We start from the raw sequence: 108,384 nt of genomic DNA on the forward strand, positions 1-108,384 counted from the left end.
ATTGGTACCTCTGGCAGCTTGTTCCAGAGACTCACCACTCTGCATGAAAAAATTGCTCCTCTGGACACTTTTGTATCTCTCCCCTCTGACCTTAAACCTATGCCCTCTAGTTTTAGACTCCCCTACCTTTGGGAAAAGATTTGACTATCTATCTGATCTATGCGTCTCATTATTTTATAGACCTCTATAAGGTCACCCCTCAGCCTCCAACGCTCCAGAGAAAAAAGTCTCAGTCTATCCAACCTCTCTTGATAACTCAATCCATCAAGTCCCGTTAGCATCCTAGTCAATCTTTTCTGCACTCTTTCTAGTTTAATAATATCCTTCCTATAATAGGGTGACCAGAATTGCACACAGTATTCCAAGTGTGGCCTTACCAATGTATGTACAACTTCATCAAGACATTCCAACTCCTGTATTCAATGTTCTGACCAATGAAACCAAGCATGCCGAATGCCGTCTTCACCACTTTGAAGCAGCTATGAATGTGTACCCCTAGATCTCTTTGTTCTGTAACTCTCCCCAACATGCTACCATTAACTGAGTAAGTCCTGTCCTGGTTCAATCTACCATTTGTCTAGATTTGTCTAAATTAAACTCCAACTGCCATTCGTCAGCCCACTGGCCCAATTGATCAAGATCCCATTGCAATTGGAGATAACTTTCTTCACTGTCCACTATGCCACCAATCTTGGTGTCACCTGAAAACTTACTAACCATGCCTCCTATATTCTCATCCAAATCATTAATAGAAATGACAAATACAAGTGGACCCAGCACTGATCCCTGAGGCACACCATTGGTCACAGTCTCCAGTTTGAAAAACAATTCTCTACAACCATCCTCTGGCTTCTGTCAAGAACAGTAAGAAGTCTCACAACACCAGGTTAAAGTCCAACAGATTTATTTGGGGTGGCACAGTAGCACAGTGGTTAGCACTGCTGCTTCACAGCTCCAGGGTCCTGGGTTTGATTCCCAGCTCAGGTCACTGTCTGTGTGGAGTTTGCACATTCTCCTTGTGTCTGTGTGGGTTTCCTCCAGGTACTCTGGTTTCCTCCCACAGTCCAAAGATGTGCGGGATAGGTTGATTGGCCATGCTAAGAAATTGCCCCTGAGTGTCCAGGGATGCGTAGGTTAGAGGGATTAGTGGGTGTAATATGTAGGGCTGTGGGGGTAGAAACTGGGTGGGATTGTGTTCGGTGCAGACTTGATGGGCCGAAGGGCCTCTTTCTGCACTGTAGGGTTCTATGATTCTATGAAAAGCCACTAGCTTTTGGAGCGCTTGTTGCTCCTTCGTCAGGTGAGTGGGAGTTTTATTCACAAACAGGGCATATAAAGACACAAACTCTATTTACAAAATAAGGGTTGGAATGCAAGTCTTTACAGGTAATCAAGTCTGAAAGGTACAGACAATGTGAGTGGAAAGAGTGTTAAGCACATGTTGAAGAGATGTGTATTGTCTCCAGACAGGATAGTTAGTGAGATTTTGCAAGCCCAGGCAAGTCATGGGGATTACAGATAGAGCGACATGAACCCAAGATCCAGGTTGAGGCCGTCCTCAGGTGTGCGGAACTCGGCTATCAGTCTCTGATCAGCGCCTCTGCGCTGTCATGTGTTGTGAAAGCTAAGTTGGAGAAATCTTACCCGAAGATAGAAGCCGAATGCCTGTGACCGCTGAAGTGTTCCCCAACAGGAAGAGAACATTCTTGCCTGGCGATTGTCAAGCAATGTTCATTCATCCATTGTCGTAGCGTCTGCACAGTCTCACTAATGTACCATATCTTTCCTGCAGCGTATCATGTAGACAATGTTGGCCAAGTTGCAAGAGTTTGTACCATATACCTGGTGAAAGGCGTTCTCAAGTGAGATGATGGCATCTGTGTCAATCCGGCACGTTTTGCAGAGGCTGCTGTGGCAGGATAGTGAGGTGTCGTGGTCACTGTTCTCCTGAAGACTGGGTAGTTTGCTGCAGACACTGGTCTGTTTGAGGTTGTGTGGTTGTTTGAAGGCAAGGAGTGGGAATTTGGGGATGGCCTTGGCGAGATGTTTGTCTTCATCAATGACATGTTGAAGGCTCCAGAGAAGATGTTGTAGCTTCTCCACTCCGGGGAAGTACTGGACCACGAAGCGTACTCTGTCCACCATGTCCCATGTTTGTCTTCTGAGGAGGTTGGTGCGGTTTTTCGCTGTGGCGTGTCAGAACTGTCAATTGATGAGTTGAGCACCATATCCTGTTCTTATGAGGTCATCTTTCAATGGAGGTGTCTGTTGCGATCCTCCTCATCTGTGCAGATCCTGTATATACGGAGGACTTGTCTGTAACATGTTTAGGGTGGAAGTTGGAGAAGTGGAGCATCGTGAGGTTATCCGTGGGCTTGCGGTAAGGTGAAGTGTTGAGGTGACCGTCCTTGATGGAGATGCGTGTGTCCAAGAACGCAACCGATTCCAGAGAATAGTCCAAGATGATCCTGATGGTGGGATGAAACTTGTTGATTTCATCATATAATTGTTTCAGTAATTGTTCACCATGAGTCCAAACAAAGAAAATGTCATCGATGCATCTAGCGTGTAGCATCGGTTGAAGGTTCTGTGCAGTGAAGAGGTATTGTTTGAACCTGTGCATGAAGATGGTATGAATTTGGCCCCCATGGCTGTTCCGTGTGTCTGGATGAAGAACTGGTTGTTGAAGGTGAAGACATTGTGGTCCAGGATGAAGCGGATGAGTTGTAAAATTGCATCTGGAAACCGGCAGTTGTCAGCGTTGAGGACTGAGGCAATTGCAGCAATGCCATCGTCATGGGGGATGCTGGTTGTAGAGTGCCGAGACATCCTTTGCGATGAGGAGTGCTCCTGGTTAAACTGCTCCATGTGTGCTGACTTCCTGTAGGAAGTCCATAGTGTCGCAACAAAAGCTAGGGGGTTCTTTGTACAATGGGTTTCGACGTAGCCAGAGAGGTTCTCACACAGGGTCCCATACCATGGGACAGGTGTGTTTGTCTTGTGTATTTTCAGGAGGCAGCAGAGATAAGAACGTAAGAAATAGGAGCACGAGTAGGCCATCTAGCCCTTTGAGCCCGCCCCGCCATTCAATAAGATCATGGCTGATCTGAAGTGGATCAGTTCCACTTTCCCGCTTTCTCCCCATAACCCTTAATTCCCCTGTCTATCAGAAACCTATCTACCCGTGACTTAAATATATTCAGCGAGGTAGCCTCCACCACTCCAACGGGGAGAGAAATCCAGAGATTCACCACCCTATGAGTGAAGAAATTCCTCCTCAACTCCGATCTAAACTGCCCCCCTCTTATCTTGAGGCTGTGTTCTCTAGTCCTGCTATCCTTTCTAAGTGGGAAGAATCTCTCTACCTCTACCCTATCCATCCCCTTCATTATCTTAAACGTCTCTATAAGATCCCCCCTCATCCTTCTAAACTCCAACTAGTACAGACCAGTCTATTCAGTCTCTCTTCATAGGCCAACCCCTTCATCTCCGATATTAGCCTAGTGAACCTCCTCTGCAGTCCCTCCAAGGCCAAGATATCCTTGCGCAAGTGCGGCAACCAAAACGGCACACAGTACTCCAGCTGCGGCCTCACCAGTACCCTGTACAGTTGCAGCAAGATCTCCTTACTTTTATATACTATCCCCCTCGCTATAAAGGCCAGCATTCCATTCGCCTTCTTGATCACCTGCTGCAGCTGCAGACTGGGTTTTTGCTACTCGTGCACAAGGACCCCCAGGTCCCTCTGCACCGTAGCATGCTGCAGCTTTTCGCCTTTTAAATAATTATCCCTCCTACTATTATTTCTGCCAACGTGGATAACCTCACACAGATCTCCAACGCAAACCCCTATGACTTGACTGGACTTGCAAAATCTCACTAACTATCCTGTCTGGAGACAATAAACATCTCTTCAACCTGTGCTTAATGCTCTCTCCACTCACATTGTCTGTATCTTTAAGATTTGATTACCTGTAAAGACTTGCATTCCAATTATTATTTTGTAAATTGAGTTTGCATCTTTATATGCCCGGTTTGTGAATAGAACTCCCACCCATCTGACGAAGGGGCAGCAAGCACTCCAAAAACTAGTGGCTTTTGCTACCAAATAAATCTGTTGGACTTTAACCTGGTGTTGTGAGACTTCTTACTGTGTTTATCCCAGTCCAACGCCGGCATCATTTCTACATCATTTCTGTCAAGAAACCAATTTTACATCCATTTAGATACTTCACCCTGGATCCCATGAGATTTAACCTGATGCATCAACCTACCATGCCATACCTTGTCAAAGGCATTGCTAAAGTCCATGTAGACAACATCAACTGCACTACCCTCATCTACTTTCTTGATTACCCCTTCAAAAAATTCAGTCAAATTTGTGAGACGTGATTTTCCACTCACAAAATCATGCTGACTGTCCCTAATCAGTCCTTGCATCTCTCAATGCCTGAAGATCCACCTGCCGGGTAAGTACACGGCATTACGGAGATAGGGCCTGGGTGGGATTGTTGCTGGTGTAGATGGATGGGCTGAATGGCCTCCTTCCACAGTACAGCCCTTCCATTCAGTGAACTCCTGTACCTGGCACAGGTGAGGAGGGCGGGATTTCCCATAAAGTAGCAAGCCAGGCGGGCGGTGACGTCATGGTCGGGCCCCGCCCCCCGGCGACGTCAGAGCGCGTGAGGGTGGCGCGAGGCTGTCACGCTGCGTGACGTCAGCGGTCTGTCAGCGCCAGCCGCCGCGCACGTAAACATTAGCGAGAGAGACAACTTTGAGGCGCTTGAAAAAGTGAGCGGGCAACGGCACTCAGCGGAGTTAGACAGCCATCAGGACTCACACCGGGAAGACCCCACTGTACACGGTTTGTCCTCCTCTCTGTTTACTGTTTATTATCTTTAAAAAAACATTCTTTCTCACACAGGAAGGAAGATTGGGAAAGCTGAGCACGGCCGGAGTTGGCGCCGGAAGTCCCGCCTCTGGCCCAGACTGATTGGCCGTCTTAGGAGGTTCCGCGCCTCTGATTTGTGGATGGAGTTGTCAGTCAAGGCGGTCCCCGCGGCAGGCTGAGCGTATTTCCTCCAGCCTTCACCCTGGCCCAGCCTGACTGAGTGTGGCTGACCCGCCCGGCCCGCAGCGGCGGGGCGCCGTCTCCGCCCGGCCCGCAGCGGCGGGGCGCCGTCCCCGCCCGGCCCGCAGGGGCGGGGCGCCGTCCCCGCCCGGCCCGCAGCGGCGGGGCGCCGTCCCCGCCCGGCCCGCAGCGGCGGGGCGCCGTCCCCGCCCGGCCCGCAGCGGCGGGGCGCCGTCCCCGCCCGGCCCGCAGCGGCGGGGCGCCGTCCCCGCCCGGCCCGCAGCGGCGGGGCGCCGTCCCCGCCCGGCCCGCAGCGGCGGGGCGCCGTCCCCGCCCGCGACTGGGCTCGGGCTCCATGGGCAGGGCAGCTTCCCCAACCATGCTCCACTCCCAGATTTTGTCAATGGCCCAGTACCCACCACGTCAATCAGGCAAATAGACAACACAGTCTCCAAGTCCCAACTTCATATCAGGTTTTTTACCTTGTTTAGAATGTGACCCACAACTCCCACCTGATTCTTTTTCTCCCCCCCGCCCACTCACGCGCCCCTTCTCCCCCCACCTGCCCAATCCTTCTCCCCCACCCACTCCTCCCCCGCCCGCTCCTTCTACCCCACCAGATCCTTCTCCCTCGCTCGCTCGCCCACCCGATACTTCTGCCCCCGTCCTTCTCCCCCCGCCCAGCCCTTCCCGGTCCTTCTCCCTCCGCCCGCCCGGTCCTTCTCCGCCTGCCCGGTCCTTCTCCCCCCGCCCGCCCGCTCGGCCCTTCTCCCTCCCCCCGCCCGTTCGGGTGCGGGTGGGAGAAGGATCGGGCGGGCGGAAGAATTGTAATATCAGAGTCTGTGGGTGCTGATGAAACAATATTGTGAAAAAACAAACTTTTAAACCAAGGTTATATAACCATTCGGATACATATAGTTGTTGATGTGACAATTCGAAAAATAATTTGTGTCCGGAGTTTTGCAGATATGTAACTGTAGTGAATAACAGTTTTATAGATAATTGTTTTAAATTTGGAGACATATTCTTGCGCTTTAGTTTATATGTCAAAATGTTTTAAAGCTATTAAGGAGGGGAAGGGCGTGTTATAAACATTCTGTAGACTGCTAACGGTGGTACCATAAGTTCCATGGCCTTGCTTTCCTTTGTCACAGCACATTGTGGACATCTTGCCATGGCAACAAGGAATCTAATACGTTTTTTGCAAACAATTTGTGCCATGAGCATACAATTGAGCTTAAAGAGATGGCAAGTTGAAGAATATGAGAAATCACTATTTGTTTCTGATACTGATTATTAATTGGAGTTTTGTTAACTGACTTGCGACAAATAATTGTTGACATAGTTGTGTGTATTTAAGACAGAATGAAATGAGAAAAGCCAGCTACAAATTGCAAGGGAAGTTAGGTAGAACTTCATTAAGAGAATGCAAATGAAGTTACTTGCCTATTTGACAGTTCATTAATGGCAATAATGTGAATTAGTGAAGTTTGGGGCAGAACAGAATAAAAAGGTTTACAGTTTCAATTTACTCACTCTTGTAAAAATACTGAATTTTGAAACTGTGTAAAGTGTTTCCATCAGACGATGAAAATTAAAATCAGAATTTTAATTAGATGGTGAAACTTGGATTTTTGGCTGTTTTATTTATTTTTTCCTTCTCCATCTCAAGCTACCTGATCATGATGTAACATGGTTTGACACAAGGGTAAAATTTTACTCGTCCTATGGTACTGGCTTTATTTTTTATTCATTAGTGTCACAAGTGGGCTTATGTTCACACTGCAATGAAATTACTATGAAAATCCTCAAGTCACCACACTCCAGCTGAAGGAGAATTTATCATGGTAAAGCACCTAACCAGCACGTCTTTAAAACTGGGAGGAAACCGGAGCACCCGGAGGAAACCCATGCAGACTCCGCACTGACAGTGACGCAAGCTGGGAATCAAACTGGGATCCCTGGCGCCATGAAGCAGCAGTACTAACCACTGTGTCACCATGCAGCCTTTGGAGTGGGGTGGGAAGCAGGAGGTGAAATATGGCAGGAGCATGCTTTGGAGCAGAACCCCAATGACATCCTTAGCCAGGTATATTTACCAAAGGTGGTTGAGCAATGGATTCAAAATCATCACAGTGGGCAAGCAAGTCTGTGATTTTGAGGTGGACTTCAGAATTTACTGTGGGTACGTGGGTTCCACAGAGCTTCAGTTTGCCAGCAGAGATGAATGGTAGATAGAGGGTGGAAGCCATTGAGTTAAACTATTTTCAAATGGTAAGGGTAAGAAATAGGCAAAGAGTGAAATGTTGGTGAGATTGCACTGTGGGAACCCATATCAGAGGGCACTTACTAGAAACATCTCTCCCAGCTCCATTTCATCTAATGCAGACAACAGTTGGAATTGAGAGATTTTGCGCCTTGAATAATTCTCAATAATTGGTCTCCTTCATTAAGGAGAAGAGTAGGAGTGAGAGCCGGGCAGATGATGGCACAAAGGAACACAGACAAGGAAGGTGCATAAACTAGGAGTGAAGGCAGTGTGCAGGAAGCTGTATCCAGTTGAAGAGTTTGCAGACCATCAACATTCTGGAAGTTGTCATAGATTAGAATCTTAACTGGAGCAGCCATATAAATAATGTGGCTGCAAGAATAAGTAGGAGGCTGGTAATTAACTCGCCCCAAAGCCTGTCTTCCAGATGCAAGGCGCGAGTCAGGGATAGAGTGGAATACTCTTACTTGCCTAAACGAGTGCAACTCCAACAATATTTGGGAAGCTGCAGAACAAAACAGCCCGCTTGATCTGCAGCCCATTCGTCGCTTTAAATATTCACTCCTTCCATCAATAGCATACCATGGCAGCAGTGTGTACCATATAAAAGATTCACTGCAGCAACTTGTCAAGCCTCCTTTGGCACCTTTCAAATCTATTGTATCTAACATCAGGACAGTAGACACGTGGGCATGCCACTTCCTGTAAGTTGCCCTCCAAGCCATACAGCATCCTGACTTGCAACTCCTAGTCATAGTTTTGCAGCACAAAAAGAGGCCCCTCAGTCCATTGTTTCTGTGCTGGCCATCACGTATCTAACTATTTTAATCCCAGCACTTGGTCCATTGCCTTGTATGCTATGGTGTTTTCAGTGCTCGTTTAAACCCTTTCAGCACTTAAATGCGTCCTAAATATTGTAAGGGTTCCTGCCTCTACCACCCTTTCAGACAGTAAGTTCCAGATCCCCACTACCTTCAGGGTGAAAAAGGTTCCCTCAAATCTCCTCTAAATTTCCCGCCCTTTAGCTTAATTCTATTTTATTGACCGTCCTGCTGACGTGAATGGTTTCTTCCCAGCTATTATTTTGTAAACCTGAATCAAGTTTCCCTTCTTCTCTAAGGAAAACAACCCCAGGCTAACCAACCTCTCTTTATAGCTGAAATGCCCCAGCCCAGGCAACAGCTTGGTGAGTCTCTTCTGCCCTCTCTCTAGTGCAATCACATCTTCCCTCTATTGTTGCAACCAGAACTGCACACAATACTCTAGCTGTGGCCCAATGAGCATGCATTTAGCTCATTGTAACCTCCGTGTTTTTATATTCTATGCCTCAGCTACATAAGGCAAGAATCCCATATGCTGTCTTAAACACCTTAAACACCCTACTGCTCTCAGGGATCCTTGGACATGCATCTCAAGATCCCTCTGGTCATCTGCAATTCCTAACATCCTATAGTTCATTGTATATTCACTTAGCTTGTTATTCCTTCCAAAATGCAGCACCTCACTTTTCAGAGTTAAATTCCATTTGCTTCTTCTGACCAGCCTGTCAATATCATCCCATAATCTAAGGTTTTCCTCCTTGCTATTTACCAGACCACCGATTTTTTTTTTGTCATCTGCGAATTTTCCTGACTATACTTTCTGCATTCGTGTCTAGCTTGTACAATACACTACAAATAGCAAGGGACCCCAATCTCTTGCTGTTCCATCACTCTGTTAGATCAAAAATGTGGAACAGCACGTGGATGTAATTACTCCAGATGGACTGTGGCAGTTCAAGAAGGCAGCTCACTAACATCTTCACAAGGATAATTAGGGATGGACAACAAATGCTGGACTAGCCAAAGATGCTCACATCTCATGAGAGAATAAAATGATGTTCTGTTTCCTGAGATGTTAGAACACCTCTGCATAGAATGGGTCTCTCCATGCAGGTGATAATAATAGACATGTGTGAGGTGCTGGAGGAGAAGTTGAGACCACTATGATGTGGTGAAGGTACCTTGGCACTTAACCTTTAAGCCTTAGATTCATTCCAGGGCTTACCTGGAGGCATCTGTAAGATATTCCAGCCAACAGCCCAGCACTGCATCAAGAAGCTGACAGATGCCGTGTACCAGCGGTAGGTCAATATGTAACATACCAATCAGACCACTAAAGTTGAGACTACTTGATTTTCTCAAGTTCAGGTATCATTAACTGCTGCTATGTGACAGTTAAAACTCCTGCAAAGAAGTCAGGAGCTGCTTCAAACAAAGGGTCACACTCACCGACTTCTTTTGGCCTGCGATCATTGCCCAGGAGGTTTCCGTGACTTGTACATCATAACACTGTCCAAGGTGCCTCAGCTTTTTTACCTGAGTGATTGTGCTTAGGTATTAAGGAGCAGACAGTGAAAATATGGCTTCTTACAGCTTTGTGACACCCCAGCACAAAGACAGAGGACATTTATAATTGCTGCCATGTAACTATAACGGCAGCCTGGAAATGAGGTTTTGATGCCTGGATAGATTTGAGGAAGCCTTGCACTTCCCCCTTGCAAGAGTCTCACATATTTTGGTGATCTGCTGTCCTCTGCACAATCTGGTGCTCCACTGGGAAAAGCATCCCCTCTGTTCCCTTTCAGCCGATGACAGCACCACCAGTGAAGCAACACTGAACATTGGTGCTGTATTTCACCTGATTCCATTCAGCTTCTGTTTTTGGTATCCCTTCCAGTGCCCTCTGTGTGCAGCCTGTAGGAAGGCTGCTAAATATGGAGCTTCCTTTGATCTGCTGGAACTTCTTTCTATCTGTTTGGCCGCACAAGCCATGTTGGACCCTAACATAATCTCCTGTTTTGCCGAACTTCGGTCCAAATGTGTCTGAAAGCATTTTAAAGTCCTTTAATCCAATAGCGTGCTCAACATGTGGAATAATTGTTTGAATCAAGTTGGTATTGAACTTTTACTAAGGACGTAAAATTCAACCATTCCACACTTTCATCCAATATGCCAATTTCTGCTAGATTATCTGTAGCCTGAAGAACACCGAGAAAAGAATCATTTTGCACAATATTTAAATATTCATGGTGAAATAAGACGTTTGCACTCATGTAATTTAGCAGAAAGTATTCAAGAAGGGATAAAGGGTATCTAAAATAATGTTCAATTTGAATTATCGTAAATGATAAAATGGAAATTAGGCCACTGCAAGAGATTTGATTCATAAAATGTTGATAAGATATTAGTTTCACTGGAGTGTATTAAATTCTAAGTAAACAGAATGAATATTGTCCCTTTACAAGAATTGTGGGCAGTGTAATCATATTTATACTGAGACAGAAGCACATATTGTTTCACCCTTGCAGTTGCTGTAAACTAAACGTGATTATGGGATAAAAGTATAATAATTGTTGTCAGTGCTTGTATAATTGAATGTGTATTACTGATTTGTAAAAGTAATTGCGTTATAGGTTGTTCTTTTATGCTGCTATAAATGGTCACTGTGCAGCAAGTGGAAACGAAGGTCTGTCCCATTTAGCATTATGTCTCAAGTCTTATGAATCCTTTGGTTGAAATTGTACCCGACTAGGTCAAATGTGAAGCTCAGTCCTACTTCAGCGTGTTACATGGCTCTTGAACTGAGTCCAGTAGCTCAACTCATTCAACAGTTCAAATAGTATTCCTTTCTCCAAAAATATTTTCTAAGTTTGAGTGCGCAAAGATTAATGGTGAACTGTGATTTTTGTGAAAGTAGCCTGAAATTGACAGATAAGTTGGTGACCTGGAAAATCTTGCTGTCGTTCCACCGGGGAAAAAAAATTCTAAATTGACATTGTAAAGGCATATTAAAAATAATTTTGCAATTATTGCAACTCCTGTGTTGCAGAAGTATTTTGATGGTCATTGCTTTCAGTTATAGAATGGCGTTATTCCTGTACGGTCACATACTAAAACCTGCCTCAGGCCATTTTTCTTTTATCTGAGATGGAATGTGCTGAAATCTGCTTTGATTCCACTGTTATGTAAATACTGTTCTTTGTGTGTATAAGAACATAAGAACTAGGAGCAGGAGAAGGCCATCCGGCCCCTCGAACCTGTTCCGCCATTCAATCTTTTCGTGGACTCAGCTCCACTTACCTGCCCGCTCACCATAACCCTTAATTCCTTTACTGCTCAAAAATTTATCTATCCTGGCCGTAAAAACATACAATGAGATAGCCTTAACTGCTTCACTGGACAGGGAATTCCACACGTTCACAACCCTTTGTGAGAAGAAGTTCCTCCTCAACTCAGTTCTAAGTCTGCTCCCACTTATTTTGAGGCTATGCCCCCTAGTACTAGTTTCACTTGCCAGTGGAAACAGCTTCCCTGCTTCTATTTTATCTATTCCCTTCACAATCTTATTTGTTTCTCTAAGATCTCCCCTCATTCTTCTGAATTCCAATGAATATAGCTCAAGTCTACTCAGTCTGTCTTCATAAGCCAACGCTCTGAACTCCGGAATCAACCTAGTGAACCTCCTCTGCACCCCCTCCAGTGCCAGTATATCCTTTCTCGGAGACCAAAATTGTACACAGTACTCAGGTGTGGCCTCACCAGCACCTTCAATAGCTGCAACGTAACCTCGCTGTTTTTAAACTCCATCCCTCTAGCAATAAAGGACAAAATTCCATTTGCCTTCTTAATTACCTGCTGTACCTACAAACCAACTCCTTGAGATTCCTGCACAAGGACACCCAGATTCTTCTGCACTGCAGCATGTTGCAGTTTTGTACCATTTAAATAAAAGCCCATTTTGCTGTTATTCCTGCCAAAATGGATGACCTCAAATTTGCCAACATTGTACTCCATCTGTCAGACTCTCACCCACTCACTTAGACTATCCATATGCCATTGCAGACTTTCAGCGTCCTCTGCACACTTTGCTCTGCCACTCATCTTAGTGTCATCTGTGAATTTTGACACACTACATTTGGTTCCCAACTCCAATAATATCGGGTAGGATTTACATGGGAAACATTGCATTGCATGAGATGAATGTGCTAACTTGAGTCATTTTATCTAGGGCTGAACATGTGTTTTCTAATTTTTAGATGAGAAAAATTGATTCATCTGTAGTCCTGGAGAGCCAGAATTGACGCTGTACCCTGCTAACAAAATTTTCTTATTTACTGAGCCCAAAAATACCAGTGCACCAGATAGTGGAAGTGGGTTTGGTGTACAGTAAGGCCCAGATTTATTTACATGGTTGAATGTTTACTATAAAGCTGCTGTTATACTTCAGTAGGTGTGAGCTGAAACAGCGCAAACTCAACTTCTACAGGCGGTCTTTTGCTTTTGCATGAATGTGACTAGATCATTATATACATGAACTACATTATAATTTAGTTAAGTTCTGTGACCTTCTGATTCAAGCAAAAATAATAAACCTAAAAGCTTATTTATTCACAATGATGTTATTTTCTATATTGTATAATGTTATGCTATTATGTACTGTTGGCACTAAGAACATATACTTAGTCCACAGAATAAGTGAATTTAGGCTTCTCAGCTGAGTGGAGTTGTGCAAAACTGAGCTTCCCGAAACCCTTTTTAAATACTTCTGTGTGATTGTTAGTGAACTTGTTACGGCTCTCAAAGGGTTAAAGCTGAGATTTCATTACAAGCTGAAAGTGTTTATAGTTCATATTATGCAGTCATCTAAATAGACTCTGCACTGCCTTTGCCAAATCACATGTCACATGAAGCAACAAGTGCTTCAGTATGTCTTATTGGTTTGATTAATAAACATGCCTTTCTAAGTTTTTAGTGAATTTGAATCTTGTTCTTTCAACTGGAAGTATGTGTGAGAGATACTTGCAAGAGTGAGAAAGAAAATGGGTATAAGAGAAAGTTCAAAAATAAAATATCATTCTGTGAATCCACCTGAGTTTCCAGGTTCAGCCTCAGCCAATGTAGAGTTAATTGACCTTCGCCCTAAAACAAGAACTTATGACACAGCAGTTTTAGTGTGATTAAAAAATCCCATGGCACTTTGCAGGAGCATTATAAAAGGAGTGTTTTAAAGGAGGAAATTGAGTTAGAGGTGTAGGGGAGAATTCTAGAGCTATGGGTCTAGGCAGTTGATGGTATGGCCACCCGTGGTAGAGTGATTCAAATCAGGGATGATCAAGTGGCCAAAATGATACAAGTGTAGCTATATGAACATACAAATTAGGGACAGAAGTAGGCCACTTCGCTCTTTGAGCCTGCTCTGCAATTCAGTAAGATTGTAACTATAACTCTACATTCCTGTCTACTCCAGATAACCTTTCACCCACTTGCTAATCATGAATCTATCTATCTTTGCCTTAAAAATATTCAAAGATCCTGCTTCCACCAACTTTTGAGAAAGAGGGTTCCAAAGAGACTCGCTCTTCTGAGAGGAAAATGTTTCTCCTCAGTTCCAACCAAATCGACTGTTTAGTTTTAAACAGTGGTCCCTAGAACTACATTCTGCAACAAGAGGGAAATGTTCTCTCCACATCAACTCTGTCAAGACACATTGGATCTTGTGTATTTCAATCGAATCACTTCTTACTTTCCTAAACTTCAGCAGAGGGTTGTGGAACTGGAGGAGGTTACAGAGATAGGGAAGTGAGAAACCACAGATGGATTTGAAAACAAGGATGAGAATTATAAAATCAAGATATTGCTTGACCAGGGGCCAGTCTAGCAATCACAGATGAGAGGGGAATGCTAGCACTACTTTTCCTGTGCTTTGAGATGTCGGCTTTAGTTATGCAAGTCTCCAGAGCATATAGGAAGACACTGTATCACTGCTGCCCTGTAATCTGTGACCTTGGTCACGTATTTTAGATCCTGGTTCTCAAATGCTCTTTTTTCAGTTGGTCAAAGGCTGAACTGACATATTAGGGCTGATGATGAATTTGTTATCTATGTCTGTTCATTGAGAAGAAACTCCAAATATGGAAGATGAGCCACGTTTTCAAGAATCTTGCCATTGTTAACTAGGCCAAGTATGCTGTGGGAGCTAATTCGAAGAGGATCGTAATTTTCTTACGGCAGGTATCTCAATGCACTGGCGAGGTAACATCTTTGCAAGACCCTCCAAATTCAGTGGCAAGAAAGATGATCTGATAGCACCATCTTCTCGCAAGCCAGCATACCCAGCATTGAAGCGCTAATCACTGAAAGCTAGCTCTAATGGGCGGAACATCACCTGAGGTGAGACTCCAGAAGAAATGATTCTATTTGCAATTTGGTCATGATGGGAGACTCTCAGAAGGACAGTGAAGATATTAAACACCCCCATTGACTCATAGCCCTTGGCTTGCGATTGAGTATAATGGAGAATGTATAGGATTTAATTTTGTTCCAGCTGCCATGCAGGCTGGTCCCCTCGTCTCATATCCTACCGTTTTCACAAGAGCTATTTTCAGACCTTTCCATTCTATGTTTCAGTTACTGGGACCATCAAAATTCATGACCTGATCCTCAGTTTGTTAAACTGGATTAATCAATAGGCACACTATCTAACCCATTGTTTATTTACTTCTATCAGATTACCTTTTAAGTCTACAATAGTCAAATACTGCTGGAGAGCAAAAGAGTTGCAGGCTGATCACCTTTTATCAGAACTGAGCCCATTGACTTGATTTTGCAGCTAGTGTTAAAGCAGCAGGGTTGGCCCCTCAGTGCGCTGAAAACTACTCACCTAGTCCAATAGCTGCAAGATTTTTAACTTCTGGCTGCAAATTGGCTTGTCATCAGGAGGAACAGCGAGTCCCTACACATAAGCACATGAGAACATAAGAACTAGGAGCAGGAGTAGGCCATCTGGCCCCTTGAGCCTGCTCCGCCATTCAATAGGATCATGGCTGATCTTTTCATGGATTCAGCTCAACTTACCCACCCGCTCACCATAACCCTTAATTCCTTTACCATTCAAAAATTGATCTATCCTTGCCTTAAAAACATACAATGTGATAGCTTCAACTGCTTCACTGGGCAGGGAATTCTACAGATTCACAATCCTTTGTGTGAAGAAGTTCCTCCTGCTAAATCTGCTCCCCCTTATTTTGAGGCCATGCCCCCAGCTCTAGTTTCACCCACCAGTGAAAACAACTTCCCTTCATAATCTTATATGTTTCTATAAGATCTCCCCTCATTCTTCTGAATTCCAACAAGTATAGCCCCAGTCTACTCAGTCTGTCCTCATAAGCCAACCGTCTAGGGACTTTGTAGGTGAGTGGCATGCACCCAGTCCCTGACAGTGACCTTAATGGATTATGCTATCAGTTCATGATAGTCCTCAAATGAGAGGCAAGTGAGTATTTTATAATACTTTTAAAAATCTCTTCTAGACACTGACATTCTATAGATTGTACTGGATAAGTCAGCCCCGCTTTGTGTGCTAAAATTCATGTTTAGGCCTATACTCAATTTATAAGTTGATCAGCCTTCCTCCTTTTCTGCAAAGAAATGCTATACTCATTAGGAGTTGGCCTCAATTTTTCACCTCAGAAATGCATGTTTTATTTGCCTTGTAACTCGATGCATGTGATTGAGCAGGCATTATGGGCAGCATCGTCAAGAAAATACGCCGGAGGTTAAGATAAGCTCATAAAGTGGACCAGTAGGTTCTCTGATACAATGGATAAAATACACAAAGCTGGTTTTGAGCTAAAAGTTGTAACGTTTGCTAACTTGTCTAACTGTGCTGCAGTGAGGGAATTCAGTGTTAGTGAGAAACTGATGTGAGAGTGGAAGGAGGAGGAATTTACCCTGAAGATGTCCAAGATCAAATGCGCCGTGAGAACAATGACCAGCCAAGGGCCTGATCTTGAGAAACATGCATTGAAATGAGTCCTCAAAAATTGTCAGAATGGTTACACCCAGCACTTAACTGGGCCAAATCAAACCCTGAACCCAGCAAAGGTTTTGGAACAACTGCTAGTTGGTGTAGCCACTTTTTTGAATTAAAATATGTAGTCTTGTTGCAGAAGACCAAGATCACTTGGAATCTACCAAAGACCTCTGCCAAAATGACCAGCTTCCAGCGATCTTCATCATACAGCAGCAAAAACATGGTTACCATTAAGTCGCATCAGTAAAATGGATTAAATGAATTTCGATATTCCCAGTAACTGAAATATGGAGTGGAAAGGTGTGAAAATAGTTCTTGTGAAAACAGTAGGATGTGAGAAAACAAGATGGGACTAGCCTGCATGGCAGCTGGAGCAAAATTAAAGCCTATACTAATTTTCAGATGTAAAACCATAATGAGGACAGGGGGTTTTATTATGCATCTCCATGACAGCAGTTGAATGGAGTGAAGTTGACGATTAATATGTGAAATAGCTGTGCTGTTGGCCTATGCAAAGGACGCAACTATTAGAATGGGGCGTATTCAGATACCTCGTAACTGTTGGGATCAAGAAGCATCTGTGAAGGAATAACACCCACGTTGCAGTTTTTCTACCTCCACCGTTCAAGGATCATGTTTGCACTGCTGAGTGGAATAGGTGGATGGTTTATGGAGAAAAAGATTTCACAAAGAGTGGAAATATGCACAGTACCTTGGTTAATGTTTTCTCTGATTTTATAATCCAAATTATGGGATATTATGAATGCACAAAATGCAATTAGATCATTCAAAAATTTCCAGTTCAGTGGATGACAAACAAGATGATTAATTGTGAAGGAATAATTCTGAGGCTGGAAGCACTGCATTTGATCGAGAGTGGGATCCAAACAATGTTGCCATATCCAAAATGACTCAATGAGTTCAGTGGACTTTTTGCATTGCCAAAGGCAATGAATCCAATGGTTTTTAAAATGTGTTGAGTGTGGTTAATTTAATTTGAATTGCTATTTCCATATTTCAAAAGGACAACCACCAACTCCAGCGGTTCACAATTTATACTCTGCACTTAAGTTGATCCCATTTTTGGGAGAATTTCTTGAGGCTTCAAAGGGTGACATATTTGCCACAATCTACGGTAATTAATAAATCGTTTAAAATTAAATGGGTAGGATTGGGCAAAAGACAAGCTAAGTAAAACTGACTTTTTGAAAAGTACCAATTTACATCCAGAAAAGTGTAAGACAGATGAGGGGAGGAATAAATGTCATACATAACTTAAGACTTCAGTACACTTGTCTTTGAAGTGGCTGGATGATGTGTTCAGGAGTAAATGATGTCAAGTTGTTGTAAAATTCATTTGCCTTTGGAGTTTGGGCCCACTTAATGTTTGGAATGATCTCTGAACAGATAGGGAAAGTGTGAAATTGTATCACCTCCCCCGCAAAAAAAAACATGCCCAAAGTGATATTTATTTTTCATGTCTGTTTGAAGAAAGCTCATCATGCCCAGGGAAGTCATATTACATTTCTGAAGGATCTTAATAGAGGGCCAAGCAATGTTGTGTTAATTAATGAAAGGTTTATATTTATAAATTACTGTTTTTTTTTGTTCTTGCATATCTTGTATTAATGCTAAACTATTCAAAATCACTTTATTAACCAGAACTATTTTACCATTACAACAGTAGGAAAATAGCCAGTTAGTACAAATGATATTCAGTGTCTTGCACTAAGCACCTGAAATTTACGTTGATTGGCTGTAACTCCTGCAAAAGACTTGCAATGGTACTTTGCTGGTAAAAGAGAATTGGCACTTGTTTCACTTTCTTTTATTTGATTACCTGAGAAGAGAGGAATTTTGTCACTCTCTCAATATCCAAATACACCAGTTGTTTTCTAGCTGCCTTGGTGGCTGCAGCTGGGCGCTTCCTCAGTAGGTCTGTGATACATCCAAACTGAGATCCTCCAATTCTGGCACAGTCTTGTTTATGGAGTGGACAGTCAGTCCTTGTCGGAAAATTTTACATTATTGCTTCCTGATCAGTCTGTGAGCGTGCAGTCAGACTCTGATTCCTGTAATGAGGTGCCATGTAACAAAAATTATACAAGTCTGTGCGCAGGGTGGAATAGACATGTTTCTTTCATAGCTTTAATGTTTAACATATTGCAGCAAGTATTAGAAAGCTAGTTTGTTATTTTGAAGGCATCTTACAACACTACATGTCAGGATTTTAGAATGTCAAATTTTTTAAAAGTCAGTTTAAGAAGTCTTAAGATGAGCCATGCAAAAAGCCATATACAATTAAAAATAAAATTGAACATTTAAAATGTCTGTCACTTACCTCTGAAAGAGCCCTCTTGCTGCTGGTGCCTTCCTGGAAATGTGGAGCTGCTGAACACAACAGACGAAACACCTTGAGGACATTGATAATAACTCTAAACAAACATCTGTAAAACCAGCATTACAGATTACTGACTAGAATGCAGGTCTTTACAACTAACCTCCTATTCAAGTCTTAAAGATCCGACAATGTGAGTGGAAAGAGCATTAGGCATTGGTTAAAGAGACGTGTGTTGTCTCCAGACAGTACAGTAAGTGAGGTTTTGCAAACCCAGTTAGCCCAACTTCACAAACTTTGAGTCCCTGCTGCTTTGAAAAGCAGCATACACATCAGCAGAGGCTGCTTGGTTCCAGTATTCATATGAACTTACAAATTAGGAGCAGAGGTAGACCATTTGGCCCTCGAGCCCATTTAATAAGATCATGGTTGTCTGTTTGTGTTTCAAATTCCACTTCCCATCGACCCCTGATAACCTTGATTCCCTCAGCTAACAAGAATCTATCTGTGCCTTAGGAAAAAAAGCTCCACATCTCTATCCTAAAAGGGTGATATCGAATTTTAAAACAGTGCCCCCCAGTTCTAGATTTTCCTAGGAGAGGAAACACTCTCTCCCCATACATCCTGTCAAGACCTCCTCAGGACCTTTGTATGTTTCAAACAAGTCACCTCTTACCCTTCTGGACTCCAGCTGATACAAGCCTAGCCTATCCAACCTGAGACAACCTGCACATTCCAGGATTAGCCTAGTAACCCTTCTGTGAACTGCTTCCAATGAATTTCCTTCCTTCCTTAAATAAGGAGACCAAATCTGCATGTACTATTTGAGATGTAGTTTCACCAATGTCCTGTATAACTGAAGCAAAACATGCTTACTTTTTCTTCAATTCCTCTTGTAATAAAGGATAGCATTCCATTGGCCTCCTTGATTACTTTGCTGTACCTGCAGCAGAACACCAAGGTCCCTCTATACCTCAGAATTCTGTAGTCATTCTCTGTTAAACTAATACTCTGTTTTTATTCTAACCAAAGTGAACAACATTTTCCCACATTGTACTGTGCACTCCACGTTATACTTGGTGCAGGCATGTGCATGTTGGCAGTTGCAGTGCTGTTGTGACACTCCACCAGTGAATGCCTCAGTGTTTACAGTTTGTAAAATCTGGCTTTCTCTTTCTTTCTTGACAGACACTGTCCAACCTGCTGAGTACTTCCAGTATTTTCTGTTTTTGTTTCACCTCTAAGTCTACACTGCTGCAAAGTAAATGGTGTGGAGATGCCAGCATTGGACTGGGGTAAACACAGTAAGAAGTCTCTCAACACCAGGTTAAAGTCCAACCAATTTATTTGATAGTAAACTGACAAGCTTTTGAGGTTTGCCCCTTCGTCAGGTGAATGGAGAGTTCTGGCCTCAGACAGAGCATATAACAATGCACATAGTTTACAGATTACTGATTAGAATGCGGTTCTTTACAACTAACCTGCTATTCAAGTCTTAAAGATACCGACAATGTGAGTGGAAAGAGCGTTAGGCATTGGTTAAAGAGATGTGTATTGTTTCCAGACAGTACAGTAAGTGAGGTTTTGCAAACCCAGGCAAGTCATGGGGGTTACAGATAGTGCGACATGAATCCAAGGAAATGGACCATTCTTCCAGCTTACCTTCAAAGAGTTTCCAAGCCTCTATCACCCATTATGTAGAGAAACCAAAACTGTGGACAACACTCCAGGTAAACTCTAACTGGAAACCTGTATTGTGAAATTGCCCTTACATTACCAATCTATTGTCAAAAACTTTTACTTAAAGCTAACGTGAAAGGTGAAATACTGTGTGTATATATTCTATATATGGCACATGATTAACACATAAAGATTGTATTCAGCGGTTAATTTGAAATTAAGTATATCTAGTAGAACAAAGAACAATATAGCGCAGGAACAGGTCCTTTGGCCCACCAAGCCTGCACCCATTCCCAATTCTTATTAGATCCAGTAACAATAATCCTCATTAGACCAGGTACAGAAAATATTTACCAGGATGTTGCCTGGAATGGGGGGTATTAGCTATGAGGAGAGATTGGAGAAACTTGGTTTGTTCTCACTGGAACGATGGAGGTTGAGGGGAGACCTGATAGAAGTCTACAAGATTATGAGAGACATGGACAGAGTGGAAAGTCAGAAGGTTTTTCCCAGGGTGGAAGAGTCAATCACTAGGGGGCATAGTTTTAAGGTGTGAGGGGCAAGGTTTAAAGGAGGTATTCGAGACAGGTTTTTTTTGCAGAGGCCGGTGGGTGCCTGGAACTCTCTGCCAGAGAAGATAGTGGAAGCAGATACAGTAATGACTTTTAAGGGGCATCAAGACAAATACATGAATAGGATAGGAATGGAGGGATATGGTCCCCGGAAGGGTAGGGGGTTTTAGTTCAGTTGGGCAACATGGTCAGTGCAGGCTTGGAGGCCCGAAGGACTTGTTCCTGTGTCATATATTTCTTTGCTGTTTGTAATACTTAGACAGCTCACATGCTGTTTCGGTTCAAGTAGACTTGTTTCAGTACTGACAACGACAACATACAGTTATGGATTTTTGCCACCATGAGTGGATATGATCCAACACTTTGTTGTTTGTATATGCTTGGATCTACTTACATAACAAATTATTTGTTTTCTTTCAGGGCTTCTTTTAATTTAATTTGCTGTTAATTCAAAAAATTCCTACTTTGTTTGAGGTTCTACGAATTTGTTGATCTGGGTGAAGACCCCTCAATTTGTCATGGTGATACAGTGGTTAGCACTGCTGTCTGACAGTGCCAGGAACCTGGGTTCGATTCCCAGCTTGGGTCACTGTCTGTGCGGAGTCTGCAAATTCTCCCTGTTTCTGCATGGGTTTCCTCCGGGTGCTCCGATTTCCTTTCACAGTCCAAAATACATGCTGGTTAGGTGAATTGGCCATGCTAAATTCTCCCTCAGTGCACCCGAACAGGTGCTGGAGTTGGCGACTAGGGGATTTTCACAATAACCTCATTATAGTGTTAATGTAAGCCCACTTGTGACAGTAATAAATAAACTTAATTTGTCACTGTCCAGATGGGACACCTCCAAATTGCTACAATCCTGGTGAGCAGGGTTGAATTGGCTCCCTGTCCTCATTGCAGAACAATGTGCAACAGTGAATATTCACACTTCTGACCGTACGAGGGGAGATAATTGGGACTAGGACACTACCCCAAGGAACTGCTGCAATTATGTCTTTTGGTTGCAACAAAATTAAGTCTAGAAAATATCCTTTTTCGTGGGTGCTGCTTTTTTTCCTAGCCCCAACAGTTATATTTTAAAAGATTCTAATTTAATCAAGCTTTCTTGAGTTAAAGACAGAGTAAGCTTATTAATTACCAAAGGCGAAGAAATGGTAAAACACATGCATATACATTCATAGAGACTACAGGGAGAATTGAGTTCAAAGTAAATAAATATAAAAAAAGGTATACGTAACAGTCCTTGATTTATGAGTAGATGATTAAGCATTGTGATTTAAGATTCCAGCAGTGTTGACTTCAGTAGGCAAATAATCAATTTCAAAATTCCAATAGAGTCGACTTCAGGTGAATAGTTAGTTTTACGATTCCAGGGTTCTGTAGTTTAGTGGAGAAACTTCTTTTCTGCTGCGTTCCTTGCTGACTTGGCTTACGTCCACAGACCAAGAGAGAGAGAGAAAATGATTTGACATGTACCTATGAAATGGCAGTTCCAGGGGTATTGCATGTTTGCTGGCCTTACTTCTGTGTCCATCTTCCAGCACTTGTTCTCTCAGAGCGCACTGACAACTTGAAGCAGCTTTTCAGTTGGCTTTTAACCCATTCTGTGTATTTCATGTGAGGAGCAAATCCACACAAATTCAACTGGGCATTACACAACTCTCATGATGAGATGGCCATTGCGTTCTGTTGCCTGTCCCAGAGATGCTTTTGGAAGTACCCTGCTTGGTAACCGAAAAAGCTTGGGTCTTTTTTAAAATCCAATATTTTCAGTTTTTTCCTTCATTATTATGACATATATGAAGACATATTAAATTGTTAATTAACAACAGCTAATATTAGTGAGGATCAGCAATGTGTCTTTCTTTTGAAGTCTTTTGTTCTAATTTCTCAGCTTGGCTACAAATAAATGGGTTTGACTCCTGGCTTGGGTCATTGTCAGTATGGAATCTGCACGTTCTCCCTGTGTCTGCATGGGTTTCCTCCCACAATCTGGGAAAAAAATGTGCTGGTTAGGTAGATTGGCCATGCTAATTTCTCCCTCTGTATACCAGGTACTGGAGTGTGGTGACTAGGTGATTTTCACAGTAACTTTATTGCAGTGTTAGTGTAAGCCTACTTGTGACTGACAAATAAATAAATGATGGGGTGCTGGAGCATGATGGGCACTCTTTGATGGTGTAGAAGATTTTTGTATGAAGTTTCAAATGTGTAATAGTTTAATCTTTGGCCATTGACGTACAGTAATTCTTCAGCTGCTAATTTGTTCTAGTATTCCATTACCATGGCAAAAACCTTTACTGTTTCTCATCCTCTTGCTGAACCCATTAATCACTCAAGGCCAACTGGCATAGACTTCAACTTGTCTGGTATATGATTGGCTTGACCATCGATACCTGAATTTAGCTGGAACATATCAAGTGCTTCTGGGTCTAATTCTTCTCTCCTCCCATTCTAGGTGATATGGTAAGTTGTTTCCTTTTTCCTGGGACATTGTTTTAAAAGTGCTATCCTCTGCCTTCCTCAGAAATACATTCTATTCTTGACCCCTTTGACCTTGCAACTGTTGCCCCATTTCCAGAATGTCTTTATTCTCCAAAGTTCTTGAATATGCTGTCATTTCCTTAATCTGTTACCAGTTCTCTTGGCAGTATTCCAGTCAGGTTGCCAAACTGCCACACAGCTAAACAGACTTAAGCAAAGTCATTATAGGTTTTTTTGTACATGACTGTGGTACAGTATGCTCTTTCATTTCCCCTTGATCTTTTCAGGTCTGTGACGCAGTCAACAACAACAGACAACTTGTATTTATATAGTGCCTGTAGGGCAGTAAAATGAGCAATTTCAAATGAACTTTATCTCTTAATGTGCCCAGCTGTCACTGGGGTAGATGACCAAAAGTTTAATCAGAGGTAAATTTTAATGTGCACCTTAGAGGTGGACCGTGAAGCAGATATTTAGGATGGAAATTCCAGAGCTTGGGGCCTCAGCTGCTAAAAATAGGCTGACTCGAGATGGAGCGATTAAATCTGGTGTTGCGCAAAAGGCCAAAATTGTTGGAGTGCAGATATCTTGGTGTATTGTGGGGCTGGGACAGTTTAGAGTTAGAGAAAATAGCACCTCTAACAATGGAGCTCTCCTTGAGTACGACACTGGAGCGTCAGCCTAGATTTTTGTTCTCAAGTGAGACTTGAACCTACAAGTGAGCTGAGCTACAGCTAACATTGACTAAGATTCTGTATTTTCAGAAACTGAGGGGACAGTTTCCTCTTTCAAATGATTGACTTCTGATTTTTCTTTCCAAAATTGTGTGTTAAATGCCAGGGTTTGTCCCAAGTAAAACAGGTGTTGTAAACATCTAATAATATTATTGCTTGAATTTGTTTCATATGTATCTTCAATCTTTTAATTGTTTTAAAATATACGTTCCTATCAGTTTTTGTGTAGAAAAAATTACATTCCAGCAGCAGGAAGTATGAAAGAAATTTTCATTTTGCTTTCAGCAATTATTTTGTTTGTGCCAATCAGACACCACGCCACTTTTTTTGTTAAATGGCTGACTACAAAGCTGCTAGTACAAAAATTCAGACATGCCAGTCACTGCACAACGAAAAACTATTTGTGATTGACAGATTATAACATGATGCAGGTATGAACAATTTAAGGGAACGTCTGTTATCTTTTAAAAATGTATATGACTTGTTTTCAGCTTTTCTAAGGCTTTTTTTTAAAGCTGGATATGGTGCAATGAATGTTGAGGCAATAGCAGCTGCTTCAAACTTCCTCTGTATGAGAGTGTGTGGAGAGAGTTGTGTCAGCATTTTTACAAAGTGGTGAGGTTACAGGAATGAATGAGCCTTTATCTTAATTAAAATGATACACAAGCATGTGAGTGGAGGTCAATTCACCACTATTATAAATACTGATAGAAAGGATAACACTATCACAGACTTATCCAATCTAAGAATTAAAGTGCAAATAATCCTTTCTCTTTTAAAAGATCACTTCATTGCCAAACTAAGTTCAAATGACTTTTGTTTGTTGCGGTGAAACATGTTCTAAAATTATATGTTTGTTTCTCATCAGGTATATGAATGTGTTTTATCGTGGTTTTAACCGGTTTGCATTTGGGCCAAAAGTTCACACGTCAAAGATATGACTCAAGAGTCAGATTGCTGAGGAAGTGGGTAGTAGGTCATGGAAAAGCTACAGGATGCGTCATCAGATTCTAAGGAGGAGGGGGATGATGGGGTGGATTCAAAGACTGCAGTATATGAAACCCTGGGACCAGATAGTGAAACAGCTTCCAGTAGCCAAAAAGGTAATGAACTAATAATATTAGTTTTTTAAAGTTATTGTAGCTGTTGTATCATTTATAAGTAATGCTCTAATTTTGAGAGTAATTAAGGGTAAGTAACATTTGATTGCAAAGTATCTGGATGCCTTGGGGGATACTTGTGTAGATAGGGCTGAATAATGTACAGTCTCTTTGTAACTAATATAGCATATTTGCTCTTTGATTCTGCTTCTCTTAGGACCTTAGAAAATACCGTATTCCTATTTATATTAATGTATCTCCCTGTACTAAAATAATAGAAGCACTTGATTTAATTGATCACTAATTTAATTATGCAAATAAATTTCCTACAATTCTGATGTGCGTTTTTTTTCTATTGGGATTGTACCAACAAAAAGTGTCTTGTGAGAGCCAACGTTTTTGAATAATAACAACAAAAGACTTCCATGAGGCACTGACTTAGCACTCCATTTCCACTTTTGGAATTTGGATTCAAAATTTGGCCTATCTTTAATTGGTTGTAAATTGCACGGGTCCTTAATAGCATTCAAGTGGACGTGTCAAATCCCTTTCGTAATACGTCAGTATTTTTCTCTCTTGTGTCATTAACATACCCAATTGGAAATGGACAAAAATAGTAGCAGGCAAGTAGTTCCATCAAGTCTCCATTTTAGCCAATTCTTACTATTGACTCAATTAACTGACTTCTTCCAAGATTGCCACGATACTTTGTGAAGAGGTAAATCAACCAGACATTGTGCTGTTGACTACTGGATAGCAGCCCCTGACTGGAATTCTGCATGTGTGGATGCTGGGCTCACCTCTCACTAGCAAAGCTAATATGAGAACAAAGGCTATTCGAATGATGTACTGTGAAAACTGTACTCTGGGAAGGAGATGTAATTGTTGCTGGGACAGAGTAGATAGCTACTCCACTAAATATAATTTTTATACTTTTTAATGGAAGGGAAAACAATGGCACTTCTGCTTGCTTTTAATCTTGAATCAAACCAAATAACTGCAAAGGCTGTGAAGCTATTATACAGTTAAGCTCCCGAAACAAGATGCATCAAGCTGGGATTATGTTAAATTTTTGACACTCAAATTAATGTTAAACACTAATAAAATGTTGTCATAATCCCAGGGGACCAGAGCTCTCCCTTTTGGTGGTGATGTAACCTGAGGGTCACCCCACCTCAGGTGAGGGACAAGGTTGAGAAAGCGGGACCTTCCTGGATAACCTTAGCCTCTGGATTTGAACCCATGCTGTTGGCATTGCTCCTCGTCAGAAAACAGCCATCCAGACATTTTGAATTTATGTGTAAATAGTCCCCTTCTACTTTGATTCAATCAATAAAAATTGCGTAGTATATAAGCTCTAGTCTTAAGTAAGATAAAACTACTGCTGGAAATTTGCATGAGAAGTAGTTATTAACTAAAATACAGATAAAGAAAAAGAGATACTTAAAGCTGAGCTTTCAAATCATTGTCTTTGAAATGTTGTTGCAAGCCCATTGCTATTTTCCAAAGTGAAGGTGTTAAAACTTGAGGTTTAGTTTAGCAGCTGCGATGGCTTCTGTAGTTGCGGAGTTTGCTTTTGCAAGTGGACTCTGAACAAGTCATGGGAGTAAGTGAAGGCTCCTGTTTTCACTTGTATGGTGCTGCAGCCTGTCGCCCTTGGTAGCCTTATTGAATCAGAAAGCTGCTTCTGGAAGCTTTCCTCATCCTCTTCCTGTTGAGAAGGAGTTTTTGTTTCAAAGTGTGTCTGTCATGTTGTTTAAGATGGTTTTCTGTTTCAGCAGCTTCTAGCCTTTTTATAGTATGAAACCCAAAGACAGCTGATCCTTGACTGAAAATTCATGCTTCCAGATTAGGTATTGGCCATTCAAGCAGCCTTCCTCTCACCTGGGGGTTCTTTTTTAGCTGTTCATTAAAGTCCTGATTATCTTCGTTCTGAAAGAAAATCGGCAAGTAGAAGGATCTCATTTACACTTATGGAACATTCATTGAATAATGTATTTTGTGAAACTTCTTGAGATAAGCCTTTTGACAAGCTTTTGGAACCGACACAAGAAGGTGCCAAGCCGTCTGTCCGTATGTCCCTTTGCTGAAGAGAGCTTTTAAATAAATGTGCTTTTCTAGCAGTTGTTCCTAAAAATTTATAATATCATAACCATACATTTGTGACTTCAATCTCTAATTTAGATCAGGGCATCTCCTACTCCTCTCAGCCTACACTTGCAGTGGTCTTTAGCTGAAAGCAGTTTGCTTCCCATTGTTACATATCATTAGAGAGTAAGATAATGAGAAAAGGGGAGAAAATGAAAATGTAAATAGGGCTTATGGATGTTGAACTGAATTATGTGAGATTTACTTGCGTATAACGTTCAAAAATGTTAAATTTTTTGTAACCAATTTATTTTTTTCTCAGATGTAATGGAAGCTGCAAGCCCATCAGTTTTGCAATCCAATCTTACGAATGAGGAGGCCACCACCTCTGGAGTGAATGTTGAATGTCGGATATGTGGAGACAAGGCTTCAGGCTTCCATTATGGTGTACATGCATGTGAGGGTTGTAAGGTACTGTTGCTATATTATGTACTCAAAATCTAACACGAGATTGTAGAAATGTTCCCTCATGTTTAATGACAGCACATATAAAGACTGAAACTTATTTGAATCCTCTTCTGCACTTTTGATGCTGCATCAATGTTCAAATTAGTTAAAATTCAAGATTCCTGTTTGTAATCTATGGTACTAGATGGCTTCAGGTAAAAATCAGTTAATTTAAAAGAATCGTTACATGGTGTGGATGCCACAGCATAAGCCAGAAACTGTCAAGAGGTACAACTTCAGATCAGACATGGCAACCTGCTGAATTTATGCATGTTACTTTGCTGCTCTCTGATATTTAATTATATGATATTTGCACTTTGAACACTTGAATCTACCTTTAATTCAAAAGTGCTTAATTCACATGATTGAAATTAAATTCTTAGCTGAATTTTTGAATTTGTTATCTACATCACTGAACTGTAATATTTTAAAGGATTTCACTTTAACACAAAAATTATCTGGAGGAAACACAATAGCTTGACCACAAGACGTGAAGATGTACAAAATTACTGAGTCAATGGCTCAAATTCACTTTTATTTGACTGCAACTCCTCGCTGCATATACTGTAAGTAGCAATAAATGATTTGGAGTCATATAAAAGAGGATAATTGAGACACAGATGAAATAAAGTTAATCTCCGATTGTCTATATTTTACAAAGCTCAGCTGCACTAGTGGTTAAGAGAGCTTCAATTGTCTTCACACTCTGGTGACAAAGAGGTAATAAAATCAGGGAAGACATGCATTGTTAATTCTTCAGTCCATACTGACAGGAAGTGCTCAGTAGATCAGGCCAGTATTGGATTAGTCTAGTCTAAAGAATAGCAGTCCCTTTTGGAGATGTTCACCCCAGCAAGGAGAGAATTATTCTTTGAACAAAAGAAGTCAATATAAAGAAAAGTAGTATTACAAGAATTGAGAGAGCTGTAAGAAGATAAATTATAAATAGCAGTAAGAGTGATCCAACAAACTTGTTTCCTAGCTTGGGAAGGTAGAAAACAATAATTTACACTAGACTAATTCCCCATGGTATATAAAAGCAAAATAGTACAAATGCTGGAAATCTGAAGTAAAATAGAAAATGCTGGAAATATTCAACAGGTCTGGCAGCACCTGTGGAGAGAGAAATGGAGTTAATGTTTCAGTTCGCTTAAAGCACTTGGAAAGATGCTTTATAAATGAAAAACTTTAGTCAGCCATGGCTGAATTGGTAGCACTCTCACCCCAGAGTCTCAAAGTGTTACATGTCATTATTCTAACACTTGAGCATTGGGCTGATATTCTAATGCAATATTGAGGGAGTTCTGCACTGAGAGGTGCAATATTTTGGGTTAGACATTAAATTTAGGCCATGTCTGTCCTCTCAGATGAACATTAAAGCTCACATGATACAATTTCAAAGAAGAGTAGGGGAGTTATATTAGTTCCTGGCCAAAATTTATTCCTCAACGTTACAAAAAAGATTATCCGGACGTTATCACAGTGCTGTTTGTTGGAATTTTCTGTGTGCAAATTCAGTTACAGCAGTGATTACAGCTGTTCATTGACTGAAAAGCACTTTGGGCCATCTAGTGCTCCTAAAAAGGTGTCACTAAACTGCAGGTCTCTTTTTTATTTTTCAAATATTATGTCCCAGTTCAAAAAAAAGGCAAGTTAAGTGTGGTAACCACTGGTCAATCAAACTATCTATCTACAATAAGAAGTCTTACAATACCAGATTAAAGTCCAACAGGTTTATTTGGTAACAAATGCCACTAGCTTTCAGAGCGTTTGCTGCTCCTTCGTCAGGTGAGTGGGAGATCTTTTCATCTTCTTAGAGATCGTCTCCACTTGGAGCCAGCAGTTTGTGGCGTCTGACGCTGATTGGGGACATGATGTGGATGTGCCAGCGTTGGACTGGGGTAAACACAGTAAAAAGTCTGACAACACCAGGTTTTAGTCCAACTGATTAGTCCAAACCTCTGTCCAAAGCCAGAACTCTCCATTCACCTGACGAAGAGGGAGTCCCCTCGAAAGCTTGTGAGTTTACTATCAAATAAATCGGTTGGACTAAAACCTGGTGTTGTCAGACTTTTTACGCTGATTGGGGAATCAGAAAGACAGGATACGGTCTCAGGATAAGGAGCCAATTCCACCCTATCAAGCCCTTTCAGAATCTTGTACATTTCAATGAGATTACGTCTCATTCTTTTGACTCAGCATAAAGGCTTAATTTTTTTTCAGTTTCTCAACATAGGACAGCTTCCTCATCCCAGAGACCTATTTAGTGAACCTTTATTGTACTGCCTTCATTGCAAGTGTATCCTTTCTTAAATATGGAGATCAAAAGTTTCACATAATACTCCAGATCTGGTCTCACTAAAACCCTGCACAATTATGAGGATGACTTTATCCCTGTACTACAATCCTCTTGCAATAAAGTTCAACATACTATTGCCTTCCTTGTTGTACCTGCATGTCAACTTTCTGCATTCCTTGTAGGGAGCACACCCAAGTCTCATTGAACATCAACACTTAGAAGTTTCCCACCTTTTAAGAAATACTCTGCTTTTCTATTCTTGTAACCAAAGTGAATAACTCCATGCTTCCCTACGTTATATTCCAACTGCCATTTTGTTGGCCCCTCACTTAATTTTTCTATATTTCTTTGCAGCCTTTCCGTGTTCTTCTGCAGGTTACCTTTCCCATCCAGCTTTTTATCACCAGCAAACTGAGACACATCACTCTGTCTCTCCATTTAAATCAGTAATATAGATTATTAAAAACGAAGGCCCCAGCACTGATCCTTGTGGCACTCAGTGCCTGCCAGTTTGAAACAGCCCATTCTCTCTTTCCTGTCTGTTAAACAATCCTTTATCCATGCTAATATATTACCCCCAACTTCATGACTCTATATCTTCCCTATTAACCCCTTGTGTGGCACCTCATCAAATATCTTTTGGAAATCCAGGTATAATGCATCTACTGGTTCCCCTCTAATCTACCCTGCTGGTTACACCCTTTAAAAAAAACTCTGGATTTCCATCCCACTATAGTTGGCAGAGCTCTCAACTACGCCTGTTCAACTTCCTGCACTTCTGCTCTAACCCCTTCACCTATTTTCCACCACAACCTCCCTTTTCAACTTACCAGTCTCCACGTTCAAAAGGACATCTTGTCCTCAATTTCTGCCACTTCCAGTGTGATATCACCACCAAAAATATCTTCACTTTCCCTTCCCTTTTAGCTATCCAAGGGATTTGTTTACTTTGCAATCCCACGTGTCTACTCCTCAAACACTCCCAACGCACCCACTCCTCCCAGTGGCACCTGCCTGTGCAAGTACAGGAGATGTAGCACCTGATCTTTTATCTCCACTCACTGCCAGAACTCCAGATACTCTTGGCTGAGCAACACGTTTCTTGTACTTTTTATTCACTGATGATGATGCAGACCCTCTGCACTGGAAAGACATGATGTAGATTGGATGAACACTTCGCGGAATGCCTCCTTTCAGTCCAATCTCGATCTTCCAGCCACTGGTCTTTTTAAATGTCTGTTCTATTTCCACTATTCCCTTCCTTTCCTCAGCCTCCTGTAGTGTTCCACTGAACCTCAAGCTTGAGGAACAGAACATTATCTTTCGGTTAGGCTCCGTACAGCCTTATGGACTCTATCTAGTTCAACAGTTTCAATTTTCTCTTAGCCATTGGTGAAAATACAGCATTTTTTGTTCATTACCATTTCCTTTTACAATGCATTATCACTGTTATTCCCCTGCATTCTACCATATTTACAGACTTTTCTGTTGTTAACTCTCAGCACTCTCTCTCCACCCCCCCGCCCCCCCACCCACCTCCTGACGTTCTTTACTTCTGTACTAAACTAAAATCTGTTAATATCTACATTTCAAGGAAAGGGAAATAGAGGGATACTGGAACTGAATGAGCACAAGGGCTCACTCAGGAGCACTGCCTAGTGAAGGAAAAGAGCCAATATGGACTAGCTAGGTTAAATAATCAGTTTCTTTGTAATTTCTTTGTAATTTTGTATTACCAATTTTCTTAATAATTTCTTCAGCAATTAGGATATGATAACACTGAAATCTTTTGCCCCCTGAGCATGTGCAGGGCTTCATTCTGCAAGAAAGTCTTGCAAGTCTAGACCTGTTCTAGTGCTCCTGTTTTCTTCTGTTACTACTGTTTTATTATCTTATTTGTGGATTCAAGTTACCACATCTTTGGCATCAAGGAAGAAACAAAAGAGATAAAAGAGAACTTTTTTTATTCAATGTGGCAACACGGGCTTGCATACAGTGAGTAGCTAGTTTCTTTGTGGATTTATTTGATGGAATTTTGAACTAACAGCCCCATGGCCATGTTCAGAGCGGTCGGAGAATTTAATGAGCGAAGTGAGGACTGGACCGAATATATGGAGAGGCTGCAGCACTCTTTAGCAAATGGAATAGTAGAAGCAATGAAGCAGCGCTCGATTCTCCTGAGTGTGTGTGCGGCAGGGAATTATAAATTGATGAGAAACCTAGCCTCATCGCAGAAGCTAGGGAGATTTAATTTGAAGACTTAGTCACTCTGGTACAGAATCACCACAATCTGAAGCCCTCAGTGACTGTTCAAAGATTCAAATCTCATAGCCATTTTCAAAAATTGGGTCAATCCGTAGCCAGCTATGGGCAGAATCACACCAGCTTTATGAACACTGATTTTGGAACAGTTTTAGGAGAGATATTCAGAGACAGGCTGGTCTGCGGCAGTAACGAGCATAGCATTCAGTGTCGGTTGTTGGGGGAAACCACACTTTTAAGATGGCTGTGAAATTTCTCAGGGCATGGAAATGGCTGCTAGCCGTGCCAGAGATATTCAGCAGGCTAATGCTGTATCCAGGCAGGAGCTCTGTACCAAATACAGAAAGAGCTTCCAGAAAAAAGGTTAAAATATTAGAGTGTTTTAGGTTTGGAGGCCCACACTGTGCTAACCATTGCAGGTTTATGGATGCCAATGCAGCAAAAAAGGACATTTAGCAAAGAAATGCAGGGGAAAGGCAAAAGCTGAACCAAAAAATTTAAAGAAACCACCTATGCACCACATGGAAAGCTTGGAGCTGGCAGAGGAGCATACTTATAACATGTTTCATGTTAATGAGGGGCAAGCAGAGCCCATTTTTGCTACAGTTGTACTCGGTGAGCAAATCAAGGTGGAGGTGAACACAAGGGCCTTCGCGTTTGTAATTAATAAGGAAACATGCAAGTCAACGTAGGATTCTAACCAAGTGCCAGCTTATTGTGTTCGAACTCCGACAGAGATTAGTGTTTGGACGGGCGTCGGAAAGATCATACCTTTGCCCTAATTTGCAAGAAGCCACACCACACCACCCATCTGGTCAAAGGGAAGGTGCTAAGTTTGCTAGAGTGTGACTGGCTTCCAAAATTCCATTGAACTAGAGCTAGATCACGCACGCAATGGTGACCAAGAATGTTGTTACGAAGTATCTTGATGTATTCGAGGGATGAATTGGGTACATTGCATGATACTACTGTAAGCTGCATGTAAATCCTCAGGCTGCTCCTCGCTTTTTCAAGCCCTGAAGTGCCTTGTGCCATGCGAGGGAAAGTGGAGGATGTTGTAATCATGTTTGTAGATGTACATTTGAAATGGTTGGAAGCACGTATCATGAGTAATGTTCTAGCTCCTGTGATAATGGAGAAGCTATGTTAAATTTTCACAACCCATGGGTTACTAGATACGCTCCTTTCAGATAACGGCACAATATTCGTAAGTGAGGTGTTTCAGGAATTCATGCAAAGGAATGATAAATTTGAAGGAGGGATTGAAGAGAATATAAGATACTATAAGAACAAATATCTCAAGATTTTTATTCCAGTATTTTATCATGCTACAATCCACTACAGGGCTCTCTCCTGCAGAATAGTCGTTAGGTAGAAGGCCAATGTCTCATCTGGATGTGTTTTGCCCAGATCTCAGAAAGAAAGTGAGCTGGAGACAAGGGAAGCAGAAGGAGGGACCTGCTTTCCATTCCAAAGAGAGGCAGTTCAAACCTGATGATCTGATCTACATGAGAAACTTTGACAGTCAGAGATGGTTACTGGGAATAATTTTAAACCAAAGTGGTTGGGTATCTTGGGTCACGAGACTGCAAAACGGAAGAGTTGTTCGCAGACATCAAGATTTTATTCGCTTGTGGTATAACCTGAGTCAGGAAAAGTTCAGAGTCAGCAACCATTGCAGATAACATAGCAGAAGTTAATGCTGTTGTGAACATTCACCAGAAGTGGTTCCTGTTTTGCCAGTTGATTTTGCGAGAGGAGGAGAGAGGAATGTTATGTAATATTCTCAATCTACCTCTTCTCTTCTGATTCCAGGCCCGCTGTTACACGATTCACCAAGGGTATTGAGTAGGTCAAAATGCAACTGCAAAGTTCCTACTGACTTTTGTACAGTAAAGACGTTACTTTAGTCATATATTTGGCCTGATGGGGGTTTGGAACTTAACGGGGACTAGTGTTAGTGTTCTTATAATCCTGTCTCCCTTCTGAGCATGTGCGAGCTTTGGGTAGGGCTTCTTTCTGCACGAGAGACCTGTTCTGCTGTTCCTATTTTCTTTTGTATACGACTGTCTTGTTGAATTTCTTTCTTTATTTATTTAAAGAAGATCCTTCTTTTAGCATTCAACTACCTTATTTGTGGACTCAGTTTACCACAAATTATAAAAAGCAGATTATTGAAATCAATTTTATGTTATTCATATTGCACTTGATGACAAAAAATCCATGTCAGGCTGCTGACTTCTATTTGATCTATTATTGCACTGATAGGAAAGAAATCTTCCTTTGAATTTACTTTCTAAAAATGTGCTTCCTACTGGTTTAGTTGGTAAGTGAGCTGTTTAAACTGAGCAGTACAAAATAGGAATGGTTTTATTTTGATTCAAGACTCTAGTCTGAATGAATTAACTAATCTTAGCCCGAATGGTGTTGGTGTTGCTGCAATTGATCGTTTCTGAGCTACCAAAATGAAAAATTAGCCAGGTTATCTATCACTCCTTGTTAAGAATGACTCCTGCTTGAAATCCTTGAATGGATGTCTAACTTGCTATCCACAATGAAATAGCCTCATGACTAGACGCTCACAAGTTGAATGGCCAGCTATGTTGTTATACTGCAGCCTGAGTCAGTGGGTTGAAGCTAATTGAAATTGGAGCCCAATGACCAAAACATCATGCACCTATTTGTTTCTTTATTCTCAATGTTCTGTTGTTTCTCCACTCCGCTGGGACACCAGCTGGTGATACAGCTAGAATTCTGTATTTGCTGCATGTACAGATTACCCCAGCTGTGATTAATTGAAATTCCAAATGCAGAAATTGGCTATTCCAGAAAGTTCTTTCTCTGGTTGATTTCCAATCCGTTAAAATTCAAATGTCCTTTCCGTGTTATTAACCTTGTACATTGTTCCAATGAAGATTAACTTGAGCTTCAACACATTATTTCATTTTTCTAGGTACACACAAATTTCTCAACAGTAACTGATTCGAACAGTTCTTCAATTATTTAAGATTTTAGCTTACCTGTTTTAATTTTACATCTGATACTCATGTTTTCCATTTCATTTCGGTGTACTTCTTTCGGCCTTAAGTTACCTGAGCTATTTACAACAAAAACAAGGTGGAAACTTGTAGCATATCAGTCGGAACAAAAATGCATTTGTTATGGTGCATGTTGATATTCAAATGGTTAAGTTAACATTTTATTGAGTATTGTGATCTCACTGGAAAGGAGCTCCACCCAAAATGGAACAAGAAATGAAAGAATTACATTAATTGAAACTTGTGCTTCAATAACTAGCATTCATGAGAAACATTCCAATTTTTAAAAAAAGGTTTACATATTAGTCACAAGTAAGGCTTACATTATTGCAGTGAAGTTAGTGAAATTCCCCTAGCCGCCACACACTGGTGTCTGTTCAGGTCAACGCACGTAACCAGCACGTCTTTCAGAACGTGGGAGGAAACCAGAGCACCTAGAGGAAACCCACGCAGACACGGGGAGAAAGTGCAAACTCCACACAGACAGTGAACCAAGCCAGGAATCGAACCCAGGTCCCTGCTAACCGCTGTGCCACGATGCTGCCTCCGAGGCATTTCCGCCTCAGCGAGCGCAGTTCCTTGCATGTAAATGATGAGAAGTTTTATTCAGACATAGTAATCTAAACTTCAGAACTTGCATTCATGTCTGTTTGCTAAACTTATGCTAAATATGTATGACGATGCAGACACAGGACCATACAAACAAAGATCAGGGTCATCACAATAAAAGTTGAGTTACTGTGAATAGTCTTGATTATTTTCAGAATGAGTTTTTTCAGTCCCGCTTTATGAAGTAACCTTTATTATTATATTCTACACAACCCCTCCATTCCAACACATGTCCTGTGATTCTTGCACTGGTGCAAATCCCTTCCTTGTCGTTATTGATGACAGAACCTTGAACAGTTTCATTTTCTACATTCTGAAATTCCTTCCCTTAACTTCTCTGTCCTTCCACTTCTTTTTCTCTCTCTCTCTCCCAATAAAATCTTCCTTAGAACCCATCTTTTCAGACAAACTCTGTTACTGAAGATAACAGAACCCCCCCCCCCCCCCCCCCCGGATCAGCATAATATCCATTTTGAACCTTGGGGGATGGTGATAGTGCAATATAAATGAAACTTCACACTACAGCAAAACAGTTTTCAGTGTAACTACTCAGTAAAATCAACAATATATATTTGAATAATGCAGTTTCATTAAAATAAATGTAGGTTTCCATGGCTTGTTACTGCTGTAAGAAGTCTCTCAACACCAGGTTAAAATCCAACAGGTTTATTTGGTAGCAAAAGCTGCTAGCTTTCGGAGCGCTGCTCCTTTGTCAGGTAAGTGGGAGTTCGGTTCACAAACAGGGCATATAAAGACACAAACTCAATTTTAGGGCATCCTGAAACCCATTGTACAAAGAACCCCCTGACACTATGGACTTACTTCAGAAACTCAGCACACGTGGAGCAGTTGAACCAGGAGCACTCCTTGTCCACATGAGCATCCCCCACAATGATGGCATTGCTGGAACAGCCTCAGTACTCAACACCGAAAACTGCCAGTCTCCAGATGCAATTTTACAACTCATCCGCTTCATCCTGGACCACAATGTCTTCACCTTCAACAACCAGTTCTTCATCCAGACACATGGAACAGCCATGGGAACCAAATTCGCACCTCAATATGCCAACATCTTCATGCATAGGTTCAAACAAGACCTCTTCACCGCACAGGACCTTTAACTGATACTAGATATATCAATGACATTTTCTTCCTTTGAACTCATGGTGAACAATCACTGAAACAACTATACGATGACATCAACAAATTCCACCCCACCATCACCATGGACTACTCTCAGAATCGGTTGCATTCTGCATCACATGTGCATCTCCATCAAGGATGGTCACCTCAGCACTTCGCTGTACCGCAAGCCCATGGATAACCTCACGATGCTCCACTTGTCCAGTTTCCACCCTAAACACTTTAAAGAAGCCATCCCCTACAGACAAGCCCTCCGTATATACAGGAGTTGCTTAGATGAGGAGGATCACAATAGACACCTCCAGACACTGAAAGATGCCGTCGTAAGAACAGGATATGGAGGTTAACTCATCGATTGACAGTTACGATGCGCCACAGCGAAAAACCGGACTAACCTCCTCAGAAGACAAACATGGGAGATGGCGGACAGAGTACCCTTCGTCATCCAGTACTTCCCCGGAGTGGAGAAGCTACAACATCTTCTCCAGAGTCTTCAACATGTCATTAATGGAGATGAACATCTCGCCAAGGCCATCCCCACACCCTCACTTCTTAACCTGCAGACAACTGCACAAGCTCAAACAGACCACTGTCCGCAGCAAACTACCCAGCCTTCAGGAGAACAGTGACCACGACACCTCATTACCCTGCCACAGCAAGCTCTGCAAGATGTGCCAGATCATCGACACGGATGCCATCATCTCAAATGAGAACACCATCCACCTGGTACACGGCACATACTCTTGCAACTTGGCCAACATTATCTACCTGATACGCTGCAGGAAAGGATGTCCTGAGGCATGGTACATTGGGGAGACCATGCAGACGCTACGACAATGGATGAATGAACACTGCTTGACAATCACCAGGCAAGAGTGTTCTCTTCCTGTTGGGGAACACTTCAGCGGTCATGGGCATTCGGCCTTTGATCTTCGGGTAAGTGTTCTCCAAGGCAGCCCACACGACAACGCAGAGTCGCTGAACAGAGACTGATAGCCAAGTTCCGCACACATGAGCCTCAACCAGGATCTTGGGTTCATGTCACGCTATCTGTAACCCCCATGACTTGCCTGGGCTTGGAAAATCTCACTAACTGTCCCAGTTGGAGACAATACACATCTCTTTAACCTGTGCTTAACCCTCTCTCCACTCACATTGTCTGTACCTTTTAAGACTTGATTACCTATAAAGACTCGCATTCCAACCATTATGTTATAAGTAGAGTTTGTGTCTTTATACGCCCTGTTTGTGAACAGAACTCCTACTTACCTGATGAAGGACTTTAACCTGGTGTTCTGAGACTTCTTACTGTGTTTACCCCAATCCAACGCTGAGATGTCCACGTCATTGCTGCACAGGTTAATAAACTCTTTAACCATTACCCTTGATATGGCCTGGAATCATCCACTCCCTCTTCCTAGCCGAAAAGGAATGTTACTTGTAGTTGACGTAAAATATTTTAAATGCTGGTCCAGCCAGCGATGCCAATATCCTATGAATGAATTTTAAAAATCCTTTGGCAGATAGAATAGGATGGAGGAGGATCCTATTTCTTACCCACCTTTGAAAAACAAAAGGCTTTGCGTATCAAGCTAGGAAGCCTTATTAAACATTTATCTAGAGTTCAAGACAATTTGAAGCTAGGTCCTGCTAATGGAAAGAACTTGGATACCCTTTAGCATGACTTCAGAGTTTGGACTGGGGCAGCAGCAAGATTGGCCCAGTGGGGATTTGGATCAGATAGGTAGTGGTAACAAGAGGGGTAGTATAGAGTAAGCTTTTCAGTGGGTCACAGGTAAATGACTACAGATAGGAGCTAGAAGGGCTCGCTCAAATGCAAGTTGAGATAGTGGCCAGAATTTTCCATGCAACCCGCCAGGTGTTCCACAGCAGTGAAGGCTGTCCGTCATTGGCCAATGGTGGGATTTTCCTGTCCTGCCATTGTTAACGAGGTTTCCTGTTGAATGCATCCCTCACCACCAGGAAACCTGCAGCGGTATTGCACAGTCAACGGGAATGAAAGATCCCGCTGGTGTAAATGGCCGGAAAATTCCAGCCAGAGTACAATGGGAAAGTTAGTTGAAATCATCATGACAGTGCCAGGGCGTGCATGCATGCCTTCAATATATGCAGAGCATTTTAAATTAATCTGTGTTTGCTCTCTAAAATTTCAAAATGACTGATCTGGCTTGCTCTACAGGTGATAATGGAAAACACAAATAATTGTAAATAACTCAACAACTTGATAAGACAAGGAGTGAAATGTTGTCGGGGCTAGCGTATTATCAGAAATTTGCGTTTATTTATCAATGAGCCACGTACTCTGGTTTGAAATGCTATTTCTGTCTCTCTGCACAGCTTAAATCTAAACTAACATTTTGGTTTCCAGGGTTTCTTCCGAAGAACAATTCGCATGAAGCTGAAGTATGAGAAATGTGATCGTAACTGTAAGATCCAGAAAAAGAACAGGAATAAGTGCCAGTATTGTCGCTTCCAGAAGTGCCTGGCATTAGGAATGTCACATAATGGTCAGTAAGTGTTGCCAAAATGAGCAAATGAAATTTTAAGACATGATAAGTTGACAAGCTAAACAGCTTTCCATATAGAGAATTGTGTAATTTTATAAGCTGTTTGTATTTACATCTTATTTTGTATAAGTTGTGCTTTACAAGAATGTGATGTGGTAGAAATAGTCTAAAAATCAGAGTTGGTTGATAATTTGCCACAACTTTATTTTTCATGTGCTTCAATTGTTCACCTTTGTTGTTGATTCCGTTTTGAATTAGACCAGTCTTCAAAATAATTGTACACGTTATGTTGTACTTGCTAGGATAGCGCCAGGTTTAGCCTCGATCTCCGCTTGGCTGATCTGACAGATTTGCAATAAGAATTGGTTTCACTAAATTGTTTTTTTACCCAGGCTATGGAGGGAGTATAATCAGCCAACCTTCCTCATCCTGATTACTATCAGAATGGGAAAGGAAAGAAAAGCAAATAAAAATCCAACAAGGCATGCCTGGCTTTTAAACAAAAAACCCATGAATCTTTTGGGGAGGCACAACCTGGAGTTAACTGTGAATTTTCAAACATTGCCCTCATCTTTGAGTAACATTTCGAGCAAGGCCATGCCTGCCTGTTCAGAACTGAGACCCTGCAGCCACAGCATTTTTTTTTAATGAAAAAGAGCAGGGAGCTACCCAGGTGTGCTAGCCACCATTCACCCACAGTAAGTGCCACCATAAACATTATAACTGTCCATTCACCTCATTGCTGTTTTGCAAACTTTCTGCATGTAACTTGGAGACCTGTTTTTCCTACAAAAGCCAGATGTGAAAGGTGCCCTGTAAATCTGCCAGCCTTTGTATGTTTTATCATGTCCTCAAAGCCCATCAGTTCATATTCCATCTTTGTAATATATCCATGGCTATTGTTTTCTATCGTTCTTGATTATCCTTTGTTATTTCTGGAATTGATGGGACAATAGCCATGAAGGACAGTATGATTGCTGGTCCTTGCATTTTAGAAGGTTAAAGTGAAAAGGGTTACTGTTTTACAATTGTTACCAGAGGGGAGAACTGCCTGTTTTCAATTTATGCTAACGACCTTGTGTTGAAATCTTCTACGGTAGTACATACTGCAACAATTGATACTTGTGTAAAACAGACCCACTATTCGCAGACCTGCCTAATAATAAATAATTTAAATTTAAGCCAATTTTATGCTTAACCTAAATGAACTGAATTATTTGCCAAGTCTAATTTTGTTTTTCTCTGATAACAGCCATCCGATTTGGCCGAATGCCTGAAGCAGAGAAGAAAAAGCTAGTTGCAGGACTTCTAGCTAGTGAAACAACAGTTCAAAACCCACTAATAGCTGATCTGAAATCACTGGCAAAACACATTTACGATGCATATCTAAAGAACTTCAATATGACTAAGAAAAAAGCACGAGATATCCTAAGTGGAAAGGCGACCAAGGATCCTGTAAGTAAAGGGAGAAGAGCCTTGTTGTTCTGAGGCTGAATTTTGTGATCAGCACAGGTACTGCCATAACATTACTATACCTTGGTTTTCCCAACATTGGCTACACTTGTAAGAAATGAGAACAGAACATTGCTATTATATGGTTCACTTCACATTCACTTCTCATCCCTAAGAACTTCATAGACAATGAAGCATGGCAAGAACAGATTCAATTTATCCAGTGCCTTTAAAATTGCAAGATATCCTCTAGGTACTAATCAGACAAAAGTGCTGTGCCAAAGAAGGCTGCATTGTAAGGAGTGGCCAAAAGCATGGCTAAAGTGGTGGCTTCTAAAGTGAATCTTAGAGTGAGGCAGAGAGGTTATAGGAAAAAAATTCCAGAGCATAAGATCTCTTTGATTACCAAAAGGTGCAAGCCAGAGTCCTTGGGGTGGAGGGGAATGGTGGGTTTGTAGGATAGAGAAAGGTGTTCTAAAGATGTGCTTGGTTAGGTGCATTGGTCATTCTAAATTCTCCCTCAGTGTACCTGAACTGGCATTGTATGACTGCTACGGGATTTTCACAATAACTTCATTGCAGTGGTAATGTAAGCCTAATGTGACTAATAAACAAATTTTAATTTTTAACCCTAGTGAGAATTTTGAATTGGGTTTCCCCAATTCAGATCGCTGAGGGCGGGGATGACTGATGAATGGAATATGAGCAAGCAGGGTTTTGGGTTAACTGAATTTTGTGTAGGATGAGAATCAGACTGGGGAAGGAGAGGGATGAACGAGGAAAGAGGCAGAACTGATAGATTGAATGCTAATGATGACAAAGTGCAGGAGCTGCAGGTGTTGAGGTAACAAAGCAGTTGGTAATGGAGATAAGAGACTGGTACTTTGAAGAACAGAGTCTGCTAAAATGAATTGAAATTCATCTTTGAGAAATTGGAGGTGCCTTTTTTCCATAAATCAGCTGATCTTTGCTGAGAACAATGATCTCTTCTAGTTTATTAATGGAAAAGCTGTTGTGTTTCAAAGTTAACATCATATGCAAATATCCTGAGGCACAGCATCTGCACAATTTTAGTTCCCTATTTCACTTAATACATGTAATTCATAAGCAATAGAAGCAGAGGGTATTCACTCCGTAGAGTCTGCCCCAACATACAAAAGATCATGGTTGGTTTGTTTCTGGCCTGTACTCCACTTTCCTGCCTGTTCCCGTAACGCTCAACTCCCTTCTTGATCAAAAGTCTGTCTAACTCAGCCTTGAATATCTTCAGTGACCCAGCTTCCACTGCTCCCTTTCTTCCAAAAAATTCTGAAAAAAGGAATTCCTCCTAATCTCTGACTTAAATGAGAGACCCTTTTTTTTAAAAAAACTGAAAACAGTATGAAATATTCTAAGTGAAAAGGCTAACAAGGACCCTTAGCTCTAGATTCCTGCGTGAGAGAAACATCTTCCCTGTCAAACCCACTCTCAATCTTATTTGGTTCAATAAGATCACCAAACTTGAATAAGTATAAGTCAACCTGTTCGATCTTTCCTCATGAGATAACGCATTCTTCCCAGGAATCAGCCTAATGAACTTTCTCTGAATTACTTCCAAAGGAAGTTCTTCCCTTCTGAAGTACCCTGAAGTCTCTCTCCACTTAAATAAAAATCTACTTTTTTATTCTTCCTGCCAAAGTGGACAGCTACATAGATTCTTTGTATCTTTCTAACTTGTTTTCTTACCCAACTTTGTATCATCAGGAAATTTGGATGCAATACAGTTGGTCCTTTTAGCCAAGTCATTAATATAGATTGTAAATAGTTAAGGCCAAGACTGATCCCTGTGGCATTCCGCAGGTTACAGTTTGCCAACCTGAAAGTTATCCATTTATCCTGGCCCTTTCTTTCCTGTTAGTTAGCTAATCGTCTATCCATTGTAATATAATAAGAACATAAGAAATAGGAGCAGGAGTAGGCCATCTAGCCCTTCGAGCCTGCCCCGCCATTCAATAAGATCATGGCTGATCTGTCGCTGCTCAGTTCCACTTTCCCGCCCTCTCCCCATAACCCTTAATCCCCTCTCCTATCAAAAACCCATCAACCCGCGTCTTAAAAATATTTAGCGAGGCAGCCTCCACCACTTCAACGGGCAGAGAATTCCAGAGATTCACCACCCTTTGAGTGAAGAAGTTCCTCCTCAACTCCGTTCTAAACCGCCCCCCTTTTATCTTGAATATACCACTCTGAACACCATGAGCTCCTACCTTGTGGAATAGCTGGTTACACGGCTATTTATAAAATTTGGAAATCCAAATTCGGAAATCTATTTGTTCCCTTTATCCACCCTGCTTGTTGCGTTCTGCAAGAACTAATGAATCTGTCAAACACTAATGCCCTTTCACAACACCATGTTGACTCTGCCTGACTGATTTTCCAAATGAACTGCTAGCGACTTCAGAACAGATTCTTGTATTTTCCCACTACTGCTTCTTTATCATACCTTTTAACTTGTTTTCCCATTGTTTTAACCAACTCCGTCTAATGCTTGTAATTGCTTTCAAGTTTAAGAAATTAATTCCAGATCCACATTTCTCAACCTCAAACTGAATGTGAAATTCTATCATGTTATGATCACTCTTACCTAGCTGTTGCTGTTTGTAGCTACTCTTGTCATGAGTCCTGCTGACATGATATGTCATGCTCATCTATTATATGCCATCGTCTCACATACTCTGCATTCGTCTGCAACACTTTGTGACTGTTCATCTAGAGGTACTTTTATTATGAGGTAATTAATTAAGCTGGCCTCATTGTAAAGTTCCCTTGTTGGTTAGAACATAGAAACTATCCAGGATACACTCTCTGAACTCATCCCCCAGGCTACTTTTGTCAATTTGGTTCATTTAATCTACATGGACATTAAAATCTCCCATGATTATTGCAGTACCTTTCTTGCAAGTTCCCATTATTACTCTGTCTTGCAGTGCATCAATTGTCAAGAGGCCTACAAACCATTCCCACCAGTGCTTTTAGGGAGTTGGAATGCTTGATATTGGGATTGGACATAATTCGGCACAACATTGAGGGCCGAAGGGCCTGTATTGTGCTGTAATGTTCTATTTCTATGTTCTATGTTCTCTTACCTCCACCCAAACTGATTCTTTTTGGTCCTCCGAAGCAAGATCATTTCTCACTACTGGACTAATCTCTTCTTTAATAACAGAGTCCCCCACCTCCCTTCCCTTCCTTTTTTTTAAAATATCAAATACTGTTAAATACTCTGGTCGTAGCCATGGAATCTTTGCAAGCATGTCTCTGTAATGACTATCATACTCACTTATTTTTCTTTGTATTATCAATTCATCTATTTTGTTATGAATGCTGCATTCTTTCAGATGAAGAGCCTTTAATTCTGCTTTTTACTGTGTTTTTCCTACTCTAGTGCAATCTTATGTTTATATACAGTCCCTTCTAGTTACACTCTGATTATTATTACCCACATCACTAACTTGCATTACTGCTTTGACCTTTTCAGTGTTCCAAATCTCCCCTCACATAAATCCTTTCCCATCACTATTAACTTCAATGCCTCTCTACAGCTTTTGTTGTAGGGTTCATTAGTATGTTGGTCCCAGCATGGTTCAGGTGAAGATCGCCCCAACTGGTGCTAGTGCTGATGAATAAATATTGATGTCTTGAGGAGTGTACATACTACAGAGAAGAAGGCGCTGGAATTCTTAAAGCGCATCAAGGTAGATAAATCTGCGGGACCTGATGAGGTATATCCCAGGACGTAGTGGGAGGCTAGGGACGAAATTGCGGTTCCCCTAGTCGAGATATTTGAATCATCGATAGTCACAGGTGAGGTGACTGAAGATTGGAGAGTGGCAAATGTTGTGCCTTTGTTTAAAAAGGGCTGCAGGGAAAAGCCTGGGAACTACAGGCTGGTGAGCCTCACATCTATGGTGGGTAAATTATTGGAAGATATTTTGAGAGACAGGATCTACAGGCATTTAGAGATGCAAGACTGATTAGGGACAGTCAACATGGCTTTGTAAGTGGAAAATCTCAAAAAAGACAGTAGGACTAGGGGGCACAGCCTCAAGATAAAGGGGAGGCGGTTTAGAACGGAGTTGAGGAGGAACTTCTTCACTCAAAGGGTGGTGAATCTCTGGAATTCTCTGCCCGTTGAAGTGGTGGAGGCTGCCTCGCTAAATATTTTTAAGAAGCGGGTTGATGGGTTTTTGATAAGAGAGGGGATTAAGGGTTATGGGGAGAGGGCGGGAAAGTGGAACTGAGCCACAACAGATCAGCCATGATCTTATTGAATGGCGGGGCAGGCTCGAAGGGCTAGATGGCCTACTCCTGCTCCTATTTCTTATGTTCTTATGTTCTTAAATCAAGTCTCACAAATTTAATTGAGTTTTTTGAAGGGGTAACCAAGAAGGTAGATGAGGGTGGTGCAGTTGATGTTGTCTACATGGACTTTAGCAAGGCCTTTGATGAGGTACCACATCGTAGGTTGTTACATAAAATTAAATCTCACGGGATCCAGGGTGAGGTATCCAAATGGATACAAAATTGGCTTCTTGACAGAATATGAAAATGCCGGCATTGGAGGCATTTTCAAAAGGCGTTTGATAAGGTGCCGCACAAAAGGTTGCTTCAGAAGGTTAGGGGGCATGGAGTTGGGGGTAAGGTGTTAGCGTGGATAGAGGATTGGTTGTCTATTAGGAGGCAGAGAGTTGGTATCAGTGAGTGCTATTCTGATTGGCGGTTGGTGACTAGTGGAGTGCCGCAGGGATCGGTGCTGGGGCCTCAGCTATTTACCATTTATATAGATGATCTGGAGGAGGGGGCTGAGTGTAGAGTAACGAAATTTGCTGATGACACAAAGATGAGTGGAAAAGCAAATTGTGCGGAGGATGTGGAAAGTCTGCAGAGGGATCTGGATAGGCTGAGCGAGTGGGCGAGGACCTGGCAGATGGAGTACAATGTTAGCAAGTGTGAGGTTATCCACTTTGGCAGAAATAATAGTAGGAGGAATTACTATTTAAAGGGCGAAAAGCTGCAACATGCTACAGTGCAGAGGGACCTGGGGGTCCTTGTGCATGAGTCACAAAAACCCAGTCTGCAGGTGCAGCAGGTGATCAAGAAGGCGAATGGGATGCTGGCCTTTATAGCGAGGGGGATAGAATATAAAAGCAGGGAGGCCTTGCTGCAACTGTATAGGGCACTGGTGAGGCCGCAGCTGGAGTACTGTGTGCAGTTTTGGTCGCCGCACTTGCGCAAGGATATTTTGGCCTTGGAGGGAGTGCAGAGGAGGTTCACTAGGCTGATACCGGAGATGAGGGGGTTAGATTATGAAGAGAGACTGAATAGACTGGGTCTGTACTCGTTGGAGTTTAGAAGGATGAGGGGGGACCTTGTAGAGACGCACAAGATAATGAAAGGGGTGGATAGGGTAGAGGTAGAGAGATTCTTCCTGCTTAGAAAGGATAGCAGGACTAGAGGGGCACAGCCTCAAGATAAAGGGGGGGCAGTTTAGAACGGAGTTGAGGAGGAACTTCTTCACTCAAAGGGTGGTGAATCTCTGAAATTCTCTGCCCGTTGAAGTGGTGGAGGCTACCTCGCTAAATATATTTAAGTCACAGGTAGATAGGTTTTTGACAGACAAGGGAATTAAGGGTTATGGGGAGAAAGCGGGAAAGTGGAACTGATCCACTTCAGATCAGCCGTGATCTTATTGAATGGCGGGACAGGCTCGAAGGGCTCGATGGCCTACTCCTGCTCCTATTTCTTATGTTCTTATCACTGAGGTAAACACAGTAAAAAGTCTCACAACACCAGGTTAAAGTCCAACAGGTTTATTTGGTAGTAAACGCCACTAGCTTTCGGAACGCTGTTCCTTCGTCAGGTGAGTGGAGAGTTCTGATCGCAAACAGGGCGTATAAAGGCACACACAGTTTACAGAATACTGATTAAAATGTGAGGTTTTGCAGCTAATCTGCTATTCAAGTCTTAAAGGTGCAGATAATGTGAATGGAGATAGCATTAAGCATAGGTTAAAGACGTGTATTGTCTCCAGACTGGACAGTAAGTGAGATGTTGCAAGACCAGGCAAGTCAGGATAGTGTGACATGAACCCAGGATCCCGGTTGAGGCTGTCTTCAGGTATGCGGACAGAAGCCAGAGGGTGGTTGTAGAGAGTTGTTGTTCAAACTGGAGGCCTGTGATTAGCAGTGTGCCTCAGGGATCAGTGCTGGCCCACTGTTATTTGTCATTTATGTTAATAATTTGGATGAGAATATAGGAGGCATGATTAGTAAGTTTGCAGATGATGATTGATGGCATGGTGGACAGTGAGGAAGGTTATCCCCAGTTGCAGCGGGATCTTGATGAGTTGGGCCAGTGGGCTGACGAATGACAGATGGAGTTTAATTTAGACAAATGCGAGATAATGCATTTTGGTAGTTTGAACCAGGGCAGGACTTAGTTAATGGTAGGGCATTGGGGAGAATTACAGAACAGAGAGATCTAGGGGTATATGTTCATAGCTCCTTGAAAGTGGAGTCACAGGTGGACGGAGTGGTGAAAAAGGTGTTTGGCATGCTTGGTTTCATCAGTTAGGACATTGAATACAGGAGTTGGGATGTCTTGTTAAAGTTGTACAAGACATTGATAAGGCCACACATGGAATACTGTATACAGTTCTGGTCACCCTATTATTAGAAAGGATATTATTAAACTAGAAAGAGTGCAGAAAAGATTTACTAGGATGCTACTGGGACTTGATGGATTGAGTTATAAGGAAAGGCTGGATAGACTGGAACTTTTTTCTTCGGAGCGTAGGATGCTGAAGGGTGACCTTATAGAGGTCTATAAAATAATGAGGGGCATAGACAAGGTAGATAGTCAATATCTTTTCCCAAAGGTAGGGGAGTCTAAAACTAGAGGGCATAGGTTTTTGGAGAGAGGGGAGAGATACAAAAGTGTCCAGAGGGGTAATTTTTTCACACAGAGGGTGGTGAATGTCTGGAACAAGCTGCCAGGGGTAGTAGTAGAGGCAGGTACAATTTTATCTTTTAAAAAGCATTTAGATAGTTACATGGGTACAACGGGTATAGAGGGATATGGGCCAAATGGGGCAATTGGGATTAGTTTAGGAGGTTTAAAAAAAAAGGGCAGCATGAACAAGTTGGGTCGAAGGGCCTGTTTCCATGCTGTAAACCTCTATGACTCTAATTGAAACCCATTTCTGTCACATCATTCTTTGAGCATCACAGTCAATTTCTGATCGTATTTTCCCTAAGCCAATTTGTACATGGCTCAGGTAATAATCAAGAATTTAATAATATTTGTGGCTCTGCTTTTTAGTTTAGTCCCTAGCTGTCACTCGACATCACGTTTTTAAAAAAAGTCTGATCGTTGTCTGTGGGATCTTGCTGTGCACAAATTGGCTGCTGCAATTCCCATCTCACAATTACATATTGAAAATAATTGGGTGGAAGGTGCTTTGGGACCGCTGAGGCAGTGAAAGGTGCAGTGTAAAAGCTTCTTTCTTGGCCCAGCTACGTAATTGGTACCCATATGGACCATGGAAACTGGATCCTTGTCCTCCCATTCCAAGTTCCTCATCAGCCATGAGGAACTCTGGAACCATAATTACATCATAACACAGCAATTCCAGGACCACACCCAGACTGCATGCTCTCAGGCTGGCAGAGAAACCCATACAAGGCAGCTGTATAAACAGAGGAGTGAAATTCTCCAAAACGGAAAGGAAGAATGCTAAGTGTAGACCTAGCCCACACTGTACATACCCACTGGGAGGAAGTTAGGCTTGCACTGTAACAAGTTTACACAGGTAATTTCCATTAATATGTGGATGTAGGAATTTGTGATGGAAAAAGTATGTGCAGATGTAAGATTTACAATATATAGATATTACATTTACAAAGAAATAGAGGGGCACATTTATAATCGAAAGTACTCTCCCTGGACTTTGCTTTCACATTAAAGGAAGCACACGCTTCGTTTGAAGTTCAGTGGCTGACCCAAAAAAGAAGAGTGCAGGAAAAGTCAAGCTGCAACTTTCTATGTGATACGAGTTGCCATATAATGCCCTCTGTGACTTTTTCAATCAGTCCAATGCAAAATTGAAATACAGCAGGAAAGATGCTTAAATTGTTGTTTCTTGTGTTCTAGAAACTTAATTTTAATTCAGAATCAAAGTAGGGTGAGAGTTCAATAGTCAGTAGTCCCAACTCAGTACGAAGTTAGGTCTCTAATAACGCATAATTCATACTGAGGTGTAGCGCCATATTTGTATGGAAATGTAATTAGGCTTGGTATTAAATATTAGTACTTGTCACAGAAGTATAAATGAGTGCATCAGTTGAAATTAGAAGCACTCCTCACAAACAGGAGTGGTGAATTATTTGCAGTTCGTTCACTGCAGGTTACCTGGTCCGAAGACTGGACTGGCGCTAAACACTTGTGCTTCATAAATGCATCGCCTCTTACTTCTGTCCCATTCCAAATTAATATAAAAACAATTTGGATTAGGAAAGTCTGATTATAGATTTTGTTATTAATCAGAAAGGGAGAATTTTCTGCTGCTGTAGCAGAATAACGATGTGCAAGTTTTTCCACAATCAAGCATCTGAGTTGAGGGAAAATAGACTTGATTACATTTATATTCCACTCTATCTAAGTCTTTCGGGAAAGTCTCAGTGCTTTATGTGCACTAAATTACTTTATAATGCATGAGCTATGTCCAAGTAAGCAAATAGTACTGCCATTTTGTGTTCAGTCAAAGCTCCAAAAGCAGCATTGGGATGAAGCATACATAAATGCGTTTTGGTGGCGTTGGTCAAGACATTGAGAGACTTTCTAACTTATCTTCAAAAAATGCCAGGGTTTTCAACATCCATCTGAAAAGTAAAGCACAGCCCTTCAGCCTCACTGTAACGTTGGAGTATCAGCCTGAATTATGTGCTGCCATCCTGAAGTGGGGACTTGAATGTGCAGCCTCTGACTCAAAGGGAAGAGTATTGATAAATGTCGGACTAATAGAAATATAGGCTGGAATTCTCTGGCCATTCGCTGACGGTGGGATTCTCTGGTCCTGCCAGCAGCGCACCACCGCCCGTGGCTTTCCCAGCAGCGTGGGATGGCTTCAATGGAAAATCCCACTGATAACAGCAGGACCAGAGAATTCTGCTGCCAGTGAATGGCACACTGCCTCCTGCTGCCACCAAGAAACACGTGGCTGGGAGGCCAGAGAATCCTGTCCATAGACTTCAACACCAGGCTACCTAAGAGGGGTACACGCAACACAGATATTAAATTCTTCCTTCAAGAATATCAACAGGAGTACTAATAGTTAAGATGCAGAATATGATTAGGGGTTTGTATGAATTTGGTAATCGGTAAATAAACAAAGTTTAAACACTGAACTTGTCTGCAAAAATACTGGCAATATTACATATAATGCACGCATTCATTTTTTTCTCCAATCCTGTCCTAGCAATAGCCAATTATAGCCCTATACTGGAGTTAATGACTGACAAATAAGGCTCTTTGTGTGTATGTGTGTGTGTGTGTGTGTGTGTGGTGGGGTAGTAGGAGAAGGAGGGAGGTGCAGGGAAGTTAGCACTAAGTCAATTACTCCTTTGGATAGCTAGCATGGACACAATGGATCAGATGGTTGCCCTGTGCCATAAACATTCTGTGGTTCTGTGACATATGATGCTTAGCTTCATTCTGCTTAAAGTTTAAAAAGATTGTTTTTCACTTACAGGTTAGACCAATTATTATTATGATTTGGCAAAAGCATCATACCAAATACATTTTTTTCCCATTGAGTTAGTTTCCAGTCTATTTGCTAACATATTTAATATGTTTTCAATACTCTACTGTTCAGAATTAGGAACTTAAACTGTTGGGATGTATAGTAAATGTTTGTGTAATCTGACACACTCTACAAACTGGAATTCTTTACTAACTGGAATTCCTGATGTTCTAATACGAATCATCACTTTACCAACTGGAAGCAATTACAGACTTACCCAGAACCTGTGTACTGTATTATTTTATACTTTATGTTTTAATGTACTATTGAAAGTTAGAAATAAAAAGAATACTGTTTTATACTTCCTGGATACTTGTGTATTAGCTGATGTTACAAGTATTGTGCTGCATTCCGTTGGTAAATAGAACTCTCCAATAACCGCCACTTTGATTAATCTGCACCACTCATTTCTCACTTGTCAGAAAATGAAAACTTATCTGTATTCTGAAAAATTTACAATTGATGTACAACGGAGACATCTTGTGGCTCTAAATGGTATTGTGTAAGCTTTCTGACAACAAAGGAAGTGTGTCAGATCTGGGCTTATGAATAGGGAGTTTCAACTCTTGTGGGCTTTAGAATGTCTGACCAACATTGCCTCTCTGAGCCCCAGTACTTAAAAATTAAAATAATTGCCCTTGTACTAAAATTCCTTTGGCACATCACCCCATACACACATCCCTATTCACCTTCCCGTTCCAGACCCCATCTTTACGTGCAACCCCCACCCCCCCATGTCACATGACAGGCGGCAGAATCTGTCAAAAGCCTGGTTTGGACTCTGAAATTTCATTTCATAAAGCCCTGTGCTTCTCCATCTCCTTCATTAAAAGTCAATCATATAATTGGTCACCCTTCATTGGCATCCATTTTGCAGAAACACCTGTGACATTCTTGTGAAGAAATATTATGTATATTGAAATTATAGTTGAGAGAAAGTCGAAGTCAAAGGGAAACAAAAAGAAAAAGAGATATAGAACACAAGTGACTCAGAAGGCATGCATGCATGTGAATCTGAGAGTGCATGCACAATTGAGAGACGCAAATTGCCCCTTAGTCCTGAGATGCATAAGTTAGAGGGATTAGCAGGTAAATGTGTAGGAATATGTGAGTAGGGCCTGGGTGGGATTGCAGTCGGTGCAGACTTGATGGGCCAGATGGCCTCTTTCTGCACTGTGGGGTTTCTTTGATTCTATAAATTCATGCATGACTGAATGTGAAACAGAGAAAGCACATGCATTGGAGAGTGGAGACTGAAAGAAGCGTGTTTCCTATCCATTTCAATTTGCATCAAGTTCTGTGTAGCATTTCCCCCATGAGTGAAATTCTGTTGGCAGTGGAGAATTTAAAAGCATTAGTGTTTATACTGGAGAGTGTAGATTATTCACTCACTTCTGTTTAGCTGAATAAAATGGGACATTGCTATTTACAAATTCTAATGGCAATTGTTGCATTCCTAACTTTTTAATTGTTTTTTACACTGTTAAAACTCTGGAAATTTTCATACTTGATCGTATCCTGATAGTTTAAAAAGCTTAGGCAGTTTTTCTGCAGGTCCAGTAGCCAAAATCTGCAACCTCTGGGGCCAAGACCATGCTTAATTTTATATTTGCCTGGAATTAGACATTATATCTGTACAGTGTCTGAAACTAATAAAGACCTTGAAATTAATGTAGACCTTAGCACTAGACCAGCAGCCATGTCAAAATTGTCCACTTAAAGCTGAATTTTGGTAATTGTACCCGTAACTGTTTGAATGGTAACAAACGTATATATGGTCCTCCACGAAAATTCTAATTGTTCTACTTTCTTTCCTGAATGTAGCCATTTGTTATTCATGACATGGAGACTCTTTGGCAGGCTGAGAAAAATCTAGTTTGGAAACAATCGGTAAATGGAATTCCGAACAAAGAGATTGCTGTTCACGTCTTCCATCGTTGCCAATGTACAACTGTTGAAACAGTCCGAGAACTCACTGAATTTGCCAAGTGCATCCCTGAATTCTTAAAGCTGTACCTGAATGACCAGGTGACATTACTAAAGTATGGTGTACATGAAGCCATTTTTGCCATGTTGGCATCAATTATGAATAAGGATGGTCTTCTTGTGGCTAACGGAAATGGATTTGTGACTCGGGAATTCTTGAGGAGCCTACGCAAGCCATTTAGTGAAATTATGGAACCCAAGTTTGAGTTTGCAGTGAAATTCAATGCCTTGGAACTGGATGATAGTGACTTGGCTCTTTTTGTAGCTGCCATTATTTTATGTGGAGGTAAGAAAGTAACTATCTTTGCCTGTGCAAGTACTGACTCCCATAACTTCATAGAATTGTGGAATAATAGAGTCTGCAATGGCTCTCAAAAAGCCATCCAGTTTTTGCTACTCCCCACTCTTTGCCCATATTCCTTTTGTTTTCATCCTTCACGTATTTTGTCATTTCCCTTTTGGAAGGTTGGGCGGAGCATTCCAAATCTTATTCCCTAATTGCATAAACAAAATAAAATGTTTCCTCGTGTTGCGCCTTGTTCTTTTGCCAATCTCCAAACAACATTTCGGCTACTAGAATCAGTGTCTTAGAACGTAAGTTCGGAGTGGACCATAAGGCTCCCTTGAGCCTGCTCCATCATTCACTAGATTTGTGCCCTTACTTGACGTGGTAACATAAGAACATAAGAAATAGGAGCAGGAGTAGGCCATCTAGCCCTTCGAGCCTGTCCCGCCATTCAATAAGATCATGGCTGATCTGTCGTGGCTCAGTTCCACATTCCCGCCCTCTCCCCATAACCCTTAATCCCCTCGCTTATCAAAAACCCATCAACCCGCGTCTTAAAAATATTTAGCGAGGTAGCCTCCACCACCTCAACGGGCAGAGAATTCCAGAGATTCACCACTCTTTGAGTGAAGAAGTTCCTCCTCAAAGATTCACTACCTTTTGAGTGAAGAATTTCCTCCTCAACTCTGTCCTAAACCGCCCCCCCCTTTTATCTTGAGGCTGTGCCCCCTAGTCCTACTGTCCTTTGAGTGGGAAGAGTCTCTCCACCTCTATCCTATCCATCCCATTCATCATCTTGTATGTCTCAATGAGATCTCCCCTCATTCTTCTAAACTCTAACGAGTACAAGCCTAGTTTATTCAGCCTCTCCTCATAGCTCAACCCCCTCAACTCCAGCATCAGCCTAGTAAACCTCCTCTGCGCTCCCTCCAAGGCCAAAATATCCTTGCGTAAGTATGGCGACCAAAACTGCACACACTACTCCAGCTGCGGCCTCACCAATGCCCTATACAGCCGCAGCACAATGGTTAGCACTGCTGCTTCACAGCACCAGAGACCCGGATTCAGTTCCGGCCATAGCTCACTGTCTGTGTGGAGTTTGCATGTTCTCCCCATGTCTACATGAGTTTCTGCTGGGTGCTCCAGTTTCCCCTCGCATTCTGAAAGACGTGCTGGTTAGTTGCATTGACCCAAACAAGTGCCAGACTGTGGTAAAGAGGGGAATTTCATAGTAACTTCATTGCAGTGTTGATGTAAGTTTTACTTGTGACTAAATAAACTTTTTACTTTTATTTCTTATTCTGCATCAACCTCACTGTCCTGCCCTGTATCATATCTCTTTATTTCTTCAGTGCCACAAAATAAATTGATCCTTGAATATACACATCCACAGGTTTTTCTGAAGGCTAGCATTGCAAAATTAGCTTTTTAGATTTTTTTGTACTTGTTTGTTTCATTGAATAATCTATTTTTCATGGCTCCCCAAATCACTTTGGACATTTGCTGAAGTTAACTTTTCACCATTTAGAAAATACCATTTTATCCTTTTTAGGTCTGAAGTGAATGACGTCACCCTTGCCAACATTGGTATAGTTTGGCTATTCGATTAATCTATCAATGTCTCTTTATAAGTTTAGCTTCCACCTATATTGCTTACAAAAAATAATTAATTCTTATCTTACGAGAGAAGCGTAAAGGAGAACGTGCTCCTGTCTACATCAACGGGACGAAGTAAGAAGGGTCGAGAACTTCAAGTTTTTAGGTTTCCAGATCACCAACAACCTGTCCTGGCCCCCCTGTGCCTACACTATAGTTAAGAAAACCCACCAACATGTCTACTTTCTCAGAAAGCTAAGGAAATTTGGCATGTCAGCTATGTCTCTCACCAACTTTTACAGATGCACCATGGAAAGCATTCTTTCTGGTTGTATCACAGCTTGGTATGGGCTCCTGCTCTGCTCAAGACTACAAGAAACTACAAAAGGTTGTGAATGTAGCCCAATCCATCACGCAAAGCAGCTTCCCATCGATTGACTCTGTCTACACTTAGCGTTGCCTTGGCGAAGCAGCCAGCATAATTAAGGACCCCACACACCCTGTACATTCTCTCTTTCACCTTCTTTCTTCGGGGAAAAAGATACAAAATCTGAAGTTACCTACCAATTGACTCAAGAACAGCTTCTTCCCTGACGCTGTCAGACTTTTGAATGAACTTACCTTGCATTAAGTTGATCTTTCTCTACACCGTATCAATGACTGTTACACTACATTCTGCACTCTTTCATTTCCTTCTCTATGAATGGTATGCTTTGTCTGTATAGCGTGCAAGAAACAATACTTTTCACTGTGTTAATACATGTGACAATAATAAATCAAATCATACTTCAACCTTTACTTAATGCAATTACTAGTTTAGAAGAGATCTAGGAAGTCCACCAAACATCAAAGTAGTAATACCTTGATCCCCGGGAGTATGAGACTCGTTAGGTTTAGAATGGAGCTAAAGTGGAGGTAACCACTATCAACATTCTCCCGTAACGAATCTAACAATTCAAATTATGTTGAGATACTTATAATGACATTTTGGTGTTGTATAATTAAAAGCTGGTGTGGAAGATGGTAAATCGCTCAATAATAGACGACTGAATTATCAACCCATGTTAGGCATGGTAGTACTTTGACTTGAAGAAATGTATTTTTAATCATGATTTTTGTAGAGGGTATGTGTAAAATTCTTTTACACTGTGTGAGTTTGCCTGCAAACCAGGCAGCTCACATGCCTGAGAATGCAGGCTAATGATTGATTTTAGCTAGAGATGTGTTTGTTTTAATCTGAGTTGATACATTTTTGTTTATTTGGTTTTCCCATGGGGTTTAGAGTAGAGTATTGATTGATTGACAGAGACAGTCATGTGTTAATGGGCAGAGCTAAGCTTGCAGAAGAGACAAGGTTTTAAAATCAGGAGCAGTGTCTGCCTGTTCTGAAAGAAGCAAGAAGTGTCTTTCTGTGTATCTCTCTAGAGGTGTGCAAAAGGCTCCAGTACTGTACAAGGACGTAAGCCTGTGACAAAGCTAACTGACTTTGAAGAGGGGTTTTAAGTCTCTAAGAGGAATATTGCCTGAATCGGAACTCTTAAAAATAGGTTGCAGTTAAGAACTGTATCTTGTCATGTTAAAGTATTGTTCAATTGGTAAATGCTAAGCTAATCATTTATTATAATTAAACTATTGTTTTGATTAAAAGTTTCTTAATGTGTCAGTAGAATTGTGCCTGGAGTGAAACATTACATCCTTACAACGCAAAAATAGCAAATAGTTATTTGCTATTGCTAGTGTAACTTCATAATATACCTTTGGGTTTCTGCTCTGATACCCTATTGGAGGCCCTCCGATATGTAATTAGGTTGCCCATTCAATTTTGAATAAATGTTTTTTTGAGTTTATTCTTGAAAAACGAGAGTTAGGTGCAAGTCATGCTGGTCATTCTGCTTGGTCATAGCATCCAGATAACAAGACCTGGGGCCTGGTGTTCCTTTATCAGATTGTGGTTTCACTTAGCATCAGTGCTAGGTTTCACTGTGAGGATCCCTATGATAGTGGTTTTAATGGTGCGTGTAATATTTATCAGTAATGTGAAGGAAGTTGACCATATTGGACTTGGTTAGTTTTTCTCTTAAAAATTGCAGTTTGCCGTGTGCTTTACTGAAAAATAATTCTTAAATTAATTTCATGTATCTACCCCATATATTTCAGCCCGTATTCTGTCACATTCCCAGTCCTAACCATCTCGCAGCCATGTCTCTAAGTACTACTATGTCATATCCTCCAAGTTGAATTTGCACCTGCACCACATCCAGTTTGTTCCTTATTCATTGTGCGTTTATATATTATTTCATTCACGTGTTTATTATTTTTCTCTTTGGTACGATCACTTTGTTTTAGTTTTTCTTTTACTGTACTGTCTAAAGCACATTTTCTACTTGCTGCTCTACTCTCAATCTTGTTTTTTGCTTTTGGCCTATTATGAATACTACTTTCTATACCTGAGCCCTTTCTCCCCAGCCACATTCTCCATCCTTTAAACCGTTGACTTTCTTACAATCACTACCTGAATCTGCATGCGTGACTTCCTTCTCATATACCATTGCCAATTTCCTATTTTTTTTTCATTCGCTTTTCTTGTGGCTTTTCTCAATGCTTGTTCCGGATGACAGTTTGACAGGCACTTTGTTGCGATTCTTCATGTGTGACCCAAGACAATGAATGTGAGGATTGTGCAGCTCACAGCTACATTTGATCCTACCATCCCCTAGCAAACACGTCTCCAACATGGTCACAGATTGAGCTCAGGAATCACGGCCAGCTTTTCTCACTCTATTTCACTTGAAAGTAATCCTGTATGGGAATCCTGGTTGTTATCCAGTTCTATCCATAAGGAACACTGAGACCAATTGTGCTGCACTGCTAGAGATTGACCAGAAAATGTATTCTCCAGGTTTCTATGGCTGTGGGGGTAGTTTTATTTTTAACTGATGCACATGGTTTATTTACCCCTTGAGCTGGATTTGAAGCTTGATTTTGAGGCTCAAAGTTCCTTGACTGTCTCAGTAGATGTTAGCCACAAGCTGCTAAACTTGTGATACTTCATTGTATTTAGCAAATTTGTTGGGGGAAAGTACTAATCTCGTGTTTTGCAAATGTATTTTCCATCCTCTTTATGGACAAAGTTAGCCTCCTGATTTAAGTCGGTGGAAGTGTCAAGTCTACTTGTTCGGTATGAAAGACCTACTTGCCAAGTGAAAAAATATATTGCAATAATTGAAAGCACAAACCTAAAACAACATAACTGCACTGAAACATTTCCTGGGTAAGGCCATCATCTTAAAGCTGAGAACTATACAGAATATGGCCCATAAATGCGACATTCGTAAAGCAAATTATGTTTGACATTAAATGTTCAATTTATTTATTAAATAAAAGGCTGATGATGAATTTATGTTACAGCAAATCTTTGGAGGCAGCCCTGCTTCTGGCTATAATATGTAGTGATGTCTATTGCCACAGAAAACCCTTAGTTAATGGTATGGTGCCACATAGCCAGAAGTGCACTGCTGCTAACAGCAAATATAAATTCTACTGAAAGAATTTTGCAGCTGATTGGGCCAGAGTTCTTTTGACTTGAGCAGTATGAGAGCAGCTTTTGAATTGCCGATTGTTTTGATTGCTCCTTTTTTCTCCCTTCCCTTCTCTGGAGCTACTGGGTAACCAGATTTGATGAGAAAAAAAATCATTTCTGAACACTGTTCTTTAACCCCAAATGGATGTGTTTGTGAGTGGATAAGGAGGATATCCAGTTTGACAATTAGTTCCCAACAATTCAATACCCTGCCAAAAGACTTGTACGTAGGGAAGGAAAGGAGAGAGTGCAGAATGTGGTGTTACACTCATAGCTAGGGTGTAGAGAAAGATCAATTTAATGCGAAATAGGTCCATTCAAAAGTCTGACAACAGGGAAGAAGCTGTTTTTGAATCAGTTAGTATGTGATCTCAGACTTTTGTATCTTTTTCCTGATAGAAGAGAGAATGTCCAGGGTACATGGGGTCTTTGATTATGCTGACTGCTTTTCTGAGGCAGCGGGAAGTGTAGACAGTGTCAGTGGATGGGAGGCTGGTTTGAGTGATGGACTGGGCATCGTTCACGACCCTCTGTAGTTTCTTGCGACAGAGCAGGAGTCATACCAAGCTTGCTTTTTGTGTGTTTTACAATAAGACTGTGCTTCTGGAACCCTAGTTTAGATTCTTTTAATTTGGACACCCCAGTGTGCATGGGATCAGTATTAGCTTTTGAGTCTGATACCTTATCCACAAGCACTACTATCTAGAAGGACAAGAGCAGCAAGTACTGGGAACACCAGCACTTAATGGTTGCCCTTCAAGTCACTCACCATCCTGACTTGAAAATGTATTTCCTTTCCTTCACGGTCACTGGGTCAAAATCATGGCATTTCTTCCCCAACAGCATTGTTGATGTACTCGCACCTCAAGAATTGCAGTGGTTAAAGAAAGCAGCTCACCACCACCTTCTGAAGGGCAATTAGCGATAGACAATAAATGGTGGTCTAACCGATGATGCCCACATCCTGTAAATGAATTTCTAAAAATGCCAACTTATAGAAAATACATTAAGCACATGTCTAGGCTGCAATTTCTCAATATTGGGAACTTAAGTGTTGGTTTTCAAAATACCTTTCCATATTGGGCAACAAAATAAAAGTAGTACTTCTCAGGAATTTCAAGAGTCACAACTTGGTATGGCTTCTGCTCTGTAGCAAGAAACTACAAAGGGGTGTGAACGAAGCCCGGTCCATCACTCAAACCAGCCTCCCATCCACTGACAGTGTCTACACTTCCCGCTGCCTCAGAAAAGCAGCCAGCATAATCAAAGACCCCATGTACCCGGACATTCTCTCTTCTATCAGGAAAAAGATACAAAAGTCTGAGATCACATACCAACTGATTCAAAAAGAGCTTCTTCCCTGCTGTTGTCAGACTTTTAAATGGACCTATTTCGCATTAAGTTGATCTTTCTCTACACCCTAGCTATGACTATAACACTACATTCTGCACTCTCTCTTTTCCTTCCCTATGTGCAGTATGCTTCGTATAGCGTGCAACAAACAATATATATGTTAGTACGTGTGACAATAATAAATCCAATCAAATCAACAAGGGGAAACTTCAACGCCACCACCAGCTGCAGTTTACATTCACTGCTGGTGGAGCTATGTCTCAGAAAATCACCACCTAACATGATTTTAATCTTAATGGCATTAGTCCCACATTGTTCATATTGCACAGGTGAATATAATGTAAATTACTGTCAGTTTGTGCCTCCTGCGGCTAGTTTCTGGCCAGGATGCTTTAACTTCCAGCATCAGGAAGTTACCGTAAAATCTAGTCTCCTCTACTACCTGTTCCTGAATTTAGTTGAATGTTTGCCAATAAGGAAGATGTGTGAGGAGAAGGAGAGTAACGAGTGAGTAACAAGAGGAAATGAATAAGGAATTGGGCACCATTGAGCAATCAGTCCAGATCAAAAAGATGCTAACAAATTGGTCCTTAACAATTATTTTTCTTTTAATATAGACCGTCCTGGGCTGATGAGTGTGAAGCAGATTGAAGAGATGCAAGACAGTGTTCTCCAAGCCTTGAGCCTGCACCTGCAAACTAATCATCCAGACTCTCAATACCTCTTTCCAAAGCTCCTCCAGAAAATGGCTGACCTGCGCCAGCTAGTGACTGAGAATGCACAGCTTGTCCAGAAGATTAAGAAAACTGAAGCAGACACTTCATTACATCCACTGTTACAGGAGATCTACAAGGACATGTATTGACAAACATTGCACATTGCTTTATTTTGCAATCCACCTCCCCGCCCCGCAACAAAAAAAATCAAAGCCTAACATGGCTCCATTGAATTCTCACCAAAATAGTTCAGCGCAAATGCACAAGGATACATGAAGTATCTGTAACTAGACACTCCGCTTCTGAATTTTTTGTTCTTCGTTTGGCTGGTTGCAGCCCACTCATTTAAAGTCAGCAAAGCAGAACCATAATGATTAAAGCTGAAAATTGTTGGACAACATATACATTTACAACACTACTGACTTACTACAATAAATAATTTTGTGTTGTAATTTGTGATTTTGGTTACAGTACTAAAACCTCCAAGTGGTAGATGCAACCTTGGCCAGAAAGATAGCTATCCAATGGTACTAAGCATGCTGAGCCCAACAGTATATACCCATCTTGCTGGTCTTACTTCTGATATAATTAGACGATATGGAAATTATATGAACTGCTGCAATAAATGTGGCATACTCTATATAACAATCCATAGTATAAAAGAACATGCTCCAAGAAGTGTTTAGTTCAGAAATGTGCATAAATTTACAGGGCTAGCATTTAACTCTTCCTTTTATGACATTTTTGGAGTTTGCAAATAACCACCTTTCCAAAGCACTTTCAGTGAAGTGCTTTAAGAGGTTTCACAGAAATATGAAGAAGTGCTTAGTTAAATGCAATTCTTTCTTTAACGAAGAATTTCATTCAAGTTTTTCAAGCCACTTCTTTCACACTTCTGCATCTGACATTTGTACCTGCTTACCAAACTCTATTGACGGAACATTTACAAATTCCCGGTTGGCGATTAAAATGTAAGATTGGGAAAATCTGATCCCTTATCTGGCGTTTCACAGACACTGTTTACATTTGTTCTAAAAGGTATTTGTAGTGCCCCAATAATTTTGGGGTTTTTTATAGGGGCTCTCCTTCCCTTGCCATGGTAAAATTCACCAGAATAGGTTCATTGGGAAGCGTGTGAGGAACCTTTAATCAGGCTCTCCATTTATATTATTAATGACCTTTTTGGGAAGATAATATTGTCAAAAGCCTTGTTAGAATAAAATATTATCATTAATGGAAGTTATTAAATTATTTCATATTTTTCTAATTAATGAAATCCGATTGGATCTTAATTGCCAAATATGTTTCCCTTTGCATTGAAAATTATTAAATTGGTATCACCTCGTTACAATTGATAACTATTCTACTTGCTGTTCTGTTTTGCTTCTCAATGGCAGACAGAAAAAAATCCATATTTATTTCTTACCCCTCTCCCATTTCTATTTCCTGAAGAGATTTTTTTTGCATGCCCGTGTTCACTTTATTTCCCCATGAGTATTGAATTCCAATAGACAGGGAAATGCTGGAACCTTATTGTCCGGTAGCCATTTTAACAATGTTTGTTTCAACAATTGGTAGTACAGGTGAAATGGGCAGTTGAACAGCATCTCCAAGCAATTGATTTGTGGCTGGCAGACTCCAACCTCAGCTCTGGCACTGATAATGATGTTTATTAATACAAAACTATTACATTCAGAAACTGATGATATTGGAAATTCTCAGCAGTCTGTCAACATTTGAAGAGAAAAAGAAAAATCCTGTTGTGGGCCCTTTGATGTCATCACCTAAGGTTAAAAGTTTATTTTATTAGTCACAAGTACGACTTACAGCAATGCAGTTACTGTGAAATTCCCCTAGTCACCACAATCTGGTGCCTGTTCAGGTCAATGCACCTAACCAAGTCTTTCAGAATGTGGGAAGAAACCGAAGCACCCGGAGGAAACCCACGCAGACACAGGGAGAACGCGCAAACTCCACAGACAGTGATCCAAGCCGGGAATTGAACCCGGGACCCTGTAACTGTGTGGCAGCAGTGCTAGCCACCGTGCTGCCCACGGTATTTTTCGGACAGTAGTGAGCCTGTTCCCATTTTTGGTTTTATTTGAGATTTCTGGCATTCAGCATTTTGCTTTCTATCTGCATGAAAGTACAAAGTTTTATACCTCCAAACTTCCAAGGTATAGCCCATACTAAATTTAATTTCTGTGCAAATTTGACACTTTGACACTGAGTACTGATAGTCCATGCGTCAACCATTAAGTAATGTAGGTAAAGCCATAAGTGAAAATTCTTCCATAAGTCCACAAATGTGCAGTATTACATTTTATGATTATATTTTACATTCAGTTGTAGTTTTGACTAAAATGTTATAATTTTAAAATTAGTTCATTGCTGGGTCTCTTGAAGGGAATTTGGGGAAATTTCTGATGTGTCCTGGTGTTGCTCTGAGTTGGGGAGGCCTGCTGGAGTTGGCTCTTAGTAGAATTGTTGTGTAGTTGTGTAGTGTGAACCAGAACTGACTGACCAATGGAATGTGCTGCAGGACATAATGAAGACTGACAATACCAGTTCTGGAGCTTCAAAGTGGGAAGGGCAATTAGGGGACTTTGTAATATTTACACGCAATTAAATCATGGAAGCTGAATCCAGAAATTTGTTTTGCTACTGTTTCAAATAGCTAGAATCTTCTTTTGTTAACATTTCTTTTAGTGATTTTTAATCTATTTTCCTCTTGATGCTCTGTGATTTTTTTGTTGTTGGAGATGTTTTCTTCCCTTGCCAGTGTTCTAGTCCTCTCCCAGAGATGTTCACTCCATTCTTGGGGTGTAGTTTCAATTAGGTGCCCTCAACTACCTTGCGTAGTTGGCCAGTTGTTTCATGAGAGCTTTGACTGTGAAGGTTTGGTTGTAGAGAACGCATCGAAGTTGAGGCCCATCCTCTCCCAACATGTGACCCTCCAACAGGAGTGCTGGATGGATATTAGGAGTAGGAATTACTTTATGAAGTTCCATACTCTGACATTGCTGCGGCCAATTACCAATGCACTCCACTTGAACTCTTCACTTCAGAACAACCATATAAAACACTTCAACGTAACAAAATGTACCAAAGTGCTTTACATAGGGCTATGGATCAAAATTTGAAGATTGGACCTGGTGTTTTTGTGGTCTACAATGGTATTCACTCTATAAAGTACAGAGGTGTAGGAAAAGTGTCCTTATGCTTATTTATGATGTGTGGGACCAATGTCAGTGAGCAGTGAAATGGGTAGCAGGAAAAAATGAGCAATGAGTATCTATAATTGAACCACCATGTATAACATTTGCAGGGCTATCCAAGAATGTGGTATGCAACAACAGCTCAGTGATGGATTTCTCCCCTCAAGACTGGACTTGATTGTCAATTGCCATTTTCCATTAGACACAGGCCAGGTGATATATGTGTATGTATGGGTATTTTGTTTATATATATAAAACTGCTTTACGTCAGTTGATGCCCATACTCTTCACGTAGCAATTTATTTTCAGGGCCATACCACAAAATATAGATAATTAATGCTCAACACTAACCGATTCTGCAGGGAGATTGCTGGAAAATTTAAATGCAGATTTTCACTGGTAAAATAATGACTGTGAATACAGGAAGCGGATGGTTTAAGAAAATCTTTGACATTCAAGTTTGTTAAAATCACGAATTAGTTTATTTGGTGATTCAGTATTGAGCAACGTAAGCACTCGAATAGGTAAAGAGGAAGTTTTGTCCTCGTGATGAGCTGAAGAAGGGTAGTGCAGGAGAGGTTGTGGATTGGTAGAAATGATGAAGCCTACAGTGAATGAATTGTGATATCTGCTGATGTGACAGCTATTCTCAAACTTTTCTCTGGAATGGATTGCACCCCAGCTAAATTCACAAGGAAGTACTGAATTTGTGGTTTTCTTGAGCTAGTTAATTTCAAATGACGATCCTTATAGATTTCAGACACTCTAAAGGAAACAAAGGCGATTTATTTGTGTGACATTGGTATTTTAGCATCCCAATTTCACATTTTGTGTGGCTTCCTTTTGAAATAGCAAACGTATTTATTGAATATCACTTGTTGGCAACAAATATCTATAATTGATAGCAAGGCAAAAGAAATATGAAGTTTTTAAAGTCTGAAATTGATTTATGCACTTTTTGACTATTTGCTTCAGACTCTAATGGTGTTAACGCGTTCGTGCCCTCCAGGTGAATTACCAACTGTATTTCTCTTTGAATTGTCTGTTACATTCTTAAACTGAAAGAGATCTTCCACCAACTGTCTTAGTTTTTTTTACATATACGATAAGCCTAATGCATTGGCTGCAAAAGGCAACTGGGAAATGAATTTAAGTTTTTTAGTCTAACGGACTCTAATACTAATTTAAATATAAATATCAATTTAATTAGTTTTTGAACCCAGTAGTTATAATCTTTTAAAATCAATTTTGTTTAGTATTAGGATATTCAATCTGTGGAAGATGCAATAAATAAGCTTTATCATGTATGTTTTGCTAAACTAACGTATGTATTTTTTCAGACTGTGTCTTGTTAAAGATTGTCCTTTTTTTGTCACCTAAACAGAATGCCTCTGTTTAGTTAATGTGTTATTTTGTTAATAAGATTATTTCCTTTCATTACTTTTGTTATATAGGCTATGCACTACCTGGTCAATGTGGTTCTAACGTTGTGCTGTTTGCACTGATAGTATTTTTGTACTAAAAGAGCTTCTTAAAAACTCCAGTGTAAGGATGTGTTTTATGTTGGAACCCAGAAATGTTTAAGAACTATTCCTAACCAACCCAAATCTCTCCTTAGTGGTTGAGGTGGAAGATGAGTAAAATCACCTTACCGATTATAGTCAGATATTGTCTGCAGCTGTACCATCTCATTGGCAGAAGAACATTATTTTATCAGACATAAGGGGACTGAGGCATTTTCCTCCAATGTACTCATAAAACTGATGAGTTATCCCCTTCAATCATTTTCTTGCACCAGGAGTTTCCTGCCACTCCTTGCTGGTTCGGCCTACCATTGAAACACTACAATATGGGAGTAAGTTGCTGAAAATGCATCACTTGTCACCTACATATAATTCAATTTTTCCAAAATCAATAGATGGGGGTCTCAGATCCATGTGTGCACAAAACAATTGCACAATTTTAATAGTTATCCTTTTTTCTTTCAGTGGAGACCAACGCTTGTAATTCTATCTCTATTCTTTGAGGTTTTATCTTTAATCGGAGTACTAGACATGACAAATTCTACTTGTCCCATGGACAGGTAATTGTACATTTGCACTTTTCCCTGTTTTTAGATCTGCACAGACATGTGGATAGATGGGATATTTCACTCACCGTGTCTTCAATATTATACCTACAGGAAACACAGACACACTCAGGACTTTAGAACACTGTGCCATTTATTTGAAATACTTCAATACTATAATTTGATTTCTTTATTTGATTATCCCAGGCAAGCATCCTTTGTTTACATAGATACTGTAGCCATATCAGTTATAAGGTATGTGTACGTTCTATGTTCAGAGGTTAGACACAGATTTAGTTATTACCTCCATAGGAAAGGATTTTGTTATGGTTGAACAAAACAAATTAGGGTTGGTACCTAGACATGCAAGGTGCTTTACTCATCCATTCATGTTCTAATTATACTGATGTCTCAAGGAAGACATGGACATTTTTGTCACATCTCAGGACAGTAAGATTTTTTGATACTGTATGTAGGTTGTGTGTTATGTCCTAAGAAGCATGCAATAAATTTCAAGTAAAAGCTGGAAAAATGAAATATGTGAAAACTGCATATTTTTTATGTTGAAATATAGTATTTTTGTGACATTATTCATGACTTCTGCAAAGCATTCAGTAGCAAAGATTTTACCAAGAATTACTATTAAAGACAGCCCTTATGTGATGCCTTTTGCTGTAATTCTGCAGATATCAATCATTCGAGGCCAATTCTAAAAATGTATTACATTGTTCCATGGAATGCACCTTTTACTCAGCCGTGTTAACCAATTTCACCAATTATCTTTCTACCTAAAAGCCATTCCTTACAGGCTGAGGTTTCTCTTAAGTTTAATCTCTGAAGTGAACCTCAGCTCAATAGTTCAGGTTTTACGGGGCCAAAAAAAAACATTTTAGAAACACAGGGAAAACACAAAGGTGGCTTTCTGTAATATGTGAAGATAATAAATGGCGCTGTGACTTGTGGGATAAGTTGGGCTCGCTTGTCCTGTACCTAATGTTAAAAATATTTTTTGAAGCATTTTACCTCAAAAGACCAGGCAATTGAAATAAAAATTAATCCAGAATAAAACACAAGCAATTGCAAGTTTCTGTTGTTTGAAATGATTTTACTCGAAAGACCAATCTCAAAAACAGTTATAAAGATTCTGACTGTGGCTTGTGGGACTGACAATTTAAATAGAGGTAGTTTAAATAGAAATGGTAAACTTACTACTGGTTTAATAGGCTATAATAAACAGTGTGTGTGGGTCCAGCACTGGAGATTTTAATCACCTTGAGACCCACTGCCATGTGGAAAGAAAAGTCATCCTTGATCCCGCTGGGGCTGCCTAAGAAGAAATATGATGTGGGTATGCCGGCGTTGGACTGGCGTAAACACAGTAAAAAGTCTGACAACACCAGGTTTTAGTCCAACCGATTTATTTGATAACAGACTCACAAGCTTTCGAGGTTTCCCTCTTCGTCAGGTGAATGGAGAGTTCTGGCCTCAGACAGAGCATATAAAGCACAGACAGTTTAGAGATTACTGATTAGAATGCAAATCCTTACACCTAACCTGCTGTTCAAGACCTGAAATGGCTGACAATGTGAGTGGAAGGAGCACTGATCACAGGTTACAGAGATGTGTATTGTCTCCAGACAGTACACTAAATGAGGTTTTGCAAACCCAGGCAAGTCACGGGGGTTACAGATAGTGCGACATGAACCCATCTGTAACCCCCGTGACTTGCCTGGATTTGCAAAACCTCACTTACTGTACTGTCTGGAGACAATACACATCTCTGTAACCTGTGATCAGTGCTCCTTCCACTCACATTGTCAGCCACTTCAGGTCTTGAACAGCAGGTTAGGTGTAAGGATTTGCATTCTAATCAGTAATCTCTAAACTGTCTGTGCTTTATATGCTCTGTCTGAGGCCAGAACTCTCCATTCACCTGACGAAGAGGGAAACCTCGAAAGCTTGTGAGTCTATTATCAAATAAATCGGTTGGACTAAAACCTGGTGTTGTCAGACTTTTTACTAAGAAGAAATAGCCATGATGTAGAGATGCCGGCATTGGACTAGGGTGGGCACAGTAAGTAGTTTCACAACACCAGGTTAAAGTCCAACAGATTTATTTGGTAGCACGAGCTTTTGGAGCGCTGCTCCTTCATCAGGTGACTCGCCAAATGAAGGAGCAGCACTCTGAAAGCTCGTGCTACCAAAATAAACTGGTTGGACTTCAACCTGGTGTTGTGAGACTACTTTCTAAGAAGAAATAGGTTATCGACATGCTTGACTGATTCAAGGGGATGGGGAGGTGGTGACATTTCTTATTAATAAATCTCTATCAATTAGTTTTCAATATACCAAGACGGGAGTTGGGGAAATTTGCAGTGGTGGAAAGCTTTGGAAACTGTTCAATTCAGCTGTTCCTCTCAAGCATGCTACACTCTAAGTCACTAGAAAAGGTGCAGAGGAGGTTCAGCAGGATGTTGCCTGGGCTGGAATATTTCAGCTATGAAGTGAGGTTGGGGTTATTTAGAGCAGTGAAGGATGAGGGCAGGATAGTTGAACAATGTGCAGGGAGGTATTGAATACCTCTCAACTGAAGTGTTATTCCTGAGAGGAAGGGGAATCGTAAAAGGAAGAAAAACATTCTATGGCTAGACAAGGGAGTCAAGAGAACATAAAAAACTAGGGTATACCAAGCTGCAAAAACTGGTGCAAGCTGGAGGATTAGGAGAACCTTAAGGTTCAGTGAAAGGCTACTAAAAATAGAATCAAAAGAGCTAAGATGAACTACAAAAGGAAACTAGCAGAAAACATAAATGGTGATGCTTCTCTAAGTATATAAAGAGGAAGAGAATAGCTTGAGAAAATGTTGACCCTTTTAGAGGATGATACTGGTGATATATTAATGGTGAACACAGAGATTTTGCCTCTGTCTTCACAGTAGTGCATAATGAAGATTTTCTAAAAACTGTCACTAATGTAGAGGAACTTGGTGCAATAACTATCACTAGGGAGAAGATATTGAATAATGGGATTGAAAGTAGGTAAACCGCCAGGACTGATAGACTGCACCCTAGGGTACTAAGGAAGGTGGCAGCAGAAATAGTGGATCCATTGGTTGTGATATTTTACAATTCCTTATAAGATCCCAGTAGATTGGAAATACGCTAATGTGATGCCCCCATTCAAAAAGGGAGCAGGGCAAAAAGTAGAAAGTGAGAGGCCAGTTAACTTGACCTCAGTGGAGGAGAAGTCGCTATTATTGATCATCATTAAAGAACAGATGAATAAACATTTGGAAAGACAAAAGCTCAATCCATCACTGTCAGCACAGTTTTATGAAGGGAAAGTCATGCTTGACGAACTTGCTTGTGTTTTTTGAGGATGTAACCAGCAAGGTAGATACTGGAGAACCTGTGGATGTGGTATATCTGGACTTCCAAAAAGCACTTGACAAGGTGCCACATAGAAGACTGATCCAGAAGGTGAGATAGCAGGGGATTGGGGGTAAAGTACTGGATTAGATTAAGGATTAGCTGACTGGTGGGAAGCAAAGTGTCAGGGTAAAACGGGTCCTTCTCTGGCAAGGTTCTGCAAGGTACAGTGCTTGGACTCAACTGTTTACAATCTATATAAATGATCTTCAAGCAGGGAAAGAGCATAACAGAGCAAAATTTGTGGATGATACTAAAATTGTTGGGAAAGCAGGCATTGAAGAGGGTATAAAAATTTTACAGATGGATATAGAGAGGCAAGGAGAATGGACCAAAATTTGGCAAATGGAGTTTAATGTGGATAAGTGTGAGGTTATCCATTTTGACAGAAAAATATCAGCATGGTAGCACAGTGGTTACCACTGCTGCTTCACAGCCCAGGGACCTGGGTTCAATTCCCAGTTTTGGTCACTGTTTGTGTGAAGTTTGCACAATTTCGTGCCTGCATGGGTTTCCTCCGGGTGCTCCGGTTTCCTCCCACAGTCCAAAGGAGTGCGGGTTAAGTTGTATGGCCTTGGTAAATTGCCCCTTAATGTCAGGGGGATTAGCAAGGTAAATATGTGAGATTATGGGGGAAATGGGACCTGGGTGGGATTGGGGTCGGTGCAGACTTGATGGATACTGTTGGGATTCTGTGGCTTTCTCTTGAGGCAAGCAAGGCATACTTGATTTGTACGAAGACTGCAATTAGCATGTCAACTTCATCCTTTAAGGGTACCCTTGTTCCCCCAGATCACAAGGACTGGAACAGCTACCCGGAAACTAATCCCTGACAGTCATATCTCCATTACAAGTAGTGGGCCTTGAACTTCCATAAGGCTTATGCCCTCTGGCCTCACAGTGCTGCCTGAGTGTGGGGGTCCACTGCAGTGACCCTCCCTCCTTTTTGTGAGGGTCTTCAGGCCTCATGAGGCTGTAAAGCACCCCTTCTCAGAAACCCCCACTCAGCCCATGCAGCCTGGCCTCTCATGGGACCCCATTCACGAACCTCACAGTCAGCCCCCCGGTCATCCGTCCACCACCACCACCCTCCCCATGGTGACCCTATAGCTTCACCTGCTTCTACCCACTTTGCAGCTCCCTCTCTGGACGGACAATCACACAGCAGCTACATCGCCACAAGCCCAGAGAGGAGGACACAGGTAGTGCTGCCTACATACCAGCCACTAGACTCCTTTGAATTTTGATTTGAATTTGACAGATATGAAGGGCTGGGAAGGCAAGCGCCCCCACTCCGTGAGAGGCCAATGCTGAATTCCCCTCCCCCCCCAGGTCGTGAGTTGAACCTATTTGAGTTCCCCCTTCCTCTCTGTAGCCCTCTGTGAATAGCTTCATGGGTGATAATGGTGACCTGAGCGCTCACCTCCAATGTTCCCTTCGGAAATGGGATTGCCAGATACTCGTTTTTATACGGCTGTTGTAAATTGTGCTGAATATTCAGTGAGGTGGGGAGGGGGGGTGCGGGGGGATGGATAGGGGGGTGCGGGGGATGGATAAGGGGTGTGCGGGGGATGGATAAGGGGTGTGCGGGGGATGGATAAGGGGTGTGCGGGGGATGGATAAGGGGGTGCGGGGGATGGATAAGGGGGGTGCGGGGGGATGGATAAGGGGGGTGCGGGGGGATGGATAAGGGGGGTGCAGGGGATGGAAAGGAGGGTGCGGGGGATGGGTGGGAGGCTGGAATTTTACTGGCCTGCCCACCACGGGAATCAGAGCAGGACAAACCATGGGAAGGTCCAGTGACCTTGGGTAGAATTTTATGGATTTGGGATGAGCAAGGCTGTCAAATCGCATTCCATTAAAATGAGGTTTTTGGCCTTCCTTGGCACTTTCTTGTTCCACCCCTGGCAGGGGTCCTGAAACATTGGGAATCATGATCTCATCAACGAGAGTTGCATTTTCCTGTTCGTTTCTGCCCATGTTGCTGTTCTTTCTGACAGTTAATGTGTGCTCAAGATCAGCCCAATTAGCCTTGAGACCCCTCGTTCTGTCTGTGTGAATAGTGGCTCAGAATACGGAAAGTGTGATTCGCACTGGCGAATTTCCGAGTTCTGATCTTCCTGGCCTCTCACCAGCGGAGTGGCGTGAAGCGCGCTGCGGGACTGCAGACAGCTCATTTTAATATGTTAGCGTGTCATTAGTGAGTGGTCTCTCTGGGACACCCCTACTCCCCCACTCGATAGGCGCCTCCATCACTTCACACGGGCCAATGATTGGGGGGAGGCAAGGGGACAGAAATGCCAACTCGGAGTAGGAATCTGTGAGAACTCTAGTGGGCTGGGGGATGGGGAAGGTTTATTCCTGTTATGATCGGGGTGCCCTTTAAAGATGGCGCTCCAATCTTAGTGCAGCTGGGTTTTGCCGGCATGTTGAGGGAGGCACGGTGGTACAGTGGTTAGCACTACTGCCTCAGAGCGCCAGGGACCCGGGTTCAATTCCCGGCTTGGGAGACTGCCTGTGCACGTTCTCCCTGTGTCTACGTGGGTTTCCTCTGGGTGCTCCAGGTTCCTCACACAGTCTGAAAATGTGTGAGTTAGATGGATTGGCCATGCTAAATTGCTCCTTAGTGTCAGGGGGATTAGTAAGGTAAGAGTTTGCGGGGTGCAACAGGGTGAGATTGTTGTGGGTGCAGGCTTGATGGGCTGAATGGCCTCCTCTGCACTGTGGAGATTATATGATTCTATTCTCTAATTCCATATGTTGTGGCCTCAGCCCCTGTATGATTTGAAACAGACTCCCTCGATTCTTTTTTTAGCCAAAATTTAGTATGATGTGGAGAGAAAAGTAGTGTTTTTCCGGAGAGAAGCACACTGTTTTCTCACCAGGAACAACATATATTTTGGTAGGATTTGGCCCAGCATTTCAATTTACTCATATACAACACCTGAAGGGATATTATCTGAGGGAAATCTATTGAATGACTACTATAGACATCTGTAGATAACATACACCAGGAGACTAATGTTTCCACAGATAAATTCTGATTTATCTCTCTTTAAACACAGGCTGTGATCTCTGATTCTACTGTTTTTGGTTAAGGTGAAACCTTCAGATTCTCTTCTTTCAGTGAGAAAGTGCCCAATTAACAAATTATCTTCATTATCTAATCTCTCAATCATTCTGATCCCCCTGTTTAGTGTTGCTGCTTTATCTCTTGGTTCTGCAGAACTGTTCACTATTCTAAGTAGAGATGCATTAATAATTTATAAGTGGCAGATTATCTCACTTTCATATCAATGTATTCAATCACCAACATCTGATTTGCTTTACTCCGGTACTGAATGTTGCAGCGATAACTTCAATTTATTATCAAGAGCTGCTGATCTCATTCATTTTACATCACATAGAATGTGCACCCACAGAAGTAGGCCATTTGGCCTACACACTGGTGCAATGTTCCACATGAGTCTCATGTCTTCAGGAAGCAATGTGTCTCTTAGATGAGCTTGGCTAAGATCAAGCATCAGATCAAGCCCAAGATGAGGTCAGTTTGGATCTTGTTTGTCTCTCTTGCTGGGGACCATGAATTGGAATCAATTCGGTTTTTGGAGTCAGCAAGGTGGTGGGTTAAGGGCTTGCCCCGTCCACTCTGTAACTTTAAGAAAGGAATAAAAACTTAAAAGAAGCCGTGAACCAAAGAGAAAGTATTCATTTCAGAAGAGACAGCCAGTGGATTGACTTCATGAATATGTTAACCAAGCAAGTTCCTGGAGTAAGTGGATCACACAATGGCATGCATTTGCTTCAATTTAGGTGATTGTCTGGATTATTTGAATTTCTGTGGTCAAGCCATTAACAGGTTTTACAAAATAACAAGTATGGTTTGGCTGTTTCTGGATCAATTCTCACATTTCTTGAAAATGTTAACATCAAAATTGCCACTGGAGTGACAGGTACTCCCCAACCTGTCAGACTACTGAATCTCACAGAGAACACCTTGTGTGCTAGTGGTTAAACATCAAACACAATGAGGACCCAGGGTGGACAGAAGATTAAATCAAGCAATTATAATCAAAGGGAAGTGTGGTTACATCACTCCATTGTCACAGGTGTGAAATTTGAATTAGAAGTAGCATGTATTTAAGGCTGTCTTTGGCACCTTGGAAGGAAAATGTAGACAGATTTGATTATTTACAATCGGGCAGTGGTCTTGAGGCCCTGAGGGAAAAGGAAATGGTGGATCCTGTTGGATGGTTCCCTGAGCAAACTGTCTTGATTTATTATTGTCACATGTATTAACGTACAGTGAAAAGTTTTGTTTCTTGTGCACTACACAGACAAAGCATACTGTTCATAGAGAAGGAAAGGAGAGAGAGTGCAGAATGTAGTGCTACAGTCACAGGTAGGGTGTAGAGAAAGATCAATTTAATGCATGGTTGATCCATTCAAAAGTCTGACAACAGCAGGGAAGAAGCTGTTTTTGAGTTGGTTGGTACGTGATCTCAGATTTTTGTATCTTTTTCCTGAAGAAAGAAGATAGAAGAGAGAACGTCCGGGGTGCGTGGCGTCAACTGGCAAAACACCTCATCACTAGAACTTTCAGACAAGGGCTAGGCTGGTGGTGAGAAGGGCACTCCCCATCAGATCCTTCATGCACTCAGTCTCAGTACAGCTTCACACTGCCCTCAAAGTGGCTGCGGGGGGGTTGAGATGGTCGAACACTCCTTGTGGAATGTGCCTTTGTAAGGAATGTCTGGAGTGAGATGCAGTGGTTTTATCATTTAAAAAGCGAAAAGCTGCAGCATGCTACAGTGCAGAGGGACCTGGGGGTCCTTGTGCATGAGTCGCAAAAACCCAGTCTGCAGGTGCAGCAGGTGATCAAGAAGGCGAATGGAATGCTGGCCTTTATAGCGAGGGGGTTAGAATATAAAAGCAGGGAGGTTTTGCTGCAACTGTATAGGGTATTGGTGAGGCAGCAGCTGGAGTACTGTGTGCAGTTTTGGTCGCCGTACTTGCGCAAGGATATTTTGGCCTTGGAGGGAGTGCAGAGGAGGTTTACTAGGCTGATACCGGACATGAGGGGGTTGGACTATGAAGAGAGACTAAATAGACTGGGTCTGTACTCGTTGGAGTTTAGAAGGTTGAGGGGGGATCTTATAGAGATGTATAATGAAGGGAATGGATAGGGTAGAGGTAGAGAGATTCTTCCCGCTTAGAAAGGATAGCAGGACTAGAGGGCACAGCTTCAAGATAAGAGTGGGGGGCAGTTTAGATCAGAGTTGAGGAGGAACTTCTTCACTCAAAGGGTGGTGAATCTCTGGAATTCTCTGCCCGTTGAAGTGGTGGAGGCTACCTCACTAAATATATTTAAGTCACAGGTAGATATGTTTCTGATAGACAGAGGAATTAAGGGTTATGGGGAGAAAACGGGAAAGTGGAACTGAGCCACTTCAGATCAGCCATGATCTTATTGAATGGCGGGGCAGGCTCGAAGGGCTAGATGGCCTACTCCTGCTCCTAGTTCTTACGTTCTTATTTATAGAGGTTCATCCCAAGCAGCTCTGTGAAGCAGGACTCTAAGCTCCAACGGCTGTTCCCAGTGTTGTACTGAGATAAATATCAACTGTTGCTGGAAGCTTATCAACTCGGTGAAAGGTGCTCTTTGGTCTGTCTGAAACTTGCTGATCTTCCTGTGCAAAGATTGGTCCTCCACTGAGTGTTGCAGATTGGCACATTCCAGGTCCAAGACTACGTGCTAAGGGACCCACTCAAGCTTGAGGCAGTTGCTGACAAAGCACAATGGGGAAAGGCCACCATCAGCCAATGAAGACCGTGAGGCCAGTAAGCAGAAAAAGCCCTCAGTCCATAGTCTGTAACTGTGTGTAATTCTGTTAAGCGTTACAAAGTTCAATTTGACAAATGTACATAGTTTCATAACGAACTTTGGACTTGTATTGAAAATATATGTAATGTTTTGAGACTGAATGTAGTGTAAATTTTGATCTCAAATATAAATACGATCCTTTGTTATACGATTACTTTGCAATGATCGGAAATGTTTCTGTAATATTTCTCAGAATATTTTTGAATAAAGTATATTTTTGGAAAAAACCTACGATTGAGGGGGTGGCACAGTGGTTAACACTGCTACCTCACAGTGCCAGGGGCCTGGGTTCAATTATAACCTTAGATAACTGTTGGTGAGGGGTTGGGTGGCACAGTGGTTAGCACTGCTGCCTCACCCCACCAGGGGCCCAGGCTTAGATCACTGTTAAAAGAAAATCAGTCGAGATTTATACTCTGATGGTGGAGGGGTATATTATATTTGGATAAAGTGAATGTAAGTGATGATGAAAAAGGCTGAGAAAGGTGCTAAAATTGTCCATTAATGTGTGAATGGCAGAGCTGAGGGGGAATCAGATGGGATTGATGTGATGACTGGTGGGTGGGAGGGGGCTATAGTTGGACACTCTCAGCAGGTCTGGCAGCACCTGTAAGGAGGGGAGGGAGGCTGTGTGGAAGCTGGAAGGCAATGGAGGGTGGGTTGGAGGGGGGATGTTTGGGACCCAGCAGCCACACCATGCTGAGGCCACTTCCGGCTGGGCAACCCTCCTCCCACTGTGATTGGCTGATAGCTCCACCAATTAGAATAACCAGCGGTACCTCCTTATGATTGGTGGATGGGAAGGATGACGCGAAAATGCTCTGCAGCAATTGGTCAGTGTGGAGGGGCTGCTCTTTAGTGATTGGTCAGTTTGGAGCGGCTGCTCTGCACTGATTGGTCAGTGTGGGACGCTGCTGTGCAGCGATTGGTCAGTTTGGAGGGGCTGCTCTACACTGATTGGTCAGCCTGGAGAGGTGGCTCTTTAGTGATTGGGCAGCCTGAGGCAGTTGCTCCTCTCTGATTGGTGGCTCGGTGAGGGTGGCGGTTGCCCTGTGGCCTGGGAATAAAGGCGCCGCGGCGGCGGCGGCGGAGCGGGAGGCCGGGGAGCGGTATGGCGGAGGCGCGGCCAGCCAGCCTTCCACGGCGGAAGCGGATCCTGTGCAGGTGAGAGGGAGGCGGGGATATATATATATATATATACACACCCCACCCTCCCGGAGAGATCCCCCCGCCCCAGTTAGAGATATACCCCCCCCCCCCGGGCTGGAGAGACCCCCTTTCCCCTCCCCCCCCCACCCCCGGGGCTGGCGGGACCCCCTTTCCCCTCCCCCACCTGGAGAGAGTCAAAACTCCACAACAACCTCCCCCCCCCGCCCCCGGGGAATAACCGTTAAAGCGCGCGCCCGGCTCCTCGCTCCCGGGAAACGGGGGCGCGCATGCAGGGGAGGGGGCGCGCGGGGGGTCCTGATGTGGAGATGCTGGTGTTGGACTGGGGTAAACACAGTGATTAAATCTCTCAACACCAGGTTAAAGTCCAATGGGTTTATTTGGCAGTAAGCGCCACTAGCTTTGGGAGCACTGACCCTTCCTCAAGTAAGTGGGGAGTCCCCAGTCACCTGACCAAGGAGCAGCCAGTGCGCCGAAAGCTAGTGCTTTTACGACCAAATAAACCTGTTGGACTTTAACCTGGTGTTGACTTCTTACTGTTGTGACTGACGGCAGGGGGGGCACGATCTGTGCTGGAACAGGTTTTGGGGGGGTGATCTGTGCTGGAACAGGTTTTGTGGGGGGGGGTGATCTGTGCTGGAACAGGTTTTGGGGGGGGGTGATCTGTGCTGGAACAGGTTTTGGGGGGGGGGGGTGATCTGTGCTGGAACAGGTTTTGGGGGGGGGGGGTGATCTGTGCTGGAACAGGTTTTGTGGGGGGGGGGGTGATCTGTGCTGGAACAGGTTTTGGGGGGGTGATCTGTGCTGGAACAGGTTTTGTGGGGGGGGGTGATCTGTGCTGGAACAGGTTTTGTGGGGGGGGGGTGATCTGTGCTGGAACAGGTTTTGGGGGGGGGTGATCTGTGCTGGAACAGGTTTTGGGGGGGGGGGGGTGATCTGTGCTGGAACAGGTTTGGGGGGGGGGGTGATCTGTGCTGGAACAGGTTTTGTGGGGGGGGGGGATCTGTGCTGGAACAGGTTTTGTGGGGGGGGGGGTGATCTGTGCTGGAACAGGTTTTGTGGGAGGGGGGGGTGATCTGTGCTGGAACAGGTTTTGGGGGGGGGGGTGATCTGTGCTGGAACAGGTTTTGGGGGGGGGGTGATCTGTGCTGGAACAGGTTTTGGGGGGGGGGGGTGATCTGTGCTGGAACAGGTTTTGGGGGGGGGGGTGATCTGTGCTGGAACAGGTTTTGGGGGGGGGGTGATCTGTGCTGGAACAGGTTTTGGGGGGGGGGGTGATCTGTGCTGGAACAGGTTTTGGGGGGGGGTGATCTGTGCTGGAACAGGTTTTTTGGGGGGGGGGGTGATCTGTGCTGGAAACAGGTTTTGGGGGGGGGGGGTGATCTGTGCTGGAACAGGTTTTGGGGGGGGGTGATCTGTGCTGGAACAGGTTTTGGGGGGGGGGGGTGATCTGTGCTGGAACAGGTTTTGGGGGGGGGGGGGTGATCTGTGCTGGAACAGGTTTTGGGGGGGGGGGTGATCTGTGCTGGAACAGGTTTTGTGGGGGGGGGGTGATCTGTGCTGGAACAGGTTTGGGGGGTTGGGGGGCGGGGGTCTGTGCTGCATTGGGTTGGGGGGGGTAACGGGGGTCTGCACTGCAGGGGGGGTTGGGGGTCTGTGTGTTTCTTGCTCCTATTTTGGGGGGGGTGGGGGTCTGTGCATTTCTTGCTCCTATTTTGGGGGCATTGCTGATTTCTCGGTGATATTCCACACCCTGCTGTACTAGAATCATCGTCTGTTTCTCTCCTGTCCGGCTGACCATTTGTGTCTCAGGTTTGGTTTTGCTTTGTCCAGCTGTGTTTTGTCCTCTCCACAATGTTAGCCAGTTTACAGTGCAGTCTTGCTTTAAACCAGCTTCATTGAAGGGCAGACTCAGAATAACTTCCAGTGCTTTCTCTCAAATGTTTTTATACCTGGTGGTTTACAGAGCTGGGAAAACAGGATGAAGCTGATATAGACAAGCACCTTTTGTGGCCAGAGTGATCACCTGACCCTGCCATTTGAATGCTAGGTTATTGCCATGAAATGTTATTTGAAGTGTTAATGTTTAATCTAGGAGGGTGATATTTGCAATTGTTAACATTGTTTAAAAATAGCTGACGTTGGAAGTATCTGGCAATGCCTAATCCAACCTGGCAGAGGTGTGGGTTAGGTGCATTGGCTATGCTAAATTGCCCTTTAGTATTAGGGGATTTTCTGAGTAAATATGTGGGGTTACAGGGAGAGGGCCTGGGTAGGATTGTTGTTGCTGCCAGCTTGATGGGCTGAATGGCCTCCTATGATTCATTAAATATTTCCCAAAAATTGCTGATCTGAAGTAGTACAGTTGCCCTGAAATAGAAATGACAGGTATCTGAAAAGATGCATGAAAGACTCCTTGACCCACATACACACCAGAGAATAAACCACAATCTGGAATTTATTGATACAATTCACTAGTTGTTGGGATATACAGCTTGTCATGTACTGACACTGAAATGCATATAATCATATTAATCATTTGTGTGGCAGTCGAATGCCTTTTGGCTTAATGGTAGCATCCTGTTAGTGGAAAATACCAGTCCTGTCACCACTGCATTGTTGCAATGTGAGCCAGCTAGCTTCAATGGACTTAACTTGCATTAAGTTGATCTTTCTCTACGCCCTAACTATGACTGTAACACCACATTCTGCACTCTCTCCTTTTCTTCTCTATGAATGGTATGCTTTGTCTGTATAGTGCGCAAGAAACAATACTTTGTATGCCAATACATGTGACAATAATAAATCAAACCAAAAACCATCTGTTGCTCACAACTTGAGATACTTTGCCCTTGCAGGATAATTTGAGATGACTGGGCATTTTTCAGGTTTGTACAATAAACTTCCCATTATCTTCAAGAATAGAAGGGATTTGGGGATCAAGAATAGCTAATGCCTACTTCTACTTGGATGCAAGGTTAACGAATTTCAACTTGCAGTGGAGAACAGAGCAGAGGAAGTTATCTCTGCATTAGGGTTAGAGGTTTCCCTGCAAGTCAGTGAGCGTCGCAGAAGGCAGTTCACTGGTTAACAGAGCAGGCTGTTCTGGTGTGTGAGCTATTACAACCGGATGTTGGAATGAGATGGTCTACAGGTGAAAAGCTACATTCTGCAGCCATTAAAAAGGTTGTTGGAGACTTATTCTACTGTGGATTGGAAGAGGCTTCATTGTTACTTGGCTAACTGCAGAATTGTCTGGACATGGTCACTTAAAGTTGCTATTCTGTCAAACGGGTATGAGAACCCGCTGGGGCAACTTTAAGTGTTTTGCTATGAGTACTGAAATTCTGTGGAGAGCACAGTGAATGGTGCTTTCAAAAGTAATGTGTAGTCAATAGTGCTTTTGGTCATTTGTTACAATCACAGTTTTAAAATGTGAAATTGTTCTTTCAGCTAGAATTAAAGCAGTCTTTAGTGGAGATTGCAACAAAAAGTTTCATACTTTTTGGAGCTTTGGCATTGTTTTGATTGCTGCTACAATAATTCAGGCTATTTCCATAACAGGTACAAATTTTGGGTATAACATATGTATTTCACTCTTGAGACTTGGCTTAATGGGTATGCCTGGTTATGAGAACCTTGGGGTACGTGCTATTGTTTGGTCTGTATCATATTAAGAAAATCCACAGCGTGTGGAGGCCATTCAGCCTATCAAATCTCAATCTAGAACTGGTTTTCATCCACAATCAGCAGGGGCCTGGAGGGCCGGTGCCTGTGCTGTACTTCTATTTACCTGTACTGGCTCTACCTCTTCTGTTTGTGTACTATCTTGCTGGGATCTTGGGCTTGTAACTGCTAACTCGAGGGAATCTCAATATTGATTTTTGTTTTCCAGAAACTTCATCTGTGGCGTTTGCAAATGGGGACATAGCTGTTATTACTCACATGATCTTTCTATGCTGAAGTCGTCCCAGATCTGTAAACACTATTTAAATGGATTTTGCTTCTATGGAAACCGTTGCAGGTTGGTAGTTGGACAATTGTGGGAATTTGTAATATTTCAAATGGTTCTTTTTGGGCTTTGCATGTTAAAACTTGAATTTCAATTTCTATTTCTATAATACGTTAATGCATAACTGAAATACTTCAGACTGGAGGGACAGCATCTCCTCCTCTGAATAGGTACTTTATTGAGAAGTATAGGAAATGGCTGCAGGAGTAAACATTTTGCTCTTCAAGCCTGCTCTGCCATTCAACAGGATCATGGCTGATACTCAGCGCTGTACCCCCATGCTCCCTTGATGCCTTTAAATAGGTTCAATGACTTGGCCTCCATAGCCTTCCCAGGTAGAGAATCCCTCATGTTCACCACCCTCTGAGTGAAGAGGTTTCTCCGCACGTCAGTCCTAAATGCCTTGCTACTTATGCTGAGATTGTGACCCCTTGTTCTAGACGCTTCAGCCAGAAGAAACATCCTTGCATCCAGCCTGTTCAGCCCTGTCAATGTGTTTCAACGAAATAGTTAGAACTTGCACCTGTGGACCAGTTTTCTCCCTTTCTATGACTATTTTCAAATTATGGAGCTATGGTCACTGGTCCCAAAGTGATCCTCCACCATCGCCTCAGTCACTCGTACTACCCTATTTCCCAAGAATAGGCACTTTCCTGAATGGGACCCTCCACATACTGCCTGAAGAAACTTTCCTGAACACACTTAAATTCCACCCATCTAAGCTGTTAACTATGTGAGTCCCAGTCTATGTTAGGAAAATTAGAATCCCCCCCTAACTATCGAGTCTCCTATCACTATGATCCTGTTTACTGTTACCTTTTCCTGCTGTGCCTCAGAGCCAGCCATAGTGCCTGATCTGGCTGCTGCTGCTGCTTTCATCCGAACCCTTTGTACATCAACATTTCTCAATCTATCACGTTTACTCAGGTTACAGCGCACCTGCCAAGTATTTGTCCACTCAGCTTGTCTAAATCACTCTGAAGCATTTTAACATCCTCGTCACCACTTACATTCCTGTCAAATTTTGTGGAAATGTTAAATTTGACTCCCTCTTTCAAATCATCATCATATTGTGAATAGCTGGGGCCCAAACACCGATTCCTGCAGAACCTCACTTGTCACTGCCTATCACTTTGAAAAAGTCCCATTCATTCTTACTGTCTTCTGTTTGCTGACCAATTCTCAATCCGTGCCAATATGTTGCTCCAATCTCATCTCGTATGCTGTAATTTTGATATGGAGATGCTGGCGGTGTACTGGGGTAGACACAATAAGATGTCTCTCAACACCAGGTTAAAGTCTAGCACGTTTATTTGGTATCACAAGCTTTTGGAGTGCTGCCTCTTCATCAGGTGAGACTTTAACCTGGTGTTGTGAGATGTCTTGCTGTGCCTTAATTTTGCATACTAATCTCTTGTGTGGGACTTAATCAAAATACACCAATCCACTGGTTCACTGTCATCTGTTCTACTAGTTATGTCCTCAAAAAATCTGCAGCATGTTTGTGAAATATGATTTCTGTGTTGTCTTTGTTATATTTTCTAAGTGTCCTGTTATCACGTTCCCACTGCTGATGTTGGGCTAACCGGTCTGTGATTCTATGTTTTCTCCCTCCCTCCCTTTTAAAATAGCACTCTGCCCAGTCTGCTGGGACTGCTCCAAAATCTACAGAATTTTGTAAGATTACACCCAATACTTCATGGCTACCTCGTTAGTATCCTAAGTTGGAGACTCAGACCCTAAGGGTTTATCAGCTTTCAGTCGCAATTTCTCCAGTATTCTTCTAGTAATGTAATTTCCTTTGATCCCTCCTTCTCACTAGACCCTTGGTGTCTAAGAAATTCTGGGAAGTTATTTGTGCCTTCCCCTGTGAAGATAGAGCAAAAGTAGCTGTTTAATTGGTCTGTCATTTCCTTGCTGCATTATAAATACTCCCGATTCTGACTCTACATGCTGTTGTGGGGTAACCGAGGTGACCAGTACGGTCAGAAACTCAGACAATACAAGACTCGTGAAGCCAATATCTCCCTATTAAAAGCGTAACTTTATTTCAACCAGTGGCTGCCAGGAGATCATCAAAGGGTTTAGTAGCCCTGGCATAGAACAGCAAAACCTCCCTGAGTCTAACAATACAATCAAGAAACAGATCAGTTCTAAATTTTTTCTATCAATCATTCCTGTTGTGCAATAACTTTAAATCAATCATCTTCAAGATGCACAAATCAACAGTAATACCTGTCAAATACTCTGGCCAATTGTATTCTGCTCCACAACATAACAGTATTTTATTAGTCCGAGAAATTTGGAAACTGACTTCTGTCTTGGCTGAACCCCTCACCTGGGTTGCCTAGAAACCTAAGATGCTTAGCCGATTGTTCAAATTAACATTCTCACCAATTCCCTTAAAGTTCACTGTCTAACCAGATAAACTTGTGACACCATGTCTGCGCACCAGTCCATCTCATCTGGACAGTGATTGTGTTCTAACGGTTCTCTTATCTGAAACTTTAAATGATGAAACTCACGTGTTTCCAAGGTTCAGATATTTTCTTGAAATTTGGCTTCGCCCTAATGACTTTTACCATGGTGCCTTTTAAAATGCTTTTTGACCAAAGTGAACAATTCCTTAAAATCAATAATGTATTTAAAATATTACCATTTATGTTTTACAATCATAATCACTTATTTGAATCAATCACTGCATCTAGCGTAAATTGCTTCTTGTTAGATTGTTTTAACTGAACACTGCTAGTTCTGTTAGTGTCTTAATGTGTACTCATTTTTTAAAAATCTCTAACCTTATTACCCCACTTCAGTGCTTATAGAAGCTTTTACAGTCTGCTTTTGTGTTAGTTGCAAGTTTACTCTCTTTTGTTTTCTTTCTTAATCCCTTGGCACTTCTTTACTGAATTCTGAACTGCTTCCAATCTTTAGCCTCTTTTGAGCAACTTTGAATGGCTGTCTTTGGATCCAATACTATCCTTAACTTATTTCATTAGCCCTTGTTGGGCCCCTTATTTTGTTTTTGTGCCAGCAAGGAATGTATAACTGTTCCAATGAATGATCTATCTTTGCCACTTCCTGTTTCATACCTTTGTACCTTCGCTTATTTAGATTTAGGACCTTGGTTTCAGTTTGGACTTCTAATGCGGCACAGTGGTTAGCACTGCTGCCTCAGTGCCAGGGACCCAGTTCAATTCTGGCCTCTGGTCTGTGTTGGTGTGGCTTTCCTCCAGATGCTCTGGATTCCTGCCGCAGTGCAAAGTTGTGCAGATTGGGTAAGAACATAAGAACATAGGAGCAGGAGTAGGCCATCTAGCCCTTCGAGCCTGCCCCGCCATTCAGTAAGATCATGGCTGATCTGTCGTGTCTCAGTTCCACATTCCTGCCCTCTCCCCATAACCCTTAATCCCCTTGCCTATCAAAAACCTATCAACCCGCGTCTTAAATATATTTAGTGAGGCAGCCTCCACCACTTCAACGGGCAGAGAATTCCAGAGATTCACCACCCTTTGAGTGAAGAAGTTCCTCCTCAACTCCGTTCTAAACCACCCCCCCTTTATCTTGAGGCTGTGCCCTCTAGTCCTACTGTCCTTTCTGAGCGGGAAGAGCCTCTCCACCTCTATCCTATCCATCCCATTCATCATCTTATATGTCTCAATGAGATCTCCCCTCATTCTTCTAAACTCTAACGAGTACAAGCCTAGTTTATTCAGCCTCTCCTCATAGTTCAACCCCCTCAACTCCGGTATCAGCCTAGTAAACCTCCTCTGCATTCCCTCCAAGGCCAAAATATCCTTGCGTAAGTGCGGCGACCAAAACCGCGCACAGTATTCCAGCTGCGGCCTCACCAGTGCCCTGTACAGTTGCGGCAAGACCTCCCTACTTTTATATTCAATCCCCCTCGTTATGAAGGCCAGCATCCCATTCATCTTCCTGACCACCTGCTGCACCTGCAGGCTGGGTTTTTGTGACTCATGCACAAGGACCCCGAGGTCCCACTGCACCGTCGCATGCTGCAGTTTTTCGCCATGTAAGTAATAGTCCTTCCTACCATTATTCCTACCAAAGTGGACAACTTCACACGTGCCAACATTAAATTCCATTTGCCAGTTCCTGGCCCATTCGCCCAGCCTATCTAGATCCCTCTGCAGACTTTCCACACCCTCCGCACAATTTGCCGTTCCACCAATCTTGGTGTCATCAGCAAATTTCGACACCATACACTCGGTTCCCTCCTCCAGATCATCTATACAAATGGTAAATAGCTGAGGCCCCAGCACCGACCCCTGGGGCACTCCACTAGTCACCAACCGCCAATCCGAATAGCATCCATTGACCCCCACTCTCTGCCTCCTATTTGACAGCCAATCCTCTATCCACGCTAACACCCTACCCCCAACTCCATGCCCCCTGACCTTCTGTAATAACCTCTTGTGCGGCACCTTATCAAACGCCTTCTGAAAATCAAGAAACACCACATCCACCACCCTAGACACATCCTCATAGAACTCCAATAAATTCATCAGACACGATTTCCCCTTAACGAAACCGTGCTGCGTCTGCTGTATCAAACAATTCTCCTCAAGATGCCTCGCTATTTTCTCCTTGATCACGGATTCTAGCATTTTACCTACAACAGACGTTAAACTAACCAGCCTATAATTTCCTGCCTTTTGCCTGCCACCCTTCTTAAACAACGGCGTAACATTAGCCGTTTTCCAATCTTCCGGCACTTCCCCGGAATCCAGCCACGTTTGGAAAATAATCACCAAGGCGTCTACTATCGCCTCTGCCATTTCTTTCAGAACCCTTGGATGCATTCCATCCGGTCCTGGGGACTTGTCCACAATCAGTCCTTCCAGTCTTTCGAGCACTGCCTCTGTAGTAACAATAATGTCATTCAGGCTCTCCACTCCTACCATCTTTCCATCGCTAATACCCGGCAAATTATTCACGTCCTCCTCCGTGAAGACCGATACAAAAAAGTTATTCAAGGCCTCAGCCATTTCCCCATCCCCTACCACTAAGTCCCCCCTCTCATCCTCTAAGGGTCCAACGTTCACCCTAGTCAGCCTCTTCCTTTTTATATATTTATAAAAACTCTTACTATCCTTTTTTATATTAAGCGCTAGTCCAGCTTCATAGTTTATGCTACCCTTCTTTATCAACTTCTTCGTCATTCTTTGTTGATATTTAAACAAAGAATGGTTAATTGGCCATGCTCAGTTGACCCTTAGTGTCAAGGAGATTAGCAGAGTAAATACTTGGGGTTACAGGGATAGGGCCCGGGTGGGATTGTTGTCAGTGCAGGCTTGATGGGTCAAATGGCCTTCTGTACTGTAGGGATTCTATGATTCATTATTTTCTATCCTTTTGGGGTTCAACATCTGCAGACTCTGAACTTTCTCCTCCATCTTGACTTGATTTTTTTTGAACCAAAAATTTTTTTCTTGTGCCATTGTAACCGCATCCCTCCCCTATCTCCACATGACCATCTGTTACTTGATCTTAAACTTTGCAGTTACCAAACATTGACCCCTGTCCTGTTAACGTGTTCTGCTGTCTTGCCTTTATGCCATAATCAGCACTTTTAATCTTCAACATTTCCTTTGTCTCCTCCTCCTCCTCCTCCTCCTCTTTTTTTTCTCTCTCTCTCTCTCTCTCTCTCTCTCTCTCTCTCTTCCCCCCCCTCTCTCTCTCTTTCCCACCCCCCCAAATTCAGGCATCCCTCTGTTTTTAACGAAAATGTTGTGGGTGTTTATAAATCAAAGTTCAGTAATCTTTCTTGGTGCGTGTCTTTCCTGAGAACCAAGTTAAAATTCAACTAGCTGTAATCTGCTTCCGACTGGTTAAAATTAACAAATACATATATAACTGTCCATAATTTTGATATCTCACTTGCTTTGGGTGGCAGTTCATTGGCATTGATATATTGTGTTCAGAGGCTGGATCTGGTTAGGTAGCTTGAATTAGAGGGGAGCCTAAAACTTTCCAACATGAAATGATTCTCTTTTAATTGATATGTAGTACATTGAGTTGCTGGGGTTTAGTATATTATAGTTGTTAGACCAGATCTTTGTCATTTACCTAACAACCTTGGACTTGAAAACTAAAGGTTTTTTTTTTGTACGAGGCGGTATTAAAATATATTAATGTAACATCTCGTACTAGGTACCAACATGTCCGACCCACTGCGCCCTGGTTTGCTGGAATCAGACGTGGTTCTGAACCAGCCCTTCAGCTGAGGGCTGGAGAATCATCCCGGAGTTACCAAGATGTGGAATTTAGTGACCCTAACAGAAGAGACTGCCCTCGAAACAGGCGTAGCTCTGCTCCTGCTATTCCTCAAGTTCCGGGAAGATTTGCCCAGCATTCCCGTGCTGAAGGATGCACTGTCCGCTCAGCTGCTGTAGAGAACACTCGGGGTTGGCATGGTTTTGAAACCTCTGTCTCAAGTTTCACTCCCTTGGGTAGGAATACTGAGCGTTTTGGTACACAACTGGAGGAGGATGTTGAAGAGGATAAGGAGAATGAAACACCCAAAAGCTCAAACCAGTGGGCCCTTGCTGCAGAGTTTAAACCTCAACAATTTCAAGAGCATGGTAGGTAATAGTGGCCTTGCAAAAGAGGGTGGATTATGAATTTATCGGAAGTTGCATTTCTCATACATTATGGGGCTACAGTTTGAATAATTTGATTAAATATAGAAATTTTTTTCTTGTTTATTGATGCTCTGTTGGGTTAGCACTGCTGCCTCACAGCTCCAGGGACCTAGGTTCAATTCTCGCCTCAGGTCACCGTCTGTGTGGAGTTTGCACGCTCTCCCTGTGTCTGCGTGAGTTTCCTCTGGGTGCTGTCGTTTCCTCCCACAGTCCAAAGATGTGTGGGTTAGATTGATTGACTGTGCTAAATTAACCCTCACATCAGGGGATTAACAGGATAGTATGTGGGGTTACAGGAATATGGCCTGGGTGAGATTGTGGTCAGTGCAGACTTGATGGGCCGAATGGCCTCCTTCTGCACTGAAGGAATTCTGTGGTGCAGTAAGGAGAAAGTAGGAGAGAGAAATTTTCTTTAGTTGAAAGGAGATGTATCTTCATATTGCTGAGTTAATTTGCTGACTTTTTTTTGTGAGATGTGATTAAAAACTGCTATTAAGTATGTTGCAGAGAATCTTTGCAAGTTTTGGCAGGAGTTAAATTTAGTAGCTACTGACTTGTCAGAGGATAAATTGAAAACATGCTAAATTCATACTTGCCTTCAAGGATGTGACAAGCTTGATTTTAGGACATCTAATTCCAAGAGGCTATTAGAAAATCCTATGATGCAATGTACGTGGCTTTCAGAAAACTAAAGCCTCACTGTTGCAAAATTTAAAGCAGTGGGTATTCTGGCTCAAAATTAATTTAAAGTTTGCAAGAGAACATTGTGTTAACTGTGGTGTCTGTGTGCACCACTGCATGGAGTGGACTGCTGGGAACCTACATTGGAAGCCTCCTTTTAATAAGATGATGTTGAATTGAAAAGAGACTGGTATTTATATAATGTTTTCACAACCACTAGACATCTCCGAAGCACTTTGCAGACAATGCAGCTATTGACCATAAAGTGTAGTCATCTGTTGTAAGAAACGTGGCAGGCAACTTGTGCTGATCGAGCTTCTACAAACCAGATAGTCATAAAAACCGAAATAGGGAATAACTTCCATGTTTTTATCAAAATCTGTAAATTACATGGTGGCTGACATCTCTTGCAAGTATCATAAGTTTAAGTGGTCAATCCCTGACTCTGCTGTGAAGTGATCATTGCACAAAATGCCTGTTGTCCCTTACACTGGCAAATGTATGAGTGACCCTGAATTAGAGTCCCAGATACAGTAGCTATGCCGCAGGCTGTAGAAAAAGAAAAGCTTAATGTATTAAAGACTGTCCATAGCAGTTATCTGGATATCTGAATAAGTGGATATTATAGGTGTCTGTTTTATATATGCTTCTGTATTGGTATTTGTGTTTATTGATATTTGAATTCCCAGCAGGTGATCAGTATAAGCATCTGATTTTTTTTTTCTCTCCTTCATTTCCCTCTTCTAGCTTGTATGCTTTGGAAAATTGGAATTTGCCTCTTGAGGTGTCTAAAGTGAATCATCTTTAACTCAGTCTAAATTTGGTATGACTGATTTGCAACACAGTCGCAGGACATAGTGAGATGTAATCAATTCTAGCGTCCTGGAACTGGGGAAGATACTGCATTAACACTACATTTATCCACAGTTTTGTTAACATGATCACGAAACATAATTCAAATTTAAACTACAACATTGATTTGAAATATAAAGGAATGAGACTTGTAGATATGTGTTAATTAACAGTTAAGATTGTCATCTATGCAACCAGTATTCAGTATGCCACAGCCAATCTTGGTTGTTTTCCAGGATGACAACATTAATTGCTATTGACTATCAATAAAATTCCAATAGACTAAACTTAGAACTGCAGCCTTTAGTGGGCGCAGTTACAGCTAATCAGGTTTTAACTGTGTTCAGTCAAAATGGGGTTACATTTCCATAAAGGTTATTCACAATTAGTAAATTGAAGAAAGATAACCACAAAGGCTGCTGGATTGTTCAAAAACCTAACTTATTCACTAATGCCCACTGCAGAAGGAAATCTGATACTGCCATCCAGTTAGTTCTGTGTCTGACCCTAGTTCCACTATGGTTGACTCTGGGTGGCCTCTGGCCACATGGGGGCGGGAAATAAATAGTGTGTAGCCCCAAAACAAAATTGGAGTTTAGATTTTATAGTCTAAACCAAAGCTGAGATGCTCTATCTGGGATTGAAGGTCCTTACTTGTAATATTCATAAAATCTGACCTGTTACTGATGGGCATTGATAATGTGGTCTTAAAAATAATACTTCTATCTTGTTAGAAGAAGTGCCTCTTGTTTGGGGCTACTAGCAATTGGAGAACTATTAATCACTTCCAAAAGAAGAGGAGCAGAAATTTTCTGTTTTTAAAAGTTGGAATCTTCAATATTATGGTTTAAACAAGACTGCCTGTTTTCTGTTATTTTTTAGAATTATTATTGGAGAATTCAATCTTTGAAAACAATATCTTGTGCGTTCCTTGATATTTTTTCAATGATTTATCAGAGGAAGTATGAACTTCCTCCATCTGTCTTGAGTTTGCATGTACATGATTTAGTCTCCAAGCTGAAATATTTATGGTGTCTTTCTGTTGCACATACCCTAAAATTAATCGGGGTATTTGTGTGGAATTATTTGCGTATTTCAGATTATGCATCAACCTCTCAGGCAGCAGCTCCTTTTCATTGTATGCCCAGTTATGCCAACAACAAACCTCAAACCGAGAAGCCAAAGAATCTGCCTTCAAGTCAATCTGCCACGCAGGTAGAAATTAATCCACTTGCTTTTATAAATTAATCCACATGCCTGTCATTGCAATGTAATGTCTGTCTTTCTCCCCCATCTAAGTAAATACCTTTCGAATATTTCAGATAGTAAAATTTTTGATAAAGGGAAATATGGGAGCATTAAAGGTACAATTTAAATCCAGTTTCCTGATTTTTAATGTGAAGTCAAAGGGGTCAATCACGGTCAATCCACCTACTGTGGGACGAAACCGGAGCACCTGGAGGAAACCCACACAGACATGGGGAGAACTGGCAAACTCAAAGTTGATCAAAGCTGGAATTGAACCTGGGTCTCTAGTGCTGTGAGGCTGCAGTGCCGACCACTATGCCACCGAGTTGCTCTTGGTTATTCAAAGGCTGCTGAGCCATGACTTGTGCTGTGACTTTATTGCAGAACAGGGTGAGGAGACATATCCCAGCCTCCGTTGGAATTGGCATCAAATCCTTCACTGTTAATGGTGTTCTGAACCAGCTAGTTAACCAGTCCCCATAGGGACATTTCCATTTCTTTTAAAACATTTTTTCTTTTCTAACATAGATGTGCTGCAGCAAGCTTACTCTAATTCTTACTTGTCAGAAAAGCGAGGGAAACTTAAATCTCTCCCTTAGGTTTTTGGGCTGTTATTTTTTCTCTCTTTGGGGTGGTTTCTTTGCTTAGGTGCAAGTAAAATTAGCTTTTCTTTGTGGATGCTATTGATTAATTGTTGAACAACTTAGACACTACAGCTGTGACACAAAGGACTGAGAATAAGGAATTTGGATCCAGATAAAGAGCACTGATTTACTAAACATCTCTCCTGTGTAAATTTTAGGGGAAGCTGACTAAAGACCCGGCCTTCGAAATGAGTAAAGATGTAATTTGTGGAATTTGCATGGAGAAAGTGTATGAGAAAACACCAGCTAGAGATCGTTGCTTTGCAATTCTTCCCGAGTGCAACCATGCTTTTTGTGTGACCTGTATCAAGAAATGGCGAGAAAGCAAAGGCTTTACCAATAATATAATAAAGTAAGTGCGTGTCACCAAATTAAACAACTCTGGTATCTGAGCCATTACTAATCTCACTATTCCAACTTTCTTATTGACAGTTGTAATGCCTGCTGAATATACTATGTATCCAATCAAAGCCAAATTCAGCAAGTGAGACATTCCCGATCCAAGCTGACAAGACGGGCTCACCACTTCCTGTCTTGGGCTTGATCCTTACGATCCAAGCTGCTTGGAGCAGGCATTGCACCTTCTCCAAGGCTTGATCTCATTTGCATCTTAGTCAAAAGGCCGAGTTGCTGCTTTAAAAAATTGCTTCAAATGAAGCCTCGGTGTAACCTCATGACTTCCAAGTGCAGGATGCTAAAACTACCCTTGATCTTAACCAAAAGGCCTAGTAGCTTAAGTAGTTGTGCTGATAGAATTGCCAGTTTGTTGCCTTGGTTTCACATTTTAGTAGAATTAACTTCTGTTTGGAAAGTGGGCTTGGTGCCATGCCAACTTTCCATTAACTTGAACAGGTGGAGGACATTTAGTTCCTTGACTTCTGCCATTTAATGAGATCATAGCTTTTTTTTAACCATCTAATCGGATGCCTGGCTTTGGCTTGTGCCTTTTGATTAACAAAAGTCAGTGGCTGAGCTGTATTTTAAATTAACAATTGATCTAGCAGCAATTGCTATTCGTGGAAGAGCATTCCAATCTATTACCGTCCATTCCTGAGATCCAGAGTTATGCGCCTTTGGAACTCTCCCTCAGGAGGTGGTGGAGTCGGGTCATTTTTAAGATGCAAATAGATGGTTTCTTGTTGAGCAATGGAATCAAAGGTTCTCAGAGTTAAGAGAATGCAGAATTCGAAACCATTGCTGCCTGCCACACAGTCTGTTTTAACCCTTATACGATGGACAAATAACTATGAGTAGACGTCTTATTAGCACAAACAATATTCATTTAAACCCACACAATCAATAATCACCCACTCGACCAACAATAAGTTATTTTACAGAAAATACTAGAATTCAAGTCCGATACAAGACCTTGACTTTGCGTGACTGGCAATTACCCAAGCAGACATTGGCTTTTATCTGTGCATCGGTCTCGGTGGTCGTCTGTGTGGTCTGGTCTGGCAGTCTGGCTCTGGTCTTTCTTCCTTCCTTCTTGGGAATGGTGGCTCTCCTCGTGCTGGTCATCGCTGGCGACGTTCGCCGTTGTTGTAGCTCATTTGTGGGGTCAGAGGGAGAGATTCCTGGTTGTGCAGCACCCTTTATACCCTGTTTGGCTTCATGCCCCTTTTTGACCATTGCCAATCAATTGATCAGGACTTGATTCCCCTGGTCGATAAGAGTCCAATCAGCTGCTACCACACCGATCTCTGGGTGTGTCCCCAGCGGCTATGTCTGTAGGTGCTGGAGGCACATAGGTCACTTAACTCCCTCCTAAATAAGGGGTCACGGTGCCTTATGTCTGGTACACAACCTAGAGTGACCAGAAAGTCTCTCTCATCCTGAAGATGAAACAAGTCAGTATGACTATAAAGTCCCTTTCATCCTGGAGATGACCCATATCCTGTTTGTTCACTCGTCAGGGTTGCAGCCTGTTTGTCTCTGTCTTTAAACTGCAGCCTGTCAGTTTAGTTTCTTGCCCAATTGCCCCAGAGTGCTTTACAAGTCGCCATTTTAGATGACCCACTTGGCTATGCCATGATCTTATTGAATGGTAGAGCAGGCTTGAGGGTTCGAATGGCCTACTTCTCCTAGTTTGTAAGTTTGTTGTGTTTGGGAGTGTTTCTGATTTTACTTTCCTCTAGTCTGGTTCTGATTTTTAGAATGCATCTGTAGCCCTAGACTCCCCAGTTAGCTGAAATAGTTGCTGTACCTATCCATTCCCATTTTAATTTTCTAAATTTCAATCACATTACCCCTTAACTTCTGACTTGCAGGGGATGCAACTGGAGTTGATGTAATTTTGTAATTTAATCTTTAAATCTTCATTGTTTTCCCCTTCGTAAGGCCAACAGGGTTCTGAAGGAAATGGCAGAGGTGATAGTGGATGCCTTAGTGATTATTTTCCAAACCTCGCTGGATTCTGGGGAAGTGCCGGAAGTTTGGAAAATGGCTAATGTTATGCCGCTGTTTAAAAAGGGTAGCAGGCAAAAGGCATGGAATTATAGGCCGGTTAGTTTAACGTCTGTTGTAGGAAAAATGCTTGAATCCGTCATCAAAGAAGAAATAACGAGGCACCTTGAGAAGAATTGTTTGATAGAGCAGACGCAGCACGGATTCGTTAAGGGGAAGTCGTGTCTGACGAATTTATTGGAATTCTATGAGGATGTGTCTAGTGCGGTGGACGGAGGGGAACCGGTGGATGTGGTGTTTCTCGATTTTTTTTTTCAGAAGGCGTTTGATAAGGTGCCTTACAGAACGATAGGGGGCATGGAGTTGGGGGTAAGGTGTTAGCGTGGATAGAGGATTGGCTGTCAAATAGGTAGAGAGTAGGTGTCAATAGGTGCTATTTGGATTGGGGGTTGGTGACTAGTGGAGTGCCCCAGGGATCGGTGCTGGGGCCTCAGCTATTTACCATTTATATAGATGATCTGGAGGAGGGAGCTGAGTGTAGGGTGTCGAAATTTGGTGATGACACAAAGGATAAGTGGAAAAGCAAATTATGCGGAGGGTGTAGAAAGTCTGCAGAGGGATCTAGATAGGCTGAGCGAGTGGGCAAGGACCTGGCGGATGGAATATAATGTTGGCAAGTGTGAGGTTATCCACTTTGGCAGGAATAATAGGAGGGACTACTATTTAAAGGGAGAAAAGCTGCAGCATGCTACGGTGCAGAGGGACCTGGGGGTTCTTGTGCATGAGTCGCAAAAACCCAGCCTACAGGTGCAGCAGGTGATCAGGAAGGCAAATGGGATGCTAGCCTTCATAGCGAGGGGGATTGATTATAAAAGTAGGGAGGTCTTGCTGCAACTGTAGAGGGCACTGGTGAGGCTGCAGCTGGAGTACTGTGTGCAGTTTTGGTCGCCACACTTGCGCAAGGATATTTTGGCCTTGGAGGGAGTGCAGAGGAGGTTCACTAGGCTGATACCGGAAATGAGGGGGTTGAACTATGAAGAGAGGCTGAATAGACTGGGCTTGTACTCGTTGGAGTTTAGAAAGATGAGGGGGGATCTTATTGAGACGTATAAGATGATTAAGGGGATGGATAGGGTAGAGGTTGAGAAGTTCTTCCTGCTCAGAAAGGACAGCAGGACTAGAGGGCACAGTCTCAAGATAAGTGGGGGAACTTCTTCACTCAAAGGGGTGGTGAATCTCTGGAATTCTCTGCCCGTTGAAGTGGTGGAGGCTACCTTGCTAAATATATTTAAGACACGGGTAGATAGGTTTTTGGTAGGCAAGGGGATTAAGGGTCATGGGGAGAAAGCGGGAAAGTGGAACTGAGCCACTTCAGATCAGCCATGATCTTATTGAATGGCGGGGCAGGCTCGAGGGGCTAGATGGCCTACTCCTGCTCCTATTTCTTATGTTCTTATGTTATGTTCTTATGTAACATGAGAACTGCGTTCCCTTTGATGTTCAGGCCTTTAGAATGGATATAAAGACCAGCATTCTATTAGCATTTTTCTATCTCCATTATAATGATCTATCTACCTGCACTTCCCCTGTTTTCTGGTTTTCACCATTTAGAACAGGGTTGTCCAAAATTTTCATACAAGGCCAGATTTCAATCTTTTTCTCATTCCAGGAGCTGATGAGCAAATTTCAGAAAGATAAGAATTGGTACAATATAAATGTGAATTTGAAAATTATGTCTGAGCAGTAAATTGATATATTGCTAAGCAGCAAAGCTAATGATTAGTAAAATGTTTTTATTGTCTTTTTGCTTAAGAGGCAGAGCTAGAGAAACAGACCTAGGCTCTGAATCCTGATCCCCAGGGAATGGATGGACACTGGGGTTGACTTAAAGAGTTGGCTTTCACTAACATTGACCTTGTGTTGCCTCTGGTGGCATGCAGGTCAAACAAACCATGTTGGAATTTTTATGAAATTGGGGTTTGGGAGCAGGTTGCCTTCAGCCTGGGTTTCCCCTTTCCCCGGCCTACTTTGTGGTTGGGTTATATGTCTGACTAGTTTTAAGGTTTTTCACTGGCGTGGGCCTGTGTGTTTACACACTTTATTATTGAGGAGGAGTTCAAGGCAATGGTAATGGTACCAAAACATTCTCCCTCATTCTTGCCTGTGGGAGACTTCAGCTGCCCTGTTTTTGCAATTGTTATTCCTTGTGGCTTCCCCAAACTACTCCACCATCTTGACCCCTGTGCCCCTTTAGAGGTCTGGTGCTTGCACACAAAGGCAAAACAGGGTGCATGGCCAAAGGTAGTGAGAAAATGCCCCATGGCTCCTCCAGTTGTGTACCTATTAACAGCAAATGTGGAAGAGAAACAGTCCGTGATTGGAGCAGCTCCTCACTCTCTTCAGTGAGGTCCTGACTCCATTGCAGTTCTTGCTGCTCAGCTGTTGTCTGTTTACTCGCGCTTTTATTATGTGTGGTTTTGGGCGCCGTACTTACGCAAGGATATTTTGGCCTTGGAGGGAGTGCAGAGGAGGTTTACTAGGCTGATGCCGGAATTGAGGGGGTTGAGCTATGAGGAGAGGCTGAATAAACTAGGCTTGTACTCATTAGAGTTTAGAAGAATGAGGGGAGATCTCATTGAGACGTATAAGATGATGAATGGGATGGTTAGGATAGAGGTGGAGAGACTCTTCCCGCTCAGAAAGGACAGTAGGACTAGGGGGCACAGCCTCAAGATAAAAGGGGGGCGGTTTAGAACGGAGTTGAGGAAGAACTTCTTCACTCAAAGGGTGGTGAATCTCTGGAATTCTCTGCCCGTTGAAGTGGTGGAGGCTGCCTCGCTAAATATTTTTAAGACGCGGGTTGATGGGTTTTTGATAAGAGAGGGGATTAAGGGTTATGGGGAGAGGGCGGGAATGTGGAACTGAGCCACGACAGATCAGCCATGATCTTATTGAATGGCGGGGCAGGCTCGAAGGGCTAGATGGCCTACTCCTGCTCCTATTTCTTATGTTCTTATGGTTCTCTTTACCTGCATATTGCATCGCCAACAACTGGACATTACTCATACCAACTGGGTAGTATGAGTGATATATTTATCTGTCTGGTTGTCCAGCTCCTCAGCCACACAGCCAATACGTCAATTTGTGGTGGCATATCAAAGTAAAGACACTTGACGCTTAGCTGTCAGTAAATTGGGCTAGTTTACCAGTACGCATACAGAGTGATAACTCATTTCTCATTTGTTCAAAGCATAAATTTATTGTCATATTTGTTCAGCCAGTTGCCTGTTTCTGGCCTCTTTTTGTTCTGCATATCTTCCTGTGGCTGCTCATTAGTTATCTTCTATGTTTCACTCTCTCCCCTTGGTCATGTCTCGTGTTTCTCAATAACAAATTGCAATCATCAGCTATTTACAGTGTTAGCAGTCCCCATGTTTGTTATAAATTCCCATGGTTCCCCATATTGTCAAGTGTCCCATGATTGCCCACTTCAAAACACCATTAGAACATAGAACATTACAGCGCAGAACAGGCCCTTCGGCCCACGAAGTTGCGCCGACCAGTTAAAAAAACAATGACCCTTTAACCTAAACCAATCCCTTTCCATCCATAAACCTATCCATGGATCTCTTAAACGCCCCCAAACTAGGCGCATTTACAACTGCAGCAGGCAGGGCATTCCAATCCCTCACCACCCTCTGGGTAAAGAACCTACCCCTGACATCCATCCTATAACTACCCCCCCCCCCCCCCCCTTAATTTAAAGCCATGCCCCCTCGTGCTAGCTTTCTCCATCCGAGGAAAAAGGCTATCACTGTCCACCCTATCTAAACCTCTAATCATCTTATATGTTTCAATAAGATCCCCTCTTACCGCCTTCTTTTTAGCGAAAACAACCCCAAATCCCTCAGTCTCTCCTCATAGGACCTCCCCTCTATACCAGGCAACATCCTGGTAAACCTCCTCTGCACCCTCTCCAAAGCCTCCACATCCTTCCTATAATGTGTGGGGACCAGAACTGCACACAATACTCCAAGTGCGGCCGCACCAGAGTTGTGTACAGTTGCAACATGACGCTGCGACTCCTAAATTCAGTCCCCCTACCAATAAACGCCAAGACACCGTATGCCTTCTTAACAACCTTATCTACTTGATTCCCAACTTTCAGGGATCTATGTACACATACACCTAGATCCCTCTGTTCATCCACACTATTCAGAGTCCTCCCGTTAGCCCTATACTCGACACATCTGTTATTCCTACCAAAGTGAATTACCTCACACTTCTCCGCATTAAACTCCATCCGCCACCTCTCGGCCCAGCTCTGCAACCTGTCTAAGTCTCCCTGCAAACTATGACACCCTTCCTCACAATCTACCACACCTCCGACTTTGGTGTCATCAGCAAATTTACTAATCCACCCAACTGTACTCTCATCCAGATCATTAATAAAAATTACAAACAGCAGTGGCCCCAAAACAGATCCCTGAGGCACACCACTCATAACTGAACTCCATGACGAATACTTACCATCAACCACCACCCTCTGTCTCCTATCTGCTAGCCAATTCCTGATCCAATTACCTAGATTACCCCCAATCCCATACATCTGCATTTTCTGCAGAAGGCTTCCATGGTGAACCTTATCAAACGCCTTACTAAAATCCATATATACCACGTCAACTGCCTTACCCCCATCCACCTCTTTGGTCACTTTCTCAAAAAACTCAATAAGGTTAGTAAGGCACGACCTACCCGCTACAAAACCATGCTGACTATCTCCAATCAATTCATTACTCTCCAAATAACTATAAATCCTATCCCTAATAATTTTTTCTAAAACCTTGCCCACAACAGAAGTAAGACTCACCGGTCTATAATTCCCGGGGAAGTCTCTGTTCCCCTTCTTAAACAATGGGACAACATTCGCTATCCTCCAATCTTCCGGTACTATACCTGAGACCAACGACGACCTGAAGATCAGAGCCAGTGGCTCTGCAATCACCTCTCTTGCCTCCCAGAGAATCCTAGGGTAAATCTCGTCCGGCCCAGGGGACTTATCTATTTTCAAACCCTCAAGAATATCCAGCACATCCTCCTTATCAACTGCAATACTGTCTAGTTTACACCCCTGCAACCCAGTGTTCTCCTCAGCTACATTTATGTCCCCCTGCGTGATCACCGAAGAGAAATATTGGTTCAATGTCTCTCCAATCCCTTCCGGTTCCACACACAACTTCTCTCTGCTGTCTGTAACTGGCCCTAATCTTGCCCTAACCAACCTTCTCTTCTTAACATACCTATAGAACGCCTTAGGATTCTCCTTAATCCTATCAGCCAAAGTCTTCTCATGTCCTCTTTTAGCCCTTCTTAACTCACCCTGCAAATTATCTGCTGTCACCTGCCAGTTGGCCAATTTCCTAACCAGGAAATTTCATGAACTTTAAGTAATGGCAGCTACTGCACAAATATTCCAGTGGCTTGATGACCCTTTCAGAAGCAATCTCAAAAAAAACGGTTTTGAAGAGTACTATTGAATGCCTGAAAGTATTTTTAGTAGCCATGTAGTCAAGGAGAATTAAATATGTGGTGTCTGAAAGCAAATTTATGCTGGTCTCAGAACATTATAACATCTGGAAAAGCAAAGCTTCATTGTGCTGCGTTCATGTGGTATATCTGTGAGGATATTGTGAAAGGTGGTGGTGATCCTGGTCTGGTTAAATGATTTTATCTTTTGTAGTCAGGAAATTAATAACTTCAAAGGTGTTCTTTTTGTTTGCAGGGCTTGTCCTGAATGTAGAGTGGTGGCCAGTTACTTCATACCATACAAGTACTGGGTAGTTGATGAGCAGAAACAGAAACTTGTTGAAAAATTCAAAGCTGAAAAGAAGTAAGTTTGCCTAGTGGTATAACGCAAAATAGTATTTTTAACCTGTGTTCTAAATGTCAAAATACTACGGAATTGCACAAGGTTTTGTAAAAATATGCTACTTTTTACATTTTTAATTCTTCCTCTATTTATGCCAATTTGATAGTCATGCAGAATTTGTTCTGAAGCAAGAGAGTAGCAAGGGAAAGAGTAGGCCCACTCAAGGACAATGGAGGGAACTTATGGTTGGAGCCACCGGAAGTGGGTGAGATCCTTAATGAGTAATTTGTATTGGTATTCACCAAGGAGAAGGACATGATGGATGTTGATGTTAGTGATAGGTATGTGAACGCTTCAGAAAATGTCAGCATGTCGAAGGAGGAAGTGTTGAGTATCCTAAATTGCACTAAAGTACACAAATTCCTGGGGCTGGATGGGATTCATCGCAGGTTACTATGGTGGCAAGAAATAGTTGGGGCCTTAATAGATACCTTTTGCATCTTCTCTAACCACAGGCAGTGTTCCAGAGGACTGGAGAATAGACAGTGTTGTTTCCTTCTTTAAGAAAGGAAGCATGAACAATCCAGGAAATTATAGGTTGGTGAGCCTAATATTAGTGGTGGGGAAGATTTTGGAGAAGGTACTAAGGGACAGGATGTATGCACACTTGGAAGAAAATGGACTAGTTAGTGATGGGCAGCATGGTTTGTACAGGGACGGTCATGTTCCACCAACTTGATTGAGTTTTTTGAAGAGATAATTGAGGGAAGGGCTGTGGATGTAGTTTATAGGACTTTAGTAAGGCGTTTAACAAGCTCTGACATGGTACAAAAACTAAAATCACATGGGATTCTGGGTGGGCTGCCTAGATGGATGCAGAACTGGCTTGGTTATAGAAGACAGAATAATGGTAGAAGGATGTTTTTCAGAATGGAGATCTGTAGCTAGTGGAATCAGCAGGGATCAATGCTGGGACCCCATCTGGAGGAAAATGTGGGGGGTTGCTGATTAGTAGTAAATTTGCAGATGACACAAAGATTAGTGGAGTTGACAATACCAGGGATTGTCAGAGGTTACAACAGTATATAGATTGGAGATTCGGGCACAGAAATGACAGGTGAAGTTTAATCGGACAATTGCGAGACGATGCATTTTGGAGGATCAAAATTAGGTGTGAATTATACTGTTAAATGGCAATCCTTGGGAACGTTAACATACAGTGGGATCTAGGCATGCAGGTCCACAGTTCTCTAAAAGTGACAACATAGGTGGCCGAGGTGATTTTAGAAGGTATATGGCATTCATTGATAGTTATTGCAGAATTTGTTCTGAAGCTGGGGCATTGAGTACAAGAGTTGGGAAATCATGTTGCAGTTATATAAAATCTTGTTTAGGCTGCATTTGAAGTATTGTGTGCAATTCTGGTCACCACACTACTAAAAAGATATGGAAGCTTTGGAGAGCATGCAAAGAAGGCTCAGCGGGATGTTGCCTGGTCTCGAGGGCATTGCCTGTGAGGAGAGGTTGAATAAACTGTTTTCACTGGAAAGACGGAGGCTGAGGGGAGAACTGACAGAGGTCTACAAAACTGAGGCATAGAAAGTGAGTAGTCAGAGGCTTTTCCCTAGGGTAGAAGTGTCAATTACAAGAGGGTACAGGATAACTTTAAGGCAGATATGTGGGGGCAGTTTTTTATGCAGAGTGTGGTGGGTTCCTGCCGGTGGAAATGGTGGAAGCAGGCACATCAGCAACATTTAAGAGGCATCTGGATGGGTATGTGATTAGAGACGGAACAGAGGACTGTGGACCAATGCTGGAGTGTGGTGACTAGGGGATTTTCACAGTAGCTTCATTGCAGTGTTAATATAAACCTACTTGTGACGTTAATAAATAAACTTATTCTTCTGCCTTACAAAGTTTCTTCTTCCTACTGACGTCATTTGTGAGTTGTTAGTATTGGAAATAATAGCTAAAGAGATCTTTTTGAACTGAAAGTGCCTTTCTCACTGCTCCAAAAAGTAGCTCTTACAGTGCATCTCAAGATGAGCTTGCTATCAGATTAAAAATTCCAGGACAATTTTGATGACTTCAGTCCAATACCTAATACCAGCTTGGCTAAGTTGTATACTAGTCATAGATTGTGGATTAAAGCTGAGTTCAAAATAACGACTAGGGTGATACAGCACTCCATTAACTTTCCAAAGTATCTGAAGTACTATGGTTTGGGAAAGACATTTTATGACAAAGTTTGTCTGGTTTTTTCAATGAATGATGGCAACCCAGTGGCCCTCAGAGACCCCATCCCAGAGAGGCAACAAGGGTTATTCTGGCAAAGTGTAAGGGAGAGTGACTGATGGTATTTTAATTCTGAAATTCTTCAAGGCAGTTGGGAATTGAGTTGCGTCTAACAACTGATTCTTTTTTTCCACAGAAAAATACACTGCAAGTTTTTTCTACGAAGTAATGGCAGATGTCCTTTTAAATCTGAATGCATTTATTTACATGAGTTTCCAGAGGGGTATCGACCTATCCCACGTCGACAAAGGAGGCCAAGGGATAGTGTAAGATCATACTATATATTACAGCATAAGTGCTGATGTGATAAATGACAGGATAACATTATCAAACCATCTCATGGACTAAAAAAGGGGACCTGCAGTAAGTTGAGTCTTCAACCCTTTGGAACTTAATAATGACACCAAGAATCAGCCTAATATTAATTTCCAAAATTAAAAACTTGAATTGAGGATTAATTTTGACCTCCTTGTTTTGTTTGTATCCAGGTTGAAACTGTTCACTAAAGTGTGATGCTATTTGTTTTGCATCCGAAATGGATAAATTCAATTATTTTTTTTTCTTGAATGTCTGCAGTAATTTGAAATGTCCAACATAAATCCTGTTCATAAACACTTCCATGGCAATTTCCCCTTTTTCTTTTTTAATTGAGCAACTTCCATACCATGGATTTGATAATGTTCATGGATACCTCTTGTTGTTAGTGAGAGGTTCTGGAAATTGGGTTCAGCAACACTGTAGTAGAATAACGGGAGGGGAGAGATGTTGCCTTGGCTTCACACTTGCTTGAATGACTGTAGCTCAGCATCAGTAACTTACCATCTTTTTAAGTGGGGCAGGGGGAGCAAGTCCCATTTCTTGAGAAACTGTTTCTCAGGCAATGGAAGGGGGCACAAGTGACATACAAACTTTGTAGAATAAATATTTTAACTTCTTTCCTGTTTTGATGAATGAGTTGGCCTAGTTAGACACTGGTTTACACAGACTGAAAGCAGTACTACAACTGTTTTCTAAAGTTTTTAAATCAAATGGATTTCCTACTTTGTTATAAAAAGAGTTCAAACACAAGTAATGTGAAACCACTCTAATCATAGGGTTATACTTACAGCTTTCCTCTCTTGGCATCAATAACTTCTCATCCTTCATGATTGCAGCTTCCAGCTCATTGCATCTATTCTCCCCTAAGCTCACTGCCCAAGAATCCTCTCCATGTGGAGTATGAAACCAAGACATTGAGACAAATGACCAAAAGCTTGGCTTTAAGAAGTGCCTTCAAAGGAGGAAATGAGGTGGAGATAGGCAGGAACGTAATGCGAGAAATTGGGCCCTCAACAACTGGCAGCACAGCTACTAATGGTGGATTGATTAAAATCAGTGGTGCACAAGGGACCAAGAGGAGTGCAGATAGGGGATAGTGCAGTGGAACTGGGGGAGATGTTGAGCCTTGGAAGGAATTCAAAACAGGGATAAGCACTTCAGAGTTGAGATGTTGCTTGGCATGGAGCCAAAGCAGGCCCAATATCATAGGGATGATGAGGAATGGTGTGAAAGGCAAAGATGGAACAGCTTTGGATGATGCCCAACTTGGGGAGGGTAGAATGAGGGTGATCAGTCGGGAGTGTTGAAATAGTTGAAGATAAGAGTTGTTTAAGGTTTCAGCAGCAGGTAAGCTGAAGTGGGGGTGAAGTCAGGCAGTGCTATAGTGGAAATCAGTCTTCGTGATGACGTGAATGAGCTGGGAAGCTGCTCATGGGGTGACTGCAAACAGACTAGCCTAATCTCAGCTGTCATGATGTAGGATGGAGCTGAGTAATGGAGTTTGGAGTGGGGTTTGATTGCTATTGCTTCGGTCTTTCCAGTGTTTAATTAGGAAATTTTTGCTCATCCAGTGTTGGATGTTGGATAAGCAGTCTGATAATTTTAGTAACAGTGGAGGAGTCTAGAGAAGCAATGGTGAGGTAGAGCTCGAAGTGCAAATGAGTGTGTGTTTGTGTAGTGATGCTGAGGGGTAGCATGCAAATGAGAAATCTGGAGCAGGGGTGTGGAGTGAGGATCTTTGGGAAATTTTGGGTAACATTAACCATGTGGAAGGAGGAAAAGAAGCTAATGGAAATGATTCTATGATTAGCCTTGGATAAGAATGGAATAAGATGAAAACAATGGACAGTGGAGAGGCAATAGAAGAGGATTGTGTGGCCATTTTGCAGGTTGAGAAGGTAAAAGAAAGTCTACCATGGGTTTTGCTGGCTGTGCTAGTATTTATTGCCCATCCCTGTTGCCGTTGAAGTTATTGGCTTGCTGGAGCATTTCAACCACATTGCTGTGGGTCTGGACGTGCATGTAGACCAGATAAGGATGGCAAATTTTCATCCCTAAAGGAACATTAATGTCCCTAACCATCTAGCTCATTAGTGACTCTGATGTTTTTTGACCGTCTACAATAGTTTCAAAGTAATCACTTTTTTAATTCCAGATTTTTATTGAGTTCACATCCCACCATCTGCTGTCGTAGGATTTGAATCCTGGGACTCAGGCTCTCTGGATTATTAGGTTCAGTGCCCTTTTTGGCACTGCCTCTGTGGTCCTCAATCACGTGGCATGTCATTTGTGATGATGTGGAGATGCTGGCGTTGGACTGGGGTAAACATAGTAAGAAGTCTGACAACACCAGGTTTGAGTCATTTGTGACACATTGCAGGGGAGGCATCCAAAGGCGAGATGATTGGGATTTTGCAAGTGAATAATTGGATAGTTTTTTCCAAGGTAGAAATGGGGTGTAAGTAGAAAGTGATCAGAGATGCTTTATCTGTAATTATGTTGAGATTAGCAGTACTTGAGATGACCAAGTCAGGAGTGTAGCCATGAATTTAGATGGAGTTTTGTATGGAAAGATTTGGAGAGGATTCTTGGGCAGTGAGCTTGGGAGAGAACTTACTGTGTTGAGATGGAGGCTGAATTCAGAATGAGGAGATAGGAAGCATTGAAGAAAAGTGAATTAAAATTTTAGGTAATTGGAAAATGATCAGAGAGGAGCTGACATTTAAAGAATCATTGGCAGTTAATGACCTGGAATATACTACCTGAAAGATTCCATGTGAAAGAGGATAAAAGAGGAGCGTGTTGGGGGGGGGGGGGGGGGGGGCGGGGAGGGGAGGAACAAAGAAGATAGTTGTTTTAAAGCAAGCACAAAAATGGCCAGGTCTGTTTAGATGTCCTTGCTGTGGTGTCAAGCTTCTGTGCTGCTTTGTAAATCAACTTTGGCAGTGTAGCAGATGATTACATTTGGTTCATACCTCAATGATAAACAGCAAGGTCTGCCATTTCCCCTACAAGAAACATCTTGTCCACAGATTGTAATTGCATGCTGGCACTGTGGAGCAGAAGCTTGGCTTCACCAGGGTAGCTAACAAGTGAAGGAAATTAATATGATCAGCTTCTATTTGACTTTAGGTTAGAAGAGTTCAACAACTGGCTTTTTAAAATCTTGGCTTTAACCACATCTTGTTGTATGTTCCACAGTCTCCATTGGGAATTATGTGGGAAGATGATGATAGTGATGACTACGACTACGACCACGCCCTTCACCTCCTTGGTATTCTTTCCCTCAATGATTCATTTTTAGAGAATTTGACCCATTTTGAGTACGAACTCTTTGATTCAGATCTGTCTGATTTTATTGATGACGATGATGATGATTCTGATGATTCCGATGATTAAGATGGCTTTGTGCCATTTGTGTCCTCTGTAGGAAGCAGTGCTCCTGCATACAGCAGGTAGAATATTGATATTTTGGCAGTGCAGTTGCAGGTAGCAGGCTAAACCATACAGTTAGGCATTTGTAACTAAAGTCTGTTTACACTGATGTCTAATGCAAGTGCAATTAATTTGTTTTCTTGCGCTAGTTGCACTATGACAGTCTAGATAAACAACTACTCTTTGCTGAATCCTGTAGATGCAGCTGCTCAAGCCCGCAAACCCTTTAGGCTAGAGATGTAAAGAGTGACAAATGAAATGCATCTAAATGATTTGAGCAATTCATTTTGATTTTTGAAATTGGACTTCAGGGATTGACTGTACTGAATTGTGATCATTGTGATTAACATTCACTTGGGAATTGGCTATTTTACCAAACTCTGTAGATGTTTTGACTGCAGGTGAACTGATTATGTATTAAGAGTTACTAAACCAAATATAGAAAGTGGAATAATATAGGTTCAGTAGAACTGGAATGTAAAATTTATCTCCTTCTGTCATCCACTAATTAGGGTGAGTGCATATTTAACATGGGGATCAATGGTAGTTTGACATTTTGTAACTTGATCAAGCTGTTATTGCTTAATGATGGGAATGTTTTTTATATGTGCTAACAGTGATCAAATAAAACCTTTTTTTTCTAAATAGTTCTGTGTTCAGTTCTTGCATTTTTGCTTCCAGACATTCTTGTCTGGTCTGTATGCTTTGGAAAGTCATAAACACATGTTGATGAGGTCCTAAAACTGGAACTTGGTGGATATTGGTTAATAAAAACAACAGCAGCAAATAGCTATAAAGAAAGCAAAAAAACCTTTCACTATCTGAAACTAAGCCAGGTGCCATGATGAGATTTTAACTCGTGTCCCCAAAAAATTTGTCTGATCTTCTTCTGGAATGCTAGTCCAGTGCTTCTATGCAATAATGGAGAATGTGTGAACACATTCTCTTGAATTTTATAATCTCTCTTGTCCCAAAACCCGAGGTCAATGGACTGCCCCCTCACCCACTCTGATTCCCATGTTGGGTGGTTCAGTAAAATTCCAGCCATTCTATTCTCTCTGTTTGCAAACAAAAAAGTGCCCTATGTAAGCCATACGGCAATTCCAACCGATCTTCGGTCATTTGTGTAACACTCAGCAGAATCAGGATTAGAGCCGTTTAAATGGTGTCCAATTTTGGAACCAAGTGCTTGCAAAAGCAGAGCACACTAAGCTCATTGAGAAATCATTATCTGCCTGTTGTAAATGTCTGAAGGGCTCTGCTACTTGATACAATCCATCAGACATTGGGACCCATGGTCTACATACTTAGCATCACAGCACTGAAACTCCTGTACCACCTGACTTATCTGTGTAGTAGGCAGTATGTTTCTTTGGTTTCGTGGCAGCATTCTGCTAGTGAAATGTCTGTATGGTAGCAGTGTGAAATGGTTTGCTTAATCTGTTGCTCAGATTTTTGAGTCTTTATTCTTCCAGGATAATCTGATGTAAACTGGCCACTTTTCTGGACGGACAGTGGCAGCCTTGGGTCTGTTCACAAGTTTGAGTAATATTTGATGAAAATTGGTTTGACCAGGGTAGCCACGAAGTGCCCTATTTGTGTCCAGATTGCACAGTGAGCTTGGGTTCTATTTAGAAGATTGCTGATGAGGCCAGTCTTGTAGCATGTGGAACTGTAGGAACCCCATTGCTCATACAGGCACTCTTTGACCCCATGAGTTCTAGTTAATGAACAGCACTTAAGTTGTAAATCAATGCAATATGAGCAAACCAGTTTGAAGATTCATATGTGCTCACTGAGTTCAGTTGCTATTTTAATTTGTGAATCTTGATTTCCAAACCTTTAAATTTTATTGCTATATTCTTTATAATTGATTTGAGGACAAAATGCAGGGTTATTTTAGTGAAAATAGGCTATTAGGTTTTGATTTGGGGACCAATCCTTGCTTTATAACATTTGTTCTTATGGAGAAAATTGATTCTGACTTGCAACATTTCAACTTGGCATATGATTTTCAGGAACCAATTATGTGGTAAGTCTGAGCATTACCTGTATTCATTAGTGAAGAGCTTGCAGAGAACTCTCTCCACCAGCACATCAGGGAAAGGGCTAATATGGCTATGTGAATTTGAGCCCATTGAGGTGTATAAGGAAATATCTACATATATTTGTAATATTTTAGGGAACTACCATTTATTTGGACGTGCATGTTACCGTTAACACTGAATTCAATTGTATGAGTTGCTGAGTTCATAAATTGAGCCAAGAAGAGTTTCCCAGACTTTTTCAGCCATAGAACCTTTATGATCTCGAGTACTGGTAGAAATATTCTTTATGTTGAAGAATTAAACCACAAAATTATTACTATTGTGCACTAAACACAAACATACCAAACATTTAAAAGGTTCTTCTGTCTTGTGTGTATACATTTATGGTTAACGTTCTCTTAACCAACCCAACTCTTTTTATCATTTTTTAATGGCATGAGTGACTTGCTCAATTCATAATATGGATGGGGAAGAGGGCTGCGGATGGTGTGGGGGAGCTGGATTTTCATTGCGGACATGCACACGTGCTCTTCTCTCTCGTTGTTCCTCTTGGTCCTTGTAGCTCTGGCATGGCACTCTGGGGATGTTCCTTGGAACCCAGTTTGGGAAATTCTGGTTTAATGAATGGTGCTGCCAAACTGCTTCTGAGTTTAATGTGTACATGGTTATGATACTGTCATCCAATTGCAATTGATTTTTTTTTAAAAAAATCTGTCCAGCTCGAGCAGTGTAGAACATGCTGTAAATTTGTAACCCAATACCAATCTGTTCAATCTTTTTTGTTCATTTGTGGGATATGGGTGTCGCTGGCTGGACCATCCCTAACTGCCCTCCATTTCAGAGGGCACATGAGTTAACCACATTGTTACGGGTCTGGAGTCACATGTAGGCCAGACCAGGTAAGGACGGCATATTTCCTGCCCTAAAAGGCATTAGCGAACCAGATAAAATTTTATAACAATGGTTTTGTAGTTATTAGACTTAATTCCAGATTTTTATTGAATTAAAATTTCACCATCCGCCACAGCGGGATTTGAACCCAGAACCCACTGGATTACTAGTCCAGTGACAATATCATTATGTCACTGCCTCTCCATCTGCCCCTCTCCTGCGTCAATGCTTGTTTGATTATGGACTCTCCTACTTATTGCTTAGTATTGTCACTAGGAAATGAATGCTGGCACAACCTTGAGTCAAATTCACTAAATAGTTTCTTAAGGTTAACCATGAATTTCACATTTGGTGTGGTGCCAGAATGTATGTCTCAACATCTGGTGGATCATATCAGCATCACATCCCTTTTTAGTTGTTCACAGCAGGCAAAGTACTGAACATATTCAACTATCTTTTGTTTGTAAAACTTTGAACATACTGTTCAATTGGATAACATTTATTGAACAATCCTGATTGTCATAAGAATTAGACTGTTGACCAATTTAATATCATCAATGGAGCTTGCAGTGTGGCTCACTTTCAAGGTCTTGAAGCTATGTATAGTCACATACATGACCCACCTTTTGCAAATAAGTGAGCAATTGCTTGGAGGACAGCAAGGTGGTTAGCACCATTGCTTCAGTGCCAGGGGCATGGGTCACTGGGCAGAGTCTGCATGTTCTCTCTGCCTTTATGGGTTTCAACCCAGGTGCAGCAGGTGGTCAGGAAGGCGAATGGGATGCTGGCCTTCATAGCGAGGGGGACTGAATATAAAAGTAGGGAGGTCTTGCTGCAGCTGTATAGGGCATTGGTGAGGCCGCAGCTGGAGTA

The 108,384-nt window shown here is 42.1% G+C and overlaps 2 protein-coding genes across 2 annotated transcripts; both read left to right on the forward strand.

The window, feature by feature from the left end:
* The first annotated feature begins 4,735 nt into the window (after window positions 1-4,735).
* Window positions 4,736-66,736, forward strand: LOC145357119 (peroxisome proliferator-activated receptor delta-like). Its single transcript, XM_080210268.1, has 7 exons — window positions 4,736-4,864; window positions 24,870-25,104; window positions 27,512-27,660; window positions 39,437-39,575; window positions 40,828-41,030; window positions 52,690-53,137; window positions 60,284-66,736. Exons 2-7 carry the CDS (start codon window positions 24,981-24,983, stop codon window positions 60,529-60,531), a joined length of 1,311 nt encoding a protein of 436 aa, XP_080066394.1. The 5' UTR covers window positions 4,736-4,864; window positions 24,870-24,980; the 3' UTR covers window positions 60,532-66,736.
* Window positions 66,737-76,013: 9,277 nt separating this feature from the next.
* On the forward strand, window positions 76,014-105,219 carry LOC145357120 (E3 ubiquitin-protein ligase makorin-1-like). Its single transcript, XM_080210269.1, has 8 exons — window positions 76,014-76,144; window positions 80,043-80,171; window positions 86,334-86,764; window positions 89,457-89,572; window positions 90,408-90,601; window positions 98,438-98,545; window positions 100,956-101,085; window positions 104,339-105,219. The coding sequence occupies exons 1-8, from the start codon at window positions 76,092-76,094 to the stop codon at window positions 104,534-104,536; spliced, it is 1,359 nt and encodes a 452-aa protein (XP_080066395.1). The 5' UTR covers window positions 76,014-76,091; the 3' UTR covers window positions 104,537-105,219.
* The last annotated feature ends 3,165 nt before the right edge of the window (window positions 105,220-108,384 follow it).

The sequence above is a fragment of the Carcharhinus amblyrhynchos genome, chromosome 22 (genome assembly GCF_965287045.1).
Source record: "Carcharhinus amblyrhynchos chromosome 22, sCarAmb.v2.hapA, whole genome shotgun sequence".
In the NCBI taxonomy this organism is placed as follows: domain Eukaryota; kingdom Metazoa; phylum Chordata; class Chondrichthyes; order Carcharhiniformes; family Carcharhinidae; genus Carcharhinus; species Carcharhinus amblyrhynchos.

Excerpts from the sequence above, each read along its gene's own strand:
- LOC145357119 (XM_080210268.1), top strand. The coding sequence starts at position 24,981 with ATGGAAAAGCTACAGGATGCGTCATCAGATTCTAAGGAGGAGGGGGAT. Across the intron at positions 41,031-52,689 it reads GAAAGGCGACCAAGGATCCT|CCATTTGTTATTCATGACAT; the intron begins GTAAGTAAAGGG and ends TCCTGAATGTAG. Across the intron at positions 53,138-60,283 it reads TGCCATTATTTTATGTGGAG|ACCGTCCTGGGCTGATGAGT; the intron begins GTAAGAAAGTAA and ends CTTTTAATATAG.
- LOC145357120 (XM_080210269.1), top strand. The coding sequence starts at position 76,092 with ATGGCGGAGGCGCGGCCAGCCAGCCTTCCACGGCGGAAGCGGATCCTG. Across the intron at positions 90,602-98,437 it reads TTTACCAATAATATAATAAA|GGCTTGTCCTGAATGTAGAG; the intron begins GTAAGTGCGTGT and ends TTTTGTTTGCAG. Across the intron at positions 101,086-104,338 it reads AAAGGAGGCCAAGGGATAGT|TCTCCATTGGGAATTATGTG; the intron begins GTAAGATCATAC and ends TATGTTCCACAG.